This window comes from Nycticebus coucang, chromosome 19, assembly GCF_027406575.1.
Source record: "Nycticebus coucang isolate mNycCou1 chromosome 19, mNycCou1.pri, whole genome shotgun sequence".
NCBI lineage: Eukaryota > Metazoa > Chordata > Mammalia > Primates > Lorisidae > Nycticebus > Nycticebus coucang.
In genome coordinates, this window is record NC_069798.1 from 17,974,033 (window position 1) to 18,091,536 (window position 117,504).

Consider the following 117,504-nt stretch of genomic DNA (forward strand, 5'->3'; position numbering starts at 1 on the left):
ATATTTTAGCCCCTATGCTACCATAAATTCCTAGACTACATTGGGAAGGCACAGACCGAGTCTGTCTGTTCGTAATTGGGCTCAGAGCAAAACCCCTCAGGTAGCATTTTTCAAAATATATCTGCTCACAGTCTCTGTGGCATTTGTGAGTCAATTTGAGTTGTGGCTTCCACAGATTTCAAGACTATAAAGACAGCAGCATATATCTATATATTTATAATCATTATTCTAGGCAAAGATAAATCATCTTTCCCAATTCCCTATGAAAGACTTTTATTTTTGATACCTCAAAGATTTTATTCAAAGTAGACTATAATAAAACCTATCAAAGACATTTTCATCTCTTCTTATAGTATCAAACATTGAGTAAATTAAGGAAGAACTTATGTTCTTGGGTTTAGTGATATATAAAAGTATAGCTTTTTAAAAAAGCAACTGGGAGCACCCAATTCTTTCAGATAGCATAATAGATCGTTTCTGTACCTCACTTATTCCTGAAAAACAGCTGCCCTTATCTAAAAAGCTATTAGAAATAATAAGATGTTTAATTATTTATTTAGCATTTATTATCAACTAGCCACTGTGCTAGTGATTACCTTACATTAGATTCTTTAATTAAGATTGCACTAATTTTAACATAAAATATTATAAAACACATGGGATATTAAAAATTACTAAACAAGGATAAAATTTGTATGTGATATTATAGTAAGGAGAAAAATGCACATTTCTCCACTACAAATGATCCAAAGTACTTGTTAGTGCAGTCTACCCCTTGGGGAAATTTTCCGGCCATAATTTAGATATCAAATGTTCTTTTTTTCCCATTTAGCATGTTCTCTGCCCTTGTGTATGATGTGTAGTTGCCCTGTCCTTAATAAAAGAATATAATAATAACTGATCTTGAACTATTTCATAATTTATAAAGAGGATTATAATATACTGTTAATTAATTTCCCCAGGAATGGGTGTGATAAGCAGAATATTTTCATCCTCCCCAAGATGACCATCTCCTAATTTCGAGAACCTCTGATTATGTTAAATTGCATTGGCAAAGTGGAATTAAGGTGGTTAATCAGCTGACTTTAAGATATAAATTTTAACCCAACTTATCCAGGTAGGCCCAATGAAATCACCAGTATCCCTAAATGGGAAACAGTAAGGCAGAAGACTCAGAATCAGAAAAATAGTAACTCAGTAGCAGAAAAACAAATACAATCCAATTATTAAAAATGGATGACATAATTAAAAACAAAAATCACAGATCACAAAAAAAAAAAAGGATGAATGACCCAATAGACATTTCTCAAGAGAATACATATTCCAACAAGAGCTATGTGAAAAAATGCTCAACATCACTAATTATCAGGGAAATGCAGAACAAAAACACAATGAAATAATCATGTCACCACAGATAGAATGGCTAATATCAAAAAGACATTAAAATAAGCGTTGGTGAGGATGTGAAGGAAGAAAAACTCTTTTTATTTATTTATTTTATTGGTTACTTGTTTATTTAATTTGGAAACAAGGTCGTGCTCTGTCACTCAGGCTGGAATACAGTGGCATGATCATAACTCCAACTCTTGGGCTCATGCAATCCCGTGCCTCAGCCTCCCAGGTAGCTAGAACTACAAATGTGTGAAACCATGTCCAGCTAATTTTTTTATTTTTTGTAGAGACAAGGTCTTGCTATGTATTTTTGTAGAGACAAGGCCTCCTGCCTTGTCCCCCAAAGTGCTGGGATGACAAGTGAGCCACTTTGCGTGGCCTAGAAAGGGGAACTCTTACCCAGTTGGTGGGAATATAAATTAGTACAGCCATTATGGAAAACAGTATGAAGTTTTCCCTTTATTCCATGAGTCTGCAAACATTTGCTGATAGTAAATACTTTAGGCTTTACAGGCTAAACATAAACAGGCTCTGTTGCAATTACCCAACTCTGTCGTATTAGTAGGAACTGTGATATAAACACAGAAAATGGGCATGGCTGTGTTTCATAAAACATTATTTACAAAAATTGGCAAAGTAGTGGACCAGATTTGGTTTGCTATCTCCTGCTTTATTCTGTTTATGTGTTAAATTGCCTTGATTGATTTCCATATAGAATAAACTCAAGCTGATGTGAATATTTTTGTTATTGCTTATTTTTATTTACTAATACTTTGCTTAGGATATTTGCACACATATTTATGAATAAAAGTAGCCTATTAATTGTCCTTTCTCATGCTGCCTCCTGTGTTATTATAAAACAAGTACAGAAGCAATACATCTTTCGATTATCTTTACATTGTCTATTATATAATTTCTATTTCATTAATTTATATCCTCATATTTATCATTTTGTTCCTTCTGCTTTACTTGGGTTTAATATAGGTTGCTCTTAAATATAACATCTTGACATTGATTAGGTAATTACCTTGATATTAGAGAATTGATTTTTAGGTTTTCCTTTTTGCTAATGTGTGCATTTCATACTGTAATTCTCTTTCTACTCACTGCCTTTGCTACATCACACAAGATTTAATATATTTGTTATGATTCAGTTCAAAATATTTTCTAATTTCTTTTGTGAGTTCTTTTTGATTCATGGTTACTTCAAAATGTATTTTTAAATGTTTCAAATACATCGTGTTTTCTACTTATGCTCCTGCTACTGATTTCTACTAGGGGCAGAGAATATATTCTGTACACATTTCATATTTTAAGATACGTAAAACTTGTCCCGTGACCTGCTATATATGCAATTTTTCTAAACCTTCCACATTTGCTCAAAATGTATATTTAATCCACAGTTATGTGGATTGACATATACACATACAAAGAGGGTGCCAAAAAAATGGTTACACATTTTAAGAAAGAAAAAAATCTGTAGTGAGGGCGGCGCCTGTGGCTCAAGGAGTAGGGCGCCGGTCCCATATGCTGGAGGTGGCGGGTTCAAACCTAGCCCCGGCCAAAAACCAAAAAAAAGAAAAAAAGAATTTCCAAAAAAATCTGTAGTGAAATTGTAATACTCAAGTCATGTTTTACTTCTGCAATTACAATATACAAGATAACAAACATTACCAGTATATATTATTACAATTTTAATACAGTTTTTCCTTTTTTAAAATGTATATACATTTTGGGGACCCTCTGTATATACACTTATGCACACACATACATACATACATACATAGTATCAGAAACAGAAAGAGCATACCAAGTTCATTAGTTGTGTTGTTTGAATATTCTGTATTATTTTAATCTTTTTGTCTACTTACTTTATCATTGCCAAAAAAACTGTTAAAATCTCCAACAATAATAATTGGCATTAGGTACAAATTTAGAATTGTTAAATATTCCTGGTAAATCTCTCTTGCTAAGTACTTTGACCTAGAATCTACTTTGTTATACAACTTTGTTTAATGTTTATATGATGTATCTTTTTCATCCTTTTCCTTTCAAATTTTCTTGGTGCTTTAGTTTACTTGTTTATCTCCTGTAAGTAACAGGTGCATTTATTTTTATCCAGTTTGAAAATATTTGTCTTATAATTAAATACTTATCCATTACAGAGAAAAATGCTATTTACGTTCTATTTTCCAGCATTGTTATTGTGTCTTTTTCTTTCTTATGTTCTTTTGATTATGTTTTTATTACTTTATTATTTTTGCTTACACATTCTTATATGACTCTCTTAGTTATTTTCCCAGAGATTACTACATGCCTTCTGGACCACTTAACGATTAATATAAATTAGAAGTTTGACCACTTTCTGCAATAATGGAAGGAAGTTGGAACACTTTAACTCCACTTGCCCTCTGACCCTAGTTGTATATTTGTCATAAATTATAATTATCTTTATATTAACTTGAATTTATACACATATTTACCATTAATACTCTTCATTTCTTCCTGTTTCTCCAAACTTCCATCTTGTTGGGTTTTTTCATTTGTTTGTTTTTGAGACAGGGGGTTGCTCTTGCTGAGGCTGGTCTTGAACTCCAGAGCTCAAGTAATCCACCTGACTCGGCCTCCCAAAGTGCTAGGATTACAGGCTTGAACCACCTCGCCCCACCCCAAACTTTCATCTTTGACTTTTGTTTGTGTGGAAAATACCTTAATTTTATCTTCAGTCTTGGAAATCATTTTTCACTAAAGAATATCACATTTGCATTTATTTTTTTCCAGCATGTTGAAGACAGAATTATATTATGTCAGGTTAGAAATTAGTAAAACCATCCTATCATTGCTCCCTTTCAGTAACATGCCTACTTTGTCTTTGTATATCTCTAAGAGTTCCTCATTGTCTTTGGTTTATAGCAGGTTTGATTTTTCTAAATGTGAATTTTATACTTCTTCATGTTAACCATTTTTCCTGAAACTGTTGCTTCCTTTGTCAGTTTTGAAAAATTCTAAACCATATATCTTTATGTGTTATTTCTATCCTATTTTTCTATCATTATCATTCTGTACCCCAACTACATATATATTAAATTTTTTAACATATCCAATATGGTATTTTTTTCCAGTGTTCTCTATCTTTTTATCTGTGCTGCTTTGATATGTATAGTTTTTTTCCACTATCTTCTAGTTCCCCACTTCTCCTTTTAATGAGGTCTGACCCTACTTTTAAAAGATATTCACTGAGCTCTTTATATCAAAGTTTTTATTTCCACAATATCCAATTTACTCTTTATCACTAATTCTAATATCTACCGAAAGTCTTGATCTTGTCCTTAACCCCTTGAATATAATTATTTGTTTCAAAAACCTGCATCTTTCCCTAGCAAGCAGAAAAAAAGAAAAAAAATCTGAATCTGATAACTCCATTATCTGAATTATGTATTAGATTGTTTCTATTGCCTATTGTTTCTCGTGTTGTTTGATCATACCATGTCTTTTTGTGCATCCTTATTTTTTATTGCACTCAGGACATTTCATATGAAAAATTGCAACAATTATTTGAGACTCTGCATGGTTTTATTTTACTCTACAAAGGACTTATTTTTGCTTCTGGCAGGCAGGTAGTCATCCAGTGATACTAGTAGTACTTTATCCCAGTACTTTAAAACTTTGGGCCTCAAGAACACTTTGCCCCCTTAAAAATGACTCACAGAGTTTTTCATGTGGTCTAGATCTATCAATGTTTACTATATTAGAAATTACAAGTAAGGGGTGGAGCCTGTGGCTCAAAGGAGTAGGGCGCTGGCCCCATATGCTGGAGGTGGTGGGTTCAAACCCAGCCCCGGCCAAAAACTGCAAAAGTAAGATACTTTACTTGTTAATTCATAAAAAATAAACTCTTACATATTGACACATTCAATATATTTCTATTAAAAAACTATATTTTCTAAAGTTAAAAAAAATAGTAAAAAGAGAAAACTGCAGTCTCTTCAATGTCTGGCTTAACATAATAAAAGTGAATTGTCATAGCTGCCCCTCCATTCAAACTGTTTACAATGTTATTTTAGTTAAGATAATATGTATCTTTTTCTAACCTCAAAAAGATACATATTAAGAAAGGAGAAGTATGATTCAAATAGCCTTTCTGGTTCACTTCAGATAAATTATTCAGTGATTTCAAATCATTGGATATTCTTTAATAAAAGACCAGTACTCAAAAGTGATAGTTGAAATGTGTAAGATATAATAATATCATGTTGTATCATTACTAAAAGAAATTTTAGTAGTTACATATTTAAAATACATTGGCCTATTTGAACATCTCTTTTACTTACACACAATTCTTATGGAGTTAGGCATATCTTCCAAATTTACTATATCAGAAACCTCATTTGTTCGTATCACCATCAATCTCATCAGTAAAGTCTTTAATTATTTAGAACTTGGGGTCAGCGTAATCCTAGCACTCTGGAGGGCGAAGGTGGTAGGATTACTTGAGCTAGGGAGTCTGAGACCAGCCTGAGCAACAGTGAGACTTCATCTCTACTAAAAATAGAAAAATTACTCAGGAGTTGTGGTGTGGCCCTGCAGTCCCAGCTGCTTAGGAAGCTGAGGCAAGAGGATCAATTGCACCCAGGACTTTGAGGTTGCAGTGAGCTGTGATGATGCCACTGTACTCTGCCTGGGGCATCACAGCAAGATTCAGTCTCAAAAAAAAAAAAAAAATTATTATTTAGAAGTTGTCAATTTCATTATGATGAATAAAAATCTTCAAGAATTCTAAAATTTGCATAAAAGCTTAAATTTTGTCCTTGTAAACAAAATCTGTTACTGGTTTTTTGTTTTTTTTTTTTTTTTGAAGTGATAGGCTCAGCCGGCCATGGTTGCCTGTAATCCTAGCACTCTAGGAGGCTGAGGCGGGAGGACCACTTGAGCTCGGGAGTTCAAGACTAGCCTGAGCAAGAGTGAGACCTCACCTCTACCAAAAATATCAAAAACTAAAACTAACCAGGTGTTGTGGAAGGCACCTGCAGTCCGTGCTACTTGGGAGGCTGAGGCAAGAGGATCATGTGAACCCAGGAGTCTGAGGTAGCAATCAATGAGGCTGATGGCACAGCACTCTAGTCTGGGCAACAGAGTAAGACTGTCCAGGAAGGAGGGGAAAAAAGGCTGGAAGGAAGGAGAGAGAGGGGGAGGGAAAAAAAGAAAGGAAGAGAAAGAAAGAAAAGGGGAAAAAAATGAAGTGATAAGTTCACTCTGTTCATTTTCAAATGTCTGCCTAAATATCTAATTCTAAATAACCACAGTTTTTAATCATTCTTTCAAGTACAAATTGTGTTCCATGAGAAAATGGTCTGGTTCAGCTTTCAGATTTACACAAATGCTTTTTTCCAAACTAATCATCTTACTTTGAATACAATAAAAGTGCTTTATGTTTACTTTCCATTTTGTCATTTTGAATATCAAAAAATAGGTACTCAAGTGTCAAAACTTAATATAATTAATAATTTACTGCTTATCCAATAACATTCTAAAATTAAATTGGCTCTTTTTTTTTTTTTTGAGTGCTTAGTGGTAAAGAATACAATATGTACTACGTGAACTCCCTAATACAAACATCCAAAATCTGAAATGCTCCAAAATCCAAAACTTTTGGAGCACTGACTACAAAGGAAAATTTCCACCGTTGACCTCATGTCACATTAAAAACACAGGTGCACTACACCTAGTCTATTCAGCATTCCCAAGAGGAAAAGGTCCTTTCCTTGACCCCCAACTGTGATATTTCTTTTCTGTGCATGCCCAGATTCCCCACACAAACATGCCTACAAAGTATAAAGCTGTATATGCACAGGCCAGATGTGCCAACACCAGGTTCCCCACAATGCCTCACATGACCTACATGAATTACTCACCATATTTTTTGGTTTTTCTCTCCTGTGTAGTGTAAAGATAGTATTGAAAATGCCAAAAGACCTTTGAGTAAAAGTGATAAGAAAAAGAGGAGGTATGTTATGTTTATCTACAGTCCAAAAAGTTGAGCTGTTCAAGAAACTGGAAAGCAGTGTAAATGTCAAATATCTTACAAATCACAATCATATATGATCTGGAGAAACAGGAAATCACAATATTGAAGGTCTATGCTAAAAGTAATTAACAGAAGTTAATAAAAATAGAAAAACCTTGCATAAAGCTAAAATTGAAGATCTCAATCGTGTATCAAAAGAGCCCAATGAACACATGCCTCTTAGTATGGTGATCATGAAACAAGCAAGGACTATCAGGATTAACTGAAAATTAAACAGAACTATAAATGTTCAACAGGCCTACTGCAGAATTTGAAGAAAAGACACAGAACTGCATATTTAAAGATTTGTAGTGATAAAGCGTCTACCGAGTACAAAGCAGCAAAGTCATTGATCATTTTGCCAAGGTCATACAATGCTGATGAAACACCCTGTTTTAGCATTATTGCCCCAGAAAGACACTGCCTATAGCAAATGAGATAGCTCCTACAGGAATTAAAGACGTAGATGCCAAAGACAGGAAAACGGTGCTGGGATGTGCAAATATAGCGCATATAAGTGAAAATTTGCTGCGATAGGCAAAAGTTTGTGTCCTTGCTGTTTTCAAGGAGTGAATACTCACCAGTCCATTATTATGATTTAAAAAAAAAAAAAGGCATGATCTCCAGGGACATATTTCATGATGATGAATTGGTTTCACAAACATTTTTATTCTATTGCTTGTGCCGATAGTAGAGAAGCTAGGCTAGCTAATGACTGCAAGATTTTCCCATTCCTTTACAATTGTTCTGCTTATCCTCCAACTGAAATTCTCATCACAAATAATGTTTATGCCATGTTCTTCCCCCCAAATATGGCTTCATTAATTCAGCAAACTGACCAGGGTATCTTTACATCAAAGAGGAATAAATATAGGCGGGATTGGTGGCTCACACTTGTAATCCTAGCACTCTGGGAGGCTAAGGTAGATGGATTGCCTGAGCTCCAGAGGTCGAGACCAGCCTGAGCAAGAAAAAGACCCCTGTCTCTAAAAAGTAGCCAGGTATTGTAGCAGGCGTCTATAGTCCAGCTACTTGGGAGGCTGAGGCAAGAGGATCAATGGAACCCAAGAGTTTCAGGTTGCTGTGAGCTATGACACCACTCTATTGAGGGACTCTATTGAGGATAACAAAGTGAAACTCTGTCTAAAAAAAAAAAAAAAGAGTAAATATAAAAACACCTTCTTGAATAGCATGCTAACAATAATGAACAGAGGTGTGGGCATGGAAGGTTTTCTAAAGAAGTTTAGCATAAAAGATCCAACATATGCTGTGTTGCCAATGGTAGGAACACAGTGACTAAAAGCACAGTTATGCAGCCTTTGTCCTGTGACTATGTTCAGTGATAATGATGAAGGTGGTGACTTTGAAGGAGTCTGTAGGTCAGGTGAGGAAACAAAATGTCAGATCTCCTTACATATGCAAAAAATAAATACCTTCAGATTTCTGTCAGTAAGCTGGATACTGAAGAAATTTTTAACATCTGTCCTGCCTGGCTCTCGCGTGCTCCATGTCTGGTTCCTCCAGCATCTCCGCAATGAAGAAAGTGGTTCAGCAGCTCAGGCTGAAAGCCAGGCTCAATCGTGTTAAAGTTTCCCAAAAGCTGCAGACTGAAACAGTTGTCTGTAGAACAACACTCAAAACGTGATCCTCTCTTGACTGGAGTATCTTCAAGTACAAATCCCTTCAGACCCCAGAAAGTATGTTCAAGGGATCTAACAGAGGTTTTTCAAACTACTTCTCATCAACCGCCAATATTCCAGAGAGCTAAATTTTTGAAGCTTGTACAAAAGCTTATCCCTATAACACATGTGCCATGCCATAATAAACTTCTACTTTTGTCAGTTCTTAACATCTACCTCTCTGAATTTTAATGAATTTCTGTTTTACAAGGGTGATAGGGTGATCATTTCATATACACTGGCAGTAGCAGACAATAAAACACTTGGTATAAAAATAAAAGAAATTTTTAACATCAATAATGAGGCTCTAGTTGTTTGTTCATTGACTGGATGGTGAAATAACCAAAATGATTTTGAATCAAGGTAATCATTATAATAACAATAATGAATATAACATTATAACACATACAAAATACTACAGAAAAGTGCCTACAGAGGACATGGTAAAAATGTATGAGGGTCATATTGAAGGACTAGAATAGCATGCCAGTCTGTAAAATCAAATTTCTAAGACAAAATGGTTGCTAATGAGGCAAATGACATTAGAAGAAACATTTTAAAAAGCTATCCATTAGGCTCAGCGCCTGTGGCTCAAGCGGGTAACACACCAGCCACATACGCCTGATCTGGCGGGTTCAAATCCAGCCTGGGCCTGCCAAACAATGACAGCTGCCACCTAATATAGCCGGGTGTTGTGGCAGGCATCTGTAGTCCCAGCTACTTGGGAGGCTGAGGCAGGAGAATCGCTTGAGCCCAGGAGTTGGAGGTTGCTGTGAACTGTGATGCCACAGCACTCTACCCAGGGTGACAGCTTGAGGCTCTGTCTCAAAAAAAAAAAAGCTATCCATTAAAAAAGGCACACAAGTTTGCAGCCTCACCTACTTTGCTGCATCTGTTCAGCCTGGAGAGAGGAAGGATTCCCCCTTGTGGGAAAAACATGAGCAGAAGAATTATACCAGCTTCCATTGCCAAAGCAAATACAGTCCTTACTATAAGAGAATCCCACAGTCCTCACAAGCCCTGGGCCTAATTTGGAGAACTGCCAGGAATGCACACAGTGGCACTACTCTGGATCAGCACTCCCCACCTTCCACCCACTTTCTATGAGCCAAGCTGCTGCGGCACAGTACCAACTTGAGATCAGACCCACCCCTGGAGTATACTCTCCTCTAGGGGCTGTACCTCTACAGTGCTGGGACTCCATCTACATTCCACTAAGCATACACAGGTAGTTGAATGCTACACAGAGCATTCTCCAAGTGCACAGAGCTGAACACAGTATAGACTTTGATTCTGGTCCTACACAGCAAAGAAACCAATCAATACTGCCCTAACTTCCACCCAGAGGAACAGTCTGGCAGTCCTACATAGGGCAAACCTGCCGAGTGTACACCTACACCACTGAACTGGGACAATGACAAAAATTCTTTCAGCCTAGGCCACTGAGATATCCACAAACATCATTAGAATGGATTATACTTGAAGAAATTACACAGATACTAAACTATGTGTCCACCTAGAACCAAAGCCAACATAGCCCATTGAACCAATACCCCAAAGACATATCTATGTGAATAAGTCTTTCTCTACAAAATATTACTCAGTAAAATTAGAAGAGGCAGCTGTTCCACCAGATGCCTAGAAATCAATGTAGGGACACATTAAACATAAAAAAGGAAGAAATCACAATAGCACCAAAGGAAAATAACAATTATCCAGTAACAAATCCCAATCATAAAGAAATATAAGGCAAAAAAAAAAAAAGCTCAAAACAAAAATCTTAAGAAATGAACATTATAGGGCGGCGCCTGTGGCTTAAGGAGTAGGGCGCCGGTCCCATATGCCGGAGGTGGTGGGTTCAAACCTAGCCCCGGCCAAAAAAAAAAAAGACCTGACATAACCTTTGGGCAGCGCCTGTGGCTCAGTGAGTGGGGCGCCGGCCCCATATGCCGAGGGTGGCGGGTTCATGCCCGGCCCCGGCCAAACTGCAACAAAAAAAAAAAAAATAGCCGGGCGTTGTGGCGGGCGCCTGTGGTCCCAGCTACTCGGGAGGCTGAGGCAGGAGAATCGCCTAAGCCCAGGAGTTGGAGGTTGCTGTGAGCTGTGTGACGCCACGGCACTCTACCGAGGGCAATAAAGTGAAACTCTGTCTCTACAAAAATATATATATAAAAAAAAAAAAAAAAGAAATGAACATTGATAATTTGAATGAAAAACTCATCAGAGATAGATATAATAAAAAAGAACCAAATAGAAATCTGAGAGCTAAAAAATCAATGACTGAAATGAAAAATAAAATTAAGAGCTTCGAAACAAATCAAGCAAAAAAGACAAAGCAGAAGAAATAACTTCTGAACTTAAAGACAAGTCTTCTGAAATACCACAAAGAAAAAATGTAAGAAAAAAAGAATTTAAAAGCATGAAGAAAGCCTACAAGATTTATAGGATACCATTAAGTGAACAAATATCCATACAATGGGTATTCCAAAAGGAGAAGAGAAGAAAAACTATGTAGAAATCTTATTTAATAAGATAGTAGCAGAAAACTTCCCAGGCCTTGTTGGGCCAGGGAGTTGGACATTTAGGGCCAGGAAGTTCAAAGAATGCCAAACATATTAAACCCAAACAGGTCTTTCCAAGGCACATTATAGAGAAATTCTCAAAATCAAACACAAACAAATAATTCCAAAAATAGTAAGAGAAGGGTGGCGCCTGTGGCGCAAAGGAGTAGGGCACCTGCCCCATATGCTGGAGGTGGCGGGTTCAAACCCAGCCCCAGCCAAAAACTGCAAAAAAAGCAAGAGAAGGGTGCTGCCTGTGGCCCCATATACCAAGGGTGGCAGGTTCAAACCCGGTCCCAGCCAAACTGCAACAAAAATAGCCAGGCATTGTGGCAGGTGCCTGTGGTCACAGATGCTTGGGAGGCTGAAGCAAGAGAATCACCTAAGCCCAGGAGTTGAAGGTTGCTGTGAGCTGTGATGCCATGGCACTCTACCAAGGGTGACAAAGTAAAAAAATAGCAAGAGAAAGCATCAAATCACATATAAAGGAACCCCCATTAGAGCAACAACAAATTTCTCACCAGAAAACTTATAGGTTAGGAGAGAATGGGATAATATATTCAAAGTATTAAAAGGAAAAAAGAAACTCCATCAAGAATATTATGCCCAAAAAAACTATCCTTCAAAAATAAAATATTTCACAGACAAGCAAAAACAATGTCAATTAATCACCAAAAGACCAGCCTTACAAGAAATTCTCAAGGGAATCTTACATCTGGAAAGAAAAAAACAATAGCCACTATCAAGAAAATAAGTGAAACTATATAATCACTTTAGAGCCAATATGCAAAGGAGAAAGAGAAAGGAAAGAAATCCAACCACAAACATAATAATAAAAGAGGAAGTAAAGAACAAAGAATATGCAATACAAAACAACCAGAAAATAATGAATAAAATGACAGGGCAAGTCCTTACCTATCAATAATATCCTTGAATGTAAATAGATTAAATTCTAAATTTAAAAGATACAGACTGGATGAATGAATAACAAAATAAGATCCAACAATATGCTGCCTACAATAAACTCACTTCATCTGTAAAGACCCAGACTGAAAGTGAACAAAAGATATTTCCCAAAAAGTGAGCAATAGTAACTATAATTATATCAGATAAAACGGACTTCAAGCCAAAGCTGTAAAAGGACAAGTAAGGCATTATATGAAAAAATAAAGAGATCAGTTCAGCGAGAGAACATAATAAATGTAAACATACAGAGGGTGCCAAAAAAGTATTCACATTTTAAGAAAAGCAAAAAACTGTGTTAAATTTTTAATACTCAATATATACTGATAACAAAATATGAATGCAAGTCATCATAAGCACATTTTGTACTTATAGAAGTCAAACATGACTTATAGAAGTCAAACATTTGTAGTCAATACTACAAATTTAATACAGTTTTCTTCCTTTCTTAAAATGTGTGCATATTTTTGGCACCCTTTATATATGCACCCAACACTGGAGCACCCACATATACAAAGCAAATATTACTTGATCTAAAGGGAGAAATAGACCACAATACAATAATAGTTGGGGACTGCAGCATGCCATTGTTAGCACTGAACAAATCATCTAGAGGGAAAGTTAACAAAAAAAATTGGATTTAACATGTACCATAGACCAAATGGGCATATAGGATATTGCATAGACAGAATGTTTCACTCTACAGCTACAGAATACACATCATTTTCACCAGCACATGAAACATCCAGAACTGACAATATGTTCAGAAATAAAACATGTCTCAAAAATTTTATACAAATTGAAATCATACCAAGTATTTTAACTAACAACAATGGAATAAAACTAGATGTTCATAATATAATGAGAAGAACATTTAAAACGATACAAATAAATGAAAATTAAACATCTTCTCAATGGTTAATGGGTGAAGGAAAAATTAAAAGCGAAATTTAAAAATTCCTTGAAACAAATGAAACTAGAAACACAACATACTAAAACCTATGGAACATAGCAAAACCAAAAGTAACACACAGGTTTATAGCAATAAATGCCTACCTCAAAAATTTAGAATGTTTTTCAAATAAATAACTTTATAATACATCTTAAGGAACTAAAATGGAGAAGAAAACTTCCCAAGTCTTGGTAGAGAGATGGACATCCCAAAATTGAGACCAAAAGAAGAACACAAAAAACATCAACAGAGCGGCGCCTGTGGCTCAGTCGGTAAGGCGCCGGCCCCATATACCGAGGGTGGCCGGTTCAAACCCGGCCCCGGCCAAACTGCAACCAAAAAATAGCCAGGCGTTGTGGTGGGCGCCTGTAGTCCCAGCTACTTAGGAGGCTGAGGCAAGAGAATCGCTTAAGCCCATGAGTTGGAGGTTGCTGTGAGCTGTATGAAGCCACGGCACTCTACTGAGGGCCATAAAGTGAGACTCTGTCTCTACAAAAAAAAAAATCAACAAAACAAAAAGTCCAATTTTTAAAAAGACAAACAATATTGACAAACTATTAAATTAAGAAAAAAGAGGGAAGACTCAAATAAATATAATCAGAAACAAAAAAAAGATACGACAAAAGACAGCAAAGAAACACAAAGGACCATCACATATCACAATAAACAATATGCCAATAATTCAAAAACCTAGAGGAAATGGATAAATTCCTGGCCTCATATAACCCACTAAGATTGAACCAAGAAGAAATAGAAAACTTGAACAGACCAATAACAAGTACCAAGATTGAAAGAGTAGTAAAAAGTCTCCTAAGAAAGAACAGCCCAGGACCAGATATATTCACGGCTGAAATTTTACCAACCTTTTATTTAAGAACTAACACTAACTTTTCTCAACTATTCCAAAAGCGTGAAGGAGTTATCTATGAGAAGCATTGGCCTGAATCCAGAACCATGCCAGGACACAACCAAAAAACTATAGGACAGTATCTCAGATGAACATAGATGCAAAAATCATTAACAATGACAACAAAGAATACACCATGATTAAATGAAATTTATCCCATAGAAGTACAAGGATCATTCAATATGCACAAATCAATAAATGTGGTAAAACACATCAACAGAATGTCAAAAGCCATATGATCATCTCAATAAAAGCAGAGAAAGCATTTAATAAAGTTCAACAGTGCTTCATGATAAAAAAGTAAAAAAAAGTGGCCTGTGTAGTGGCTCATGCCTGTAATCTCAGCACTCTGGGGGGCCGAGGCAAGTGGATTGCCTGAGCTCGAGTTCAAGACCAGCCTGAGCCAGAGTGAGACCTGGTCTCTAATGATAGCCAGGCATTGTGGTGGGCGCCTGTAGTCCCAGCTCCTTGGGAAGCTGAGGCAAGAAAATTACTTAAGCCCAAGAGTTTGAGGTTTCTGTGAGCTGTGACAGCATGACGCTAACAAAGGCAACAAAGTGAAACTCTGTCTGGAGAAAAAAGGGTTGGGGGGCTGGGTGCGGTGGCTCATGCCTGTAATCCTAGCATTCTGGGAGGACGAGGTGGGTGGATTGCCTGAGCTCACAGGTTTGGGACCAGCCTGAGCCGGGGCAAGACCTGGTCTCTAAAAATAGCCATGCATTGTATGGGCACCTATAGTCCCAGCTACCAGGAGGCTGAGACAAGAAAAATCACCCGAGCCTAAGAGTTTGAGGTTTCTGTAAGCTCTGATGCCACGACACTCTATCAAGGGTGACAAAGTGAGAGTCCGTCTCAAAAAAAAAAAAAAAAAAAATCTCAGGAAATTAAGTATAAAACAAATGTACCTCAACACACGAGGGCATATATTACAAACCTGTAGCTAACAGCTAACATCATATTGAATGGGGAAAAGTTGAAAGCTTTTCCTCTAAAAACTAGAATAAGACAAGGATGCCCAGTTTCACCTCTTTCTTCAACACAGCACTGAAAGTCATAACCAGAACAGTTAGACAATAGAAATAAATAAAGGACATCCAGACTGGAAAAGAGGACGTCAAATTGTCACTGTTCACAGATGATATGATCTTGTATATAGAAAAATCTTAAAACTGACAAACGAATATAGTAAAGTTACAAGATAAAAAAATAAACATACAGAAATCAGTAGTATTTATATATACAAAAAATGAACTAGCTGAAAAAAAAAATCAAGAAGGCAATCCCTGTAAACAAATACTTAGGAATAAATTTAATGAAGGAGGCGAAAGATCTCTACAAGGAAAACTACAAAATGCTGATGAAAGAAATTGAAGAGAATATAAATAAACAAATGAAAATACATCCCATGTTCATGGATATGAAGAAATAATTTTAATAACCAGACCATCCAAAGCATCTACAGAGCCTAATCCCTACCAAAATGCCAATAACATTCTTCACAAAATATGGGGGTAAAACGTAAAAATTTGATGGAACCACAACATACTCCAAATAGCCAAAGCAATCCTGGCAAAAAGAACAAAGCTGGAGGCAGTACACAGCATGCCTTCAAAATATACTACAAAGCAATAGTAACCAAAACAGATATATAGACCAAAGGAACAGAATACAGAAGCCAGAAATAAATCCACTTATCTACATCCAACTCATTTTGGAAAAATATACTAAGAACACCCATTGGGGAAATAGCAATCTGTTCAATAAATGGTGTTGGGAAAAGAAGATTTTCATATGCAAAAAGATAAAACTCAACTCACACCTCTTACTCCATACAAAAATTAAAATGGAGGGCGGTGCCTGTGGCTCAGTGAGTAGGGCACCGGCCCATATACCGAGGGTGGCAGGTTCAAACCTGGCCCCGGCCAAACTGCAACAAAAAATAGCTGGGCAATGTGGCAGGCATCTGTAGTCCCAGCTACTCAGGAGGCTGAGGCACGAGAATCGCCTAAGCCCAGGAGTTGGAGGTTGCTGTGAGCTGTATGACACCACGGCACTCTACCGAGGGCAATAAAGTGAGACTCTGTCTCTACAAAAAAAAAAAAAAAAAAAAAATCAAAATGGATCAAAAACCCAATTGCGAGACCACAAACTATAAGTCAACTAGAAGAAAACAGGAAAAACACTTCAGGACAATGGTCTGGAAAAATATCCCACACACCAAAGGAAATTATCAACAAAGTGAAAAGATAACTTATAGAATAGAAGAAAATGTTTGCTAAGTATTCATCTGACAGGGAATTATATCCAGAATACACAAGAAACTCAAATATCCCAACTGCAAAAAGACAATCCAATTGAAGAATGGGCAAATAATCTGAACAGATATTTCTCAAAAGACTTATAAATGGGTCAGGCATGATGGCTCACATCTATAATCCTAGACTTCTGAGAGGCCTAGGCTGGTGGATTGCCTGAGCTCAGCAATTTGAGACCAACATGAGAAAAAGCCAGACCCATCTCTACTAGAAATAAAAAAAATAACTGGGGGTGATGGTACACACCTGTAGTCCCAGCTACTTTGGAGGCTGAGGCAAGAGGAAGTTGCTGTGAGCTATGACAACAAGGCACTCTACCAAGGGTGACAAAGTGAGACTCTATCTCAAAAAATAAAAAATAAATTAAAAACTAAAGAAGACAGGCTCGAGGAGAGAGACAAGATGGCGGACTGAAACCAGCTTTCAACAGAGGCTCCCGTCCAGAAGGAGAGTTAAGGGACAGGAATTTAGTAAGTATCCTGGTGGACTTGAGCCTCACCAAGAGAAAAGGTTGAAGAACACACATCAACACCGCTGAGGCAAGCTGCGATCACAAGGACGCAAACAAAAGGTACAAAATCCACCACCAAGCGGACGGGAGTCCCCCTCCCCAATGGGACCGGCTCAAGAGCCCCACAATTAAACAAGCGGGCAGAAATTAAAGGCCCTCCCACTACACTCCACGGGAGAGACCTTCTAAAAACTGGACCTACCCCCCCTACTGGGGTGCCGTGGCGTTCTCCTGCCAGGCATAAAACGGAATAAAACTTTGGGAATCCTTCGCCGGCAACCCTCCTGGCTCTCCCCTCCCGCCCACTGAGGTCTGGAGGCCTGTCCCCCAGGAGTTCGGATCCTTGGGTGATTTCTCAAGGGGAGTGGACAGTCCCCGAGTTGCGACTGGTCAGCATTGACTCTGAGGCACGCAAGTGAGGAGAGGGCACCGGGCTGAGGGGGAGTCACGCCTCGCGGCACTTCCCTGCGGTGCAGTGCAGCAACCCTCCCCGGGCACAAGACTGAATAAGACTCTAGCTTCCCCGCTGAGAGCTGAGAGCCCCTACTCTCACTCGGGGTCTGAGGGCCTATCCCCCAGGAGTTTGGATCCTTGGGTGATTTCTCGAGGGGAGTGCAAAGTGCCTGAGCTGCGTCAGGTCAGCACCGACTCTGGGACACGTGAGCGAGGAGAGGTCACTCTGCTGAGGGGAAATCAAGCCTTGGCGGCACTTCCCTGCGGTGCAGTGCAGGAGCCCTCCCCGGGCCGTATTGTTGCCTAAAACTGAATGAAACTCTAGCTTCCACCCCCCCACTCGGGGTCTGGGGGCCTATCCCCCAAGAGTTCTGATTCTTGGGGGATCTCTTGAGGGGTGTGGACCCAGCACAAACTGCGGCCACTCAGTGCTGACTCTGGGGCTCGGGACAGAGGAGAAAAGGGTCGCCTGAGTGCCCACACCAGAGCAGCAGTTCCCTGCAGGTAGATCAACAGCCGTTTTTTTTTTTTTTTTTGTAGAGACAGAGTCTCACTGTACCGCCCTCGGGTAGAGTGCTGTGTGTGGTGTCACACGGCTCACAGCAACCTCCAACTCTTGGGCTTATGCGATTCTCTTGCCTCAGCCTCCCGAGCAGCTGGGACTACAGGCGCCCGCCACAACGCCCAGCTATTTTTCTGTTGCAGTTTGGCCGGGGCTGGGTCCGAACCCGTCACCCTCAGCATATGGGGTCGGCGCCCCACTCACTGAGCCACAGGCGCCGCCCTCAACAGCCGTTTTTTTCTTTAACGGCAGAACGCTCACTTCTGGATATTCTGAGGCCACACCCCCTGTCTCCCTGGGCAACCAGAGGAGGCCACCGGTGAGCGGGGGATTTCCTGACACTGCTTACAAACCTGGGAAGCTTCCAGGGCGGGGTTGACCCAGAGAGCTGATTGGACTCAAACCTCCAACACCAAAGACGTTTGAACTCAAAACAGCTTGTCTTCTGTAGGCGATTTCGACAGGAACAGAGACAGAACCCCGCAAAGTTGTCTGTTCTGTTCTGTTCTGTTCTGTTAGCAGCATCCATCAGGGACGGGGCTAAGCCTGAGTGAACACCTCCCTCCCATCACCTGCATCAAACACTCATAGATGTCAGGCCCCATCTCCTCCTGCTAGATAGCGGCAGTCTACGGGGACCTGACAGACTTCCTTGCGATTCAGGCAGGTGCAAACCCCTGGAGTGTTTGTTCACTGCAGGCAACTGGGTTAGCCATCTGCAGAGATACCAGTGACTGGGTCCGACGGAGGGGCAAAGTGGGGAAGGAGACGTCAACCTTCCTAGACTGCTCTGTTTGCTGGGTGGCTCCTCCTGACTCCACGCTGCACTCGGGTGAGCCGTGTCAGAGGAGTCACCAGGCCCCTGTGATCCAGTTCCCAGAGACCTCTTGAACTCGAGGTCTCACCCGAGACAAGTGCCGATTGAGACAGTTGATTCGGACCTTTTGAACTGGGCTAATAGACTGAGGACTTTTCAGGCGGTGCCCTGGGTGTACGGTTGTAGGAAGGTTGATTCTCCTTTTCCAACTGGGGCCAGAGGTGGGCAGGCGGGGTGACTTAATTGCTGATTTTTCCACACAGCTGAGACTTCAAGCCAGAGTAGAAGTTGCAATATGATCGAACAGAAACCAGCTGAAAACAAGACAGAATCACTTTGCTCCACCACACCAGACAGGGCTCCAGTTTCTCAGGCCACAACACTGTACGGGCCCTCGATAAAACCCCAGGGGAAAAACCAAAGGGAGTAAAATAAACATGGGGTGGAATCAGCGGAAAAACTCTGGTAACATGAATAACCAGAATAGATCAACCCCCCCAAGGAAAGATACGGCAGATGTGATTGAAGATCCCATTCATAAACAACTGGCTGAGATGTCAGAAATCGAATTCAGAATTTGGATGGCAGACAAGATTAATAAAATGGAATTAGGAATCCGAGGAGAAATTCAAAAATTGTCTCAAGAATTTAACGAATTTAAAGACAAAACCACCAAAGACTTAGACACACTGAAGCAAGAACTTACAGCCCTCAAATATATGAAAAATACAGTAGAATCCCTCAGTAACAGAATGGAGCAAGCAGAAGAAAGGATTTCTGACATTGAAGATAAAGTCTTCGAACGCTCCCAATCTCTCAAAGAGGAAGAGAAATGGAGAGCAAAAACGGATCACTCACTAAGAGAACTCTCAGATAATTCGAAAAAAAGCAACATAAGGATTATAGGAATTTCTGAGAACGATGAAGTCGCCTCCAAGGGCACTTCTGCACTTCTGCATGAAATTATGAAAGAAAATTTTCCAGATATGCCTAGAGAATCTGAAATTCAGATAGCAGACAGCTTCAGAACCCCAGCATGATTCAACCCCAATAAGTCATCCCCCAGACATATCATAATTAGCTTCACTAAAGTTAACATGAAAGAGAAAATTCTCAAAGCAACCCAGCAAAAGAAAACTATAACATACAAAGGTAAGAATATTAGAATAACTGCTGAAACTTTTCAAGCCAGAAGAGGCTGGTCATCAACTTTTAATCTCCTAAAGCAAAAAAACTTTCAACCCAGGATCTTGTATCCAGCTAAACTGAGTTTCATCTATGATGCAGAAATTAAATACTTCAATGACATTCATATGTTGAAAAAATTTGCCATAAGTAAACCAGCTCTTCAGGATATTCTCAGACCTATCCTCCACAATGACCAACCCAATCCTATACCACAAAAGTAAACTCACTCAGAAACTTTGGATCAAACTCCAACTTCCACACTGGCGAAAGGATTAAAAATGTCCACTGGACCTTTGAAAAACTTGATACCCAAAATTCCACCAGACTTATCAATACTCTCCATCAATGTGAATGGCTTAAACTGTCCTCTAAAGAGGCATAGGTTAGTTGACTGGATACAAAAACTCAAGCCAGATATTTGTTGCATACAAGAGTCACATCTCAACTTAAAAGACAAATACAGACTCAGGGTGAAAGGATGGTCATCCATATTTCAGGCAAATGGTAATCAGAAAAAAGCAGGTGTTGCAATTTTATTTGCAGATACAGTAGGCTTTAAACCATCAAAAGTAAGGAAGGACAAGAATGGTCACTTCATATTTGTTAAGGGTAATACTCAATATGATGGGATCTCAATTATTAATATCTATGCACCCAACCAGAATGCACCTCAATTTATAAGAGAAACTCTAACAGACATGAGTAACTTGATTTCCTCCAGCTCCATAATCGTCGGAGATTTCAACATTCCCTTAGCAGTGTTGGATCGATCCTCCAGAAAGAAGCTGAGCAAAGAAATCTTAGATTTAAACCTAACCATCCAATATTTAGATTTAGCAGACATCTACAGAACATTTCATCCCAACAAAACTGAATACACATACTTCTCATCAGCCCACGGAACATACTCCAAAATTGACCACATTTTAGGTCACAAGTCTAACCTCAGTAAATTTAAAGGAATAGAAATTATTCCATGCATCTTCTCGGACCATCATGGAATAAAACTTGAATTGAGTAACAACAGGAATCTGCATACTCATACACAAACATGGAAGTTAAATAACCTTATGCTGAATGATAGCTGGGTCAGAGATGAGATTAAGAAAGAAATCGCCAATTTTTTGGAACAAAACAACAATGAAGACACAAACTATCAGAACCTCTGGACACCGCAAAGGCAGTTCTAAGAGGGAAATTTATAGCACTGCAAGCCTTCCTCAAGAGAACGGAAAGAGAGGAAGTTAACAACTTAATGGGACATCTCACACAACTGGAAAAGGAAGAACATTCCAACCCCAAACCCAGTAGAAGAAAAGAAATAACCAAAATTAGAGCAGAATTAAATGAAATTGAAAACAAAAGAATAATACAACAGATCAATAAATCAAAAAGCTGGTTTTTTGAAAAGGTCAATAAAATAGATAAACCTCTGGCCAACCTAATCAGGAAAAAAAAGAGTAAAATCTCTAATATCATCAATCAGAAACAACAAAGACGAAATAACCACAGACTCATCAGAAATCCAAAAAATCCTTAATGAATATTACAAGAAACTTTATTCTCAGAAATATGAAAATCTGAAGGAAATAGACCAATACTTGGAAGCATGCCACCTTCCAAGACTTAACCAGAATCAAGTAGAAATGTTGAACAGACCCATATCAAGTTCAGAAATAGCATCAACTATACAAAACCTTCCTAAAAAGAAAAGCCCGGGACCAGACGGTTTCACGTCAGAATTCTACCAAACCTTTAAAGAGGAATTAGTACCTATATTACTCAACCTGTTCCAAAATGTAGAAAAAGAAGGAAGACTACCCAACACATTTTATGAAGCAAACATCACCCTGATCCCCAAACCAGGAAAAGACCCAACAAGAAAAGAAAATTATAGACCAATATCACTAATGAATATAGATGCAAAAATATTCAACAAGATCCTAACAAACAGAATCCAGCAACACATCAAACAAATTATACATCATGACCAAGTTGGTTTTATCCCAGGGTCTCAAGGCTGGTTCAATATACGTAAATCTATAAATGTAATTCATCACATAAACAAATTAAAAAACAAAGACCATATGATTCTCTCAATTGATGCAGAAAAAGCTTTTGATAATATCCAGCATCCCTTCATGATCAGAACACTCAAGAAAATTGATCTAGAAGGGACTTTTCTTAAACTGATAGAGGCTATCTACAGCAAACCCACAGCCAATATCATATTGAATGGAGTTAAATTGGAATCATTTCCACTCAGATCAGGAACCAGACAAGGCTGCCCATTGTCTCCATTGCTTTTCAACATTGTAATGGAAGTTTTAGCCACGGCAATTAGGGAAGAAAAGGCGATCAAGGGTATCCATATAGGGTCAGAAGAGATCAAACTCTCGCTCTTCGCAGATGATATGATTGTGTATCTGGAAAACACTAGGGACTCTACTACAAAACTCCTAGAAGTGATCAAGGAATACAGCAGCGTCTCAGGTTACAAAATCAACATTCATAAATAGGTAGCCTTTATATACACCAACAACAGTCAAATTGAAAAAGCAGTTAAGGACTCTATCCCATTCACAGTAGTGCCAAAGAAGATGAAATATTTGGGAATTTACCTAACAAAAGACGTGAAAGATCTCTATAAAGAGAACTATGAAACTCTAAGAAAAGAAATAGCTGAAAATGTTAACAAATGGAAAAACGTACCATGCTCATGGCTGGGAAGAATCAACATTATCAAAATGTCCATACTACCCAAAGCAATATATAATTTCAACGCACTCCCTATTAAAGCTCCACTGTCATATTTTAAAGATCTTGAAAAAACATTACTTCGTTTTATATGGAATCAGAAAAAACCTCGAATAGCCAAGACATTACTCAGAAATAAAAACAAAACAGGAGGAATCACACTACCAGACCTCAGACTTTACTACAAATCGATAGTGATCAAAACAGCATGGTATTGGCACAAAAACAGAGAAGTAGATATCTGGAACAGAATAGAGAACCAAGAGATGAATCCAGCTACTTACCGCTATTTGATTTTTGACAAGCCAATTAAAAACATTCAGTGGGGAAAAGATTCCCTATTTAACAAATGGTGCTGGGTGAACTGGCTGGCAACCTGCAGAAGACTGAAATTGGACCCACACCTTTCACCATTAACTAAGATAGACTCTCATTGGATTAAAGATTTAAACTTAAGACATGAAACTATAAAAATACTAGAGGAGAATGCAGGGAAAACCCTTGAAGAAATTGGTCTGGGTGAGTATTTCATGAGGAGAACCCCCCGGGCAATTGAAGCAGCTTCAAAAATACACTACTGGGACTTGATCAAACTAAAAAGCTTCTGCACAGCTAAGAACACAGTAAGCAAAGCAAGCAGACAGCCCTCAGAATGGGAGAAGATATTTGCAGGGTATATCTCTGACAAAGGTTTAATAACCAGAATCCACAGAGAACTCAAACGCATCAGCAAGAAAAAAACAAGGGATCCCATCGCAGGCTGGGCAAGGGATTTGAAGAGAAACTTCTCTGAAGAAGACAGGCGCACGGCCTTCAGACATATCAAAAAATGCTCATCATCTTTAATCATCAGAGAAATGCAAATCAAAACTACTTTGAGATATCATCTAACTCCAATGAGACTAGCCTATATCACAAAATCTCAAGACCAGAAATGTTGGCGTGGATGCGGAGAAAAGGGAACACTTCTGCACTGCTGGTGGGAATGCAAATTAATACATTCCTTTTGGAAAGATATATGGAGAACACTCAGAGATCTAAAAATAGATCTGCCATTCAATCCTGTAATCCCTCTACTGGGTATGTACCCAGAAGACCAAAAATCACAACATAACAAAGATATTTGTACCAGAATGTTTATTGCAGCCCAATTCATAACAGCTAAGTCATGGAAAAAGCCCAAGTGCCCATCGATCCACGAATGGATTAATAAATTGTGGTATATGTATACTATGGAATACTATGCAGCCTTAAAGAAAGATGGAGACTTTACCTCTTTCATGTTTACATGGATGGAGCTGGAACATATTCTTCTTAGTGAAGTATCTCAAGAATGGAAGAAAAAGTACCCAATGTACACAGCCCTACTATGAAACTAATTTGGGACTCTCACATGAAAGCTATAACCCAGCTACAACTTAACAATAGGGGGAAGTGGGAAAGGGGGGAGTGGGTAGAGGGAGGGGGATCGGTGGGATCACACCTGTGGTGCATATTACAGGTGTATTTGAGAAACTTGGTAAAGGTAGAATGTAAATGTTTTGGCACAGTAACTGAGATAACACCGGAAAGCCTATGTTAACCACTGTGATAAAAATGTGTCAAATGGTTTATGAAGTGAGTGTATGATACCCCATGATCATATCAATGTATACAGTTATGATTTAATAAAAAAACATAAATAAAATAAAAAAAATAAATAAAAAATAATAGAAAAAAATAAAAAAAAAAAAAGAAGACAGGCTCAGTGCCCATAGCTCAGTGGTTATGGCACTCAGTGGTTATGGCACCAGCCACATACGCTGGGCTTGGTGGGTTCGAACCCTACGTGGGCCTGCTAAATGACAATGGCAACTGCAACAAAAAATAGCTGGGCTTGTGGCGAGTGCATATAGTCCCAGCTACTTGGGAGGCTTAAGGAAGAGAATCACTTAGGCCCAAGAGTTTGAGATTGCTGTGAGCTGTGACACCATAGCACTCTACCAAGGAAGACATAGTGAGACTGTCTCAAAAAAAAAATTTAAAAAAAACAAACTAAAGAATACATACAAATGGCCAACAAATATATTTTTAAAAAGCTCAACATAACTAATCATCAAGGAAATGCAAATCAAAACTACAATGGAGTATCCTCTCACCCCAGTTAGAATGGATATTATTAAAAAGGCAAAAAATAACAAACATTGGCAAAAACATGGAGAAAAGGGAACTCTTTACATCATTCGTGGGAATATAAACTATTAATAGTATAGCCACTATGGAGAACCATATAGGAGTTCCTTAAAAACTTCAAACAGAACTACCATATGATTCAACAATCCCACTACTGGGCATTTATCCAAAGAAAAGGAAGTCATTATATCAAAGGGACATCTGTACCACTACATTTATTGAAGCACTTTTCACAATAGCTGAGATATGGAATCAACCTTGGTGTCCAACAAGAGATGAATGAATAAAGGAAATGTGGTTTATATATATGATGTAAGACTGTTCAACCATAAAAAAAGAATGAAATCCTGTCATTACAGCAACATGGATGGAACTGGAAGACATTATGTTACCTACAATAAACCAGGAACAGAAAGTTAAACACCACATGTTCACATTCATATATGGAATCTTAAAAAAGTTGCTCTCATAGAAGTAAAAAGTAGAACAGATGAGACTAGAAGTTGGGAATTACGGGGGGTTGAGGAGTGAACAGGGAGAGAGATTTGTTACAGGATACAAAATTACAGCTAGATCCAGGAGGAATAAGTTCTAGTGTTCTATCCACTTCAACATGACTATAGTTATTAGTGATATATTATATAGTTTTTTATTATTTTTTTTATTGTTGGGGATTCATTGAGGGTACAATAAGCCAGGTTACACTGATTGCTATATTATATAGTTTCAAATAGCTAGAGGAAGATATTGAATATTCCCAGCACAAAGAAATCATAAATGTTTGAGATGGTGGATATGCTGATCATCCTGATTTGATCTCTATATGTTATACATAATAAAACAGCACCAGGTACCCCATAAATATGTATAATTATTATATGTAAAATTTTAAAACTATAAAATATCTTCTCCAGTAGAAAAACAGCATATTTTAAACAATACATGGAAAGTAATAATAGCTAAATTTACCTAGCCATTTGTACCCACCAGGCACCATTTTAACTCACTATGCCTATAAACACATTTTAACCTCAGAACACTTTGTTGCAGATATCTAAATATCCCCATTTTTTCTCTTTTTTCTCAGAGTTTCAGTCTGTTGCCCTGGATAGTGCCTTGACATCATCAAAGCTCACAGCAACCTCAAACACTTGGGCTTAAGCAATCCTCTTGCCTCAGCCTCCCACATAGCTAAAACTACAGGCACGGGCCATGATGACCAGTCAGTTTTTATATTTCTAGTAGAAACGGGATCTTGCTCTCGCTCAGGCTGGTCTGGAACTCCTGAGCTCAAGCAGTCCCCTCGCCTTGGCCACCCAGAGTGCTAGGATTACAGGCATGAGCTACTGCCTGGCCAATATCCCAATTTTATTGATAAAAGAGATAATTATCTTTTCAGTGGGCGCCTGTAGTTCCAACTACTCAGGAGGCAAAAGCAACAGAGTTGCCTAAACCCTCTTAGAGTTGCCTAAGAGCTGGAGGTTGCTGTGATCCGTGATGCCACGGCACTCTACCGAGGGTGACAAAGTGAGACTCTGTGTCTAAAAAACAACAACAACAAAAAACCCTGTCTCAAGAGATAAAGAGTCCTTTCACAAGTAATAATGTACCAAGTTATACATAGTTTCTGCTACAGCCAATTGTCAGACACTTTTTAAGTTTCATACTTTGGGCTTTTACAAAAGTTCTTCTGTTAAAACAGTATTATCCTCATTCACGTCATTAGCATTAATTGGATGGGACATTTGCTCATATGCTCTAATTTGCTCACAAGGTAGAAAATGGAAGAAGCAATCCTCTTCTCATAGTTGTGATGTCTTTCTTTAGCTTCAAATAACAAGGGAAAGCCTGCGAGGAGAAGGAAAAGAGTCAGAAATTTATAACACGAAACCAAAGAGAAGGAACTGAAATTTCACTTACCACAGTTCCTCTAACAGGTATACCATAACAATTACATCTGACCCTTTTTTTAGACTTCACTTTTAAGCCCTGATCTTTGAGATCATTTTTATAACTGAAGTGCCCTGACATGCTTAGGCAACATTACGATAAGACGACTGGATATACGGCAAGTAGGACAGGGCGGGGAAGGACCCCAACCAACCCACAGACACCCCCGGGGTCGCGCAGGCCTGCAGGTCCGAGCACTTCGGGGTGGCCGATAGCGGCACGTGTGCACTTCCGGGCGTCAGCACGTGGTGGTGCCGACGCAGCTGCGTAGCGTTGGACGGTCGCCGGGAATCGTCGTAGTGCGGTGCCATGGCGTCTCGGTATGACAGGGCGATCACTGTCTTCTCCCCAGACGGACACCTTTTTCAGGTGGAATACGCCCAGGAAGCGGTGAAGAAAGGATCCACCGCGGTGAGTGAGCAGGCCGCCGCCCCCTGTTCCTTGTCAGGCTCTAGCTGTCCCCCTGCCTCGGCTCCCGGCTCCAGCCTACGAAGCCGAGAGAGCCCCCCACTTGTGGAATTCGGCTGGCCAGTTTATTGAGGGAGATGCCGCTTTTGAGATTGGGGCTGGAAGTGGTGGAGGAAATTCGTCACAGGTTAACTGTTGTATTAATACAACCACCCTTGTTTAACAGTAATTGACGGGCACCAAAGTAGGGTGTAAGTGGGGGGGGGGTGTAGCCTTGACTCTGGAAGAAATACTAGTGCTGTGTCTGACAGTAAGGAAAGAAAAGACTACTTCTGACCTGGAACAGCCCACTCAAATGCTCGTGGCTCATTTCCTCAGGAGTTCAGACTCACGTAAAACTTAATAGTTTCTTCATGTTGGGAACTATTGTTTAATAGTTATGATGGGCGGCGCCTGTGGCTCAAAGGAGTAGGGCGCCGGCCCCAGATGCCGGAGGTGATGGGTTCAAACTCAGCCCTGGCCAAAAACTGCAATAAATAAATAAATAACAATTTTAACAATTACGATGAAAATTGATCGTGCCTGCCCCTGGACTAAATCAATATAAAAATCAAATTTTTGGCTGGGCACAGTAGCTCACGCCTGTAATCCTAGCACTCTGGGAGCTGAGGCAGGTGGATCGCTTGACCTCAGGAGTTCTAGAGCAGCCTGAGCCAGAGAGAGACCCCATCTCTAAAACTAGCCGGGTGTTGTGGCAGGTGCCTGTAGACCCAGCTACTTGGGAGAATCACTTGAGCCCAAGAGTTTGAGGTTGCTGTGAGCTATGACGCCATGGCATTCTACCCAGGATGACAAACTGAGACTCTGTCTCAAAAATAAAACAAAATTTTTGTCGAGAAGAAAATGATTGTAAATGCTAATGCAGACACACCCATTAAAAATATCCCAATATTTGAAACCTTTAGAGGCTCACCAGCCTAAGAATTTCTACTTCTTTGCCATTTTTTTTGTAGTTAAGTAATGCTGAAAATTATTTGAAAGATTATACCATTCTTTAGACTTACGTACCCACAATGCAGAAAAACTTTTTTTTTTTTTTTTTGTAGAGACAGAGTCTTACTTTATCACCCTCGGTAGAGTGCGGTGGTGTCACACAGCTCACAGCAACCTCCAACTCCTGGGCTTAGGCAATTCTCTTGCCTCAGCCTCCCAAGTAGCTGGCACTACAGAGAAAAACTTTTAAATACTCAGGGTAGCAGTAATACTTCTGCCAAAATTTAACTACATTCAATAATTCTAGTGATTTATGAAAATTTATTTATTTATTTATTTAGAGACAGAGTCTCACTTTATTGCCCTCAGTAGAGGGCCATCACGTCACACCTCACAGCAACCTCCAACTCCTGGGCTTAGGCGATTCTCTTGCCTCAGCCTCCTAAGTAGCTGGGACTACAGGCACCTGCAACAACGCCCCTCTATTTCTTTGTTGCAGTTTGGCTGGGCTGGTTTGAACCACCACCCTCAGTATATGGGGCTGGTGCCCTACCCACTAAGCCACAGGCACCACCTGATTTATGAAAATTTAAAATGGCAAAAGTGCTGTAGTGATCCAAGATCTATTACCCCAAATCTTCCAAGTCTGGCCTATGAATACAAAAAGATCCATTTTTTTTAATGTCTCAAATTTCATGAGCATGTTTGTTGTGTATTTTACAAGTTGAGAAAGATAGTAGCTATGAGAATTCACAATACATTTTTAAGTCTAGCAGTGTCTATATTTTCTATCCCTTTCCATACCAACTTTTGTTACAGTAGGAAATAATTCACTTTCATTATAAATCTGTCAAATGTAAAGTGGTTAAAAAGTAGGATGAAAAATCATTTTTTAAAGTTTTTTTTTTTATATAATTGGGCCCACTCATTTTGCTTCTGTTTTATAGGTAATTTTTTTAGAATTGTAAATTTAAGGAAGGCCTGATGCAGCTTAAACCAAAAGGGTACCATTTTGATAAAAACAAAAAGTTGTATAATTCCCAGCATGGCATGTAGCATATGGTTAGAAAATAATGCCCAAGTTTTAGAGGCTAAAATAAAGGGAGTAATGGGAGAAGACTGGGGTGTAATAAGAAACCACATTGGCTCATTTAACATGTTTTAAGAGTGCTATAGAACTGATTGATAGTTCCTTTGTAATGAGCGGTAAAAGGGTAAGGATGTAAAAATACCTATAGTGGGCATTTTTAAAGATACATTGGAAGGATGAGACACTTTTGTCTCAGGATTCTGAAATTATAATTTGCATGTATGAATGGAGTTATTCATTGTGTTTCCTTGAGGGTGTTATGACCTTTTATATAGGGTGAAGTTTTTAATGGCAGTTGTTTATTAAAATATATCACAAAATATTCTGTATATAAATGGCAGTTGATGATGATGAATTATGAATAAGGCATAGTTGTCCAGTTTTGACCAGTATGTGGCTGTGATATTATTTAGTAATATAAAAAGATATACAGGCCACCATTAGAGGCCTTGAGTTCTATTTCCTTCTCGATTAATTTACAGCATGAAGTGGAACAAGAGGTCTGTTATCTTTTTGCTTTAGTTCACTTTTCTGTAAATGCAAATATGTTTGAATAACATTTTGGAGACATAATACGTTTTTTTTTTTTAGGGAAAAAAGATGAATCCTTCACAATATTCCCATGAAAAAGATCAAATTTTTTATCATTCCTCATTCTGTCCTTTGCCTGACCCCAAACCGTTATTAGCTCCACATTTCCTATTTTATCAAATCTCAGTTCCACATCCAGCCATTACATGTATGTGGCTTCTTAGTTTCATCAGGATGAGCTTCTGCCTGTTGAGATGGGAGAGGGGAAACACCTTTCTTTCTGTTGCTTTGCATCTTTATTCTTTAAGAATCTTTGCACATTTGTTCTTCATCATGAAGCTTTCTCTGATGTACTCAAGTCATCTTGGTTCTTTTTCTTCTTCTGAATTCATAATCTATACCACAAAGTATTATACAGTAGTTACTATTTGGCCTCATATTCTCTTTAATTTCAAGTACTATATATTTAATAATTTTACGCCACATGGAAAATATAGAAATTGGAAAGAATTAAATAAAAATTATTTCTATTCCTGCCAAAAATAAATAATCTTGCACCAACAGGATAGTATGGTCTTTGAGGATTTAAATGGCATAATTCTTTTTTTTGTTTCTACCACACAGTATACAATGGAGTGCTTAGAGCAGAAGTAACATTTAAATAATACTTTTGCCAGACATTTTTTTATATATGTGAAACTATGATTCGGAAGCTTTTATACTTGCTAAAAGGACTTCGCTAGAAAGTGATGGAACCCTTAATTCTTAAATTTTTCTAGTTCCAGAGACTCTGGTATTGGCATTGTACCATGAAATTTATTTAGTAAATATTGATATATCAATTAGCTGTGTGGAAACCAGATATGTATCATTTAAGACGGTTATCTTCTGTGAACTTCAGTTTCTTTAGTGGCAAAATAGGCACAAAATAGCACCTGCTTCATAGGATTCATGTGAGACTTGAATGAGATAATATTACATGTTAAGCATCTTACACAGAATCTGGTTCACAGAAAGGACTTGTAGCTAATATTACTTACTATTTTATTGTTTTTTCTTTCAATTTTGTCTATGGTTCCTTCTTCATATTAATTTATTATTTTAGGACATTTTTGTTCAACATTTACATATACCAAACCTGATGTTGGGCCATATGGTTTTATCATGAACAAGGTAGATTCAGTCCACGTCCACAGAGAGCACACTTATCCAGCAAGAAAGTTAGATGATTGATTAAACAGGGCTATCCAATCATTTTTTTCTCTCCTACATATTGGAAGACTAATAGGTGTCTTAAGCCAAACATTAAATACACAAACACTAACAATAGACGATTACCAAAAAAAAGTCCATGCATACTTTTTGCGATCTTCAACACCACAGATAAGCAAAAGAAGTCCTCATAAAATCTGCACATAGCCCTTGGGCCACAGGTTGGACACCTGGATTAAAAAGTCCTAACCAGTCCTAAATGAGTATTATAATGGGGGGAAATACGGGGTATTGTGAGAAATCTAGATGTCAGGGAAGTCAGCCTGAAAAGTCATATTTAAGTGGACACCTGAAAGATGAAAGACAACCAAGTGAAGAGGGGGAAAGAGTGAAGAGTATGTATTTTAGACAAAGAAAGTTGCTTTGGGGAAGACAAGTAGCAAAAGACAACTAGCTTTTTCCTCTAGGAAAACTGTTGGGATATGAGTCCAGAGTTTCTGGTGGTCATGTATTTTTTCTGTGATGAGAAGGCCTCTGTGTATTATTAGCCTCTCTGCAAATGGACAAAGAGTGAATATTATAGTCCCTAAATCCTTTGTCCCATGTATGGCTCTTTGCTATCTTGGTTTGCTTAGTGAGAAATGGTCCCTATCTGTTCAATTTTAGTAGGAAAATACCACATTCAGTTTGTCTTTTTTTATTTTCCAAGGATTTCTCAGGCTACATGGTGGTCAATACATTGGATGATGTCAAGACTGGAAGCAGGGAGACCTGTTAGGAGTCTGTGAAAGTAGTCTAGATAGATGAAAGATGATACTAGATTTTACTAAAGTTAGGGCAGAAGTGCAAATATGAAAGATTCCAGAGAAGCGTTAGCAATATAATTGATACAATTTGATGATGATTAGGATGGTGTTCCAAGAGGAAGTAGGGGTATTAGAGAGGGAGGAGTAAAAGATGGTGCATCTGTTTCTGGATTTGGCCACTAAGTAAATGGTGCTTCCCTTTTCTCAGAGAATGTGAAGGATTGAGTTTAAGGAAGGAAAATAACAGTTTAGGACTTGCAGGGATCGATATGTTCATAGGAACTTGTGTGGGCAGACTTTGGCCTCCAGTAATCTTCACCTTCTGTTGTTCGTGCCTTTGTGTAATCTTCTTTCCTTGGGTGTGGGCTGAACTTAGTGACATGCTTTTAAGGAATGGAATAGAGAAAAGTGACAGAATGTAACTTTAGGGATTTAGGTACCAAAGTGATAGCGACTTCCATTTAGCTCACACTCACTTCACCTCACTTGCTCTCTTGCTCGCTCACTCTGTTGGAACCCAGCTGCAATGTTGAGTTGCTCTAAGAAGGGGCATAGTGGCAAGGAACTGAGGGAAACTTCTGTATAAAACTCAATGGAGAACTGAAGTCTTTAGGAACCCTGGAGGACCTTAATCTCACCAAAACACATGTGAGTGAGCTTAGATCCTCCCCTAGTTGAGCCTTGATATGGGTAAAGCCTGGTGGACAACTCTGTTGCAGTCTTGTGAGAGACCCTGAGCCCGAGGATGTAGCTGAACTGTGTCCAGATTCCTGATCCACAAAGACTGTAAGGCAACTGAATATACATGTTTGAAATTCAGACAATTGATCTTGGCTGGAGAAAGTAATTTTAAAGGGCATCCTTTCTGTCCCCTGCTTAACCTATGTTAACGGTTGAGTAAATGAGTATTTTTCTTCATTCAAGAATCCCAAATATGGACTATACACTATGTAGAGGATAGCTTACAACTAAGCCTTGAGGGACCTTAATGACCTACGTATAATCTGCCTTGACTAAATTCTGAGAGGAAGAGGGATAGAAATCAAGTTACTATGGGCTGAGAGATGATGATATTATTTGGCTTGGAGATGTGGGAGAGGAAAAAGGTGGGACTAAAGTAAAGTAGTCTTTATACACCGAAGGTGGCGGATTCAAGCCCGGCCGGGGCCTGCTAAACAACAATGACAACTGCAACCAAAAAAATAGCTGGGTGTTTGTGGTAGGCGCCTGTAGTCCCAGCTACTCTGGAAGCTGAGGCGAGAGAATTGCTTAAGCCCAAGAGTTTGAGGTTGCTGTGAGCTGTGATGCCACAGCACTCTACTGAGGGCAACATAATGAGACTCTGTCTCAAAATAAATAAAAATAAAGTAGAGTAGTCTTTTAAAATCTTATTTAAGGTAAGGAAGAAAGCATATGTTTAAATGTTGAGAAAAAACAGCAGAGAAAGTTTATTTTATTTATCTTTAACTTTTTATTATGGGATATTTTAAACACACAAAGATAAAAGATAAATAGTATAAGGAACCTCTGCATGCCCATTACCTTTCAACAATTATCAGAATCCTTCTGGTCTCTTTCATCTTCCCCCATCTCTTCTCTATTTTCAGTGGAGTATTTTTTTCACTGACGTTTTCATTGAGATAAGTGTAGATTCACATGCAGTTGTAAGAAATAGTACACAGAGAGCCCTGTATACTCTGCCAGTGACAGTATTTTGCCCCAATATTGATTTTGGTGCAGCACCTATTTTATCCAGATTTCTCAGTTTTACTGTACTCATTTGTGTATGTAGTCTAGCACATTATGTTGCCTGTGGGCATTCGTGTATTCAGTCAAGATACATAATAGTTCCAACTACACACGATCCCTCACATAGCCACTTCCTTACCTTGATGCCCACACCCACTTGCCCTCATCTCTGGTAGTACATACCTTTTCTCTATACCTAAAATTTTATTTCTTTTTTTTTTCAGGGTCTCAAAACCAATGTTTAACATACAAAATATATATACCGTCTAGCACCAATGTCCATAAATAATCAGAATTCTATCCAGTTACTACCCTTTGGAATTATTATGACTAAAGTCCTTGAGAGATTATTCTATGTGAGCAGATAATTAGCACAATGAAATAAAATAGAGACGACATGGAATAAAAATTTATTTGATAAGGCAGCGCTTGTGCTCAAAGAGTAGGGCGCTGGCCCTATATATTGGAGGTGGTGGGTTCAAACCTGGCCCCTGCCAAAAACTGCAAAAAAAAAATAAAAAAATAATAATTTGATAAATGTATCAAATGTAGTATAGAACTACATTTCGCTGTTCCTTGTAAACAAGTTAATAGATTGTGTTTTTCAGCAACATTTTCCTAGAAAATATACACAAGGAAAAGCACGTGAGGCACATAAACACATAAGAATGAAATTGGTCTTTCTATTCTCATTCTCAAATGAAAAATTTTATATTCTTTTTGTTTCTCCAGTCTCCTGATTTGTCTTCTCAGCAATTCACTATAGTATAATTTACTATTTAAATCACATAGATATGTATGATGGAGGAAAATAATAAACTTTGGCCAGTAGGTATATAAGACAATATTTCCAACTTTTCTTTTAAAGTAAAAGAACGTTTAAGTAAGGTAGTTTTTTTTTATTATTTTGAAAATTCCTATCACATAATAAAGGTAGTTTTTATAAAATGAAATGGAAGATACATGATAAATACTATTACATAATTATGTACAAAATGAAAACCTCCTTTTAAATTTATGTATTTAGGCCAAGCATGGTGGCTCCCACCTGTAATCCTGGCACTCTGGGAGGCCGAGGCTGGTGGTTTGCTTAAGCTCAGGAGTTTGAGACTAGCCTGAGCAAGAGCAAGACCCCCTCTCTACTAAAAATAGAAAAATTAGCCAGTTGTCATCTGTAAGTATATCATATCTCTAAGGACATGCTGGAAAAATTGTGAACAATCTTCCAATGCTATATTCACATGCTCCATTCACATCTTTAGCTTACCCAGGTCGTTAGAGGCTTAGGTGAGATTACTAAAGGTTTCACGATGTGAATTTTGATTTTTGCTTGTTTACAATACGAATTTCTTCACTCAATACTTTTCATATGTTTTTTCCAAAGGAATTTTCTCAAAGTCTACTTGAAGAAGCTTGAAATGTTTTTTCTTAATTTCAGGACTTTTCCCGATTGTTCATGGTTCATAACAACATACAGTATTATGTATAATAACAAGAGCATGCATTATACAAGTCTCAGATCCACTGAGATCTTTTAGGGTTTTCAGCAATGGTTCCAAAGACCCTACACAGTCAGCCACCAGTACGTAGTCTGGCAGAGAAGGAAAGTCTTCTATTTCTTTCCCTCTTGGCTTAAACAGAACTGGCAACAAGATGCTTATTCTTATTAATATTCATCCTCAGCAAGTCTTGCAATTCCTCAAAATGACATTAACATCTGCCCCCACGCCACAGGAGCCATACCGCTCCATTCGTAGTACCAGGACATCGGCTTCTCCAAAACTTGCCAAAGTTCTGCAGTGGGTCCTCTGACAAGTTATTTGTGCTGTGAAGTAGCAACCAAAAACTGTTTGATCTTCTGTGGTAGTAGTTCTCAGTCCGTAAGTACTGCCACTTCACATGAAGAGAGTGAACAAGAAGGCACAGAAAAGTCACTTTTCATTATTCCATTGACTCCTGGTGTTTTCACTGTATATTTCATGCCTGATTTCAATGTCACAACAACAAAAAATATGAATATTTATTTTAAAAGGAAATCATATGTTCTAATCGTAGCAGATGTTAACAACTTCCAACGCAATCTCTAGGAATAATTTGCCATTCTGAAGCTTGTTTTGGGAAAACATTTCCAGCAGTCTATGCAGCAGTTATTTCTAGTCTGTCATTGGTAATAATTACACTTGTTGCAGCAGGAACTTTAAATTCTTCTGCTGCAAATTTTAAGACTGCTGTGAAGGTTGTACTTTCAGGAACATAAGTACTTTGAATGGCAGCCATGGTTTGACATTAGTGTGGTTTTTTTTTTTTTTTTTTTTTTTGAGACAGTGTCCCTTTGTCGCCCTCTGTACAGTGCGGTAGTATCACAACTCACAGCAACCTCAAACTCTCAGGCTCAAGGGATTCTCTTGCCCCGAGTAGCTGGGACTATAGGAGCCTGCCACAATACCTGGCTATTTTTATTTTATTTATTTATTTTTTGAGACAAAGCCTCAAGCTGTCACCCTGGGTAGAGTGCTGTAGCATCATAGCTCACAGCAACCTCCAACTCCTGGGCTTAAGCGATTCTCTTGCCTCAGCCTCCCAAGTAGCTGGGACTACAGGCACCCGCAACAATGCCCGCCTATTTTTTGGTTGTAGCTATCATTGTTTGGCAGGCCCCGGGATGGATTCGAACCCGCCAGCTCAGATGTATGTGGCTGGCACCTTAGCCACTTGAGCCACAGGCCCCGAGCCCACCTGGCTATTTTTAGAGATGAGGTCTGGCTCTGGCTCAGGCTGGTCTTGAACCTGTGAGCTCAGGCAATCCACCCATCTCGGTCTCAAGAATGTTATATGGGCTTGGTGCCCGTACTCAGTGGTTAGGGCATCAGCCATATTCATCAAGGCAGGCAGGTTCGAACCCAGCCCGGGGCCTGCTAAATAACAGTGACAACTGCAACAAAAAAATAGCTGGGCATTGTGGCTGGCACCTATAGTCCCAGCTACTTGGGAGGCTGAGGCAAGAGAATTGCTTAAGCCCAATAGTTTGAGGTTGCTGTGAGCTGTGACACTACAGCACTCTATGGAGGGCAACATAGTGAGACTTTGTCTCAAAAAAAAAAAAAAAGAATGTTACATGAATAGTATATAGTTGAAAACTTTTGGGATTTGCTTTTTTTCCATTGAGATTCATCCGTGTTGTTTCCTGCATCATTGTTTTATTGCAGAATAGTATTTGTGGTATGGTAGTATTTATTCCCCTATTGAAGAATATTTGAGCTGTTTCTAGCTTGGAGCTATTATGAATAAAGCTGTTGTGAATATTCTTTCGCACTTTTGTGCGAAAATAAGTTATTATTTCTCTGGTACGTATCTCCAAGTGTATACTTGCTAGGTTATATGGCAATCTAGTACATGTTTAGTTTATTAAAAGTTGTCAATGGTGGGTGGCACCTCTGGCTCAAAGGAGTAGGGCACTGGCCCCATATACCGGAGGTGGTGGGTTCAAATCCGCCCTGGCCAAAAACTGCAAAAAAAAAAAAAAATATATATATATCTATCTATTTCAAATGGTCTCCCAGAATAGTACCACTAGCAGTGTATAAGTAATCCAGTTTCTCTATATCCTTCCCAGCATTTGGTGGTGTTACTGTTTTTCATTTTAGTCGTTCTGATGAGTGTATGGTGTGGTTAAATTGAATTAATTAAATTGGCATGAATGGCTAATGGTAGTTGGACGTATTTGCCTTCTGTATATCTTCCTCAATGGAATCTCTTCATGTCTTAGCATTCATTTTCTAATGAACTACTTATTTTTACTGTTTTTTTTTTTACTGTTGCATTTTAACATTTCTTTTTTTATTCTTTTTTTTTAATCAACATGCTACTAGTATATAAACTACATACTAGTTTTTTGTCAGATACGTGGTTTGAAAATATTTCTCCCAGTTCTCAGCTTGTATTTTCATCCTTTTCACATAAGCTTTAGCAGAACAGAAGTTTCTAATTCTGGTGAAGATTTAGCAGTCTTCCCTCTTATGGTTCATGCTTTTAATAGTAAGTCTGAGAACTCTTGCCTAGCCTTAAATCTCAAAGATTTTCACTTATTTTTTTCCTAAAAGTTTATATTTTACATTTAAGTCTGTAATTCATTTTGAGTTAATTTTCGTGTAAAATACGAGGTTTATGTTCAGATTTATTTTTGGATGGAGTATTTTTAAACAAATCCCAGATACTAATATATTCTGCCTGTAAATATGCCTCTAAAAAATGAGGGTATTTCTTAAAACCATTATCATTTCCGATGAAATTGCCAGTAACTGTTTAATATTTTGTAATAGTTGGTATTCTGATTTGCTTTATTGCTCACAAAATGTCTTTTTATAGTTGCTTTGTTTTGAGTCTGAATCTAAAAATCTGTGCATTTCTGTTTTATTCATGAACAACTCCTTCCCTTTTTTTTCATGCCTTTGACTCCATGAAGAGACTGGGTTAATTGTTCTGTAAAATGTTCTATAAAAATGTTTCATTTTCTAAATTTGTCTAATAGTTTTCTTGCCCTCATAGGATTTACTGTTTAGAGAGATAACTATGATAAACAAATAAATTATAAGAAAATAACATTTTGTTGAGAGAATAATAGAGAAAGTACTTCTTGAAGTGAGATGTAAGTTGAGACAAGAAAGAAGCGGGGGGCGGTGCCTGTGGCTCAAAGGAGTGGGGCACTGGCCCCAGCCAAAAACTGCAATAAATAAATAAATAAGTAAGTAAAGAAAGAAGAGGGGAGAAGCATTCCAGGCAGAGGAAATATCGTGTATGAGGGCTCAAAGGAGGGGAGCAAAACTATGTTTGGGAAAGTCTTGGAAGCAGACAAGAGTGACTGGTGCTTGGTGAACAAGGGATCACACCTGTGGTGCATATTACAGGGGTATTTGCGAAACTTGGTGAATGTAGAATGTAAATGTTTTGGCACAGTAACTGAGATAACGCCGGAAAGGCTATGTTAACCAGTGTGATAAAAATGTGTCAAATGGTTTATGAAGCGAGTCTATGATGCCCCATGATCATATCAATGTATACAGTTATGATTTAATAATAAAAAAAAAGAAAAAGTACACAGAGGCCAAATATCTTTGTGCACTCAGAAATTGTAGAAGGGTATTGAACAGCTAAATAGTCTGACTCTACTGATGTTTTAAAATGCTCGTCATGACTGCTTTATGGTGATTACATGGGGTTGCGGTGAGTGGGGGTGCAGAGAAGTGGGAAGCAAGGTAGAAACTGGGAAACCTACTGCAGTAACATGTGCTCCACGAAAGAAATGTTGGTTACCTGTGCTAGAGTGATGACAGAAAGATATAGAAAGCTTTTGCCAGAGAAGTGGGCAGAAACTTGGTAATGGATTGGAAGTGGGTGGTGAAGGAGAGAGAAAGAACGGCAACCAGTCTTTTGGCTTGAACAATTCAGTAGATGATGATAGATTTTCTGAGTTGATCCTGGCCACCAGTTTGTGATGTGTTTAGCAAGTTGTGGAAAATATTCTTCTTCCTGCTTTTCTAGTGTTGTTTGTAAATTAGATGTGGATGTTGAATTTTATCAAATGCCTATATAGATTTTAGCATGTGTATTTTATTTTCACTATTAAATATAATTGTTTTAGTTAGGATTATTTCTGTTTCAAGCGTCAGAAAGCTAACACAAACTAATTTAAACAAAAAAGTGAATCTCTTGAATTAAGTACCCAAAGAGAACAGAATATATCTTGCTTTTAGGGTCAACTATTTCACTTCTGGGAATTAAATGGTAACAGCAGAATTGGTGTGTCTCTCTCTCCCCTGCTAATCTCTTGTTTCCTTTCTTCCTCCTCCCGGTATTGCTTTCCCTCTCTACCTGGTGGCTCCTAAACAGCCGAATGCTCCAGGCTTCCAGCTCTGGTACAGTAGAAAGAATTATCCTGCCGGGTTCAGTGGCTCATGCCTGTAATCCCAGCACTCTGGGAGGCTGGGATGGGTGGATTGCCTGAGCTCACAGGTTCAAGACCATCCTGAGCCAGAGTGAGACCCTGTCTATAAAAATAGCTGAGCGTTGTGGCAGGCATGTGTAGTCCCAGCTACTTTGGCTGCTGAGGCAAGAGAATCACTTAAGTCCGAACGTTTGAGGTTGCTGTGAACTGTGACCGCCACAGCACTCTACCAAGGGTGACAAAGTAAGACTCTCTCCAAAAAAAAAAAAGGATAAATTTTAGGCTCAGTGCCCGTAGCTCAGTGAGTAGGGTGCCACCCACATTCACCAGAGTTGGCAGGTTCAGATCCAGCTCAGGCCTGCCAAACAACAATGACAACTACAACCAAAAAATAGCTGGGCATTGTGGTGGGTGCTTGTAATCCCAGCTACTTGGGAGGCTGAGGCAAGAGAATCGCTTAAGCCCAAGAGTTTGAGGTTGCTGCAAGCTGTGATGCCACTCTACAGGGTGACAAAGTGAGACTCAGTCTCAATTAAAAAAAAAAGAAAGAATAATTCTGTCTTCCAAACACTGCCAATAAAGCATTAAAGATTTACTGTTTGGTTAGACTGGGTTACATTATAACCCACCTAAAAACTCAGTACTTCTGCTCAGCGCCTGTAGCTCAAACGGCTAGGGCACCAGCCACACACACCAGAGTTAGCAGGTTCAAATCCAGCCCGGGCCTGCCAAACAACAGTGACAACTACAACCAAAAAATAGCTCGGCGTTGTGGAGGGCACCCAGCTACTTGGGAGGCTGAGGCAAGAGAATTGCTTAAGCCCAAGAGTTTGAGGTTGCTGTGAGGTATGACACCATGGCACTCTACCCAGGGCAACAGCTTGAGACTATGTCTCAAAAAAAAAAAAAAAAAGAAAACAGCTCAGTACTTCTCCAAAAACAACTGAAGTACTATTTACCAGAACATCAAAAATAGCAGATCTCTACTACCCATCATAACATTTATATTAAAGTATTTACTTTTGCCTGGGTACAATGACTCATGCCTATAATCCTAGCCAAGGCAGGTGGATTGCTTGAGCTCAGGAGTTCTCCTTACTCTTGATTGTTTCCTTTCTTGTACAGAACCATTTTATTTTGATGTATGTTTGTCTATTTTTGCTTTGGTTGTCTGTGCTTTGAGGGGTCATATCCAAAAATATCGAGGTACAGATCAATGTCAGGAAGTTTTTTCACTGTTTTCTGGTTGGAACCATGAAGGGTGTTGAAGAGAAGAAGAAGACGGTTCCTGCTGTGCCTGAAACCCTTAAGAAAAAGTGAAAGAATTTCGCAGAGCTGAAGATCAAATGTCTGAGAAAGAAGTGTGCCCAAAAGATGCTTCGAAAAAGCAAGGAGGGAGCTTATCTATGAAAAAGCTAAGCATTATCATAGAGAATACAGGCAGATGTACAGAACTGAGATTCGGATGGCTAAGATGGCAGGAAAAGCTGGCAACTTCTATGTACCTGCAGAACCCAAATTGGCATTTGTCATCAGGATCAGAAGTATCACTGGTGTGAGTCCAAAGGTCCAAAAGGTGTTGCAGCTTCTTTGCCTTCACCAGATCTTCAATGGAACTTTTGTTAACCTCAACAAGGCTTCCATTAACATGCTGAGGATTGTAGAACCGTATATTGCATGGGGGTACCCAAATCTGAAGTCAGTAAATGAGCTAATCTACAAGTGTGTTTATGGCAAAATCAATAAGAAACGAATTGCATTGACTTATAACAGTTTGATTGTGTGATCTCTTGGTAAATATGGCATTATCTGCATTGAGGATCTGATTCATGAGATCTATACTATTGGAAAACGTTTCAAAGAAGCAAATAACTTCTTGTGGCCCTTCAAGTTATCATCTCCGCGGAGTGGAATGAAGAAAAAGACAACCCACTTTGTAGAAGGGGGAGATGCTGGTAACAGGGAAGACCAAATCAATAGGCTTATTAGAAGAATGAACTAAGGTATCTGCCCTGATTGTTTTTGTAATCTGGGCAGTTAATAAACAGTGACTGCTCTCAAATTGAAAAAAAAAGAATTTTTTTCTCCTCTTGCTCCTTCTCTCACAGTGTGACATGCCTGCTCCTCTTTCACCTTCCACCTCAGTTGGTAGCTCTGAAGAACTCACCAGCAGATGAGGGGTGCCATGTTTCTTGGACAGTCTTGTCTTTATAAATTACCTGATCTCATTGCTCTGCTTGGTGATGATGGTAATGATTATGATGAAGACAATGCCATTTCTATAGTGCCATTTCTATGTTCTACTACTATTGCTATTTCATTCATGAGGACATAGAAGTCCACTTATAGAAGGAATTGGATAAGTTGTCCAAAGACACTGAATGACTTTAATGGGACTCAAGGAAAAACTGAATCTCAAAAATGAGAAACCATTTAGATGAACTGCAGTCTAACCCGACCCCTTCCTCCGCTGCTGCTCGTTTAAAGGTTCGTGCTCCCGTGTCCTCACTTCTCAGTCTTCAGAGAGCAAAAGCTACAGGCAGAGTAATGGTCACCTGGCCAGTGTCTCCTACCCAAGCATCTCAGGAGCCCACTGTTACTTACCTGGGCCAGAAGGGTTTCTTTCTTTTTTTTTTTTTTTTCAGACAGAGCCTCAAGCTATTGCCCTAGGTAGAGTGCCCTGGCATTACTGCTCACAGCAACCTCCAGCTCCGGGACTCAAGCGATTCTCTTGCCTCAGCCTCCCAAGTCGCTGGGACTACAGGCGCCCGCCACAACGCCAGGCTATTTTTTGGTTCCAGCTGTCATTGTTGTTTGGCGGCCCCGGCTGGATTCGAACCTGCCAGCTCAGGTGTATGTGGCTGGCGCCTTAGCCGCTTGAAGGGTTTCTAATTGCTCTACAGTCAGTTACCTTTGGGTCTTTGATCTTATACTGCTCCTCCCACTCTTCCTAAAAAATGACTTCCTCTTCCCATTGAGTTCTCCAAGGGTCTGTCAGCCTGTTCAGTTCCCCAGTACATCTCCTTTCTGAAATAAATTCTTGTTCTTCACTTGTCTTATCTATTGATCATACTTCATTAGCAATATATATTGGGAAGATAGGTTGAAAGAGTTTTTTGGTGCCAGCCAATTCAGAGTCGATGTCAGTATATGACTAAAAGTTGACTAAGAAAAACTGAGAAATATGATTAAACTAAAACAAGATGATTGGCGCACTTTTCTGGAACACAGCTATTTCCTCCTGTTTACATCTTGTAAATTGAGCTGTGATAAACAATCTAGGCAACAATATTCCAAGAAATTTAAAGTAGGCACTGTGGCATTTTTTAAAATTTCAGGTTAATATGAGGGTACAAATGATTAGATTACAATGTTTGCATTTGAGGTAGTTGTGTCCTGCACCCAGGAGGTGTGCCATATACCCTCACATTTTGCCCCTTAGGTGAGAGCATACCAATCCCCCTTCCTCCTCCTTTTTTTTGCCTTCCTCTTCCCCCCTCTCCCCAACTTGAATTAAATTGGAGTTTTTCTCTTGTATGGTCATATATTAGTGCATGTACTGGCTTTATGTTAGTATTGAGTAGATTGTATACTTGCTTTTCCATTCTTGTGATGCTTTACTGCAGAGAATGTTTTCCAACTCTAGGTTAATACAAAAGATATAAAGTCTCCATCTTTTTATGGCTGAATAATATTCCATGGTATACATACTTCAGTATTCCATGGTATACCACAGTTCATTAATTCATTCGTGGGTTGACAGGCCCTTGGGTTGTTTCCACGTCTTGGCAATTGTAAATTGAGCTGCAGTAAACAATCTAGTGCAAATGTCCTTAATAATAAAATTATTTTCTTCTGGGTAATGCCTAGTAATGAGATTGCAGGATCAAATGGAAAGTCTGTTTTGAGTTCTTTGACGATTCTCCATACTTCTTTCCAAAGAGGCTGTATTAGTTTGCAATCCCACCAATAGCAAAGAGTGTTCCCTTCTCTCCACATCCATGCCATTATCTGCAGCTTTGGGACTTAGTGATGTGAACTGCTCTCACTGGGGTTAGGTGCTATCTCTGGGTGGTTTTGATTTGCATTTCTCTGATAATTAAGGACCACAAGCATTTTTTCATGTTTTTTGGCCATTCATCTTTCTTCTTCAGAGAAGGTTCTATTTGTGTCTCTTGTCCAGTGATATATGGGATTGTTTGCTCTTCTTTTGTTGATTAATTTGAGTTCTCTATAGATTCTAGTTGTCAACTATTTATCGTATTGGTAACATACAAATATCTTTACCCATTCTTGTTAAGGCATTTTTTGACAGCATTGTTCACAATTAGAAGTGTGTGAAGTATCCATATTTGACTCTTAAAGGAATCTTCATATGAGGATAAAGGATATAGCCTCATAAAAGCATAAAGAAAACTTTGAAATTCTATAATGATTGCTTTTCAGAAAAACAAAACATGATTTTGCTAAGTGTATTTAAACTTGGTTCATAGCTTGGGTCTCCAAGAAGCTTCTCTGTTTTATGTTTTTTGTTTTTGTTTTTGAGACAGGGTCTCATGTGCTCTTGGTAGAGTGCTGTGGCATCACAGCTCACAGCAACCTCAAACTCTTGGGCTTAAGTGATTCTTTTGCCTCAGCTTCCCAAATAGCTGGGACTATAGACACCCACCACAACACTTGGCTATTTTCTTGTTGCAGTTGTCATTGTTTAGCTGGCCCAAGGCTGGGCTCAAACCTGCCAGCCTCAGTGCATGTGGCTGGCACCGTAACCACTGTGCTACAGGTGCTGAGCCAGAAGCTTCTCTGTTTTATCTCATCTCTTCCTTAGTTTCTTCTACTGCAGGTCAGAATCTGACCACATCTAAAGGTAGTTTGAATGCCTCGTGCTCATGAATGTGGTCCTGTTGTCACAGACTTTCCTAATTAAATGCTTTGTTCTTGAATGAGAAAGTTTTTCCCATTTTCTTCATACAGTTTTGTAATTTCACCTCTTTTAATTTTTTAATACATTTTAAGCTGTTTTGTCATGGTATGAGGTGAGGGTTCTATTTCATTCTTTTGCATGTGGACACTCATTTTTCCCAGCACCATTTATTTGAGAGACTGTCTTTCCTCAATATGTGTTTTGGCACCTCTATGAAAGGTCAGTTGATTGTCAATGCACGGATCTGTTTCTGAACTTCTCTTCTGTTCCATTGTTCTACATGTCTGTTTTTGTGCCAGTGCCAGGCTGTTTTGATTACCATAGCTGTGGAGAATATTTTGATATCGGGTATCAATTGATATTGGTGATGCCCCTAGTTTTTATCTTCTTTAAGATTGATGTGAGGTCTTTTAGAGGTCCATGTGAATTTTAGAATTTTTTTTGTGTGTGTATGTGAAAAATGTCGTTGAAATTTTGGTAGAGATGACATTGAATATATAGATCACTTTGCATAGTATGGACATTTTTAACAATGTTCTTCCAATTTATCAATGTGGGATATCTTTCCATTTCTGTTGTCTTCAAATACATCAACATATTTAGTTTTCAGTGCACAGATCTCCACCTCCTTGGTTAAATACATTGTTACATATTTCATTTTATTTTTCAATGCTCTTGTAAATGGGATTGTTTGCTCAATTTCTTTTTTCATTAGTTTATCATTAGGGTATAGAAAGGCAACTGATTTGTATGTTGATTTTGTATCTTGCAACTTAACTGAATTTATTGTAAGTTCATAAACTTTCATTCTTTTTTTTTTTTGTAGAAACAGAGTCTCATTTTACTGCCCTCGGTAGAGTGCCGTTGGCCTCACACAGCTTACAGCAACCTCCAGCTCTTGGGCTTACATGATTCTCTTGCCTCAGCCTCCCGAGTAGCTGGGACTACAGGCACCCGCCACAATGCCCGGCTATTTTTTTGTTGCAGTTTGGCCGGGGCTGGGTTTGAACCCGCCACCCTCGGCATATGGGGCCGGCGCCCTACTTCACTGAGCCACAGGTGCCACCCATAAGTTCATAAACTGTCTTATGATGTCTTTAGCAGTGGTTCTCAACCTTCCTAATGTCGCAATGTATTTTCATTGTTAAAAAGGGGTTGCAACCCACAGGTTGAGAACTGCTGCTTTAGGATTTTCTGTATATAAAATCATGTTATCATATTATATTATGGAGATAATTTTACTTTTTGCTTTTTTTTTTTTTTTTTGAGATTCTCCAGCTGCCACCCTAGGTAAAGTGCTGTGGCGTCATAGCTCACAGCAACCTCTAACTCTTGGGCTCAAGCAATCCTCTTGCCTCAGTTTTTCTATTTTTAGTAGAGAAGGGGTCTCGTCTTTGCTCAGGCTTGTCTCAAACTCGTGAGCTCAAGCAATCTACCTACCTCAGGTGCTAAGATTACAGGCATGAGCCACCACACCCAGCTACTGTTCCCTTTTAAATTTTGAGGCCTTGGCTTGGCGCCTGTAGCTCAAGCGGCTAAGGCACCAGCCACATACACCTGAGCTGGCAGGTTCGAATCCAGCCTGGGCCACCAAACAACAATGATGGCTGCAACCAAAAAATAGCCAGGCGTTGTGGCGGGTGCCTATAGACCCAGCTACTTGGGAGGCTGAGGCAAGAGAATCACTTGAGCCCAGGAGTTGGAGGTTGCTGTGAACTGTGATGCTACGGCATTCTACCCAGGGTGACAGCTTGAGGCTCTGTGTCAAAAAAATAAAAAATAATAAAGTTCAAGGCCTTTTATTTCTTTTTCTTGCTTCATTGCTCTGGCTAGGACTTCTAGTACTATATTGAGTAGGTGTCATGAGAATCCCATGTTAGTCTTATTCCTGATCTTAAATAAAAAAGGTTTTAGCTAGTCACTGCTGAGTATGATGTTAACTGTGGGCTTATCATACATGGCTTTTATTGTATTAAGGTTCGTTACTTCTATACATAATTTATTACGTTTTTATCATGAAATGGTGAATTTTGTCAAGTGCTTTTTGTTTCAATTTGTATGATTTTTATTTTTCATTCTGTTGATATGGTGTATCACATGTGTTGATTCGCATATATTGAATCGCCCTTGCATTCTAGGGATAAATCCCACATGATAATGATATGTTATCCTTTCAGTGTGCTTTTACTAGTATTTTGCTAAGGATTTTTACATCTGTGTTCATCAGGAATATTATCTTGCCATTCTTTTCATAGAGAAGTCTGGCTTGAGTTCAGAACAGACTCATCCTCTCCAATTTTTTGGAGGAGTTTAGGATTGGTATTAATGTTCTTTAAATGTTTGGTAAAATTCACCAGTGAAGCCATTAGATCCTGGACTTCCCGTTCTTGGCAGTGTTGCATTACTGAGTCAGTTTCCTTACTCTTATTGTTTTGTTCAGATTTTCTATTTCTTAATGATTTCATTTTGGTAGGATTATGTTTCTATAAACTTACTCATTTCTTCTAAGTTATCCAATTTAATAGTACATCACTATTACTAATATTTTATGATTCTTTGTATTTATTCTGGTATCAGTTTTACTGTCTCCTACTTCATTTATACAGTTAACTCTTGAACAACATAGTTGTGAACACTATAAGTTCACTTATACACTGATTTTTTTTTTCAATAAGTTACACCAAGTGTCTGCCTCTCCTGCTTCCTCTTCCTCCTCCTCAGCTACTCAAAAACTTTATCATGTTCTATTTTCACTTAATAAATAGTAAATATACTTTCTCTTCCTTATGATTTTCTTTTTCTTTTTTGACATAGAATCTCACTCTGTCACCCTGGGTAGAGTGCTGTGGTGTCATCACAGCTCACAGCAACCTCAAACCCTTAGGCTTAAGCGATCCTCCTGCATCAGCTTCTTAAGTAGCTAGGACTATAGGCACCTACCACAATGCACAGCTAGTTTTTCTATTTTGGGTAGAGACAGTGTCTCATTTTTGTTCATGATGGTTTGAAACTCATAACCTCAAGCAGTCCACCTGCCTTGGCTTCCCAGAGTTCTAGGATTACTGGTGTGAGCTATCAGACCCAGCCCCTTATAACGTTCTCAGTAACATTTCTTTTTCTCTAGCTTATGTTATTATTAGAATACAGTATATAATACATATCAATACATATAAAATATGTCTTAATCAACCACAAGTTATCTGTCTTCTGGTTAACAGTAAGCTATTAGTGTTTAAGTTTTGGGGGAGTCAGTAGTTACAATGTGGATTTTCAACTGCCTCTAGCCCTCCATTGTACAAAGGTCAATTGTACTTTCATTGAATCTTCTTATTTCCTAGTCTAACTAAAGATTTGTTGATTTTTATCTTTCCAAAACAAACCAGCTTTTAATTTTATTGTTATTTTTATGATTTTCTCACCTCTGTGTTTTCTGCTTTGATCTTTACTTCCCTCCTTCTGTTAAAATTAGCCTTAACTTGTTCTTCTTTTTCTAGCTCTATGAGGTGTTTACATTGTTTATTTTTACTCTATTTTTTCTTAAATGTAGGCATTTGTTGTTAGTTTACTCTTTGAACTCATTTTGTTGCAACTCATAGAATTTGATATATTTCCTTTCTTCATTTGTCCCATGATTTTTATTATTCCCTTTTAATTCTTTGATACTTTAGTTTTTCAGGAATGTATTTAATTTCTAGATATTTGGGAATTTTCCAATATTTTTCCTGTTACTTATTCCTAGTTCCATAGCATTGTAATCAAAATAGATACTTGCTATAACTACAGTCTTGCTAAAGTTAAGATTTATTTTGTGACCTAACGTATGAGGTATCCTAGTGAATGTTTTTGATAGAATCAGGTGTACCTGCCCAAATAAACTTGCCACACCCAGGCAGGGTCAGGTTCATGGCCCCCCCAGGCAAGGTCAGATTCATTGCCCTCCCAGGAAGGATGAGACTTACGTCCCTCCCAGGAAATAGGAGTGCCATTAATCCTGGCTGCCCTCACCCTTTAAATCCCTGTCCACCATAGCCCACGTGTAGATTTCTCCATAGTCAGGAATCTCACCCCAGCTGCACTCCAGGTGGAATAAAAGCCACTTTAATTGCATGAATGGGATCTCTGTCTTCTTTTCGTCTTGTATCTCAGAATGATTTTATCCTTGGGTCTGGAACCTTTCATTTTTGTGCATACTTAAAAAGAATTTATGTTCTGCTTTTGGACAGAATATTCTGTATATGTCTGTCAGATCCATTTGGTCTACAGTGTTATTCAAATCCACTGTTTCCTTATTGGTTTTTCTGTCTAGATAATCCATCTATTGTTGAAAGTGGGGCATTGAAGTTTTTTACTATTGTATTTTCAGACTGTTTCTCCCTTCAGTTCTGCTAATACAGTATTTGCTTTAGATAGTTAGGTGCTTTAATGTTGGGTACTCATATGTTTATAATTGTTATATGTGCTTGATGAATTGATCTATTTATCAAAGACCTTCTTTGACTCTTCTGGCAGTTTTTATTTATTTTGCATTGTATAAGTATAGGCATTCTTAGTCTGTTTACCACGTTATTTACATGGATTTTTTCCCATCTATTCAGTTTTTGTCTGTGTGTGCCCTTAAAGCTCAAGTGAGTCTCTTGTAAACAGTATGTAGTTGAATCTTGGTTTTGTTTTGTTTTTTTAGTTCATTCAATCATTTGTTTTTTGATTGGATAATTTAATGCATTTAAAACTTAATTGTAGGTAAGTAAGGACTAACTATTGTATTTTAATTGTTTTCTGAATGTTTTGTAGTTCCTTCTTCCTCACTGTCTTCCTTTATGATTTCATGATTTTTTTTACTGGTATGTTTTGATATTTTTTTTTGTGTTATCTACCATAGGTTTTTCTCTTTGTGGTTATCATAAGGCTTATAGAAAACATCTTACATGAGTCTGTTTTATACTTATAAGTACTTAATTTCAACCACATATGAAAACTCTATACTTTTTTTTTTTTTGAGAAAATGTCTCATTATGTCACCCTTGGTGGAGTGCAGTGGCGTCACAACTCACAGCAACCTCAAACTCTTTGGCTTAAGCAATTCTCTTGCCTCAGCCTCCCAACTAGCTGGGACTACAGGCACCTGCCACAATGCCTGGCTATTTTTTTGTTGCAGTTCTTTAGCTGGCCCGGGCCAGGTTGTAAACCTACCACCCTCGGTGTATATGGCTGATGCCATAACTACTGTGCCATGGACGCCAAGCCTGAAAACTCTATACTTTAACTTCTCTTCCTCATCCTCATCTTATGTTATTAATGTCACAATTTACAACTTTTATATATCTTAGCAAATTATGGTAACTATAGTTATTTTTTGCACTTTGGTCTTTTTTATACTATAGTTAACAGTGATTTATACACCACAATAGTAAAGTATTTTGAATTTCACTACATTCCTGTCTATACAGTGAATTTTATATTTTCATGTGTTTTCATGTTATTAGTTAGCATCCTTTAATTTCAACTTCAGGAATTCCATTTAGCTTTTCCATGAGTCATATCTAGTGATGATGAATTTCCACAGGTTTTCTTTGTCTGAGTCTTTTTTCTCTGCTTCAGTTCTGAAGGGTATAGCAATCTTGGTTTACACGATTTTTATTTTTCTCTTTTTGCACTTTGAATGTATCATCCCAGTTCTGCAATGGTCCTGTTAACAAATACACTGCTAGTTTTGTGAGGCTTCCCTTGTAGATGACAAGTCACTTTTTACTTACTGTTCTCAAAAATCCCTTTTTGTTTGGGCTTTTGACATCTCATGCTTATAGATTAGAAGAATTAATGATGTTTAAATGCCTATGCTGCCCAAAATGATTTACAGATTCAGTGCAGTTCCCATCAAAATACCAACATTTTCCTCAGAATTAGGAAAATCAATCTTAAATTTCATATAGAATTTTTAAAAAGCTTAAATAGCCAAAGTAATCCTAAACAACTGAACAAATCTGGAGGCATCACATTACCTGATTATTTCAGTATAATATTAGAAGCATTTGGGGTCTTTATTTAGAAATTTGGTAAGGTTTTTCTGACCAGAAATATTTCATAGGAACTTAACTCTTATTTATATCAGCCTATGGTATTTATTATTTTAATTAGCCTATGGTAAAATTGATTTTGTTATATGTTGTTTCATCTATAGCCAGTTTACAAGAACCTATCAACAACATAAAGTGAGGACTTAATGTTTCTATATAGCACTTTTTCAGATGTATTGTGTGAGATTAGAATACTCATGTAGTTTAAGAATCAGTATTTTCTTGGCAATTTCTACCTATTTGTCTTTATTGCTTTGACTTTGGGAAATGAACTTTCACTATGCCTGTACCTATGCAGCTGTTTCCTAGATGTCTGCTTTTCTCATTTTCATTGACTGTTTACCAATAAGCCTTGATCCCGAAGCTTTCTGTTAGAATAACTTAATTCTATACTTATAACTGACATGGATTGTGTTTTCTTAAATGAATTTGCAGGTTGGAATTCGAGGCACCAATATAGTTGTGCTTGGGGTAGAAAAAAAATCTGTTGCCAAACTTCAAGATGAAAGAACTGTGAGGAAAATTTGTGCCCTTGATGACCACGTGTGCATGGCTTTTGCAGGTACTTATGGATGTATGATAGTGATGCGTCGTGTTTAAGTGTGGTTGGGCAACACGACTAGCCTCAGTGCTGCATTGTGCCATGTTAATATAACATGTAGTTATACTTCATTTCTTACTGAAAACAATGTACCATATATTTTTAAAGAAAAATCTCAACTTTGTAAACCAGGGTATCTGATGATGATCTTTGCTAAAGCATGAATGTTAAAAAATAAATATTATTAATACATTGCCTTACTTGAAACTTTGGATAGCTGTTTTCTTTTAAAAACTTTTCATTTTCGGGTGGCGCCTGTGGCTTAATGAGTAGGATGCTGGTCCCATAATACTGAGGGTGGTGGGTTCAAACCCAGCCCCTGCCAAACTGCAACAACAAAAAAATAGCCGGGCGTTGTGGCAGGTGCCTATAGTCTCAGCTTCTCGGGAGGCTGAGGCAAGAGAATCACCTAAGCCCAGGAGCTGGAGGTTGCTATGAGCTGTGACGCCATGGCACTCTACTGAGGGCAACAAAGTGAGACTCTTGTCTCTAAAAAAAAAAAAAAAAACTTTTACTTTCAAATAATTATAGATTCAGAAGTTACCAAAAACACATGGAAGTCTGCTTTTACCAAGTCTCTCTCAGTGTTAACATCTTCAAAACCAGTAAATTGCCATTCATAAAGAACAAAGAGTTAATTCAGATTTTACCAGTTTTACATACATTTACGCCTGTGTCTCTACTTGAATTGATTTAACTCTGTGTTACGTTTCACCTCTTGCTGCAGAGTTTAGCCTCTTTAGTCATTTCAATGGCTTTTCCATGAGACTGAGGGGTCCTGGGGAGGAAAAAGGTGGAGTCACAGAGACCTGGAAAGACAGTGGTAGCCATAAACTGAAGACCCCCTTACCATTTGTGTGGTTATATTACACTTATCTCATGTGTAGTTTCATGTAACCATCTCTGCAGTTAAGGTAGAGATGACATTCCTTCTCTCCATCTTTAATCTCCAGAAACCACTATCTGTTCTCCATGCCTTTAACTTTGTCATTTTGAGAATGTTATATGGATAAATTCATATGATACATAACCTTTTTCAGAATGTCCTTTTTAAAAATTCAGTATAATTCCCTTATAATTTATCCAAATTATTGCTTGGATCAACAGTACATTTCTTTTTATTACGGAATAGTAATCCATTGTATGAATGCACCACAGTTTGTTAACTCTCCCACTGAAGGACCTTTGGGTTATTTGCAGTTTTTGGCTATTACATACAAAGCCGCTATGAGCATTTGTATAAAAGTTTTTTGAATGTAGGATTTCCTCTCTCTGGAATAAGTTTCTAAGAGTGCATTTGCTGGATTGTATGGTAATCCATACTTAGGGTTATGAAACACTGCCAGATTGTATTCTAGAGTGGCTATGCTATTTTAAATTTTAGCTAGAAGTGTCTGAGAAATTCATTTTCTTTGGCTCTTCAGCAGCATTTGATGTTGTTACTATTTATTTTAATGATATCTAGTGATATGTAGGTGGCTTTAATTTCTGTTTTCTTCCTGATTAGTTATGTTGGACACATTTATAGATGCTTATTTGCCCCTGTACAGCGAATAAAACATGTCTCTTGTCATCTTTTGTTCATTTTCTAATTGTGTTTTTTTAAGTAGAATTTTATATTGTACCTTAAAAACCTCAATCCAGCTGGTGCAATAGGGCATGAGTGTAGTCACAGCCACTCAGGAGGCTGCAGCAAGAGGATCACTTGAGTTCAGGGGTTTAAATTCATTCTGGGCAACATAGCAAGATCCTACTTCTTACAAAACAAAAATAACAAAAAACCTCATTCAGCAAAGAATAGTCTTTGTTGTACTGCTTGTGTGTGTGTGTGTGTGTGACAGAATCTCATTCTATCACCTTGGGTAGTGTGCTATGGCATCATGGCTCACAAAGCACCTCAAACTCCTAGGCTTGAGCAATTCTCTTGCTTCACCCTTCCCAGTAGATGAGATTACAGGTATGCACCACTATGCCTGACTAGTTTTTTCTATTTTTAGTAGAGATGGGGTCTTGCTCTTGCTTAGCCTGGTCTCAAACTCAGGAGCTCAAGCAGTCTACCTGCCTCAGCCTCCCAGAGTGCTAGGATTATAGGCATGAGCCACTGTGCCTGTCCTGTCCTACTGTCTTAAAAAAGGCATCACCAGGTGGCTCCTGTGGCTCAAAGGAGTAGGGCACCGGCCCCATATACTGGAGGTGGTGGGTTCAAATACGGCCCGGGCCAAAAACTGCAAAAAAAAAAAAACAAAAAAAAAAGACATCACCTTGCCATATAGAAAAATGATAGAGAAAATTAACAAAACCAGGTTGGTTTTGGAAAGATCAACAAACTTGACAAATCTTTAATTAGATTGACAAGAAGAAAAGAGGAGAATCAATTAATATGGGAGATGAAAAAGAGGGCATTTTAGCCAATTAAAAGTGTTCAAGAGAGTGCTATGAATAATTGTGCACCAACAAAATTCCTTGAAACACATAAATTGCCTTACTCAATCAGATACCAAAAATCTGAACAGATACAATAAAACATTGAATCAGTTGTCAAAAACATCCCAGGCGGCGCCTGTGGCTCAGTGAGCAGGGTGCCAGCCCCATATACTGAGGGTGACGGGTTCGAACCTGGCCCCAGCCAAACTGCATTAAAAAATAGCTGGACATTGTAGCAGGCGCCTGTAGTCACAGCTACTCTGGAGGCTGAGGCAACAGAATTGCTTAAGCCCAAGTCCTGGAGGTTGCTGTGAGCTGTGACACCATAGCACTCTACCAAAGGCAACAGAGTAAGACTCTGTCTCAAAAAAAAAAAAAAAAAAAACCCAACAAAGAAAAGTTCAGTAGTTAAATGCTTCACAGGTGAATTCTACTAAACATTTTAAAGAAGAATTAGTATCAGTCTTTCTCAGACTCTTCCAAAAAACGGAGGAGTGAACACTTCCAAATTGTTTCTATGAAGCCAACATTACCACAATGCCAAAATCAATTAATAGCACCACAGAAAACTATAGAACAATATCCCTTATATGCAGTGATGTAAAAATCCCAACTAAAATACTAGCAAAGTATAAATGTCTTACCACAACAAGTAAGTAAGTAAGGTGACGGTTATGTTAATCAGTTTGATGTAAGCATTCCACATTGTATATCAAATCAGCACATTATACCCCATTAATGTGCACAATTATGATTTAATTAAGAAAAAACTAAAATAACTAACAAACTGTATTCAGAGTATTAAAGTATCATACATCATAATCAAGTGGAACTTATTGCTAGACTACAAGGATGATTAACATATGAAGATCAATTATTATAATACATCACATGAAATGAAAGAGAAAACTACATGGTTATTTAAATTGATACAGAACAGTGAATTTCACAACATTTGACACTCTTGATAATGACATGCAGCAAACTAGAAATAGAATATTATCTCAATATGGGTGGTGCCTGTGGCTCAGTGGGTTGGGCCCTGGCTCCATATACTGAGGGTAATGTGTTCAAACCCTGCCCCGGCCAAACTGCAACAACAACAACAAAAAAAATAGCCAGGGCAGCGCCTGTGGCACAGTCAGTAGGGCACCAGCCCTTATACCAAGGGTGGGAAGTTCAAGCCCGGCCCCTGCCAAACTGCAACAGAAAAATAGCCAGGCGTTGTGGCAGGTGCCTGTAGTCCCAGCTACTCGGGAGGCTGAGGCAAGAGAATCACTTAAGCCCAAGAGCTGGAGGTTGCTGTGAGCTGTCACGCCACAGCACTCTACCGAGGGCAACAAAGTGAAACTCTTGTCTCTAAAAAAAAAAAAAAAAAAAAAAATGAATATTAACTCAGTATAATAAAGGCCATATGTGAAAAACTCACAGCTAACTTTATACTCAGTGGTAAAGACTGAAAGCTTTTCCTCTAGAATCAGGAACAAGATAAGGACACTCAATTTTCCCATTGCCATAGAACATAGTAATGAAAGTCTTAGTAAATGTGGAATGTAAAGGTCTTAGCAAAATAACTAAGAAAATGCCAGGAAGGCTATATTAACTAGTATGATGAAAATGTGTCAGACGGTCTGTGAACCAAGTGTATGGTGCTCCATGATCAATGTACACAGCTATGATTTAATAAAAATAAATAAATAAATAAATAAATAAATAAGTAAGTAAGTAAAAGAGAAAGTCTTACCCAGACTAGTTAGGCCAGAAAAAGAAACAAAAGATATCTAAATTGGAAAGGAAGAAAAGTTATGTATGGTCACAGATAACATAATCTTACACAAAGAAAACTGAAAATTCCACAAAAAATTGTTAGAAGTAATAAGTTGAAGAAAGTTATAAGATACAAAATCAACACCCAAAAATCAATTATATTTTTATGCACTAACAATGAACAATCAGAAAAGGAAATTAAGAAAAACAAATCTATTTACAATGACCAGTAATCACAAATAGTGTTGAAAAGAAAATATGATCCCTGTCACTAATCATGGAGGCTAACGCAACTCTATCTTGGATGTTCATCAGCCATGTTGACTTCTGATTAAACCCAGTTCTGGAAATGCTTCTAATATTTCTAGTTTCACTTACTTGCTTTAAATTCTGCCCTTATATCCAAACAACTTTGATGTTTTTATAAACAAGCTATTACCATAAATCTTGCCCTTAGGCAAATTCTTGCCTTTCTGGAAAAGATCAGTCAAGCTGTTCTACTCCTTCCTTCCCTTTGGTATTTGAGTGCTGGGTCTGGAGTATAGCAGGGTGGGGATCCACCATCTCTCCACCAACTAGGACTTGGCTTCTGTTTGTAAGTCTTTATTTAAATGTTTCCATCAGATAAAATGGATTTATTGTTGGGGGCCCTAACGTGCTACACATAAACCCTTTCCCCTCCTCTTGTTCTTCCTCTCCTCCTAAGACAGCCTCCTCTTCAGACAGGGTGTCAGTTTGCATAGACTTGCTCACCACAGAACACTAATAATTAGGGAAATGCAGATCAAAGCTACAGGGATATGCCACTGCACACTTATTAGTATGGCTATTATCAACCAAACAAGAAAATCCAAAAAGCAAAGTATTGGCAAAAGTGTGGACAATTAGAATCCTCATGCATTATTGGTGAGAATGTAAAATGGTGCAGTCACTATAGAAAAGAGTATTGATACAGGATTCCACCACTCAGGGCTAGACAGGGAGTCTCCCATTCTCTAGGCCCAGGTGAGGTCAGAAGTCAGACCCCCATTTCCAGGCACAAGCAGACTGCCTTTTTCAGGACACACCTTTTGGGCTCTGATAAGATCATGAACAAAGCAGCCTCTGATGGTTTTGGGGTGGTTCCACCTTGGGTAGGGACACAGACCCTAATCCTTTCTCAGGGACAAAGACTGTAAAGGACCTGATAACCTTGCCCTAGTGAAGGAGGAACTACATTCATTCGTTACCAAGTGCCAGCCAGGTGTAATCCTCTAGACTTAAAACCCCTAGATAAAAGAGTCCACGTGGAGACTCCTGAGAGAGTTCTTCAGTTCTTTCCCCCTTTCAGAAACTCTGGTGCTTTTCTGTATTCCTTTCTAACTTCTGTTTGTTTTGTAGAGACAAAGTCTCACTTTATCGCCCTCAGTAGAGTGCTGTGACGTCACACAGCTCACAACAACCTTCAACTCCTGGGCTCAGGTGATTCTCTTGCCTCAGCCTCCTGAGTAGCTGGGACTACAGATGGCTGCCACAACACCCAGCTATTTTTTTGTTGCAGTTTGTCCGGGGCCGGTCCCATATACCCACCACCCTCGGTATATGGGAACGGCGCCTTACCCACTGAGCCATAGGCGCCGCCCTTCCTTTCTAACTTCTAATAAAAGTCCTAGCTTACCACAGATATGTGATCCGTGGGTTTATTCTTTGAATCCCCGAGACCAAGGACCTACTGAAGAGCGAAATTCTGGTATCAGTATGACAACTTCTCAAAAAAACTGAACATAGAATTACGTATAATCCAGCATTCTGTATATATCAAAAAGAATTAAAAATAGAGACTTTAATAGATATTGATATGCCTATGTTCATAATAGCATTATTCACAATAGTCAAAAGGTAGAAGCAACCCAAATGTGCATTGATGGATGAATGAAAAAACAAAATGAGGTCTGTACATATAATAGATCATAATTCTTCTTTACAAAGGAAGAAAATTCGCACACTTTCTACAACATGTATGAACTTTTGTCCCAGTCACTATAGGACAAATACTGTATGATAATTCCTCTTTATGAACTAGAGTAGTCAACTTTATAGAGATAAGGAGTAGGGTGATGCTTTCCAGAGACTGAGGGGCAGAGGAGAATTGCGATTGAGTTTCAGTTTTGTAAGATGAAATGTTCAAGAGATGGATGGTGGTGATGGTTACACAATGTAAATGTACTTAATATCACTGAAATGTACACTTAAAAATGGTTAAAATTGACAGTTTATGTCATTTTACCACAATAAAATAAAATAGGGAAAAGAGGAATGATTTTAATATAAAAGACATGGACTTCTTTAACTTCTGATACATACATACACCTTTCTGACTATTTTTAATATAAAAAACAATATGTATCTTTTCTGGCAGAGTAAAATAAACATTTACAAATATTTTCTTCTCTCATGTTAATTGGTTTTTGTAATTAGCAAACATATAAGTGTCTGTTGTAGAGAATTGGTATGATAAATTGTGGTATATCCATACAATGGCTTAAAAATACAGTCTCTGAAGTCACCTCCACTGGGTTATAAGACAGACTTCATTACCTACTACATCTGTGACTATGGGCAAAATACTTAACTGCTCCTTACTTCAGTTTACTCATCTATATAAGTGCCTTATTTATTGTTAAAATAATTAATAGAGGTAATACTTATGAAGCATTGAAATTGTATCTAACGTACATGAATGTTTAAGAATACTGCTATTGCTATTACTGCTGCTACTATCATATCATTATTATTATTTAGTGGCAGTTTTAAAAGAGATGGTAGGATCTGTGCTATGGTTTAACTGCATCCCCAAAAGTTAATGTGTTGGAAACTTAATCCATGTTCATGTGATAAGGATGGCTCTACCCTCGTGTGTGGATTAATATCATTAACACAGGAGTGACTTTAATTATAGCAGCAGAAAATGGGCCGCTGTATGGACAATCTGTATGTATTAATACAAGAGAATTATCCATAGTATATAGATTAAAAATAAGTTGTAGAATATGAGTAATATAGTCATGTTTTTAAACTTTGAAATATGGTAGCTTTTATTCTCTGTTGGAATATTTTATAGTGAACACATATCAGATATACATACATTCACTTGAAAAAAAAATCATACTCTTTGGTTGTTATAGTGTGCCTGTAATGTTTAGAAAGAAAACAAGCCTTTAGAAATACCAAAGAAGGGCGGCACCTGTGGTTCAATGGAGTAGGGCGCCGGCCCCATGTGCTGGAGGTGGCGGGTTCAAACCCAGCCCCAGCCAAAAAAAGAAGGCAGAAAGAAATACCAAAGAGGCTTAGCGCCTGTAGCTCAGTGAGTAAGGCGCCAGCCACATATACCAATGCTAGCAGGTTCGAGCCCAGCCAGGGCCTGCTAAACAATGACAACTGCAAAAAAAAAAAAATCAAAGAATTTGGAAAAAAATTATTTCATATGACTTGTAGAATTCCACTTTACAGAAATTTTACATTATATATATTATCTTCGAGGTAAAATCATCATGGTACAAGTTGAATGTACCAAATTTGAAAATCCAAAATCTGAACTTTTTGGGTGCCACCATGACCCCCAAAGGAAATGCTCATTTGAGCATTTTTATTTTTGATTTTCATATTTGGGATCCTCAGCTGGAACAAAATGCAAATACTCCAAGGCCTGAAAAAATCCAAAACACTTCTCTGATCTTAAGCATTTTGGATGGGGGATACTAAGCCTGTATAAATTTAAAATTGCTGGACTAGATTCTTCTTTAGATAGCTTGCTTATAAACAAAATGAAATTGTAATTTTTTCTCTTTTAATTGGTATAATTGATACTTATATTAAAAACAGAACATATACACAAAACTGTATTGCTCTTATAGTTTGATATATTTATCACTAGTTTTTTATTAATTTGAATCAATTACTACATTTCTATGTTACTTTAATGTTTCTTCAGGCTTGGATCACATGCACATTGTAAAGGGGAAATGCTTAGAAATTTCTATTTGATCATATTTCTAGCTGAATAGAGTTTTAATCCGTAGGATAAACTAAGTTAATCTCTTGCCATTTCTTTTTCATAATATTTGCAAAGAGAAGAGATCGTTTTCTCTTCCTTTAATTGAGTATCTGATCACAATTCCTACTCAACCCATGAGTGTCTGAGTGATTGTTAACAGTGGTATATTCATATTAACTGTCTTCAGGGATTGAAGATTCTTCTAGGTTTGTATAAATAGTATTAGAAATGGTGTTTCAGGGAAACAAAGATTTTCTTACTGCAAAGACTGGTGTCTGTGAGAATAGCTACAATTCCATAATTTTGTGAATGAATTTTATTTGCAATTTAGATAGTAGTAAGGCAATAGGGAAACAATACAGCCATAGAAAAATCAAATGGAGAAGAAGTCCTTAATAGAAATGTTTTCAACCATTCCAACAGTTAAAGTTTGTGGTGTATTACTCTTTTGATAGAAACACATTGTTTTCTTATAGAAGTGTTAAGTATCAACACCATGCTATTTGGTATTACAAAATGATGTCAAGTGTTTTCCTTTTGTTAACAGTCTTGATTTTCAAACATAGTTTTAAGACAAAAAAACTGAGAAGAGACATGTCACAGTTGTTTCGAATGCAGTTTGAATTTCACTGATATATGTTTGATAATGAAGTAATACTGGTTCTGTTTTCATAAGAAGTCCAGCTTACTATTAGTGTTTAATTATTCCTTAAAATCATTTTCCTTAAAAACTAAGTAAGAATGCTTCAAATTAAGTTTTAAAGAGAATAAATCGGAAGGTCAGACAGGTGACAATTCATTTTACAAGTCCACATATATTGAGGAAAAAAATTTTATAAGAAAGATTTCATGATGGCTAAAACCCATTTGACAAAGGAAAATGTATTAAAAAATACATTTTTATTAAGTTTTCATTATTTGTATAGGACTGACTGCTGATGCCAGAGTAGTGATAAACAGAGCTCGTGTGGAATGTCAGAGCCATAAGCTTACAGTGGAGGACCCAGTTACTGTGGAATATATAACTCGCTTCATAGCGACTTTGAAGCAGGTAAGCTCCTATTCTCAAAGACTTCTTCAAATTTTCTCATTTTTCATCATTACTTGTCCTGTCCCAGAAGTACTACAGTTACTTAGCATTTAGTCTATTAAATCTATTAAATTCCTTATTATTTCTCACACTTACTTTATACTGACACTATTATTCCAGTAGGAAACATTGATTTAATTGTTAGAAATCCCAATCAGTATTAATTCTGGGAATTTTATTCAAATTTAAAAGAATAGTAGGACAAATCTATTTTTTTTTTTTTTTCATTTCTTTTGAGACAGAGTCTTGCTCTATTCCCTGGGCTAGAGTGCAGTGGCATGATCACAGCTCACTGCAACCTCCAATTCCTGAACTAAGTGATCTTCCTTGCTCAGCTCCCTGAGTAACAGGGATTAACTACATATGCACACCACCATGTTCAGCTGATTTTGTTTTAATTTACTTTTTGTAGAGACATGGTCTTGCAATGTTGCCCAGGATGGTCTTGACCTTCTTTTCTGGACTCAAGCATTCCTCATGCCTAGGCTTCCTAAAGTGCTGGGATTGCAGACATGAGCTGCTGCACGAAGCTAATAAGTCTAATCTTATAAGGAGATTTTTACATTTGGGGAACAATTCTTTAAATGTTTTCCAAAGATATACCCATTATTCTTTTACCTAGAAATCTCGTATGGTTTGCATATATCCCCAAAAAGCATGTGCTGGAAACTTAATCCCTAATGCCTTAGTGGTGGGAGGTGGAGCTTAATGGGAGGTGTTTAGGTCTTGAGCGATCCACCCTCGTGAATGCATTAATACTGATTATAAAAGGGCCTGAGGCTGCAAGTTCAATCTCTTGCTCTCCCTTATACCCTCTTGCCCTTTCACCTGCCACCGTGGGATGACGCAGCTAAGAAAGCCCTGGCTGGCTAGATGTGAGCTTCTTGACCTTGGACTTTCCAACCTCCCTAACTATAAGAAATGAATCTCTGTTATTTCTATTAATAAATTACCCAGTTTCAGGTATTCTGAAAATTGCTATTCTGGTATACCAGGTATTCTGATATAGCAGCACAAAGTAGACTGAGGCAAAACCTAAACATAATTGATCAAGTTGAGATGTGATTTCTTCTCAATCCCTACATAGATACGTGGCTTAACATTAAATATAATCATGATATATACATTTATTATGTTTTTACTTTTATGTACTTTATATATGGCAATATTGTCTTTATAGTCATCATTCTTACTGACTCTTATTATATTGTTTCTAGTTGCTACCCGATAATTTAGTTACATTATTTCCAGTTTCTTAGTTACATTATTTCCAGTTTCTTTTATTCTCCTTTTTTCTTTTTCAGCAAATCTAATATTCCTCTATCTTTGTCACAGCTTCTGTTTTTATTTTCTGAATTATGTTGTTAAATTAATTTTTAGTATGGGATTACTAGATTAAAGATTATAATTGGTTTTAAGACTCTTTATATGTAGGTAAATTGCTTCTTAGAAAGATTGAACTAATTTTTATTGTACAACTTAGAAATGCATAAATGTATCCCAGCAGAATCATCAACATAGGGTTTTTCATTTTTCTTTTATTTTGCAAAGAAGTCTCACATAGGAGTATAAATAGTTGTTTTAATTTCTATTTTATAATTAGCAATAAAGTTGAATTTTTTTCTACATGTTGGTTTCCTATTTTTATTTCTCTTGGTATAAACTATCTTTTCTTTTGACAGGCACTCAAGTAGTTATGAGTGTACCTGCAGGAACCGGATTTTTGGAGTTTAAATCCTGACTTTACTACCTCTTAGTGCCTTGGGGAAACTATTTACCTACTTTAGGCTCAGTTTTCTTATTTATAAAATTAGCATTAAAATAATACCTATTTAGTTGATTTGCATTATATATTTCAAGCACTTGATTCAGATTTTACCATTTGTTTTGTAGAGTTTTTTTAATAAACTTATTACATATTCTGTATGTAAGTTTTAACCAATTGAGTTATAATAAAATTGTCCTTTTTTTCAAATTTGTTAATTCATGTTACAAGAAAGTCCAATATTTTTATGTTATTATACTTTTCTATTCTGTTTGCTTCAGCTTTCCCAAATGCTAAAATGTCATCCACCAAAAAAAGGGGCAGAACATTATATATGAAACTTCCTGATTGTGGTTTTTAGATTTTCTTCTAGAAATATTAAGACTACATACAAAAGTATTTATAGAAACATAGTCATAAGTCTGTGTGAAATTGGGATCACCACTGGCGAGAGGGACGTGGAGCTCAAAATAGATACCTGAAATGCACCTTTTATCCTTTTAAATTATTTTAATCCTGTATGTGTTTTACTTTGTGGCTCAGTGAGTAGGGCGCCAGCCCCATGTACCGAGGGTGGTGAGTTTGAACCCAGCCCCGGACAAACTGCAAAAAAAATAGCTGGGCATTGTGGCAGGCACCTATAGTCCCAGCTAGTCAGGAAGCTGAGGCAAGAGAATCACCTACGCCCAGGAGTTGGAGGTTGCTGTGAGCTGTGATGCCACAGTACTTCTACCAAGGGTGATAAAGTGAGACTGTCTCAAAAAAAAAAAAAAAAAGAAGAAGAAGAATACTATATTCAGCATAAAGCTATACTTCAGAAATGAAGAATTTGTCTTTCCCACACAAGCAAAACCTGAGAGAATTCATTACCACTTGACCAGCGTTGTAAGAAATGCTTAAGGTAGTTCTTTGTCTAGAAACGAAAGACCAAAGGATGATAGCTGCCATTATTAAAAGTGACAAAAGAATAAAACTCTCTAGTGGAACAGATATACAAAAGAGAAACAGAATGGGCGGCACCTGTGGCTCAGTGGGCAGGGCTCCGGCCCCATATACCGAGGGTGGTTCAAACCCGGCCCCAGCCAAACTGCAACAAAAAAATAGCCAGGCATGGTGGCGGGCGCCTGTAGTCCCAGCTACTGGGAGGCTGAAGCAAGGGAAATGCCTAAACCCAGGAGTTGGAGGTTGCTGTGAGCTGTATGACGCCACAGCACTCTACCATGGGTGATAAAGTGAGACTCTGTCTCTAAAAAAAAGAAAAAGAGAGAAACAGAAAGGAATCATCAAACTTTAATGCTACAGGAAACCACCAAACTGCAAAGATAAATGAGAGAGAAAGAGTATAATAAAGTATTTAGGAAACAATCAGAAAACAATCAACAAAATGCTAGAAGTAGGTCATACCTATTGGTAGCAACCTTGAATGTAAGTGGTCTGAAGTTCTGAATTAAAAGATATAAACTGGCTAATTGGATAATAAATCAGTACTAACTGTATATTTCCTGCAGAAAAGTCACTTCACCTATTAAAACACATACATGACTGAAAGTAAAGGGATGGAAAAAGATATTCCACACTAACGGACTCCCCAAACAAGCAAAAGTAACTATATTTATATCAGATAAAATAGACTTTAAATCAAAAGATACAAAAAGAGACAAAGAAATTTATTATGTAATGATAAAAAGATCAATTCAGCAAGCAGACATAATAATTGTAACTACATATGGACTCAGAGCTAAAGGAAGAGATAGACCCTAATAATAGCTGGGGACTACTACACCCCACTTGTAGCATTGGACAGATTATCTGGACAGAAAATCAACAAACTCTGAACTTCACCCACACCATTGACCCAGTGGGCCTGACAGATACATGCAGAACATTTATGCAACACTTGAGAGTACACATCAGTACATGTAACATTCTCCAGGATAGACCACATGATAGGACACAAAACAAGTCTCAACACATTTTTTTAAATGGAAATAATATCAAGTATTCAAGCTGAAATGAAATAAAAGTAGAAATCAGTAATGAGGAAATTTGGAAATTGTACAAACAAAACATGGAAATTTTTTTGTTTTTTTATTATTGGGGATTCATTGGGGGTACACAGAAGCAGGTTACATTAATTGCTTTTGTTAGATCAGGACCCTCTTATATTTGTGTCCCGCCCCCAAAAGGTGAACCCTATCTTGACCCCCCCCACGCCCTCTCTCCTTCCCTTTTTCAGCTCTCCCCTTCCCCTACCCCTCAATGTGTGAATGGAGAAACACATGGAAATTTTGAAAACATGCTTCTGAATAACCAATAGCTTAAAGAATAAAAAATGTAAAAATTTCTTCAAAAGAATGAAAATGGAAACACAATATACCAAAACCTATGGAAAACAACAAAAGCAGTACTAAGTGCCAATACCAAAAAAAAAGTAGAAAAATTTCAAATAAAGAACCAAACAAAGCACTTCTAGAAACAAGGAAAACAAAAATAAACCAAATGTTGTTGGCCCTGAATCAAGGCCAGCAGTTTGCTGAAGCTGTTGGTTTCAAGCAGGAGCCTAAATTATCTTTCTATGGTCTGTTGGCCATTTCAGAACTTTGGAAATGTAATGGTCAATTCATTAGAAAGAAATAGTATGAGTCATTGGTGATAGATATAGGCTAGTATGTGTTGTAGTCTTAATACTGGGGTTCTAAAATATCCATAAAATATTATTATATTTATCTCAAGAGGATATTTAAGTTATTTGTTAGAATTATAATGCTGTTAAATCTTCCCCCAAAATTACTGTGGATTTTTACCCAAAATAAAAAGATAATTCTACAGTAGAAAAAAATAATAATAAACCAAACATAAAATTAATAGAAGGAAAGACATAAAAGAGCAGAAGTAAACAAAATACAGACTAAAAAAAAAAAATACAAAACATCAACAAAAAGAAAACTTGGTTTGGGTGTGGTTTTTTGTTTTTGTTTTCGAGACAGGGTCTTGCTCCATCGTCCTGGATAGCATGCAATAGCGTCGTCATAGCTCACTGCAACCTCACCCTCCTGGGTTCAAGCAGTCCTTCTGCCTCAGCCTTCCAGGTAGCTGGTGCGTATCATGACTGCATTAAAAAAAGACTCAAATAAAATCAGAAACAAAAAAAGGAGACAAACACAGTTCACCCCAAAAACATACTGAGGATTATTAAAGACTATTATGAAAAACTATACACCAACAAAATAGAAAACCCAGGGAAATTTTTGGACACATAACCTACCAAGATTCAACCAAGAAAAAATAAACAGCCTAAACAGACAAATATATTGAGTAATGATACTAGGTTAGTACCAAATATCTCCCAACAAAGAACAGCTCAGGAATGAATGTTTTCACTGCTGAATTCTACCAATTTGTCACAGACTATTCTAAAACTTAGAGAGTTGGGAATTAATTCTTCCAAATTCATTCTATGAGGCCAGCTTTGGCCTGAATCCAAAACCATATAAGGATACAACTAGCAAAGAAAACTATAGGACAGTGTCTCTTATGAACATAGTTGCAAAGATCTTTAAAAATATATTAGCAAACCAAATCCAATAGTACATAAAAAAATTATACACCATAGTCAGTGAAATTAATCCCAGAGATGCAAGGATTGTTCAGCATATGAGAATCAATAAATGCAATACAACAAATGAATAGAATGAAGGGAAAAACATACGATCATCTCAATAAAAGCAGAAAATGTATTCAGTAAAATTCAACATGAGAGGTTTTTAAAAAAATTCAACAAATTAAGTATAGAAGGAATGTACTTCAGTACAATGGGCCATATATGACAAATTTGTAGCTAACATCATATGGAATTGGGAAAAGTTTAAAGCTTGTCCTCAAAGAACTGAAACAAGACAAGGATGATCACACCACTTCCCTTCAATATAGTATTGGAAGTTCTACAAAGAACAATTAGGCAACAGAAAGGAGGAGATCCAGATTGGGAAAGAAGAAGTCACATTTTCTCTGTTTACAGATACCGTGATCTTACATACTTAAAAACCTAAAAGATGGCTCAGGGCCTGTGGCTCAAGTGGCTAAGGTGCGGGACCCACCAAACAATGACAGCTGCAACCAAAAAAATAGCCGGACTTTGTGGCGGGTGCCTGTAGTTCCAGCTACTTGGGAGGCAGAAGCAAGAGAATAGCTTAAGCCCAGGAGTTGGAGGCTGCTGTGAGCTGTGATGCTACAGCACTCTACCCAGGGCAACAGCTTGAGGCTCTGTCTCAAAAAAAAAAAAAAAAAGAGTTGGAGGTTGCTGTGAGCTGTGTGATGCCATGTTACTCTACCAAGGGCGAAAAAGTGAGACTCTGTCTCTACAAAAAAAAAACCTAAAAGACTCCGCCAAAAAACTCTTAGCACTTATATACAAATGCAGCTATAGGATGCAGAAATCAACATACACAAGGCAGGAGGATCATCTCAAGCCAGGAGTTGGAGACCAGTCTGGGCTATATAGCAAGACCCAATCTCTACGTATAAAAAATAAGTCAACATACAAAAATCACTAATGTTTCTTTAAGTCAGTAATGAACTATCTGAAAAAGAAAACAGTGCCATTTATAATAGCTGCCAAAAATTAGATGAAATCCATAGAAAGAAACTTAACCAAGAAGGTACAAGTTCTCTACAACAAAAACTACAAAGCACTGATGAAAGAAAATTAAACAGGATCTTAAAAAGTGGAAGATATCCTACGTTCATGGAGCTGAAGAATTAATATTGTCAAAATGAACATACTACTTATGGTAATCTGCAGATTCAAAGCACTCTATCAAATACAATGTTTTTTATGAAAATTTTAAAAATTATAAAATTCAGGGCGGCACCTGTGGCTCAGTTGGTAAGGCGCCGGCCCCATATACCGAGGGTGGCGGGTTCAAACCCGGCCCCAGCCAAACTGCAACCAAAAAATAGCTGGACATTGTGGCAGGTGCCTGTAGTCCCAGCTACTCGGGAGGCTGAGGCAAGAGAATCGCTTAAGCCCAGGAGTTGGAGGTTGCTGTGAGCTGTGTGAGGCCACGGCACTCTACCAAGGGCCATAAAGTGAGACCCTGTCTCTACAAAAAAAAAAAAAGAATTATAAAATTCATAGGAAACCACAAAAGACCTTGAATAGCCAAAGCAGTCTTGAGCAAAAAGAATAAAGCTAGTGACATCGTACTACCTCAAAATATACTGCTACAAAGCTGTAATAACCAAAACAGCACAGTACTGCTATAAATATAGTCATTAGTCACATATGAGGTCTGACAATGAAGTTCACAGACTCATCCTGGAAAAAGTGCTATATACATCATTGCTGAATATCACTATGGTCTGTTTCAAAGTACTCCTCTTGGGAAGCTATGCACTGACATCAGCACCTAGTTCACGCTTCAAATCAGTTTTGAAACTCTTTCTGGAATGGTCATCAAAGCTATTGTTATATGACCCTTGATATCAATGTCACCAAAATGGCTTTCTTTCAATATTTCCTTTATCATCGGGTAAAGAAAAAAGTCATTGGGAGCCAGATAGGAGAGTAAGGTGGGTGTTCCAATATGGTTATTTGTTTACTGGCTGAAAACTCCTTCACAGACAGTGTGATTTGAGCTGATGCATTGTTGTGATGCAATAGCCACGTGAGTTGTTGGCAAAAAGGTTCAGGTTGTTTTTATCTTTCTCAGCCTTTTCAGCACTCCAATTAGTAAACTTGGTTAACTGTCCAGTTGGTAAAAATTTATAATGTGTAATTCTTCTGATATCAAAAAAGGTTAGCAGCATTGTTTTGACTCTTGATTTGGACCTTTAGATTTGGAATTGGCTAACTTCCATCGTGCACTTAAAGACTTTGTTTCAGGTGGTATTGGTATACCCCTATTTCATCACCAGTTATAACATGACCCAAAATATCTTGCCTCTTCAAAAATCCTTGGCATACATCAACTATCCTTTGCTTTTGGTCATTGGTGAGCTCCTTTGGGGCCATTTTTGCACACACCTTTCTCATGCCAAGATTTTCAGTTAAGATTTTCCTTGCTGTATCTCTGGTAATGTGTACTTGGTCTGCTATGCTTCTCACAGTCAGTCAAGGTTTTGATGCACAATTGACGAATTTTTGCAGTGTTTTTATCCTGACCATTACTGACCACCCTGACCTTTTCACCCTCATGAAAACATTTAGTCCATTTGTACATTGCCGTTTTTCTTCATGGCATTGTCCCCTTAAATTTGGACTAACATGTCCCTGATTTCAGTTCCACTTTTGTCACATTTAACAAAAACTTTAATGCTTATTTGTTGCTGTAATTTAAGCTCCAGTATTCTCATGATGACACATAAAAAACAACATTGATAATGAACACCATCCAGCAAGACACTGCCACACGTTGACACAAGTACAACTGTGATATGCTGATATACTAAGGTTATGAAACCTTACCAAGTTGTTTGTACAGTGCTGTCCATGTAAGCACATTCTGGCAAGTTCATGCACTTAATTGTCAGAACTTGTAGACCAGTGGAACACAACAGGAAACCCAGAAATGAAACTACATTTATATAAACAACTCAATTTTGACAAAAGTGCCAAAAACATACATATGAGAGAATGGGCAGCCACCTCAATACATGGAGTTAGGCAAAGTGGATAATCATATGCAGAAGAATGAAGTTAGACCCTTATCTCTCACTGTGCATAAAAATAAACTCAAAATAAGACTTAAATATAAGACCCGAAACTATAATTCTACTAGAAGAAAACATAGGAGAAACACTTCAGGGCACTGAGACTTAAATATAAGACCTGAAACTATAATTCTACTAGAAGAAAACATAGGAGAAACACTTCAGGCACTGATCAGGGCAAAGATTTTGTGAATTAGACTTCCAGAGCACAAGCAACAAAAGCAAAGATAGACAATTCCTGGCCAGGCATGGTGACTCACACCTGTAATGCTAGCACTCTTGGAGACCAAGGCAGGTGGATTACTTGAGCTCACCAGTTCAAGACCAGCCTTAACAAAAAAGCAAGACCCTGTCTCTACTAAAAATGGAAAAATTGAGGCAAGACCATCACTTTAGCCCAAGAGTTGGAGGTTGTTGTGAGCTATGACACTACAGCACTCTACCCAGGGTGGCAGCTTGAGATTATGTCTCAAAAAAAGAAAAAGGGTGGTGTCTGTGGCTCAGTGGGTAGGGTGCCAGCTCCATTATACCAAGGGTGGTGGGTTCGAACCCAGCTCTGGCCGAACTGCAACAAAAAAATAGCCAGGCGTTCTGGCAGGTGCCTGTAGTCCTAGCTACTTGGGAGGCTGACGCAAGAGAATTGCCTAAGCCAAGGAGTAGGAGGTTGCTATGAGCTGTGACACCATGGCACTCTACCAAGGGCAATAAAGTAAGACTCTGTCTCAAAAAAAAAAAAAAAAAAAAAAGACAAATAAGATTATATCAAGCTTCTGCCCAGCCAAGGAAACAATAAGCTTAGTGAAGAGACAACCTGTAAAATGGGAGATAACATTTGTAAACTATTTATCCAACAAGAGCTTGATATCCAGAATGTATTAAATACAAGAAACTCAAACAACTCAAAACAAGCAAATGAAAATCTGGTTTAAAAGTGAGTGAATGAACTGAAGAGATATTTCACCAAAGAAATACAAATGGCCAACATATATGGAAAATTCAGCCACATCACTAATCATCAGAGAAATGCAAATCTACTCCACAGTGAGGTATCTTGCCCCAATTAGAATGGCTATTATTAAAAACACAATAAATAAATAAATAAATAACAAGTGTTGGCAGGCAAAGAGGGGCTTTTTTTTTTTTTATTGTTGAGGATTGATTGAGGGTACAAGAAACCAGGTTACACTAATTGCATTTGTTAGGTACTGTTATACACTGTTAATGGAAATGTAAATTAGTATAGCCTGAGCTGGCGGGTTTGAACCCAGCCTGGGCCCGCCAGACAACAATGACAGCTGCAACCAGAAAATGGCTGCGAATTGTGGCGGGCACCTGTGATCCCAGCTACTTGGGAGGCAGAGGCAGGAGAATCGCTTGAGCCCAGGAGTTGGAGGTTGCTGTGAGCTGTGTGATGCCATAGCACTCTACCCAGGGCCATAAAGTGAAACTCTGTCTCTACAAAAAAAAAATTAAATAAATAAAAGGCTGAGGCAAGAGGATTGCTTGAGCCCAGGAGTTCCAGGCTACAGTGAGCTGTGATCTTACCACTGCACTCCAGCCTGGGAAACACAGTGAGGCCTTGTCTCAAAAAAAAAAAAAAGAAAGAAAGAAAAGAAAAGAAAATTAATGCCACTGTGTGCAACAACATGGATGAGCCTGGAGGACATCATGTCAAGTGAAACAAGTCAGGCACAGGAAGACCAATGCCTCATGTTTTCACTCATATGTGGACACTAAAATGGTTGTGCTCAGAGAAGCAGAGAGTAGAATATGGGTTACTACAGGCTGAGAAGGGGAGGGTAGAGGAAACATAGAGATCTATTAAAAGGATACAAAATTACGCCTAGATAGGAGGTATAAATTCTAGTGTTCTATATAGATCCATAGGATGAGTGTAGTTAACAATGATTTGTGTATATTTTCTTTTTTCTTTTTTTTTTTTTTTTTGTAGAGACAGAGTCTCACTTTATGGCCCTTGGTAGAGTGCCGTGGCATCACACAGCTCACAGCAACCTCCAGCTCCTGGCTTAAGCGATTCTCTTGCCTCAGCCTCCCGAGCAGCTGGGACTACAGACACCCGCCACAACACCCGGCTATTTTTTGGTTGCAGTTTGGCCGGGGCTGGGTTTGAACCCGCCACCCTCGGCATATGGGGCCGGCGCCCTACTCACTGAGCCACAGGCGCCGCCTGTCGTATATTTTCAAACAGCTGGAAAAGCGATCTTAAATGTTCCCAACACAAAGAAATGATAAATGTTTGTGGTGATGAATGTGCTAATTACCTTTAATCATTATTTGATATTTATCAAAATATCACTCTGTACTTCATAAATATATATACAATAATAATGTTCTGATTAAAAATACATATATAAACTCTTCTGTACATATGTAATAAAATTGAAAAATAAGAAAATAGATACTATACATAGATAGACAAGACCAGAAAGAAATCTCGTATAAAGCTATTTCAAGCCACAGAGTTCATATAGCCACACAAAAATTGCCTACAAATTTCATCCTTTCCTTTCTATCAAGGTTGTTGATTTGCATAACCTCTATCGGTAGTAGTTTCAGTGTGAATTCCATTCCTCAAAGCATAAATCCAGGAGGTTCTCTGGTACTTAAGTAAAAAGACATAACATTTGTTTTCCACAGACCCATTGTGTATGAGGAAAAAGCATGCTTTTTCTTCAAGAGATGCAAAAGTATTCCTGTGTTGGGATTGAAACAATGGTCTTTTGGGTGTGTGTCAAAGAGTCTCTTTCTGTTGCCCGTGGCTATTGTGCAGTGGTGTCACCATTGTTCACTACAGCCTCAATCTTCTGGGGCTCAAGTGATCCTCCTCTCTCAGCCTCCTGAGTGGCTGGGACTACAGACATCTGCGGCCACACCTGGCTAATTTTTTCTATTTTTGGCAGAGATGGGGTCTTGCTCTTGCCCAAGCTGGTCTTCAACTCCAGAGTTCAAGTGATCCTCTCACCTTAGCCTCCCAAAGTACTAGGATTACAGGCATGAGCTACTGCACTCACCCAAAAGAATTCTCTTACTTGAGTTATTAAACAGGTATGACTTAGTAGATAGTGAACAGAATATACTTCACAATAATAGTGTCAAGTAAGGATACTTGATAATAGGCTCTGCACCCATAGTAGCTCAGTGGTTATGGCACTGGCAGCGTACACCAGGGCTGGTGGGTTGGAATCCAGCTCAGGCCAACTAAAAAAATGACAACTGCAATAAAAAAAAATAGTGGGGTGTTGTGGCGGGTACCTGTAATCTCAGCTACTTGGAAGGCTGAGGCAAGAGAATTGCTTAAGCCCAAGAGTTAGAGGTTGCTGTGAGGTGAGACACTACGGCATTCTACTGAGGGCAACATAGTGAGACTCTGTCTCAAAAAAAAAAAAAAATACTTGATAATAGTAGAAAAAAAACTTAAGAACGTATGTAAACAAACTTGTGATGTTATTTTATAGACTATACAACTTAAATTTTAAAAAATTTCATCATGATTTGAGATTAGTCCAGAAAGGGTCAGGAAAAAGATCTTTAGTACACATAGAATAAGAATCAGGAAAGCAGATTTTGGTAGCAGTGCTTATAATTACTTTATGGATTTGTTGGGAAGCGGAGCATGATGGCGGATGGGATGGATGTGTAGCCCACCTCTCCCAGGTCATCAGGTGAGAGGAAGTGGGGTCTGGACCTTTTCCCCGCGTGGATTGTTGGTGTGGACAGACAGCTACAGATGCGCAGCAAATTGGTGGATTGCTGTATATGAGGTACAATTTAAAACCATGGACTCGGTTGTAGAGATTTTCCCTGGTTGGCCGTGCTGGCTGGCAGGCCCCTCCCTCACAGAGGACAGCAGCTTATAATTCCTGGCAAAACCCAATTGACGAAAATTTATTCCTGAGCCGAGTTTAGTGACCTGAAAGGGGTCCCTCTCAGAGCCACAAGGGGCTAGGCAACCCGGTGGAAAATTGAAGGGAAGGGATCCCGCCCAGGAAACAGACATTTTAAATTGTCCCAAATGGCAGACACCTTCCCCCAGAACAACAGGAGTGATTAAATAGACTGGACCATTCCTGGTGGGGAATATTGGTGTGGGCTGGCAGTTCAGGCTGTGCGGTGAACTGGCGGGTGGCTGGACTCAAAAGTCTAGATTCAAAAGTGAGACCCTGAGCCACAAAAACTGAGGATAAGGTCTCTGTGCACTGCAGACACGGGAGCCGGCAACAGCTAAAGCCAGCGGCAGCCAGCACCCTCCCCCACAGCCAATTGCAGTTGCCAGTTTACAGGAGAACGTGGGAGCAGAGGAAAGACTTGTGAAGCTGGACTCCTGCACCGACTGGGGAGGGCGGATAGGAGTGCTGTCTGGAACAGAGCAGCGGAGGTTGGACAATAATTAGGTAAAAAAATTTTACAGAAACTCCAAAACAGCGATAGGCCAGGTAGGGTGGTTACCATGGTAACAATATAACTGTGAATCAGGTATAAGCCTGGGAACCAATCACAGCGCCACCTGGTGTCCAAAAGTATATTGCATTATAAATATATTCCTAGGAAAGCTGATCCCTATGTCATACATATAGATGTATATTTCTACATATATACAAGAATAACATTTTTGTGGTTGATGCCTTTTTTTTCTTTTCCTCATCACTTTCTTGGAGGAGCTATTGTTAATTTTTATTATTATTATTATTTTATATATATATTACTTTTTCTAATTTATTCTTTCTTCTTTTTTAACTATTTTATAAACACCACTTTTTTTTCTCCTGTTTCCCTTCTTTCTTCCTTTTCTTCCCTTCCTATGGTTTCTGAGAGTGCTTACATCAGATTTTTAGAGGTTTTCTTGTTTGTTTGTTTTGTTTGTATATTACCTTTTTTTCCCAATTATCTTATGATTGTCATTATTTTTATTATAGTTTTTTCTATTGTCTGTATGTCTATGTGTTTCTGATTATTTATGCATCTGTCGGCTTGTGTGTCTGGTAGCCTTTTTATCTCTCTATTTGCTCATTTGGCCTCAATGAGTTTGGTGTTTTGCTAAATCCTTGGGTTGGCTATTTTCCCTAACTCCAATTTTCACATTCAACAAGAACAAGCAGGAGCCTAGAGCTGACAGCTAACCGTGCTGCGAATACAAACCTGCAGGAGTGAAGACAGGGCCTGAGGCACAGGTTCTGGGAACTCAAAACAGCTTCTCTTCTGCAGGGGAATTTAGCAGGGATAGAAACAAATTCCCATGAAGTTGTTCTGGTCTGTTAGCAACATCAATCAGGGGTGGGGCTGGAACTGAGTGAACACCCCCCAACCTCCATCAAGCACCTGAGGTTGTCAGGCCTCACCTCCCCCTGCTGGATAGAGACAGAGAACAGCGGCCTTGCTGAGCAGAAATAGATTTCCTTGTGATTTGGGCAGGTGCAAACCCCTCGAGTATCTATTCATTACAGGCATCTGGGTCAAAGCCCTGCGGGACTATCAGTGACTGGGTGTGACAGAGGTGCAAGGTGGGAAAGGAGGCATCAAACTTCCCAGACTAATCTATTTGCAGGGTATGTCTTCCTGACTTCATAGAGCACCGGAACAAGTCATATTTGAGTTGTCAACACACCCCTGCGATCCAGTTGCCAGAGACCTTTTAAGCTCTCCCACCTGACACAGGTGCTGACTGAGACAATTGATTTGGATCTTTTGAACTGAGCCAGTCGCCCAAGGACTATTCAAGTGGTGCCCTGGGTGTGTGGTTGTTGTAGGAAGGTTTGACTTTCTTTTTCCAATTGTTGCCTTTGGAGAGTGGGGTGACATAATTGCTGGTATTTCTCCACAGCTGAGACTTCAACCCATAGTAACTGTTTCACTAGGGTCGGACAGAGACCAACTGAAAACAACACAGAACCACTTAGCCCCACCACACCAAACAGGTCCCCAGTTTCTCAGGCCATAGCACTGTACGGGTCCTCAACAAAGCTCCAGGGGAAAAGTCAAACGGTGTGAAATAATCATTGGATGGAATCAGCGGAAAAACTATGGTAACATGAATAACCAGAATAGGTCAACCGCCCCAAGGAAAGATATGGCAGATGTAACTGAAGATCCCATTCATAAACAGCTGGACAAGATGTCAGAACTCAAATTCAGAATTTGGATTGCAAACAAGATAACAGAATGGAGGAAAATTTGGAATTAGAAATTCAAAGAGCAATTCAAAAGTTAGAATTAGAAATTCGAGGACAAATTCAAAAGTTGTCTCAAGAATTTAACAAATTTAAGGACAAAACCACCAAAGATTTTGACGCACTGAAGCAAGAATTTGAAGCCCTCAAAGATCTGAAAAATACAGTAGAATCCCTCAGTAACTGAGTGGAGCAACCAGAAGAAAGGATCTCTGACATTGAAAACAAAGCTTTTGAACACTCCAAAACTCTCAAAAGGAAGTGAAATGGAGAACAAAAATGGATCATTCTCTCAGAGAGCTCTGGCATAATTCAAGGAAGGCTAATATCCACCTCATTGGAATCCCTGAAAGTGATGAAGTGGCCTCACAAGGAACAGAGGCCCTTCTCCATGAAATTATGAAAGAGAAATTTCCATATATGCCAAGAGATTCTGAAATTCAGATAGCAGACAGTTTCAGAACCCCAGCACAACTCAATCCAAATGAGACATCCACCAGGCATATCATAATTAACTTCACTAAAGTTAATATGAAGGAGAAAATTCTCAAAGCAGCCAGATGTAAGAAATCCATTACTGACAAAGGGAAGAATATTAGAAAGACTGCAGATCTCTCTGCTGAAACTTTCGAGGCAGAAGATGGTGGTTATTGACTTTTAATCTCCTAAAACAAAATAACTTTCAACCCCGGATCCTGTATCCAGCTAAACTGAGTTTCATTTATGATGGAGAAATTAAATACTTTTTTTTTTTTTTTTTTTTTGGTTTTTGGCCGGGGCTAGGTTTGAACCTGCCACCTCCGGCATGTGGGACCAACGCCCTACTCCTTGAGCCACAGGCGCTGCCCGAAATTAAATACTTTAATGACATTCATATGTTGAAGAAATTTCCCATAACCTAACCAGCTCTTCAGGATATTCTCAGACCTATCCTCCATAATGACCACCCCAATCCTCTACCACAAAAGTAAACTCACTCAGAAACTTTTGATCAAACTTCAACTTCCGCAGTGGCAAAAAAGATTAAAAATGTCCACTGGACTTTCGAAAAACTTGATACCCAAAATTTTACCAGAGTTGTCATTATTCTCCATTAATGTGAATGGCTTAAACTGTCCTCTAAAGAGGCATAGGTTAGCTGATTGGATACAAAAACTTAGGCCAGATATTTGCTGCATACAGTAGGCTTCAAACCAACAAAAGTAAGGAAGGATAAGAATGGTCACTTCGTATTTGTTAAGGGTAATACTCAATATGATGCGATTTCAATTATTAATATCTACACACCCAACCAGAATGCACCTCAGTTTGTAAGAGAAACTCTAACAGATAGGAGCAACTTGATTTCCTCCAGCTCCATACTAATCGGAGATTTCAACACTCCTTTGGCAGTCTTGGATCGATCCTCCAATAAGAAGCTGAGCAAAGAAATTTTAGATTTAAACCTAACCATCCAACATTTGGATTTAGCAGACATCTACAGAACTTTTCATCACAAAATAAATAACCTTATGTTGAATGATAGCTGGGTCAGAGATGAGATTAAGAAGGAAATTGCCAAATTTCTGGAACAAAACGACAATGAAGACATGAATTATTAGGACTTCTGGGATACCACAAAGGCAGTCCTAAGAGGCAGAGTTATAGCACTGCAAGCCTTCCTCAAGAGAACGGAAAGAGAGGAAGTTAACAGCTTAATGGGACATCTCAAGAAACTGGAAAAGAAACAACATTCCAACCCCGAACCCAGTAGAAGAAAAGATCCAAAATTAGAGCATAATTAAATGACACTGAAAACAAAAGAATTATACAACAGATCAATAAATCAAAAAGCTGGTTTTTTGAAAAGGTCGATAAAATAGATAAACCTCTGGCTAACCTAATCAGAAAAAAAAAAGAGTAAAATCTCTAATTTCCTTAATCAGAAACGACAAAGACGAAATAACAGACTCCTCAGAAATTCAAAAAATCCTTAATGAATATTACAAGAAACTTTATTCTCAGAAATATGAATATCTGAAGGAAATTGACCAATACTTGAAAGCTCGTCACCTTCCAAGACTTAGCCAGAATCAAGTGTAAAAGTTGAACAGGCCAATATCAAGTTCCGAAATAGCATCAACCATACGAAATCTGCCTAACAAGAAAAGCCTGGGACCAGATGGCTTCACGTCAGAATTCTACCAAACCTTTAAAGAGGAACTAGTACCTATATTACTCAACCTGTTCCAAAATATAGAAAAAATAGGAAGACTACCCAACACATTCTATGAAGCAAACATCACCCTGGTCCCCAAACCAGGAAAAGACCCAACAAGAAAAGAAAATTATAGACCGATATCACTAATGAATATAGATGCAAAAATATTCAACAAGATCCTAACAAACAGAATCCAGCAACACATCAAACAAATTATACATCATGACCAAGTCGGTTTTATCCCAGGGTCTTAAGGCTGGTTCAATATCCGTAAATCTATAAGTATAATTCAGCACATAAACAAATTAAAACACAAAGACCATACGATTCTCTCAATTGATGCAGAAAAAGCTTTTGATAATATCCAGCATCCCTTCATGATCAGGACACTTAAGAAAATTGCTATAGAAGGGACATTTCTTAAACTGATAGAGGCAATCTATAGCAAACCCACAGCCAATATTGTATTGAATGGAGTTAAATCGAAATCATTTCCACTCAGATCAGGAACCAGACAAAGCTGCCCATTGTCCCCACTGCTCTTTAACCTTGTAATGCAAGTTTTGGCCATCGCAATTAGGGAAGAAAAGGCGATCAAGGGTATCCATATAGGGTCAGAAGAGATCAAACTTTCGCTCTTCACAGATGATATGATTGTATATCTGGAAAACACCAGGGGTTCTACTACAAAACTTTTGGAAGTGATCAAGGAATACAGCTGCATCTCAGGTTACAAAATCAACATTCACAGATCAGTAGCCTTTATATATACCAACAATAGTCAAGCTGAATAAACAGTTAAGGACACAATTCTGTTCATAGTAGTGCCAAAGAAGATAAAATATTTGGGAGTATATCTAACAAAGGACGTGAAAGATTTTTATAAAGAGAACTATGAAACTCTAAGAAAAGAAATAGCTGAAAACGTTAACAAATGGAAAACACCATGCTCATGGCTGGGAAGAATCAACATTGTTAAAATCTCCGTACTACCCAAAGTAATATACAACTTTAATACAATCCCTATTGAAGCTCCACTGTCATACTTTAAATATCTTGAAAAAATAACACTTTGTTTTATATGGAATCAGAAAAAACCTCGAATAGCCAAGACATTACTCAGAAACAAAAACAAAGCAGGAGGAATCATGGTACCAGACCTCAGACTATACTATGAATCGATAGTGATCAAAACAGCATGGTACTGGCACAGAAACAGAGAAGTAGATGTCTGGAACAGAATAGAAAACCAAGAGATGAGTCCAGCTATTTACCGTTATTTGATCTTCGACAAGCCAATTAAAAACATTCAGTGGGTCGTGCGCAGGCGCCCGCCTGGGACCACGGACTGCACGGACGTGTGAAGCGCTTGCTTTCAAGTCTAGGTATTTTGGGGCCCATGAGACGCAAGAAGCTGGGAAATGATGGCAGCCGAGTAACAGCTTCCTTGCATCTGGGCACCATGAGTCTGGGGAGATAGGACTCCAGGCATCTCTGGCTGGTGGGATCTGCCTATCATCACCCCTGTGAGGATACAGGGAGTCAGCAAGAGACTTCTGGACCCCAAGAGGAGGACTGAAACAGTGGAAAACCATCAAGTGGTCGCATGTGTTCAATCCATCTAAACCCGCCCGCAACTGTAAGTTCAGTAGCAGCGAGACTGCAAACCACAAAGACCTTACCTGTGAACTCTTTTGGTGTCTTTGGACTCAGCACTCAGTTGAACTGCCTTGGGGAGAGCCTGAGCAGGAGTGCGGAGAACTTTGGCCGTTGTCTGGGGCCCCAGTCTGAGCCGCCGAGCCAGACGGAGCAAATAGTGTTTGGCTGTGGGTCATAGGGAGCCACTGTGAGCCATCTGACCCGGCAAGCTCCGCCCTCAGGGTCGCAGAGCTAGAATCGGGTGGGAGCTGGTAACCCAGCGACCAAGTACCCTAAGGGTGGGGTCTGAGCCGCCTTGCAGCCCTAACCCTCAGGGGCAGAGTGAGACCAGTTTTGGCACACTGGGTAACTGGATAGCCACTTCAGCAGTGATTCCAGCGACAAGCACTTTCCTGGGAAAGCTTCTGCTCAGCAAGGGAACAAGTTCAAAGTGCCTTTTAAGTGGGCTGAAGAGAGATTTAGGGTTATCTACCTACTGGGGTCTGAGAAATCAGCAGCCTCCAGTCATATCAGAACTGTGATTAACATCTCATACCCCAGAAGACCACGTGTTGCCCAGACAATATTCAATAATATATACATACTGCTTGGATTTTGGTTGTGGTTTTTTTTTTTTTTTTTTTTTTTTGGTTTGATTGTTTTTTTTGTTTATTTTGATGTTGTTGATGTTGTTTTGTTTTTTAAGTTCAACCTTTTCCATACAGATCCTTTTTCTTTCTCAATTTTTCTAGTTTAATTATAATTTCCCATTGCTGCCTATTTCAACAATTAGAACTTCATTTTTGCTAGTGTTTCTACCGCTATTATTTGATTTTCCACCCACTTTTATCCCATAAAGTTTTCTGTTTTGGTTTGATTTATAGCATTTTTGTCTTTCCTCTCTACTTGGTGGAGGTGGGGTACTGTGTCTGATCAGGTTAGCAAAGAGCTGCTGACCTCAAGGGAACCACCCAACTGGGCACCCCAAGAAGGTGGGGTTTTTTTAAGGTTGTATCAAAGTACCCTACTGTACACCTATATTGCTCTGTCTCCCTCTTTCTGTGCCTCTCTTCTTTTTGTCAATATTCCTTTTACCCACCCCCTCTCCTTTCTCTATTTTTCTTTGTTTTTCTTATCATTCGGTCCTCCTTTCTTTCATCCCTTTTTTGCTCTTCAACTTTCTCACCCTTCTGGTCCTGTAACCCTTACTTCACAGGCACGAGAACTTAAAGAGCAAGAGGAAGTGAAAGGAAAATTAGGGCAAAGAAACAGTTAAAAGAAATCACTCATGAGGAAGAATCAGCAGAAAACTCCAGGCAACATGAAGAACCAGTCCAGAACAACCCCGCCAAGGGACCATGAGGTAGCTACTGCAGATGATTCCACCTATAAAGAAATGTTAGGAATGATAGAAAGGGAATTTAGAATACACATGTTGAAAACAATGAAAGAAATGATGGAAACAATGAAAGAAACTGCTAATAAAGTGGAAAATAACCAAAAGGAAATCCAAAAAAAGAATCAAAAAAGATATGAACGATATGAAGAATATAAAAAGGATATAGCACAGCTGAAGGAACTGAAACAGTCAATTAGGGAACTTAAAGATGCAATGGAAAGTATCAGCAACAGGTTAGACCATGCAGAAGAAAGAATTTCAGAGGTAAAAGACAAAGTTCTTGAGATAACTCAGATAGCAAAAGAGGCAGAAAAGAAGAGAGAGAAAGCAGAACGTTCACTGTCAGAATTATGGGACTTTATGAAGCATTCCAACATACGAGTTATAGGAATTCCAGAAGGGGAAGAAGAATGCCCCAGAGGAATGGAAGCCATACTAGAGAATATTATAAAAGAAAATTTCCCAAACATCACCAAAGAGTCTGACACACTGCTTTCAGAGGGCTATCGGACCCCAGGTCGCCTCAACTCTAACCAAGCTTCTCCAAGACACATTGTGATGAACCTGTCCAAAGTCAAGACAAAAGAAAAGATTCTGCAAGCTGCCAGGAGTAAGCGCCAGTTGACCTATAGGAGCAAATCCATCAGAGTGACCGCAGACTTCTCAATGAAACTTTCCAAGCAAGAAAACAATGGTCATCTACCTTTAATCTACTTAAACAGAACAATTTCCAGCCCAGAATTCTGTACCCTGCTAAGCTAAGCTTCAAAATTGACGGAGAAATCATATCATTTACGGATATACAAACATTGAGGAAATTCTCCACAACAAGACCAGCTCTACAGGAAATACTTCAACCTGTTCTGCACACTGACCACCACAATGGATCAGCAGCAAAGTAAGAACTCAGAAATTAAAGGACAGAACCTAACCTCCACACTGATGCAAAAGATAAAACTAAGCAATGGACTTTCACAAAATAAGACGAATAGAATACTACCACACTTATCAATTATCTCAATAAATGTTAATGGCTTGAATTCCCCACTGAAGAGACATAGATTGGTTGACTGGATTGAAAAACACAAGCCATCCATTTGCTATCTGCAAGAAACACACTGGCTTCAAAAGACAAATTAAAGCTCCGAGTCAAGGGTTGGAAGACAATTTCTCAGGCAAATGGAATTCAGAAGAAAAGAGGAGTTGCAATCTTATTTTCAGATACATGTGGATTTAAAGCAACTAAAGTCAAAAAGACAAAGATGGTCACTTTTTATTGGTCAAGGGATAAATGCAACAAGAAGACATTTCAGTTCTAAATATTTATGCACCCAATTTAAATGCTCCCAGATTCTTGAAGCAGACCTTACTCAGTCTGAGCAATATGATATCTGATAATACCATAATAATAGGGGACTTTAACACTCCTCTTACAGAGCTGGACAGATCCTCTAAACAGAAATTAAAGATATAAGAGATTTAAATGAGACCCTAGAACAACTGTGCTTGATAGACGTATATAGAACACTCCATCCCAAAGATAAAGAATATACATTCTTCTCATCACCCCATGGAACATTCTCCAAAATTGATCATATCCTGGGACACAAAACAAATATCAACAGAATCAAAAGAATTGAAATTTTACCTTGTATCTTCTCAGACCATAAGGCACTAAAGGTGGAACTCAACTCTTAACAAAAATGCTCGACCCCACCCAAAGGCATGGAAATTAAACAATCTTCTGTTGAATAACAGATGGGTGCAGGAAGAAATAAAACAAGAAATCATTAACTTCCTTGAGCATAACAACAATGAAGACACAAGCTACCAAAACCTGTGGGATACTGCAAAAGCAGTTTTGAGAGGAAAATTCATCGCTCAAGATGCCTACATTCGAAAAACAGAAAGAGAGCGCATCAACAATCTCACAAGAGATCTTATGGAATTTGAAAAAGAAGAACAATCTAAGCCTAAACTCAGTAGAAGAAAAGAAATCTCCAAAATCAAATCAGAGATCAATGAAATTTAAAACAAAAGAATCATTCAGAAAATTAATGAAATAAGGAGTTGGTTTTTTAAATAATAAATAAAATAGATAAACCATTGGCCAGACTAACGAGGAATAGAAAAGTAAAATCTCTAGTAAACTGAATCAGAAATGATAAAGGGGAAATAACAACTCATCCCACAGAGATACAAGAGATCATCTATGAATACTACCAGAAACTCTATGCCCAGAAATTTGACAATGTGAAAGAAATGGATCAATATTTGGAATCACACCCTCTCCCTAGACTCAGCCAGGAAGAAATAGAGCTCCTGAACAGACCAATTTCAAGCACTGAGATCAAAGAAACAATAAAAAATCTTCCAACCAAAAAATGCCCTGGTCCAGATGGCTTCACACCAGAATTCTATCAAACCTTCAAGGAAGAGCTTATTCCTGTACTGCAGAAATTATTCCAAAAAATTGAGGAAGAAGGAAATCTTTCCCAGCACATTCTATGAAGTAAACAGCACCCTGATACCAAAACCAGGAAAAGACCCAAACAAAAAGGAGAATTTCAGACCAATCTCACTCATGAATATAGATGCAAAAATTCTCAACAAAATCCTAGCCAATAGATTACAGCTTATCATCAAAAAAGTCATTCATCATGATCAAGTAGGCTTCATCCCAGGGATGCAAGGCTGGTTTAACATACGCAAGTCCATAAACGTTATCCACCATATTAACAGAGGCAAAATAAAGATCACATGATCCTCTCAATAGATGCAGAAAAAGCATTTGATAAAATCCAGCATCCTTTTCTAATTAGAACACTGAAGAATATAGGCATAGGTGGCACATTTCTAAAACTGATTGAAGCTATCTATGACAAACCCACAGCCAACATTTTACTGAATGGAGTAAAACTGAAAGCTTTTCCTCTTAGAACTGGAACCAGACAAGGTTGTCCTCTGTCAGCTTTACTATTCAACGTAGTGCTGGAAGTTCTAGCCAATACAATTAGGCAAGACAAGGAAATAAAGGGAATCCAAATGGGAGCAGAGGAGGTCAAACACTCCCTCTTTGCTGACAACATGATCTTATACTTAGAGAACCCCAAAGACTCAGCCACAAGACTCCTAGAAGTCATCAAAAAATACAGTAATGTTTCAGGATATAAAATCAATGTCCACAAGTCAGTAGCCTTTGTATACACCAATAACAGTCAAGATGAGAAGCTATTTAAGGACACAACTCCCTTCACCATAGTTTCAAAGAAAATGAAATACCTAGGAATATACCTAACGAAGGAGGTGAAGGACCTCTATAAAGAAAACTATGAAATCCTCAGAAAGGAAATATCAGAGGATATTAACAAATGGAAGAACATACCATGTTCATGGACGGGAAGAATCAACATTGTTAAAATGTCTATACTTCCCAAAGCAATCTACCTATTCAGTGCCATTCCTATCAAAATACCAACATCGTACTTTCAAGATTTGGAAAAAATGATTCTGCATTTTGTATGGAACCGGAAAAAACCCCATATAGCTAAGGCAGTTCTTTGTAACAAAAATAAAGCTGGGGGCATCAGCATACCAGATTTTAATCTGTACTACAAAGCCATAGTGCTCAAGACAGCATGGTACTGGCACAACAATAGAGACATAGACAGTTGGAATTGAATTGAAAACCAAGAAATGAAACTAACATCTTACAACCACCTAATCTTTGATAAACCAAACAAGAACATACCTTGGGGGAAAGACTCCCTATTCAATAAATGGTGTTGGGAGAACTAGATGTCTACATGGAAAAGACTGAAACTGGACCCACACCTTTTCCCACTCACAAAAATTGATTCAAGATGGATAAAGGACTTAAATTTAAGGCATGAAACAATCAAAATCCTCCAAGAAAGCATAGGAAAAACACTGGAAGATATTGGCCTGGGGAAAGACTTCATGAAGAAGACTGCCATGGCAATTGCAACAACAACAAAAATAAACAAATGGGACTTCATTAAACTGAAAAGCTTCTGTACAGCTAAGGAGACAATAACCAAAGCAAAGAGACAACCTACACAATGGGAAAGGATATTTGTATATTTTCAATCAGACAAAAGCTTGATAACTAGCATCTATAGAGAACTCAAATTAATCCACATGAAAAAAGTCAACAATCCCATATGTCACTGGGTAAGGACATGAATAGAACTTTCTTTATAGATGACCGATGAATGGCTAACAAACACATGCAAAAATGTTCATCATCTCTATATATTAGAGAAATGCAAATCAAAAGAACCCTGAGATATCATCTAACCCCAGTGAGAATGGCCCACATCACAAAATCTCAAAACTGCAGATGCTGGCCTGGATGTGGAGAGAAGGGAACACTTTTACACTGCTGGTGGGACTGCAAACTAGTACAACCTTTCTGGAAGGAAGTATGGAGAAACCTCAAAGCACTCAAGCTAGACCTCCCATTTGATCCTGCAATCCCATTACTGGGCATCTACCCAGAAGGAAAAAAAATCCTTTTATCATAAGGACACTTGTACTAGACTGTTTATTGCAGCTCAATTTACAATCGCCAAAATGTGGAAACAGCCTAAATGCCCACCAACCTAGGAATGGATTAACAAGCTGTGGTATATGTATACCATGGAATACTATTCAGCCATTAAAAAAAATGGAGACTTTACATCCTTCGTATTAACCTGGATGGACGTGGAAGACATTATTCTTAGTAAAGCATCACAAGAATGGAGAAGCATGAATCCTATGTACTCAATTTTGATGAGGACAATTACTGAAAATTAAGGTTATGGGGGGGAAAGCAGAAAGAGGGATGGAGGGAGGGTGGTAGAGCCTTTGTGTGTGTCACACTTTATGGGGGCAAGACATGATTGCAAGAGGAACTTTACCTAGCAGTTGCAATCAGTGTAACCTGGCTTATTCTACCCTCAATGAATCCCCAACAATAAAAAAAAAAAAACATTCAGTGGGGAAAAGATTCCCTATTTAACAAATGGTGCTGTGTGAACTGGCTGGCAACCTGTAGAAGATTGAAACTGGACCCACACCTTTCACCATTAACTAAGATAGACTCTCACTGGATTAAAGATTTAAACTTAAGAGATGAGACTATAAAAATACTAGAAGAGAGTGCAGGGAAAACCCTTGAAGAAATTGGTCTGGGCGAGTATTTTATGAGAAGGACCCCCCCGGGCAATTGATGCAGCTTCAAAAATACACTACTGGGACCTGATCAAACTAAAAAGCTTCTTCACAGCCAAGAACACAGTAAATAAAGCAAGCAGACAGCCCTCAGAATGGGAGAAGATATTTGCAGGTTATGTCTCTGACAAAGGTTTAATAACCAGAATCCACAGAGAACTCAAACATATAAGCATGAAAAGAACAATTGATCCCTTTGCAGGCTGGGCAAGGGACTTGAAGAAAAACTTCTCTGAAGAAGACAGGTGTGTGGCCTACAGACATGTGAAAAAATGCTCATCATCTTTAATCATCAGAGAAATGCAAATCAAAACTACTTTGAGATATCATCTAACTCCAGTAAGATTAGCCCATATCACAAAATCCCAAGACCAGAGATGTTGGCGTGGATGTGGAGAAAAGGGAACTCTTCTACACTGCTGGTGGGAATGCAAACTAATACGTTCCTTTTGGATAGATGTTTGGAGAACACTTAGAGGTCTAAAAATAGACCTGCCACTCAATCCTACAATTCCTCTACTAGGTATATACCCATAAGACCAAAAATCACATTATAATAGATATTTGTACCAGAATGTTTATTACAGCCCAATTCATAATTGCTAAGTCATGGAAAAAGCCCAATGCCCATTGATCCATGAATGGATTAATAAATTGTGGTATATGTACACCATGGAATATTATGAAGCCTTGAAGAAAGACTTTACCTCTTTCATGTTTACATGGATGGAGCTGGACCATATTCTTCTTAGTAAAGTATCTCAAGAATGGAAGAAAAAGTATCCAATGTACTCAGCCCTCCTATGAAACTAATTTATGGCTTTCATATGAAAGCTATAACCCAGTTATAACCTAAGAATATTGGGAAAGGTGAGATGGAGGGGAGGGAGAGGGGAGGATGGGCGGAGGGAAGATCATTGGAGGGATTTCACCTGCAGTGCATCTTACAAGGGTACATGTGAAACTTATTAAATGTAGAATATAAATGTCTGAACGCAATAATTAAGAAAATGCCAGGAAGGCTATGTTAACCAGTGTGATGAAAATGTGTCAAACTGTTTATAAAACCAGTGTATGGTGCCCCATGATTGTAATAATGTACACAGCTATGATTTAACAATTAAAAAAGAATTTGTTATTTGTTAACTAATAATGTTATCTTAAAAATTTTATTTTTCAGAAATATACCCAGAGTAATGGACGAAGACCTTTTGGTATTTCTGCCTTGATTGTGGGTTTTGATGATGATGGTATGCCAAGATTATATCAGACTGATCCTTCTGGTACTTACCATGCTTGGAAGGTGCGTCATGAATTTGTTAATATTTCATGTATATATTTTTAGAAGTTAAGTAAATATATTCACAGTAAATCCTTCATTGCTTTCAGGGACATGACAAAATCATCTTGCATTAAAATTTTTACCATGGAACAAACTTTATACATGTGGCCAGGCGTGGTGGTTCACACGTATAATCCTAGCACTCTGGGAAGCCCAGGCAGGTGAATCGCCTGAGCTCAGGAGTTCAAGACTAGTCTGAACAAAGCAAGATGCCATCTCTAGTAAAAAATAGAAAAACTAGCCATGTTGAGGCAGGCTCTTGTAGTCCCAGCTGCTTGGGAGACTGAGGCAAGAGGATTCCTTGCGCCCATGAGTTTGAGGTTGTTGTGAACTGCGATGCCATAGCACTCTTAACCCAGAGCAACAGAATGAGATTCTGTCTCAAAAAAACAAAAAAGAAAAAAACTTTATAAATATAACCATTTAGAAACTGATAGTTTTGGATGAATAGAGAAACACCTTGATTTATTTTTTTATTTTTTTTATCTAATCATAAACACATAGATCATGTATACATGAATGCATTTATGGGGTAAAATGAGCTGATTTCATATAGAATTAGGAATGCTTACATCACACTGGTTAATATATACCTCATCCTGTTTACTTAGTTATTATGTTAAGACGTTTATACTGTATACTAATAGAGCACCTTTGCATTATGACATGTACTCTTGCATTATGCACCATTGGTGTGATCCCACCATTCACCCTCCCTCAATCTGACCTCCCCCTTCCCTTCTTATCCTCCCCTCTCCCTCCTTCATCTTGGGCCATAGTTGTGATCTATCCTTCATATGAAAGTGTGAGTGATTGTAAATTGGTTTCATAATAGTATTGAGTACATGGGATATATTTTCTTTCATTCTTGAGTTACTTTACTAAGAAGGATATGTTCCAGCTCCATCCATGTAAATGTAAAAAAGGTAAAGTCCCCATCTTTTTTAAGGCTGCATAATATTCCATGGTATACATATACCACAATTTATTAATCCATTCATGGATTGATGGGCACTTGGGCTTCTTCCATGACTTGGCTATTATGAATTGAGCTGCAGTGAACAATCTGGTGCAAATATCTTTGTTATAAAGTGATTTTTGGTCTTTTGGATATACACTGAGTAGAGGATTTGCAGGATCAAACGGCAGGTCTACTTTAAGATCCCTGAGTATTCTCCATATTTCTTTCCACAAGGGACGTATTAGCTTGCACTCCCACCAGCAGTGCAGAAGTGTTCCCTTTTGTCCACATCCACGCCAACATCTGTAGTTGTGGGATTTTGTTATGTGAGCCAGTCTTAGGGGAGTTAGATGATATCTCAAAAAGGTTTTGAGGGACTCAACCACAAAACTCTTAGAAGTGATCAAGGAATACTGTAGTATCTCAGGATACAAAATCAGTACTCACAAATCAATAGCTTTTATATATACCAATAATAGGTAAAAAAAACAGTCAAGGACTCTATTCCGTTTACAGTTGTGCCAAAGAAGATGAAATATTTGGGAATTTACCTAACAAAGGACATGAAAGATCTCTATAAAGAGAATTATGAAACTCTGAGAAAAGAAATAGCTGAAAATGTTAACAAATGGAAAAACATACCATGCTCATGGCTAGGAAGAATCAACATTGTTAAAATGTCCGTATTACCCAAAGCAATGTACAAATTTAATACAATCCCTATCAAAATACCACCATCATACTTTAAAGATCTGGAACACCTTGGTTTATTAAGTATAGGGTCTTTTTTTTTTTTTATTGTTGGGGATTCATTGAGGGTACAATAAGCCAGGTTACATTGATTGCAATTGTTAGGCAAAGTCCCTCTTGCAATCATGTCTTGCCCCCATAAAGTGTGACACACACCAAGGCCCCACCCAAGTATAGTGTCTTTACTCTGAAAAGACAGGGCAAACCCTAAATAAGAAAAATATACTATTGCTATTTATTGATTATACTTCCAAATTAATATTGTATAATATAGGTGCTTGGTTTGAGTAGAAGTAGTCTTTCTTATTTTAACAAATTTCATTTAAATTTAAATTTCTCCTAAAATATTTAATGCATTATCTACTGTAGGAGAGTTAGAACACCTCAAACTATGAATCTGTACTTAAATGTTTATATGTAGCAATGATCTCCACTTACGTAATTCCTGGAATATAGTTTGTTGCATAGATATGTTGTTATTCTTACTTGGGCACTCAACTATAGGACTAACTTTGTTTCACAGTGCACTCAAACCCAATACAAAAGTCTAAAGCTGAGAGAAATCTGTTTTCCAGAAGAGAATTTTTATGTATTATCATATATAAGAATGTACAACACATAGCTGGGCATTGTGGTGGGCGCCTGTGGTCCTAGCTACTCGGGAGGCTGAGGCAAGAGAATCGCTTAAGCCCAGGAGTTGCAGGTTGCTGTGAGCCGTGTGAGGCCATGGCACTCTACCGAGGGCCATAAGGTGAGACTCTGTCTCTACAAAAAAAAAAAAAAGAGAGAATGTACAACACAATGTAAATGATTTTGCCTTTATTAAAAGTTTAAATAACCAGGCTTTTAATAGTTTCATGCCAACTTTCTTTTACTATTGCCAGGTGTGATGACTCATGCCTATAATCCCAGCAACTTGAGGGGCTAATGTAAGAGTATTTCTTAAGGGCTGGAGTTTGAGACCAGCCTGGACAACATCGTGATACCCTTATCTCCACAAAAAGTTTTTTAAAAATTGGCTGATGCAATGGTGCATGCCTTTGAGTACTATCTACTTGTGAGGCTAAAACAGAGGGATCCCTGGATTCTGGGAGTTGGAAGTTGCAATGATCTGTGAGTCACACCATTACACTCCAGCCTGGACAATAAGAGTAAGACTCTGTCTCAAAAGAAAAAAAAAAAATAGAAATTTATTTTACTGTTATTAAGAGCCATATAGTCTGGCGTGGTGGCCCATGCTGTAATTTTAGCATTTTGGGAGGCCGAGGTGGATGGATCGTCTGAGATCAGGAGTTTGAGAGCAGACTGAATAAGAAAGAGTGAGACTCCGTCTCTACTCAAAATAAGAAACTAGCCAAGCGTTGTGGCAGAAGCCTGTGGTTCCAGCTGCTCGGAAGGCTGAGGCAAGAGGATTGCTGGAACCCGGGAGTTTGTGGTTGCTATGAGCTATGATGCTATGGCACTCTACCTAAGGTGACAGAGTAAGACTCTGTCTCCAAAAAAAAGAGCCCCATAAATCAATGAGGAAATATTTCAGTGGCCTTCAAGATAACTGTTTTATGTACGCGTTAACCAGACTAACAAAACAGTGGATACTATTTTTGTAACAAGTATCAAATGTAAAACCTGATACCATAAAAATTCTAGAAGAAAACTTAGGAAAAACTGTTCTGAACATTGGCCTATTCGAAGACTTTATGACTAAGACCCCAAAAGTAAATACAACAAAAACAAAAATAAATAAATGGAACTTAATTAAGGTAAAAATATTTTTGCATAAAAGAAATTACCAAAATAGAAAATAGCCCACAGAATGGGAGAAAATGTCCTCAAACTATACATCTGACAAAAGACTAATATTCAGGATCTATTAATACAGGGAATTCAAACAAATCAGCAAGAAAATACCCAATCCCACTAAAAAGTGAACAAAAAAATGAACATTTTTCAAAAGAAGACATATAAATGGCTAACATATGAAAAAATATTCAACATCACTGATTATCAGGGAAATGCAAACTAAAACTACAATGAGATAGTATGCTACCTTGTCAGAATGGCCATTTTTAAAAATTCAAAAAACAATCAATGTTGGCATGGATGTGGTAAAAAGGGAATGCTTATATGCTGTAGTAGAAATGTAAAGTAGCATAACATCTATGGAAAACAGTATGGAGACTCTTTGGAGAATGAATAGTAGGCCTACCATTCGATCCAGAAGTTCCATTATAAGTATCTACCCAAAGGACAAGAAGTCATTATAGCAAAAAAATAACATGAACTTGTATGTTTATCACAGCACAGTTCACTGTTGAAATGATAAGTATTCAACATAAGTGCCCATCAGCTGATGAGTGGATACTACTAAGCTATAAAAGAGGATGAAATAATGTCTTTCACAGAACTTGAATGGAATTGGAAGCCATAATCCCAAGTGAAGTATTTTAGGAATGGAAAAATAAATACCACATGTACTCATTTATAAGTGTAAGCTAAGTGATTGCTATACATGGTCATACAGAATGGTATAATAGACCATAGACAGAGTAAGGGAGGGAGGAAGGGGTGAAAAATCAAAAATTACCTATCAGGTACAATATATGCCTTTTACTGATTGTTAAATTAAAGCTCTGACTTCACTATGCAATTCAACCATGTATCAAAATGCCACTTGTACCCCCTAAATCTATTGAAATAAAAAAAATTTTAAAGTCATGCCACCATTATAGTTTATTCTTATAATAATCAAATGAGCTGCTGAAATATTTGCTAAGTTATCAAATCTATAATTTTCATTTTGTAACTGTTAAGGAATACTGAAGTGATCTTTGAACTCCTAACCTTCACTTAGTAACTGTAAATTCATTCACATTGCAGTAATATTAATAATTGTCTTTAATTTTTCAAGGCAAATGCAATAGGCCGAAGTGCTAAAACTGTTCGAGAATTTCTAGAAAAGAATTACACAGAAGAAGCTATAGCAAACGACAATGAAGCTATCAAATTAGCAATTAGAGCTTTACTAGAAGTAAGTGATCTAATAAAGCATATTCAGAAAAGTATGATCTTTTTCTCATCTGTTTTTGTTTAGTAAACACAAAATGTGCTGAAGTAATTCTGACATTGTGCTTGTTCTATATTAGGTTGTCCAATCTGGTGGAAAAAACATTGAACTTGCTATAATAAGAAGAAATCAACCTTTGAAGGTAAGTCATTAATGAAAGAGGAAAAAATATCTATAGTATAAAAGTGTTCTGACAAAAGTTAAAATGTTGATACCTGTGAATCTTCATTTTAAGTATGCAACATCCATTACCATCAAGTAACACCATGATTACTTCTGTTTTGTTTCTGTAAGCTAATAATTTGTTACATATGCTTAGGGTTAGCAGTTACTAAATCCCTTCATAAAGATGTAGAGGTGCTGAGATTTCTGTTTAGGCTTACCCATTTAGTGTATATTTCTATTAACGTAAGTCAGAGCACCTGCTGAATCAGCCCTAGGTAGTGATCAATATAGCATATTCCCTATGGAATTTCATTCCTGGCATGGAATAGAAAACAGTTACTCTTCCTGTCTTTGTAAATCTTCTAAAATCAAGATACGCTTCCAGCTAGTGTCATTCAGCTGCCATTTTTAAATAATTGCTGGCCCTCTGACATAATGTTATTCTTCATTATGTCAAAAGAACTTCATTTCTGTTTATCTACTGGTTTTTATCTATTTACTTTTCTTTTGGAAGTACCTTGAGCTTCTCTAAAACTTAAACTTTAATACCTACTATGGTAGCCCTTCCATATTTCTTTGTAGCTGGTCTAATTATTATTTACATACCTTTTGTCAGCAATTATGGGTTGAATCTATTGGACAACAAAATAAATTATTCTCTCAGCTCAGTGCCTGTGGCTCAAGCGGCTAAGGCGCCAGCCACATACACCCAGCGGGGCCTGCCAAACAATAACGGCTGCAACAACAACAACAAAAAAAAAATAGCCAGGCGTTGTGTCAGGCACCTATAGTCCCAGCTACTTGGGAGGTGGAGGCAGGAGAATCGCCTGAGCCCAGGAGTTGGAGGTTGCTGTGAGCTGTGATGCCACGCACTCTACCCGGAGTGACAGCTTGAGGCTCTGTCTCAAAAATAAATAAATAAAATAAATAATTATTCTCAATATTGTGATAGAAGGCTCAAATTGGTACTCTGTGAAGCAGTGGACAGGATTATATTTTTGTCATCTTTTTGATAGCTTTTGACAGCACTTTCCTGTCTTTTATTAATCAATAGGCCGTGAGGATAAAGCAGCAGCAAAGTTTCAATAATAAGAGAGATGGGGATAGCACAGTGGAGTCTGCCCCGCACGCCCGCACATAAACTGCAGGATGCTAAGCGCAGAGTGTGGAAGTAGATACTAGACTAACTGTCAAGGGCCCAGGGACAGAGGCAACAACACCACAGGGGCACAGAAACCACTGAGCGCAGAGTGCTTCTTCAGGCCTGGCACATACGTGTACACACATATGTATGAACATACACATACATAAACAGTTATATGTACATTTTCACTTAAGCGTGGTAGAATGGTATCAGTACTGGCAGCGGTGTTGTACTGTTACTCCACGTGGCCTTTCAGGATAGACTGGCACGTGTTGTGGAAATAGCAGACCTTATTTATGTTTAGGGTTGCATAGATCTGGATTTAAGTTCCCACAGATATATTGGTTTAATAGCATGACCTTGAGCAAGGTGTTCTTATCTGTTTTCTTGTGTATAAAACGAGGCTAACAATAACTACATGAAAGGGCTGTTGTAACAAGTAAATGACATAGCACAACATGGTAAGCTGGATAGTAGATGCTCATAAAATGTTACTATTATTCATCTTATCTTTAATAGAAGGAGAAGATATGTCTGTAGAAAGGCATACCTTATTTTATTGTGTTCCACTTTATTGCACTTTGCTTTTTTACAAATTCAAAGTTTGTGGCAACAGTTGGTGCCTTTAAGTGTAAACAAGTGCTCAGTGCTCATTTACCATTTTGAAAATGCAAAGGCCCATAGCAGTGACATACCAATCCCAATTGGTACCCAATGAACACAGGCATGAGCCACTGTGCCTAGCCACAATAAAGTACTTTCAAATTCAGGTATTTACATTGCTCTTTAAAGGTAATGCTATTGTATACTTACAGGATAGTATAAACAAAACTTTTATATGCACTAGGAAACTAAAGAATTTTGTATTCACTTATTGTGGCGCTCTAGAACCAAACCCACAGCATCTCCAAGATAATGCTATATGTATGTGCATATATAGATAGAGAAGATACCAGAATGTGGTCAGTTTTGGTATCATAAAATCACCCGAAGACCAAGTCTGATGCAAAAGCAAGAGGTACTTTATTCACAAGCTTGGGCTTGGGCTTCTCCATTCCTGACGCAGCAGGAGAGCAGAGAAGCCCCAACCGCAGAGGGAAGAGCAGTTTTAAGGATACAGAAAGGAAAAAGGGAGGGGGGATAGGGGCTTAGGGAACTGGACAATGTTTGATGTGGGCTGATTAGCCTAGGGGAAGGATTTACTACTATTGGGGCCGAGAGTGGGTGCCGTTATCGCTTGGGGCAGACATATTGGAGCCAGGGGTCGGGAGGAAGCAGGTTGCCTATCACCTTTGGTATGTAGCTGCAAATTGAAGGCTGTGGGGCAAAGTGGGGTCAGTGAAGGCTGTGAGACAAAATGGAGTTAGTTTTAACAAAATGGAGTTAACTTGGTCCTTTCAGAAGCAAGAGAAGTATAAACTGTAAAGAAAAGGGAAACAGAAAAAAATAATAGTAAGCAAAAGAAAAAAATGTATAAACCATAAAGACAAACAAAATATCTCTCATGAGTACTGACAGTATTTTTTAAGATGGAATGAAGAAGGTAAATGTTAGCAAAGCAGAGATAAAAGAAACCTGAGTGCCTACTTAGGGGTTAATAATGCTAAGCAAATCTCAGAAAAAACTTGGGACTTGCTGGAACCAGGCGCTAATTGCCAACAATGGAGGTGAAGTAAGATAGAGAAGAGTTAAAATTACATGCTAAAAACAGATTTGTTCAATTTCAATATAAAAATACACACCCTGGGGTAGTGCCTGTGGCTCAGTGAGTAGGGCACCAGCCCCATGTACTGAGGGTGGTGGGTTTGAACCCAGCCCTGGCCAAACTACAACAAAAAAATAGCCAGGTGTTGTGGCAGGTGCCTGTAGTCCCAGCTACTCAGGAGGCTGAGGCAGATGAATCACCTAAGCCCAAGAGTTGGAGGTTGCTGTGAGCTGTGATGCCACAGCACTATACCAAGGATGACAAAGTGATAAAAAAAAAAAAAAAATACACACCCTAGTATTAACCTCCTCCATCCCATAAAACCAGTTTAACTATCTTCCTGCCTCCTTTATGAAGGACCAAAAAATACTAAGCAGGCCAGTAACCTTTGGTCAGACCTCCTGGCTCAGTTCATGCTATGTTTCTAGAACATATTATTTGTTCCTTAGTAGGAAACTGGAAGATTCTTCTCTAGAAACAGCTAAATAGCATGTCAGTCATTTGGGGCTATTCTAACCATACCATAGACTGGGTGGCTTACGTTTCTCAGTTCTAACGGCTAGAAGTCAGATCAGGTGCCAGCATGGTTGAGTTCTTGGTGAGGGCTCTCTTCCTGGCTCACAGAGGGCCACTTTCTTGTTGTAGCCTAACATAGTAGAGAGAGAGAAAGCAACAAAGCAAGCTCTCTTCAGTCCTTTTTATAAAGGCCCTTACCCATGAGGAGAGCTGCACTCTCATGACCAAGTCACCTCCCAATGGCATTACTTCCTTCTGTGGTTTGAATGTTTGTCACCTTTGAAATTCATATTGAAACTTATTCCCCAATGTTATGGTATTAAGAGATAGAGCCTTGAAGAGGTGATTGGGTCTGAAGGCTCTGTCCTTATGAATGGATTAGTTGATTGAATGGATTATTGCAGGGATGGGTTAGTTATCACGACAGTGGGTCTGTTATAAAAGTCAGTTTTGTTTTCTGTCATAAGCCCCCTTGCAATGTGATGCCCTGTACTATCTTGAGATTCTGCAGAGGGTCTCATCCAGCAAGAAGGTTCTCACCAGATGAAGCCCCTTGACCTTGAACTTCCCAGCCTCCAAAACTGTAAGAAATAAAATTTATTTTCTTAATAAATTATCCAGTCTGTGATAGTCAGTTATAGCAACAAGAAACAGACTAAGATATCTTCTAATACCATTAGTTTGGGAGTTGGAGTTTCATATGGATTTTGGGGGTATCTTAGTCCATTTGTGCTGTTATAAAGAAACACCTGAGGCTGAGTAATTTATAAAGAAAAGAGATTCTCTCCATCAGGGCAGGGCCTCAATTTGTATTCCTTTCCCCTCACAATTCTTCCTCCTCCCCACAATGTACAAGCCATTTCCTCCCGCCATAAAACCTTTGCTGAAACCCTCACTCCTCCCAGTTCTCAGCCTGTTCTCAGATCCCTCAGCCTTAATTTTTCCACACCATTTAGCATTTCATTTAATATACACTGTATTTTTTTCTGATGTTTCTACTGTATTAATTTTGATTCTTCAAAGAGATTATAGATTTTCTCAGGGTCAGAATTTAGAAATGGTGTTGAGAGACAGATAAATGTGAAATAATACTTTAGCAGATGTGGGAGGATTCAAGTACCAGTGGGTTTATGGTTGTTCACTGACGAGCCGAGTACTTGTGTGACCTTTTTCTTTCTTTTATTTTTTTCCCCTTTTTGATTTAGAGCCTTGCTTTATTCCTGCTAGTTCTAAAAATATACAGTTAAACAAGATAGTTTTGGCTATAATGAGTATTTGTGATTTGGAGGAAATATACTCAAATGTTTTTATTATTGGTATCATTTTTGATATACTATAATTTACTAATCTGTTCCTGTAGTTAGACTCCTTAGATTCTTTTCTGCTTTTCACTTGGGATAACACTTGAGTGACTACTTTTGTTCAGAAATGAAGTATGCTTTGTTTGTATTATTTTTTTCTTATACACTCCCTAGAAGTGGAAGTATTGGGTCAAAAGGTATGGACGTCTTTGTGTCTGTCAATAGGAGGAATCACCCAAAGTCACGTTGCTTGCATGATTTACCGTGCTAACCAGAGCTTTTATGAGCACATTGATTTCACTAATTTTCCTCCTTATTGCAATAGAAAGCTCTTTGCCTGTCTTTCATATCTTCTCCCTTTTCTACGACCAAGGACTCAACCACAAAATGTTTTTCAATAGAGTATAATGAGCATTACTTGGCACCAGTCAAGCCCACTTTAGTTGGAAGATTCTTCATTGCTCATCCCAAGGTCTAACAAATTGTTATTGGTTAAATACAAAAGTGAAGCAATCTGTTGGCCACCAACAGGAGAACACCATTCCTTTTTGATCTCAAGATGCAATAAAGGACAGAGCCGGTTATGACCCTCACCCAGGCCAAACTGCAGGTCTCGCCCTCGCCCTGCCTGGCGCAGCGCCGGCCTTGCTTGTCGGTAGCGAGTGCAGTGCAGCAGTGCATGCCGTGTGTCAAGCTCTGTTCTAAGTGAGTTTCAAACGAGTAACCCATTTGAAAATCTTCACAACAATCTCATTTCAAAGGTGAGAAAAATGGACTCGGAGAAGTAAAGAGACTTGCCTGACAGTACCCAGGTGGGAAGTGTCAGAGTTCGAACCCGGGAAGCCTGGCTCCACGTTGCAAGCTCTTAACAGCATATGATTCTGGCAGTTGCTACACTACGTACCCAGGCCGTGTTCCTTCTTCCCAGATTTAACCTTTCTACAGTCACAGCAACTAGCCTGCATTTTGATTGACAGTGCTCAGACACTTTTGTGTGGTGTAATAGTGTTAAGAGTCAGGCTACAGTCAGCTTTAAATCGATTCCCAAGCTGGAGCCTGTACATATTCAAGAGGTTGAAAATTTTGGCATTAATGTTCAAGCTAAGAATTCTGAGTTTAGAACTCAATTACTGACCTTTAGTTGGAAAAAATATATATTTAGTAATAGTTGTATTAGTGTATTACTTAGATCAAAAAACAAAATTAGATCACATTTGCTCCTTAACTTAATGGCTTTCCCCTTTACAAATGTATGTAATATGCCTGAAATTAAAGTTATTTTTGCTAAAAAAAAAAAAAAGAAAGAAAGAAAAGAGATTCATTTGGCTCTCAGTTCTCCAGGCTGTACAAAGATCATGGTACAGCATCTGCTTCTAGTGAGGATTTCAGGTTGCCTCCAGAAGGTAAAGGGGAGTTAGCATGTGCAGAGATCACATGAGGAGAGAGGAAGCAAGGGAGAAGAGAGGGTGCCAGGCTCTTTTCAACAACCAGTTCTTATGCAAACTAAGAGTGAGAATGAACTCACTCCCTCGAGAATGCACCAAGCCTTTCTTTTTTTTTTAATTTATTTTTATTGTTAAATCATAGCTGTGTACATTAGTGCAATCAAGGGGTACAATGTGCGGGTTTCACATACAATCTGAAATATTCTCATCAAACTGACCAAGCCATTCTTGAAGGATCTACCTCCACAATTCAAATACCAGGGCCCACCAACATTGGGGATCAAATTTCAAGATGAGGCTTGGTGAGTGTGTTGGCAAAAGTGATTTTATCTTGGATATTAATCTACCATGTTGACTTCTCATTAACTCCAGTCCCATGAATGTTTCCTCATTTCTATTTTATTTGCTGTCTTTAGTGTGAGTGTACTCCGTATAAATCCTGCCTTTAGATCAAAGCAACCTTTCTGTTATCATAAATTACAGGCTATGACATATACCGGGTCTCCATAAAGTTCGTGTGCAATTTACAATATAAACCTATTTTAAATTGTACACAAACTTTGTAGACACCAAACTCTGTGTACAGCATACTTGCCTGTTCTGGAAGGTTGCTTTTAATTGTCTTTCTGGAGTACATACATCCTTTCCTTATGGTATATAAACCTTGGATCTGGAAATAACAGTACTAAGATCTACCTGTCTTATGGCCACCAATAACCATACTTCTGTCTATAAGTTCCCCCAATAAAATACCCTTTACTGGAAAACTGGATTTTATTTGTCTGTCTCATTCTTTTGTTTCTCTGTTCCTTTGTCATTTAGGGAGTATTTTGAATATACAGCCCTTTCATGGAACAGTGGAGCCAAACAAACCATATCCAAACCATACCAAGGGAGGCAACATTTGTTTATCATTGCTTCCGTTTAAAAGAAAAACCTAAAGTAATGGATATTTGAGTATTTCCCAGCAAGAAAGCTCATCTTACCCAACCCCTTGTGTGGGTCCACTCATACATGGATTTTTTTCAATTAAAAATGTTGGAAAATTTTTTGGAGATTTATGACAATTTTAAAATATTTTCAGATCAACTGCATAGCCTGGAAATATTGAAAAAAATAAGAAAAAGCTAAATATTCATGAATGGAAAAAAATGTAAATACAAGTCAATTTTATCATTTATTACCAGAAACATACACAGATATATCATAAGAAGTTAAAAAATTATCAAAACTTACACAAACATAGACCATACTAGATACCATTTGCAGTCAAAAGAAATATCAACAAGTATAAAGATACAATATTAAATCATAACTACATAAAGTTGACTATTATAATACATAATCTCATGGCTACCGTTTATTGCTATTACAGTGAGCTCAAGTTTTATGCTTATCAGCTTAAAACACCAATAAACATCTCTATATGAGAAGTTTAGCTCTCCAGTAAATTGTGCATCATAGTAAAAAGTGATATCTTATGGTTCTCATGTATTTTTCATCATGTTTAATGCAATACCATAAACCTTGAATAATACCAGGGGACCCATACGAAGTTCCACTGGTGATGCTGCAAGTGCTCCCAAGAAGCAGAGAAAAGTCATGAGATTACAAGAAAAAGTTGAATTGCTTGATGTATACCATAGAGTGAGGTCTGCAGCTGCACTTGCCCACCATTTCAGAGAGATGATCCATCTTGTAAACAGATGACATAAAACTTACAGTATTGATAAATATAGTATAGTACTGTAAATATATTTTCTCTCTTTTTTTTTTTTTTTTGCAGTTTTTGGCCAGGGCTGTGTATGAACCTGCCACCTCTGGCATATGGAGCTAGCGCCCTACTCCTTTGAGCCACAGGCACCACCCGATTTTCAGCTCTCTAGCTTGCTTTACTGTAAGAATAGAGTTTACAAAAGATATACAGAATATGTGTTAATCACCTCTTTTGGTTACCAATAAGACTTTGGGTCAGAAGTGGGTTATTAAGGCCTGGTGCAGTGGCTCGTGCCTGTCATCCTAGCACTCTGGGAGGCCAAGGTGGGTGGATTGCCTGAGCTCACGAGCTCAAAATCAGCCTGAGTAAACAGGCTGTGAGACCCCTGTCTCTAAAAATAGCTGGGCATTGTGGTGAGTGCCTATAGTGTCAACTACTCAGGAGGCTGAGGCAAGAGAATCACTTCTTGAGCCCCAAAGTTGGAGGTTGCTATGAGCTATGATGCCATAGCACTCTCCTGAGGGCTACAAAGTGAGACTCTGTCTCAAAAAAGACCAAAGAAGTGGGTATTAGTAGTTAAGTTTGGAGGAAGTCATAGATTATCCTCAGATTTTCAGGAACATGGGAGTCAGTATCCCTAACCCCTCTGTTGTTCAAGGGTCAATTTCCCCTACTATATACATAGAGCTTCAATTGACTTTTCAGTGCATTAGTCTTAAACATAAATATGAGTTTCACCAAGGAACTCTAGATACTATGAGAAGTAAACTGAAATGGAGGGAAAAAATAATTTAATAATAGACTTGGCATGGTGCCTTAGGCCTATAATCCCAGCAGCACTCTGGAAGGCTGAGGCAGGAGGATCACTTGAGGCCAAGAGTTCAAGATCAGCCTGAGCAACATTGGCGAGGCTCTGTCTCTACAAAAAATAAAAAATTAGCCAAGTGTGGTGGCACATACCTATAGTCCTAGCTACTTGGGAGACTAAGGCAGATGGATCGCTTGAGCCCTGGAATTTGAGGCGGTAGTGAGCTATGATGACACCACTGTACTCTAGCCCAGGTAACAAAGTGAGACCCTGTCTCAAAAAAAAAAAAGACTTAACAATTACAGAGATATTACAGAATTACAAAACATAGAGGAAATCTAAAACTACAGCAAAATTTGTGATTAATAAACTCAGAAGGATGAGAGACTATTAAAAAATGAAACATTCAAAGAACCCAGAGTGCTCTTGGAAATATAGAATATAATAGCCAGAATTAAAATTTCAATAGAAAGATTAGAATTTTTAAAAAATCCAGGCAATCACCCAGAAAAAAAAAAGTATGTAAAGGTGAACAATCAGAAAAAGGTCAATTAGAATATTCATATATAAGATTCAGCCTGTAGTGAAGAAAGAAAAGCGTTATGAGAATAAAAATTATCAAAGAAACACAAAGGCTCTTTTGAGAGCCACAGTTTGGCCAGGCACAGTGGCTCACACAAGTAATCCTAGCACTCTGGGAGGCCTAACTGGGAAGATTGTTTCAACTCAGGAGGTGAACCAGCATAAACCAGCTTGAACCAACCTGAGGAAGAGTGAGACCCCTGTCTCTAGAAATAGCCGAGCGTTATAGCAGGTGCCTGTAGACCCAGTTACTTGGGAGGCTGAGGCAAGAGCATCACATGAGCCCAAGAGTTTAAGGTTGCTGTGAGCTATGAGCACTCTACCGAGGGTGGCAAAGTAAAACTGTCTCAAAAAATAAAAACCCCAACTTATCAAAGAAACAATAGAGGAAAATTTCCTAGAAGGAAATGTAGGACATGAGTTATAAAGTGCTCAGCATGAATGAAAAAGTTCCATACACAGGTATTTCGTCAAGAGGTTGCACATCAGAATGGGGTGGGTTGGGGATCAGGAGTACAAGTAATGCTAGGAAGTCATCGGATAATATCTGAAATTGAAATGAAGAAATAGCAGTAAAGTATAATGCTTAGAAATAGGAAGGTGATACCAGAAGGAACAGTTAGAATAGTTGAATATGATTGCCTGTGAGTTGTAAATTAAAGGTTGGAGGTGATGTGGGGTGGGTGGAGCAAGAGACCACTATATTTCATTATAAGATTTTATTTAATGCCATTTGATTATTTATAATTGTGTGCACATAGCACAACGGGAGGAATTAGTTGGTGTAGTTGGCTGTTTCCTTAATTGCACTACACTGGACATCATTTTAAGGGGGCTCCTTTGCCTCTTCCCCCCGTAATGTCCCATCCCTTTATTCAGGTTTTTATTGTAATATAATCTATTTATATGTCTGTTTTCTCCACTAAGTTGTGGATTCCTTAATGGCAGGCAAGAACTATATTGTTCCATTTTATTTTCAAAGCCCATGGAAATCTTAGTAATTGCTTGCTGGGTAAATTCATTTCATAAAATGTTTAGGTATCTTTTACATAGATTATTGACAAATATGAGTTTTCTGATGCATGTATTATAGTGAAATGAAAAGAATTCTAGAGTTGAAATAAGAGTCAAGGTTAATCCCTCTTCGATCTTTGACCAAATAATTTAATTTTGTGAATCTCAGTTTCCATTTATGTAAAATTTGGTGATGGACTAATTGCTAAAATCCCTTTCATCTCTAACATCATTAAAAATTGGGCTTCCTATGAATTTGGTTGTTCATTTATCAGTTTCATAGACAGGAAACCGATAAATAATGCTGTTCAGCATTAAAATCATTAAATTTAGGTGTCCCTATATAAATGTCTTGATTTCAGTGCAATAGTCTTACAGCTGCAATCATGTAATCTTGCATCTACTTGTAAGCAGTACAAGAGAAAAGCGAAATACATTGTAAATTCTTAGAAAATAAATTTTTTTTTTTTTTTTTTTTGTAGAGACAGAGTCTCACTGTACCGCCCTCGAGTAGAGTGCCATGACGTCACACGACTCACAGCAATCTCTTAACTCTTGGGCTTGCGCGATTCTCTTGCCTCAGCCTCCTGAGCAGCTGGGACTACAGGCGCTTGCCACAACTATTTTTTGGTTGCAGTTTGGCCGGGGCTGGGTTTGAACCCACCACCCTTGGCATATGGGGCTGGCGCGCTACTCACTGAGCCACAGGCGCCGCCCTAGAAAATAAAATTTCTTTTTGCTGGCTCGGCGCCTGTGGCTCAAGTGGCTAAGGTGCCAGCCACATACACCTGAGCTGGCAGGTTCGAATCCAGCCCAGGCCTGCCAAACAACAACGATGGCTGCAACCAAAAAAATAGCTGGGCGTTGTGGCAGGTGCCTGTAATCCCAGCTACTTGGGAGATGGAGGCAGGAGAATCACTTGAGCCCAGGAGTTGGAGGAGGTTGTGAGCTGTGATGCCACGGCACTCTACCCAGGGTGACAGCTTGAGGCTCTGTTTCAAAATTTCTTTTTGCTTTCTACTTAGTGAGGGAGACATAAACAAAGCAGTGTAAATCAACTCTCCCTCCTCTTTTGGCTTTTCTATAGGCTGATAAAATAGTTAAGCCCTGTCAGAGAATCACACAGTATTATGGAATCAGGGAGTTCAATAATGAGTTATTTGTTCATGAATAAAAATGAGTTTTGCATTAAAAATTGTTTTCAGGCAGGGCTCAGTGGCTCACACCAGTAATCTTTGCACTGTGGGAGGCTGAGGCAGTTGGATTGCCTAAGCTCAAGAATTCAAGAATAGGCTGAGCAAAAGCAAGACCCTGTCTCTACTAAAAATAGAAAAAACTAGCCAGGCACTCTGGTGGGCAGTTGTAGTCCCAGCTACTAGGGAGGTTGAGGCAAGGGGATCGCTTGAGCCCAAGACTTTGAGTTTGCTGTGAACTAGGACTCCACAGCACTTTACCCAGGGCACAGAGTGAGACACTGTCTCAAAAAAAAAAAAAAATGTTTTCAGAGTTCTATGCCTATGTAGGATATATAATGCCATATCACCTTTTGCCCTGCTTTCTTTTTTAGCACAGTGATAGTGGAAACGTCAGAGGTCTAGTTTTGTCCATAATTGTGATGATACTGTCCATAATTGTGTTTGAACATTTTAAAACATTTCATTATATAGCAGGGCATTGTGGCGGGCGCCTGTAGTCCCAGTTACTCAGAAGGCTGAGGCAAGAGAATTGCCTAAGCCCAGGAGTTGGGAGGTTGCTGTGAGCTGTGTGATGCCATGGCACCCTACTGAAGGCGATAAAGTGAGACTCTGTCTCTACAAAAAAAAAAATTCATTATATATTTAAAGTTATAACATACAAAGTTATAGATACTTAATATAAATTTATAAAATATTAGCTGTCTTCATATTGTGTATTTAGATAATTATGGTTTAATTAAAGTCTTTTCTTTAAAATGTTTTCTCTTTTCAGATGTTTAGTGCTAAGGAAATTGAATTACAAGTAACTGAAATAGAGAGGGAAAAGGAAGACACAGAGAAGAAAAAATCAAAGAAGACTGTCTAGTTCTTAGGATGACCATGGGAGCTTTTAATGTTTTGTTGTACTGCTTGGAATTGTTCAGTAAAGTTTTAGGGAAAATAAGTTACTTCTTAGTTGTGTGCTGTTTTGAGAATGTAAGATTTGTGGCTGTCTTCATTCTATTACATATTCAAACATAGGTTAAGGAAATTTCAGTAATTGTCGAAAGCAGTCATAATTCCACATACACCTGAGACTTTATTCTATAACTTACCTAGGTGTGTTAATTTTGTTCACATATGCAAATTTAATTAAGAAAAAACTTACAATTTTAAAAAGTTGATAATTTTTTAATAAGTACTAATAAACCAAATATAATGTTGAGTTGCATTTCTCAGTGAATAACAAAACCATCCTTGTACTGGTAAATTCTCAAAATTTTGTTAGAGCTGCCTTCAGTTTTAAATATTTATCATTTGTCTTATTGCACTAGAGGAATAAAAACATTTTTAATTAAAAATAAATAAATATGGGCGGCGCCTGTGGCTCAAGGAGTAGGGTGCCGGTCCCATATGCCGGAGGTGGCGGGTTCAAACCCAGCCCTGGCCAAAAAGCAAAAAAATAAATAAATAAATATTTACCATGTTTTCTCTTTTTCATTTTATAAATTACAACATTTTTTTTGTTTATAGAACAAATATTAAAGGCCTAATCCAAACAGGCTATTAAAGTGTGGTAAGAGACAGCGTTCAGACAGGGTGGCAGTAGGGTGGTAATGATCCAGGGGTGTCATGGGGACTGGGCCTGAGGGAGGGGGAAGACGCTGTGGGAGCTAGTGCGTGAGCCCAACACCAGCCTGCTCCAGTGCCAGCTGTACTTTGAGAAGTTTGGCCATCACCAGCAGTGGCGCCAGGCAACCTACCCTGTGGCCACATGGTTTGTCTGGCCCGTGTGGCTGCTCTGGCACACCGAAAACAAGCTTTTAGAAGACATAAACACAGGAAGGTATCTCTAAGAGCTTGTGAGTAAGGACAGATTGCCTAAACAAAATAAAGAAAAGTATCAGGGTGGCGCCCATAGCTCAAAGGAGTAGGGCGCCAGCCCCATATGCCAGAGGTGGTGGGTTCAAACCCAGCCCCGGCCAAAAAACTGCAAAAAAAAAAAAAAAAGTATCAATACTTACCCAAAAGACTGGTGATTCAACTACATAAAAATTAATGTAAATTATGAAGAGTCTGGGTGCTATGGATTAACACCTGTAATCTTAGTGCTTTGGGGGTCCCAGGTTGGAGGATTGCTTGAGGCCATGAGTTTAAGACCAGCCTGAGCAATAGAGCAAGACCCTCACTGTATAAAAGATAGAAAAATTAGCTGGATGTGGTGGTGCTCACCAGTAGCCCTAGCCGGAACACTTGGGCCAGGAATTTGAGGTTGCTATGAGCTATGACTGCGTACTGCACTCCAGCCTGGGCCAGAGTGAGATACTGTCTCAAAGAAAGAAATCAAACTAAAAAAAAAAAAAAAACATAAAGAAAGTGAAAAGACAGGCCACAACTGGTAGCACAAAGAAATGATAAAAGATGTGTGTCTGGATATAAAAACTATTGATTCAAAGGAATAAAAAAATAGCAAAAAGTACCTGTAATCCCACCCCATTTCCCCGAAAATAAGACAGTGTCTTATATTAATTTTTGCTCCCAAAGATGTGCTAGGTCTTATTTTCAGGGGATGTCTTATTTTTCCATGAAGAAGAATGCGGTACACATACAGTTAAATGAAAATAAAGGATATTTATTACCTGTATATGGTACAGTAGTATGGTAGTTGTCAACACAAACCAGACAAACTGTGAATCCTACCTTCAGTCATCATGAGGGCGGCTGCGAGCATCAGGCAGTGTCACCAGAGACAGACCAGCACTCACCACCTTCGCAGTGTCCGACCGCTCTGATCCGCCTGTTCTTCTACACGCATCTGCGAAAGTCTCCTCCTCTCTCTCACCCTGCGCTCACCGCTCACTTCAACCTCCGCTCTGCCTCCACACAGCAGTGACATCAGGACTCTGCGTAAGGTCACTGGTTGCTAGATGCCAATCGGGCGGCCTTAGCAACCAGTTTACAGTAAATTAATTTTCATTCTGAGACAGAGCCTGGGGGGGGCCTTATTTTTGGGAGGATGCCTTATATTTCACCCAGAAGGAAACCTGTAAGTAGGTCTTATTTTCGGAAGATGTTTTATTTTCGGGGAAACGCGGTAGCACTCAGAGGCTGAGCCAGGTGGATTGCCTGAGCTCAGGAGTTTGAGACCAGCCTGAGTAAGAGTGAGACCCCATGTCTAAAAATAGCTGAGCATTGTAGAGGACACCACATCACTCTACTAAGGGTGATAAAGACTCTGTCTCAAAATAAATAAGTAAATAGGCTCAGCACCCGTAGCATAGGTTACAGTGCCAGCCACATACACTGAGGGTGGCGGGTTCGAACCTGGCCCAGGCCAACTAAACAATGCAACCAAAAAATAGCCGGGCATTGTAGTGGGCACCTGTAGTCCCAGCTACTTGGGAAGCTGAGGCAAGGGAATTAATTGCTTAAGCCCAAGAGTTTGAGGTTGCTGTGTCATGACACTGTGGCACTATTCAGGGCGACATAGTGAGTCTCTATCTCAAATAAATAAGTAAATTTTAAAAATAGCAAATATTGTGCATATAAACAGTCCATAGAAGAGAAAACTAAATGATTTTCTCTTACAAATATCTTAGTAACTGGTCTACTAGACAAATCATCAAGGAAATGCGTGGTATATCTAAAATGAGACACTACTATTTTATACCCATCAGACTGGCAAAAATTATCATAAAAATGACTATTTAATGTATCGAGCATTGCAAGTTAGTGATACCTAGTAGAGTCAAATAGGCATGTGCCCTTTAGTTAGTAATTTCACTCCCAGGTAGACAAGCCCACAGAAATTTGCATATATGCATAAGTAATCACATGTGAAAGAAAAGAACAACCTCACGTTCATCAAGGAGAATAAATGAAGAAACTGATGTATTCATATAGTAGCATTACGAGTACATACAGTAGGGGGAAAGAAGAAGGAACTGCTGCTGTATGTATCAGCATAGATAAATCACAGAGCAGTGAGAAAAAAATAAAGCAAGCTGTGAAAAAGTATATACAATAATAACATTTATAGAAAGCTAAAAGACTTGTAAAACTGAATAAAGTGTTTGGCTGGGCCTACTGGCTCAGGCCTGTATTCCTAGCATTCTGGAAGGCCAAGATGGGTGGATTAATTGAGGTCAGGAGTTGGAGACCAACCTGAGCAAGCGTGAGACCCTCCTCTCTACTAAAAATAGCAAAATGAGCTGGGTGTGGTAGCACACACCTATAGTCCCAGGTACTAGGGAGGCAGAGGTAAGAAGGTCTCGAGCTCAGGAGTTTGAAGTTGCTGTGAGCTATGCCACCATAGAACTCTAGTCTGGGGCAACAGTGAGATTATCTTAAAAGATAGACAATAAGATAAAATAAAAGATACAATATTTATAAAACAAAAAAAGCAAGGGAATAGTTGTTTGAAAACTCAGGATAAAAATAAATAAAAAATTAAAAAGAAAAAGAAAACTCAGGAAATTGAGTACTTCTGTTGGGAGCTGGGGAGAAGAAATGCACAGGGACTGGTAAGACTTTCCCAGAGCTGCATGGCGGTTATGCTCATGTTATGCTCATGTTCCCTCATCTGTGCACATCAGGTATCTGCACTTATTGTGTATTTTATGTATTTCACAATCATGAATCCAAAAATACTCAATGAAGAGCAAAAATATTAAAAAATGTAAACATGCATATCCTTAAGAAAACACACTGTTTTCAGAAAAAATAAGCTTATGCATATTTTATAAAGCGATGTCTATGAATGGATCTACATGTAGCAAAAAACAAAAACAAAATTAGCATGGCAGAGAAAGGCATACTGGGGGCTTCAACTGCATTTGACACATTCTGTCACTTAAATAATGGGTGGCATATGAGTGCTTTTTCTGGTATGCTCTATAACTAACGTGTGTCTTTGAAATGTTAAAATAACAGCCAGAGATGGCTTTGTCTCATACTAAGGTTAACACTTAACTCTTTTTGAAATTTCTTTTCTTTCATTACCAATCATCCTGGTCATTGAGGGAAATTAACAAGTGGGTGCAGTAATGAAGACATGACCATCACCATTATTTGAAGTGAAATCATGATTCTCTTAAGAAACATCTGAAATTTGAAATGTTTTAAAAGGCATTTGGAACCTAGGAACTTTCTACGTATTTGGAAAAAGGATATGACTGAAATAAAAACTCTTCAACTTTGCAAAAATGGTCTTCACTGCTTCACTACTCATATATTTCATATTTCCTTAGGGCTTTCCAAGTTAGTAGCTGTATATAATTTATTTTTTTAATTATTTTTATTAAATCATAACTTTGTACATTGATGCATTTGTGGGGTTTAGGGTACTGGTTCAATATACAATGTGAAATGTTTACATTGAACTAAGTAACACATCCATCACAATTAATACTCATTTCTTAATAGTTTTGAAATATACCGTTGCATCATGTACATTAGGTGAAGTCCCCCCAAATACCCTCTCTCCTCCATATCCTCCCTCTCAGCCCTGGTTTCCTTCTACTTTCTGGACTATAGTTATGTTTTGCTATTCATATGAGTGTATAGATGGTTATATATTGATTTCATAGTAGTACTGAGTACATTGAATAATTTTTTTGTCCATTCTTGATACACTTTACTAAGAAGAATATGTTCCAGCTCCATCCAGGTAAACATAAAAGATGTGAAGTCGCTATCCTTTTTTATAGCTGCGTAGTATTCCATGGTGTACATATACTACAATTTGTTAATCCATTCATGGTCGATGGACCCTTGGGCTGTTTCCATGTCTTGGCTGTTATGAATTGGGCTGCAATAAACATTCTGGTGCAAATGTCTTTGTTGTAAAATAATTTTTGATCATCAGGGTATATACCTAGTAGAGGAATTTCAGGAACAAATGGTAGGTCTACTTTTAGTTCCTTAAATGTTCTCCAAACTTCTTTACAAAAAGGTCGTATTAGCTTGCATACCCACCAGCAGTGTAGAAGCATTCCTTTCTATAGGCAAAAAGCCTATATGCCTCTGTGCCCACCATTCTGAGAATGAGCAGAGATAAGTTCTTACTTTGCACAGTCAGGCTGAAACTGGGTCTGAACTCTAAATAGGCCATTAAGCCTATTGCTTTGGAGGTAAAAGTCCAGTGCTCAGAAGCTGGCCATGGGGCCAAGGCTTGCAGACATGTCACCAGTAAGTCCTAGGAATCTCTGGGCTGTGGTTTTGTAAGATAAGGTCTCTACCTCCAGGTGATGTCAGCCTCCAGAGAGCAGGAGAACAATAAACCTTTTCCCCACAGCGGTCTTATGACTTACCGGTTTACGGGAAAAATGGCTAACAGCACATCCTTCTGGGACTACTATTTTTAAATATAATAGAAAATTAGAAGAATCAGTATCAATTGATCAGTAGATTAGCAGATTCCAGGAAAAGGTTAATTTGTTTTTACAATATACCTATGAAATGATTGTATGATTATTGGTTAACAGTGTGTATGTGCAGAACTGGCTATATAAGCCAGGTAAAAATAAAAAAGTTTGCTACATGCCACCAGAGCTTGTAGTCCTCTTTGCCTCATACTATTTCAATAAGCAGGTCTAACCTCCGCGTCATCGACCACTGGACCGGCCTTCACACAATACCTTCTCTCTGCATCCACACCAACATCTGTAGTTTTGGGATTTTGTGATGTGGGCTAATCTTACTGGAGTTAGATGATATCTCAAAGTGGTTTTGATTTGCATTTCTCTGATGATTAAGGATGATGAGCATTTTTTCATGTGTTTGTGGGCCATGTGCCTGTCTTCCATCAGAGAGGTTTCTGTTCAAGTCTCTTGCCCACATAGAAATGGGGTTATTTATTCTTTTCTTATTGAATAGTGTAAGTTCTCTGTAGATTCTAGTTATCAGACCTTTATCAGAAGCATAACCTGCAAAAATCTTCTCCCGTTCTGAAGGTTGTCTGTTTGATTTACTTACTGTGCTCTTGGCTGTGTAAAAGCTTTTTAGTTTGATCAGATCCCAGTAATAGATTTTTGGTATTGCTTCAATTGCCCGGGGGGGGGGGGTCCTCATAAAATATTCTCCCAGGCCAATTTCTTCAAGTGTTTTTCCCTGCACTCTCTTCTAGTATTTTTATAGTTTCATGTCTTAAGTTTGAAACTTTTATCCAGTGATAATCAATTTTTGTTAATGGTGAAAGGTGTGGGTCCAGTTTCAGTCTTCTACAGGTTGCCAGCCAGTTCACCCAGCACCATTTGTTAAATAGGGAGTCTTTCCCCCACTGAATATTTTTGGTAGGCTTGTCAAAGATCAAATGAGATAAATAGCTGGGTTCATCTCTTGGTTCTCTTGTTCCATACATCTACCACTCCACTCTTTTTTGTGTCAGTACCATGCTGTTTTGATCACTATAGATTTATAGTATAGCCTGAAGTCTGGTAATGTGTTACCTCCTGATTTGTTCTTATTTCTGAGTAATGTATTTGCTATTAAAGGTTTTTTCTGATTCCATATAAAATGAAGTACTATTTTTTCAAGTTCTTTAAAGTATGACAATGATGCTTTAATAGGGATTGCATTAATCTGTAGATTGCTTTGGGTAGTATGGACACGTTAACAATGGTTCTGACTCCAAGCCGGAAGAGGGTGGCGGCGGCTGCTCTAAAGAGATTTTGGTTCCGAGGCCGGGACTATGCAGAAGCCTGGGGGGACACGGCGGCGGCGGCTCGAGCCGGCCGGGATGCGCCGTTGTGTATGTGGGGCTGCTGGGCGGGGGTGCGGTCTGCTGCGCCCTGGCACCCAACGAGAGTGCCTTCGAGGAGGCGTCGCTCTACACGTCTGGGACCCTTTTGCTGCTGGTGCCGGCCTTGCGAAATGCAACTCGGAAACCTACATGCAGCGGCTGTTCTGGCTGCGGGGCCATGGCTGCCTGTGCCAAGTGAACCTGGGGCTCTACTCGCTTGTGTACGAGGCGCCCTTTGACCCCCAGGCCAGTCTCTATCAGGCCCACTGCAGCTATCTGCAGCCCCGTTGGACTGACTTCCCGGGCCGGATCTTGGATGTGGGCTTCGTGGGTCCCTGGTGGGTGCTGGAGGCCCGGATGCGTGACTGCGACATCAACGATGAAGAGTTCCTTCACCTGCCAGCACACTTACGCATCGTGGGGCCCCACCAGCTGCGCTCAGAGACCAATGAGCAGCTCTTCGATGAGAAGTACAAGCCTGTCCTGCTCACTGATGATCAAGTGGATCAGGCTTTATGGGAGGAACAGGTCTTGCAAAAAGAAAAGAAGGACAGGCTCGTCCTGAGCCAGGCCTACTTCCAGGTGCAATCGGAGGTCCCGATATGAGTTCACGGCTCCCATTTCTGGGAGACTGCCTGGAATTGTGCAATTGTTTTTTTGGCCGGGGCTGGGTTTGAACCCACCACCTCCAGCATAAGGAGCAGGCGCCCTACTACTTTGAGCCACAGGCGCTACCCAGATAAAGCATTTTCTGATAATCTATGTGGAATCATGGATTCTGGGTATGTTAATACTTCAGTAGCCCTAAAACACAGAAGTCTAAGAAAAGTAATAAGTTGTTATATATGGCTGGTACTTAAAGAGGTTATGATAATTATACTTTTAAAGCTGAAATATTAAGGGAATGAAAGTATCTCTGCCACCTTGGTGTTCTATGGCTAGTTAATAAAAGGAGGCATTGAAACAACAACAACAACAAAAAAAAACAGTGTTGATTCTTCCCAGACGCGAGCATGGTATGTTTTTCCATTTGTTAACATCTTCAGCTATTTCTTTTCTCAGAGTTTCATAGTTCCCTTTATAGAGATCTTTCACATCATTTGTTAGGTAAATTCCCAGATATTTCATCTTCTTTGGCACTATTGTAAAAGGAATGGAGTCCTTGATTGTTTTTTCAGTTTGACTATTGTTAGCATATATAAAAGCTACTGACTTGTAAGTATTGATTTTGTATCCTGAGACGCTGCTGTGTTCCTTGATCACTTCTAAGAGTTTTGAAGTTGAGTCCCTGGGATTTTCCAGGTATGGTATCATATCATCAGCGAAGAGTGGGAGTTTGATCTCCTCTGACCCTATTTGGATACCCTTGATCACTTTCTTTTGCCTGATTGCAATGGCTAAGACTTCCATTACTATGTTGAATAGCAGTGGAGACAGTGGGCATCCTTGCCTCGTTCTTGATCTGAGTGGAAGTGTTTTCTCTTTTTTTTCTTTTTTTTGTAGAGACAGAGTTTCACTTTATCGCCCTTGGTAGAGTGCCGTGGTGTCACACAGCTCACAGCAACCTCCAACTCTTGGGCTTAGGCGATTCTCCTGCCTCAGCCTCCCGAGTAGCTGGGAATGTTTTCAATTTTACATCATTCAATATGATATTGGCCATGGGTTTGCTGTAGATGGCCTCTATCAGTTTAAGAAATGTCCCTTCTATGTCTATCTTCTTAAGAATTCTGATCATGAAAGGATACTGGATATTATCAAAGGCTTTTTCTGCATCAATTGAGAGAATCATATGGTCTTTGTTTTTTATTTTATTGATGTGATGTATTATATTTATAGATTTGCATATATATATATATTTTTTTTTTTTTGCAGTGTTTGGCCGGGGCTGGGCTTGAACCCACCACCTCCGGCATATGGGGCTGGCGCCCCACCCCTTTGAGCCACAGGTGCCACCCAAGATTTGCATATATTGAACCAACCCTGTAACCCTGTAATAAAACCAACTTGATCATGGTATATAATTTTTTTGATATGTTGTTGAATTCTGTTTGCTAAGATCTTATTGAATATTTTTGCATCAATATTCATTAATGATATTGGTCTATAGTTTTCTTTCTTTGTTGGATCCTTTCCTGGTTTGGGTATCAGGGTGATATTTGCTTCATAGAATGTGTTGGGAAGTATTCCTTATTTTTCTATTCTTTGGAAAAGGTTGTATAATATAGGTTTTGGTTCCTCTTGAAAGGTTTGATAGAATTCGAATGTAAAGCCATCTGGTCCTGGACTTTTCTTTTTAGGGAGATTTTGTATTGTTGATGCTTTTTCAGTGGTTGATATAGGTCTATTCAAGAGTTCTAATTCTTTCTGGTTGAGTCTAGGAAGGTGCTTCCAGGTATCAGTCCATTTCCTTCAGATTTTCATATTTCTGGGAATAGAGATTTTTGTTGTAATCACTGAGGATTTTCTGAATTTCTGAAGTGTCTGTTGTTATTTCTTCTTTATCATTTCTGATAGACAATATTAGAGATTTTACTTTTCTATTTCTGATTAGATTGGCCAAAGGTTTATCAATTTTGTTAATCTTTTCAAAAAAACACCTTTTTGTTTCGTTGATATTGTGAATCTTTTATTTTCAATTTCATTTAATTCTGCCCTAATTTTGGTTATTTATTTCTTCTGCCTGGTTTAGGGCTGGAATGTTCTTCCTTTTCCAGTTGCTTGAGATGATCCATTAAGTTGTTGGCTTCCTCTCTTTCTGTTTTCTTGATGAGGCTTCCTGCTATAAATTTCCCTCTTAGGACTGCCTTTGCAGTATCCCACAGGTTTTGATAATTTGTGTCTTCATTATCATTTTGTTCCAAAAATGGTGATTTCCTTCTTAATCTCACCTTTGACCCAGCTATCATTCAGCCTACAATTATTTAGCTTCCATGACTTTGTTTGAGTATGAACATTTCTGTTGCCATTAAGTTCAGCTTTTATTCCATGGTGGTCTGAGAAGATGTAAGGAATAATTTCTATACTTTTAAATTTGCTGAGGTTAGCTTTGTGTCCTAGGACATGATATATCTTGGAGGATGACCCATGGGCTGATGAGAAGAATGTATATTCAGTTTTATTAGGGTGAAATCTGTAAAGATCTGTAAAGTTCATTTGTTTTAGGGTCAGGTTTAAGTCTAATATTTCTTTGTTTAGTTTCGGCTTGGAGGATCTATCCAAAACTGTCAAAGAGGTGTTAAAATCTCCAACTATTTTAGTACAGGAAGATATCAAGTTGTTCATATCCATTAGGGTCTGCTTTATGAATTGAGGAGCATTCTGGTAGGGTGCATAAATGTTAATTATCGAAATCTCTTCATATTGGGTGTTTTTCTTGACGGATATGTAGTGATCTTCCTTATCTTTCTTTATCTTTGTTGGTTTAAATCCAGTTGTATCTGCTACTAAAATTGCAACCCCTGCTTTTTTTCTGGTTTCCATTTGCCTATATTATACAAGTCCATCCCTTCACCCTGAGTCTATTTTTATCTTTTAAGGTAAAATGAGATTCTTATGTACAGCAGATATCTGGTCTGAGTTTATGTATCCTGTCAGCTAGCCTGTGCCTCTTAAGAGGACAATTTAAACCCTTCACATTAATTGAGAGAATTGATAAGCTTGCTTGCGTTTTGGGTGTCATGACTTTCAGATGTCCAGTGGACATGTTTAATCCTTTCACCACTATGGAAGTTGTGTTTTGTTCAAAAATTTCTGGGTGAGTTTACTTTGGATGTAGAGCATTGCACTGGTCATTGTGGAGGAAGGGCCTGAGAATATCCTGGAGAGCTGGTTTAGTTATGGAAAATTTCTTCAACATATCTATGTCATTAAAGTATTTGATTTCTCCATCACAAATGAAATTCACTTTAGCTGGATAGAGGATCCTGGGCTGGAAATTGTTTTGTTTTAGGAGACTGAAGGTAAATGACCATTTTTTTCCGGCTTGAAAGGTTTCAGCTGAGAGATCTGCAATTATTCTGACATTTCTCCCTTTGTAGGTGATGCTTTTCTTACGTCTGGCTGCATGCAGAATTTTCTCCTTCATCTTATCTTTGGCAAAGTTAATCACAATGTGTCTAGGAGATGCTTTATTTGGATTGAGTCTTGCTGGGGTTCTGAAACTGTCTGATATCTGAAGTTCTGTATCTCTTGCAATGCTTGGGAAATTCTCCTCCAAAATCTCTTGGAGTAGAGCATCTGTACCTTTAGGACCATTCTCTTCTCCTTTGGGAATTTCTGTTTTTTTTGCAGAGACAGAGTCTCACGGCACCGCCCTTGGGTAGAGCGCCATGGCGTCACACGGCTCACAGCAACCTCTAACTCTTGGGCTTACGCGATTCTCCTGCCTCAGCCTCCCGAGCAGCTGGGACTACAGGCGCCCGCCACAACGCCCGGCTATTTTTTTGTTGCAGTTTGGCCGGGGCCGGGTTTGAACCCACCACCCTCGGCATATGGGGCTGGCGCCCTACTCACTGAGCCACAGGCACCGCCCTCCTTTGGGAATTTCTATAAGACGAATGTTTGATCTTTTGGAGTGATCCCACAAGTCTCTCAGGGAATGATCAGTTTTTGCTCTCCATTTGTCTGCCTCTTTGAATGTTTGGAAACATTCAAAAGCTTTGTCTTCAGTTTCAGAGATCCTTTCTTCTGCCTGGTCAACTCTATTACTGAGGGATTCTACTATATTTTGGAGTTCCTCAACTAACTTTTTCATTTCCCTGAGCTCTGCTATCTCTTTTCTCATTATGTCCATACATATCTTTGGTGACTTGGGCTTTGAATTCATTAATTTCTTGAGACAACTTTAGAACTACTCTTTGGAATTCAATTTCTATGTTTTCTTCCATTCTATTTATTTTATTTGCCTCCATATTCTGAATTCAATTTCTGACATTGCTGCCATTTGTCTATGCATGGCATCTTCAGTTGTATCTCCTTTATCATTTTTTGGAGGGGTTGATCTACTCTGGTTATTCATTTTGCCAGAGTTCTTCTATTGGGTCCACACCATCTTTATTTTCCACTGTTTGGTTATTAGAACTTGTAGGGTGAGATTTAATTGGGATCCCCAGGTAGTAGAGATAGCCCCTTACCAAATCTCTAGGCTTTGTAATTGTGGCTTATCTCCTACAACCTTACAAAGGACCCTGTCAGAGTTTTGGCCGGAGACTCTGAGGACCTACTTGGTGAGATAGCACAAGCTAGGCCTGTTTTGATATCAGCCAACCTCTAACCTATCCTAAGAAACCACAGTATTAGATTTAAATCTCAACTATGAAGAGATAACAAACAGCTGTGGCACCCAGCCCCCACTCTTCAGTTCTTTTCTGCTACAGAACTTCGAAGATGAACCTGAGAATGTCCCTGAGTGGACAGCCCCAGACATGGGTTCCAACCAAATTGTCTTAGGCAGTGAGGGATTCAACAAACCCTGCCCAACAGAGAGGGATTCAACAGCCCAATTGGAGACAGGGATCCACACTCCCACCTGCCAGACTCAGTCCACAATATTGTCCGCTTCTCTGCTCACAGGCTCAGCTTGGGCCAGGGGCAAAGCCCTCGCCTACATAGTCTCAGTCCATACACAGCTAGCCTCTGCTTGCCAGACCAGTTGGAGTCAGGAGACCTGCCAGTCTTAGTCTACCGCCTGGCAAGCCTCTGTTCACAGGCTCTGTTAGAGTCTGGGCACTGCACTCTGCCCACAGGTCTCAGTTCTCACCTAGTAAGCCTCTGCTCACCAGCCCCTCTGGAGGCAGTAGACTACACCCTAGGCCACAAGTCTTGGTCCACACCCAGTAAGCCACTGCTTGAGGGTTCTGTTGGAATCAGGGGACCACACCCTTGCTCTCAGGTCTCAGTCCATGCCTAACAAGCCTCTGCTCATAGGCTCAGTAGGGGCTGGGGACCAGCCTTGTCTGCCAAATTCAGCCCACACAGGGCAACCACTCTCCTCCTGTGGATGCAGTCAGAGCTGGGGGTTTTGCACCCCATGCCGCCAGACACAGCCCAAATC

The 117,504-nt window shown here is 38.6% G+C and overlaps 1 protein-coding gene, 1 non-coding gene and 2 pseudogenes across 2 annotated transcripts; all 4 read left to right on the forward strand.

The window, feature by feature from the left end:
* The first annotated feature begins 8,963 nt into the window (after positions 1-8,963).
* LOC128571676 (guanine nucleotide-binding protein G(I)/G(S)/G(O) subunit gamma-5-like) lies at positions 8,964-9,327 on the forward strand (annotated as a pseudogene).
* An 18,117-nt stretch (positions 9,328-27,444) lies between these two features.
* Positions 27,445-104,782, forward strand: PSMA8 (proteasome 20S subunit alpha 8). Its single transcript, XM_053571597.1, has 7 exons — positions 27,445-27,654; positions 51,407-51,533; positions 60,723-60,847; positions 87,203-87,325; positions 91,984-92,103; positions 92,219-92,281; positions 104,505-104,782. The coding sequence occupies exons 1-7, from the start codon at positions 27,553-27,555 to the stop codon at positions 104,595-104,597; spliced, it is 753 nt and encodes a 250-aa protein (XP_053427572.1). The 5' UTR covers positions 27,445-27,552; the 3' UTR covers positions 104,598-104,782.
* LOC128572204 (small nucleolar RNA SNORA2/SNORA34 family) lies at positions 65,157-65,290 on the forward strand. Its single transcript, XR_008376111.1, has one exon. It is a non-coding gene; the product is annotated as a small nucleolar RNA SNORA2/SNORA34 family (small nucleolar RNA).
* A 6,531-nt stretch (positions 104,783-111,313) lies between the features above and the next one.
* Positions 111,314-112,155, forward strand: LOC128571677 (mitochondrial import inner membrane translocase subunit Tim29-like; annotated as a pseudogene).
* The last annotated feature ends 5,349 nt before the right edge of the window (positions 112,156-117,504 follow it).

Excerpts from the sequence above, each read along its gene's own strand:
- PSMA8 (XM_053571597.1), top strand. The coding sequence starts at position 27,553 with ATGGCGTCTCGGTATGACAGGGCGATCACTGTCTTCTCCCCAGACGGA. Across the intron at positions 87,326-91,983 it reads GTACTTACCATGCTTGGAAG|GCAAATGCAATAGGCCGAAG; the intron begins GTGCGTCATGAA and ends TAATTTTTCAAG. Across the intron at positions 92,282-104,504 it reads GAAGAAATCAACCTTTGAAG|ATGTTTAGTGCTAAGGAAAT; the intron begins GTAAGTCATTAA and ends TTCTCTTTTCAG.